Source organism: Spermophilus citellus (genome assembly GCF_964194105.1).
Source record: "Spermophilus citellus genome assembly, chromosome: 3".
Taxonomy (NCBI): Eukaryota; Metazoa; Chordata; class Mammalia; order Rodentia; family Sciuridae; genus Spermophilus; species Spermophilus citellus.
The window spans coordinates 151,309,818-151,453,996 of NC_138184.1; the positions used below are offsets into that span (position 1 = coordinate 151,309,818).

Genomic DNA, 144,179 nt, shown 5'->3' on the forward strand with positions numbered 1-144,179 from the left:
TTTCTTTTAAAACTATCTTTGGTCCTGAGTCAGGAGCCTGGCAAATAGTAGATATAAGATTAAAGTAGATGTAAATATAAAGTAAAGAATAATTCTTTCTGAAATGAGTGACATACTGAGTGAGCCTTTCTTTTTTGGCAGGAAATTTTGTTTTTGTTTTTGTTACTAGGGATTGAGCCCAGGGATGTTTTACTACTGAGCTACATCTCCAGCCCTTTTATTTTTTGTTTTGAGACAGGGTCTCACTAAGTTACTTAGGGCCTTGCTAATGGCTGGTCTCCATCTTGAGATCCTCCTGTCTTAGCCTGTAATGGATTCTGATGGACAGATTAAATATTTTTTTTTAAAGAGACAGTGAGAGAGGAGAGAGAGAGAGAGAGAGAGAGAGAGAGAGAGAGAATTTTTAATATTTATTTTTTAGTTCTCGGCGGACACAACATCTTTGTATGTGGTGCTGAGGATCAAACCCGGGCCTCACGCATGCCAGGCGAGCGCGCTACCGCTTGAGCCACATCCCCAGCCCCAGATTAAATATTTGTTTCATGAAGAAAACTTGATTTCATTTACAGTGTGAAGGTTTAGGTGGGCATCTGCATTGTTTCTTTATAATGAATATGAGATCTTTTGTTGTTTATTGGTTGGTCTGTACCCCAATTGTCCTGTCCATTGCAAATGAAAGGCCAATTTTTGTGAGTATTCCATGTGTAAAAACAATAAAACAATATAGAATCTCTCTTTGAAACAAGTCTACTGAGCAAATATTTTAGAAAGAATTCTTTTTTATTTTTTGGTTCTGGGGATCAAACCCAAGGCTTTGTGCATGCACTGTACCACTGAGCTACATCCCTAGCCCTTCCAAAAATATTTTATTGAAGAGGTACTATGTGCATGGCAGTATTTGGGGTAAGAAGTGTGGAGTCATTTATATCTTCTTGGAATCTACTTTCTAGCTGGGAGTTAGGCAAACCAATAAGCAAAAAAACAGATAATGTTACATCAGGTTACATGCTAAAAAGAATTGTAAAGAAGAATTACAGAAGGTGTTCAGTGAAGGCTTTTCTGAAGAGATAGTAAAGAATAAGTCTGAATTCAATGAGAGTAAATTATGTGACAATGTGGGCAGATATTATCACATAAAATCCATGCAGTGTGAACAACCAGAACAATGACAAACGGGTATGAGTAAGCTTGGAATATAAGGCTGGAAGTGATTAATCAAGAGGGAGATGAGAGTAGTCAGAGACAGAAATGTGAGATCAGGGAGCGCTTGGAAACGAATTTGGATTTTACTTTGAATGAGATGGAAGCTGATATGTATGTGGTGTGGTGTAATTACAGGAACAACGTGGTAGAAAATAAGCTGGAAGGTTATTTCCGTCCTCTAGATGAAATATAATGAGGTCTTGGGTTAGAGAGAGGACATTGAAGGTCATCAGAAGTTTCCAAATTCAAGAGACATCTAGAAGGTAGGGATAAGCCGACTCACTCTGCCTGGTTATGTGTATGAAGGACCTAGAAAACTGAAATATGACTCAGAGATTTTGGACCAGAACAGATTAGGAAATGGACTTACCATTTAATAAACTAGAGAAAATTGGGGGGAAAGCCTGTTGCTGATGAAAAATCTGGTTATGAAAACTTTTCTTTTTCAATGACTGATATAAAGATTTTTCACTTTGTCTTTGTATGGCAAGTTTAATAATGATGGATATGGATGTAGATCTGTTTTCATTTACCCTGCTCAGATTGTCCTGTCCATTGCAAATGAAAACTTATTTTTCTTCAATTCTGAAAGTTTTTTGTCATTATGTCTTATTTCTTAAAGATAGTCCTCCTCTCTATTTTCTCTTTTAAAATTCCAGTTGAATATTTCGGGCTTCCTATTCTATTCTCCATGGCTCTAGACAGTTTACATCTTTGACCTGCTTTCTGTGATTTCAACTACTTCATTTTTTGCTCTACATTTTTTTTCCAGTTAGACCTAATTAGCTGTTTTTTAGAAGTTCAATTATTTTAAAAAATCTCCTTGTTTTTCCTCCCACTTTATACCTTTTTTTTCATTATGCTTTCAACTTTCCCCCTTATACTCTAATTTATTTCAGCTAGTAATTAAATTTTTTTTAATATTCTTATATTATCTTCAGTTCTTTTAGTGCTAATCTTCCCATATTCCCACCTGACTTTGATTATAACAACCTTTTTTTCTTCTACCCACTCCTTCTCATCCTCTTCCTTTCCCTTTTAATTTCTCCTTCCTCTCCTTTCTGTGCTCCCTTCTTTCTCTTCCTCTTTGTGATTGTGAACTATCCTCAGTAGGAAAATTTTCCCTATGTTCTATATATCTTGTGCCTTAAGCCATGGAATTATGACCATAAAGCATTTTTTCCTAGGGCAAAAGAAGAGTGGAATTTCTGAAGCCTAGAACTGATGTTTATGCTTTTCTTTCAACTTGAGCTTTATCATTCATATAAGCAATTCTACCAATATATGTGGTACAGGCTTAAAGTCTTGATTTATCTAGAATGATTTTAACCATTCAACTATTGCATTGAGCAGAAAGAAAGATTTTAATTTCCTTTTGGACCCAAAGTCAAAGTTTTTCATAGGAGATACAATTAGGAGGAAATACACTCACATAAGGGGAAAGGTACCCTCATACATTGCTGGTGAGACTGAAAATTGATGAAACCACTCTGGAAAGCAGTATGGAGATTCCTTAGAAAACTTGGAATGAAACCACCATCTGACCCAGTTATCCCATGCCTTGGTATATACCCAAAGGACTAAAAATCAACATATACTGACAGAACCACATCAATGTTTATAGCAGCTCAATTCCCAATAGCTAAGCTGTGGAACCAAATCAGGTGCCCTTAGACAAATGAATGGATAAAGAAAATGTGGTAGATATATACACAGAATGGGATATCATTCAAACATAAAGAAAAACTAAATTATGGGGTTTTGCCAATAAATGAATGGAACTGGAGACTAAGTGAAATGAGCTAAGTGAAATAAGCGAATCCCCCCAAAAACTAAATGCCCAATATTCTTTCTGATATGTGGGTGCTGATGCACAATAGAGAAGTGAGAGAATAGAAGTTCATTGGATTAGACAAAGAGGAATGAAGGGAAGGGAGGTGAGATGGGAATAGGAAAGACAGAATCAATCAGACGTAACTTTCCTATGTCAATAGATGAATACACAACCAGTGAAACTCCACATCATGTACAAACCACAAAAATGGGAAGTTATACTCCATTTATGTATGATATGTCAAAATACATTCTATTGTCTTGTGTATTTAAAATGAAAACTTTGTAAAAAGGATACAATGAGTTTTCTAGTACCACATCTTAGCTGAGTTTTTCATCTCACATTGATAGCATGAAAACCCTAACCACAGTCTCTATAACCTTTACCCCTTTATAACCTCTATAACCTTTGAAGGGACACAGCAGTACCAGGTTCTACCACCTCTTTCACTGCAGTTTCCAATATACCCGAGAACACAAGTGAATCTTTTTTTCTCTTTTTTTCCCAGTTTAGATATTCATGTAATTTTTTTGTTGTTGGGAATTTCTAGTTGCATTTCTATTATATCTTTAGTATAGAAGCAAACAAGGATTCATTCCCTGCCAGCTAAGTGCACTATTCTGCCAGAAATCAGGAATAGTTTTTTGAAGTACACACAGTAGACAGTACACTCAGAATACCTCCTCTTTTTTTTCTTTCTGAAATGCTAGAGATCTCCTTTTTTGTACCTGATATATTTGAAAGTATAAGTTACTTCTAGGGTTCTTAAATCAGTCCTTCGATTGTCTTTGTTGGTTGTCCCATCCTAGGAGTGATCATGCTCCCTTAAGGAGGAAAGAAAACCCAAAATTAAGCTTGGCTTTACACCAAAGGTCTGTAGAAGAAATGAGGCCAGAGAAAAACTCTATTTTGCTGTTATTAGCCCCATTCAACACAGAATCAGAAAAGAAAGAAAGAAAAAGATATTTCTAAAGCCAAGAGTGTTTCTCAAAAATAGAAATCTTTATTTATAATTCAGATAACAGTAGGTTGTTGTTTTATAAACTTCACCTTCTTGTCTTTTGTATAATTGCTGAAATTTTAAAGGGAACTAGGTTCAATTTCCTTAGTTTCATAAATTATGGAAATTAAATAACTTTAAGTAGTTGTACAAATTGGGATTTGATTCCCAGATTTGATTCCAGATCCTACTCAAGAAATACTATTTAAATCATTAAATAATTTTATCTTTATTATTTCTTCTATACAACCTCATGGAATCATTTTAATAGATAAGATTTTCAGTGTTTTTTAAGTTTTGAGAGTTAGGCTTTCCTAGTCCCATGATTTCATAAATATTCTTTCCTTGGACAGAAAAGAAGGAGGCTCACTTTCCCAGCCCCTCACTGTGGTTAGGCACTGTATAAAGAATATTTTGTTTAATCTTCATTACCACTAAAATTTAAAAGTTACTATTACTCAATTTTGGCAAAAGTTAGAAAATGAGATGTACAGAGATAAAGTACCCTTTCCAATGTCTAAAAGTTAGTTAGCAGGTGAGCAGAGTTAGTACTTATGCCTCATGTTAATTCAATGGTCTCATGAAGTATCTAAAACAAGAGAAATCCAAAATTCATTAATGAATTCTGACTACAGATTCCAAGACAACACTGGGAAACATACATAGAGGTGAAATTTAAATATCTTAACCTAAGTGTCATGGTACATTTCCCTTAAATTTTAACTTCCAATGAATCATAGTACCTTTTTAAAATCCTTTTCATTTCCACAAACTCCTTCAGAAAGATAAAATTCACGAAGCCTCTTTTTTAGTATTCTAATTCTAAAACTGAAGCAAAAATTGGGTCTTTTTAAAATACACATTTATTTTGTCTCTATTTCAAAGAAAGAGTTTTAAAGGGCTAAATATATGTGACATCATAGCTACATGAATATTTGAATTGGTGTAATGTTTGTCTCAATATCTTGAGATACAATAGTAACAATAATAAGAATCATCCATAAAATAATTACTATTTACCTTGCAATATCATGACAAGGCATTTTCCAGGCACTGCATGCAGATTGTCTCAACAGATCAGTGATACATTTGACAATCTTCACTTTTCATATAAAGATCTGAAGGGAGAAAATTCTCCAAATTAGTTGGCTGCCCAGTGGAGACTGCAGTGATTTGATTTGAGTACAAAGCTTACATTATTACAATTGCACTACATGTTTTTAAAGACCTTAATTGAAAACACTCCTCTTTTATATGGTTCAGCCTCTGAACTGAAAAGTAGTTATTCTTTTACTAAAGGTTTTGTGAACCTGAATAAAATATAGATGAAATCTCAATTAATATTTAATACAAATGCACAGGGAAGAGAGGTGGTTACTTCCTGTACCTGTGTGCTGCCAGTGTAATATAATTCTACTTGGCCCTTTGTATCTTGCGCCTTTATGGAGGAGAAAACATTCCTTTATTACTGGAAGCCATTACTGGAGAGTGTGTGATGTAATGTGTAAATAATAGCAAAACCATCCCTTGAAGGGACAGGACTTGACAGTGCTCATTCAGTGTTCATTCCTTTGTCTGATGCCTTTATTTCATTGATTCAATGTTTGCCACACACACTTTGAAAATCCTATATTCAAACAACTTGGTAAAGCAAAGAAATTTTGTTTTAAGCTGTTCCAACTTGTTCTATCTAAATTTTATTTTGTACCATTTTCTTTTATCACTGTAAATGTAATAGATTAAAACAATAAGCTTATAATTTAGTGTGCATGCCTTATCTCAAATTGTGTCTTTTGCAATATCCAAAGATAAAATGTTCCTTACAGTTTTGTGTAAGACCCATTATCCACTACGGTTCTCTTTTCTTCTTGGCTTTTTATTCAGAGAGGTAATCTGATTAAGCCCAATTTAGAGGGGTTTTCCTCCCTGAAATCCAATGGAAGTCACATACTCAAATGCCTAACAAAATTACTTAAAGGAGAATAGAGATACCTATTTTCCTGTTGTTAAAAATAATACAACTTAAATAATTAAGCCAGTACAAATACAACAAACTTTTTGTTTTCTGGTCAGCATTAAAGTTTTGAAATTTAAGAGCACAATGTATTTCTCATCTCTACTACTGAGATTTTCTTACCAAAGGACATTATATTTTCCCCTCCTCCCCTTTTGATACCTTTTGTCTTCTACAGTCTGTACTCTATCTAACATTTTTCTTCTCTCTTAATCTTGCTGTTTTGCACGTGATTTTATGGATTTTGATGTCTTTCTATGTGCATAGGTATTTGCAAAAGATCCTAGGTCAACTACTGATAATAGCCCACAGACTTAAAATATTAAAATACTATTGGTCTCTTCGGAAAAAAAGCAGTTGAAATATGATACGATGTCCAAGGACCTCCTGTGTTTTTGTTATGTCCTTTGTGTGAGAGATGTTGTCTTTGTGTATCTGAATATCTTTTACCTAAAGTTATCTTATTAAAAAATACTTGATTGTATTCTGTAGTCAGTATATACTCAACTTAGTAGCTAAAGTCTCAGAAATTCTTCTCTTGGTTTTGAGGAAAGTGAAATCACGTGCTTTGATTTCAATTGCTGTGTGAAGGTAATAATAGAATCTAGCATCCCACCAGGAAACTGGATGTGTTAAAATTCAGACCCTACTGTAATTAACTTCTTTGTCCATTGAGAAGGTACAAGGGTACATCTCCTTTAATACAAATAAATTTATCTACTTTCTATATATATATATATATATATATATATATATATATTATATTATTACATGTGTTGAATATATATGTGTGTGTATGTATGTGTGTGTGTATATATATATATATATATATATATATATATATATATATATAAAGGTATATATACTAAAAGTAAATGTATCAGGGTCAGGAATTGCACTTTATTATTTTTATTCCTTAACATTTATTATTTTAACAATGAACTCATGCAATTGTTTAAAAAAGAGATTCGATTTCATTCTGTCATTGATATTAGGGTCACTGAGGTTTTACAGGATAGCATACATTTTCTTATTGCTAGTAGTTTTTAAAGATATTTTAAGGATTTTTGGATAGACTCCCCTTTGAGAGCTAAATGAGTAAAATCAACACTTGCTTGATGAGGTAAATTAACAATGAACATTAGTCATTAGGCCATCAAAGCAGTAAAACAAAGAGACTTTTGATCATTTTAGTCTCCCAGAAGATCTGCCTCCAGAGACAGTGTGCTTTAGAGACAAGACTTGAATGTTGAAATATCTTCTATTATCAATTAATAATGTGTTATCATTTTAGTAAAGAAGTTCTCTTGTCAATATAGTTAGGGTAAGTCAATCCCTGAGAGACTGATAAACTCAAGGCATAAAGATCAATTTATACATCATTTACTGCAAAGTCAGGAATTAGAAACTGAGTCTTCCACCAAGGATGTAGAGAAAACATGTGTAGGTGAAAAGCCTGTTGCTGTAGATGATGCCTCTCCTTACTTCTCCAACTAGGCAAATATTGGATCCCAAGACTTCCTAATAACTTTATTCCAAATGACTTGTCCAGACCCCATCTGAGGAAAAACCAATGGAAAATGGGAGAATAGCTCACACCTTAATTATCCTGAACTCTATTTTTAAAAGAATAATTCGTACAGTAATTATCCAGAACTCTATTTGTATTCCTTTTGTGTAGTTCTAAACTGTTTTCTCTAGTCTTATTAAGAATTAGTAGTTCATGAGTGTAAACCTTTTGTCTTCCTTATAGTAGCTAATATGTTACACTATACAGAGAACATGGATCCTTAAGAAGAGATCAAGGCTGGAAAACACATCCAAAATTCATGTGTTGGTAGAGATGATAGGGGTGATAAGCTATAACTAATCTTAAGTTCAGATAAGAAATTAAACTTGATAATAAGATTCAAGTAGGGCACTAACTAATAAATTTGCTTACACAATATCAGTCCTTAAGCTAAAGTGCACATTAATGTCATTTGAAGAACTTGTCAAAATAGACATTCCTGGGCCTCACCCCCAGAACTTCAAAAGTTTGGGATTGAGTTCAATAATTTGCATTTTTAACAAGATTGTAAAACCACACTGGAGAACCACTGTGAACAGATAACCCAAACAGATTGATATTAGTGTATCTTCTCCTAAAAGTACTTACTGTATGATTGAAAGCAGGACTTGTGTTGGCATTTCCATAATTAAGCATTTTTAATGGAATCCCAAGTAGAAATTCCTTGAATAAGTTTCTCCAATGGGTGAACAGTATTGGATTTCTTAAATCTCAACTTAAGCTTATTCTTCAGTTATCACATGCATTGCATATTATCAATAACACGAAGAACTTGTTGGAAGGTAAAATTTTTGGCAAAATCAACAGTTGAAACGAATCAAGATTCATTAATATGGGAGGAATGAGAAAATAGACGAACTATAGTAACTTCCTTTGTCTGCTTTATAAGTCTAACCTGAAGGAAAAAGCAACAGTGAACTATAGGGGTGGTTAGAAATGCATGAAAGCAGAGCAAGAGTTCTGAAAAGAGAAAATAGGAAGGAGGGAGACTAAAGAGCAGTGAGAGAAGCAGTTATAGCAAGAAGAAAGCTGGTTAGGAAAGAAGACAGGAAAACGCCACACTTTGCTATAGAATTAGGTTAAATAGATCCATACATCTTGCCAACCCTTGAGAGAAACAGTGAGTGAACATCAAAAACACATAGAAAATGAAATACTGTTGTGTCTTGGGTCCTTTAGCGAAAACATAAACTAATGTTCTAAAATATTTTACTATTATAACACACTAATTGTTGAGTTTGAGATATAAAGAAAAGTAGGTAGTATAGTTTGATCTTAAATGTCCCCCAAAGACTCATATGTTAAAGGATTGGTCCCCAGCATGGTGCTATTGGGAGCGGGTGTAAGCTTTAGGAGGTGAGTCTTAGAAGGACATCCCTAGGTCATTGGGTGTGTGCCTGTAAAGGGGATTAGAAGATATGGTCCCTTCCTCTTCCTTCATTTTTTTGTTATGATTTTTTTATTAAGACATAGTAATTATACATATTAATGAGATTTAGTGTGATATTTTCATGTATGAATATAGCATGTATTGATCATATCCAACCACTTTTCTTCCTACCCCAATCTTGGCCCCTGACCACTGCCCCTAACCCCCCACCAAGCATTGCTAACTATTCTATTTTCAGGTTGACTTCTTTCTTTTTTGAGTTGCAACACTTGTTTTGCTATGTCAGGCTTATCTCTCCTGACATCATGTCCTCCATTTTCTTCCATTTTACTGAAAATGAGAGTACTGTATATGTGTGCCATATTTTCTTAATCCATTTATCTATTTATGAGCACCTAGGCTTTTTCCATATCTTAGCTATTATGCATAGTGCTGCAGTAAACATGGACATGCAATATCCCTTTTGAATGCCAACTTTATTTCCTGTGGACATATCCCAGGAGTAGAATAACTGGATCATATGGTAGTTCTATTTTCAGTTTTTGAGGAACTTCCAGACTGTTCTCCAGAATGGCTATAGTAATTTACATTCCCACAAGTGTGTACAAGATTTCCTTTTATGCACATCCTCCCTAGCGTGCGTTTGTTTGTTTATTTATTTATTTACTTATTTATTTAGTTTTGTTTTGGTAATAGCCATACTACCTGGGTAAGATGGTATCTCATTGTAGTTTTGATTTACATTTTCCTAATTGAGAATTCTTTTGAGCATTTTTTCATGTATGTTTTGGCTACTTGTATTTCTTCTTTTGAGAATTTTCTATGAAGATTATTTGCTCATTTTCAAATTTGAATACTTGTTTGTTTTTTTATTAAAATATTTGAGTTCTTCATAGAGTCTGGAATTTAACCTTCTGTCGGATATACAGTTGGCAAATACACCTCCCATCCTCTCAGTTGTCATTTCACTCTGTTGATGAGGTGTTTCCTTTGCTGTGCAGAAACTTTTTAGTTTGACCCAATCCTACTTGTTAATTTTGGCTTTTGTTTTCCGGGCTTTTAATATGTTATCCATAAAACCATTGCAGTACTATTTGTCTGTTTCTTCTTTTTTTGTTAATGTATTGCCCCCAAATCATTGCCTGTATCAATGTCTTGAAAAATTTCCTCTCTGTTTCTCTCTAGTCATTTCAGAATTTGGGGCTTACATTAAATTCCTTCATTCATTTTTTTCTGAGAACATTTTATTTGTTCTAATTAGTTATACATGACAGTGGAATGCATTTTGACACATTTTATATATATGCTATATATATATATATATATATATATATATTATATAAATAGAGTATAACTTCTTATTTTTTTAAATCTTTATTTATTTTATGTGGTGTTGAGGATCAAACCCAGTGCCTCACATGTACGAGGTGGGCACTCTACCACTGAGCTATAGCCCCAGCCCTAACTTCTCATTCTTCTGGTTGTACATGATGTAGAATTGAACAGGTTGTGTGATCATATATGTATATAAGGCAAAAAAAATTCCGATTCATTCTATTATCTTTCTTGCCCCCAGACCCCCTTCCTTTCCTTCACTCCCCTCTGTGGGAAGCCATCTGGGAAATATGTGAGATCTTCTCTCAGCATGTAGCCAGGGAGAGATAGGCCTGGCATCAGGAACTTTCTGTGGTTCTCCCACAGTAATAGATTGCCCAGAGCATGTGGCCTTTCCCTCTACTCTGCTAGAAAGGTTCCTCACAGTAGCTCTGGAGATGGGCATAACACGTTAGCAACTGAACAGCCCACCTTTAACCTTGTTTAGAGAACATTCTATAGAATCTCTTTGATGTTTCCCCATCAGGCACAGACGCAGACCCCATTTTGTCTAGAAGCTTGATCCTCCTGATCAACTTGACTGTCCTGCCCCCTCTTTTGAAATACTTTCTGTGTTCCAAGATTTTTTCACCATTTTATTTCTCTTAGCTTTTATTTTTCAGCCACCCATTCCACCCAGGGGAACCACATTCCACCACCCACATGGGACGTGGGTAGGACCCCTCTGTCTTTGATTCATTTTTTAAATTGATAGTTGTACAAATTGAGATATATCCGTCACTAATTTTTAATCTTCTGCCCTAAAAGTAGCTATCCAGTAGCTATGCATTCATCTGTTGATAGGGAGATGAATGGATAAAGAAATGAGTTTATTTCTGTTTTCTTTATTCTATTATATTAGTCTTTGTGTATATTTTTATACCAATACCATGCCCACAAACACAGAATAAGATTTTGTAATTTGCCCAATACATGGAGCTAGGACTAAAAACTGTGATAATTAAAAAATAGAAGTTGCCCACTTATTTGAATGTGAGTTGGTAATGACTTTACATAAATTAATCATAATATATTTTCTCAATTAATCATAATAACTGACTTACGAGGTAAATAATATTATTATTTCCAATTTATCAATGAGAAATTTGAGGTGCAAAGAGGTTAAATTGTCTTTTTGCCAGTAAGTGTCAGAATTATTATAAAATTCAACCAGTTTGATGCTCTCAACAATTACTTTTTATCACCTCTAAATAGCTCAGCTGAGAATTTAGACTAATCATGGATCATTCTTATAAAGGATATTAATTTATGTGATCACAGAGATCAGAGCACACAAGTATCACAGACAAGAACTGGTAAATGAATGTCAATTTGTGTGCCACAGAATTGTAACCAAAGCTTTCTGGAATGCTGTGTTGAAAAAGACAATGAGATACAAACTTAGAATAATAAATAGCCCTAGGGTCAGTGAATGGAATCCACCAGAGATTTTTTGAGAAAAAGGGTCACAGGAGTGTCGAAATGGAACTTTCGGAAATCTAGACCATGGTGAGAAATAGATTTGCTGTTGTACTTTTGTTGTTTTTTCCCATAGGTTCATCAGATTTTCTGAATGAAAAGTTTTACTGTGTGCCATAGGCATAGGGAGCACTGGAGGTAAGCTCTGAGTCACTATTTCTTTTCCACAAAAATTATTTATATTTTATGATCTATCTGTCTTCCTCAACCTGTTACCATATTAGGCTGGGATTCCCACTTTGTGTGTTAATTTTTAATTATTTTCTCTTTTCAGTCCATGCAGACAATTTCTCTATTAATAGTACTCTTTTAAAAACTTTTGTCATAGGAAACCACTGAAATTAACTACATGATACCAAAAGCATAACCAACTTTTTGAGATAGGATTCTCTCTGCCGTAGGCTAGAAGTCAGGAATATTGTGTTAAAGCATTTATAAGATTCTTATCAGCCGTCTTGAGAATTGAGAGTCTCTCAGGCACATTAAGTATTTCTGAGACTGCATCCATATATATATTTTCCCCATATTGTTCGTATTGGTGCATAATAGTAGTACATAATACTGGGATTTGTTGTTACATTTTCAATATAACACAATATAATAATATTATTTGGCCGATATTCCTGGTAATTCCACTTTCCCTCCTCTCTTCCTTCCCCTGGTCCTTTCTTCTACTCTATGGATCTACCTTGATTTTCATGAGTTTCAACAAAACACCTTAATTTTCCCTTTTCCTCTCCAGTTTCCACATAAGTTTGGTTTATTTTGCTTAACATGATGTTCTCAGGTTCCATCCATTTTCCTGCAAACAGCATAATTTCATTCTTTATGGCTGGATAAGACATAATTGCATATTCATACCACAGTTTTGTTGTCCGTTTATCCATTGATGGACACCTAGGCTGGTTCCATATTTTGGCTATTCTGAATTGTGCTTCTAAAAACATGGGTATGTGTGTACCAATATAGTATGGTGACTTTAATTCTTTAGGATAAATATTGAGGGTTGGTATAGCTGGGTCATGGGGTAGTTCCGTCCTTTGTCTTTTGAGTAAACTGTGCTGATTTTAACAAGAATTGCACTAATTTATAATTCCATCAACAGTGTAAAAGTGTTCCTTTTTATCCACTTCTTCTCCAGAATTTAAATTGTTTATATTTTAACTGGAGTGACATGAAATATCAGTGTAGTTTTGATTTGTATTTTCCTAATTGCAAATGATGTTGAAGATTTTTTCATATATTTGTTAGCCATTTGTGTTTCTTTTTTTTGAGAAGTGTTTATTTTTTCACATATTAGTTAATTTATTGCTAGTATACATTTTTTGAGTTCTTTATATATTCTAGACACTAATTCTCTGTTAGAAGAGTAACTAGCAAAGATTTTCTTCCCTTCTATAGATTATTTCTTCGCATTCTTAATCATTTCCTTGACTGTGCAAAAGCTTTTATACTGTCCATTTTTTATCTTGGCCTTATTTTCTGAGCTTTAGGTGACCTATTAAGAAAGTCATTGCATGTGCCTATATGTTGGAGTATTGATACTACATTTTCTTCTAATTGTTGCATAGTTGCTGCTGTAAAGGTATTAGAGTTTTTGATCCATTTTTAGTTGACTTTTGTCTGTGTAAGGCAAGAGATAAGTCTAGTTTCACTCTTCTACATATGGATAACTAGATTTACAAACACCATTTATTAAAGACTGTCTTTTGTCAGTGTTTTTGATGCATTTATCAAGGACCAGATGCTTGTATCTCTGTGGGTTTGTTTCTCTGTCTTCTATTTTGTGGCATTGGTGTATATATCTGTTTTTATGCTAGGAACATTCAATTTTTGTTGCTCTAACTCTGTAGTATAATTTGAAGTCAGATGTTGTAATGCCTCCAGCATTGCTTTATTGAGTTAGAATTGTTTTGGCTATTCTGGGTCATTTATCCTTCCAAATGTATTTTAGGACTGTTGTTTTTAGTTCTTTGAAGAACACCATTGGTATTTTGATGAGGATTTCATTGAATCTGTATATTGCTTTTACTAATATGATCATTTATATAATATTAATTCTGCTTATTCATGAACATGGGAAATGTTTCCATCTTGTGTCTTCTTCAATTACTTTCTTCAGTGTTCTATTTTCATTGCAGAGTTATTTTCACTACCTTGGTTAGGTTTATTCCTAGATATTTTATTTTATTTGAGGCCATAGTGAATGGAATTGTTTTCCTGATTTCTTCCTCAGCAGATTCATTATTGATATTTAGGAAAGTTATTGATTTTTTAACCTGCTACTTTTTTGAATTTATTAGCTGGACCAGTCTTCTGGTGGAGGTTTTGGATCTTCATATTTAGGTCTATCTGCAACTGTGATAATTTGACTTATTTCTTTCCTATTTTTATCCATTTTATTTGCTACCTTTGCCTAATTTCTCTAACTAGAATTATTAGTACTATATTGAATAGGGGTGATGAGAGTGGACACCCCTTGTCTTGCTTTTGATTTTAAGAGAAATGCTTTCAGAGATTTCCCATTCATTATGAGGGTGACTTTGAATTTATTGTACACAGTCATTATGATGTTGAGGAGGTAACATATTTCTTTCTGTACTTTTCTCTGTGTTTTTTACCATGAATGGGCGCTAAATTTTATCAAAGGCTTTCTGTGTATCTACTGTAATTTTAGTCCTTAAGTCATTCTACACAGTGGATTGCATTTATTAATTTGTGCATGTTAAATCATACTTGCATCTCTGTGATAAAGCTGACCTGATCACGGTGTACAATCTTCTTACTACGTTGTTGAATATGATTTGATAATAATTTACTAAGTATATTTACATATAAGTTGTTTTAATTAGCTTTTTCACTGCTATGACAGAAAACAATTTTAGAGGAGGAAAAGTTTATTTGGTGCTTCCAGTTTCAGAGGCCTCAGTCCGTAGATGACTGGCTCCATTGCTCTGGGCCCAAGGTGTGGCAGAATATCATGAAGGAAAAATATGGTGGAGGAAAGCAACTAAGGACATGGTCACCATGAAGCAGAGCATGAAATTGCTGCTAACCAAGAAAAAAATATATTCCCTAAAGCACACCACCTCCAATGACCCACCTTCTCTGGCCACAACCTGTTTGCCTATAGTTACCACCTAGTTAATTCCTGTCAGGAAATTAATGCACTGATTATGTTAACGTTCCCATAAGCCAATTATTTCACTTCTATACTTTCTTGCATTTTCTCACACATGAGCTTTTGGGGAACATCTATTATCCAAAACATAACAAGTTCATCAGAAATCTTGGTCTATATTTTTCTTTCCTTGATCTATACTTATTTGGTTTTGGTATGAGGCTGATACAGGCTTCATAGAATGATTTTGGAAATATTCTATCCCTTTCTATTTCATAGAATAATTCTAGGAGTAGTGACTGTAGTCCTTCTTTAAATGTCCAGTAGAATTCAGCTGACAATCCATCTGACCCAGGTCTTTTATTTGTTGGAAGGTTTTCTTTTTTTTTTTTTTTAAAGGTCATCATTTTATTTTTTAAAGAGAGAGTGAGAGAGGAGAGAGAGAGAGAATTTTTAATATTTATTTTTTTTTTAGTTCTCGGCAGACACAACATCTTTGTTGGTATGTTGGAAGGTTTTCTATTACTGCCAGTTATTGGTCCATTTAGGTTTTCTTTGTCCTCTTGATTGAACTTTGGCAAGTTATATATGTCTGGAAATGAATCAATTTTTTCTAGGTTTTCTAGTTTATTGCAGTATAAATTTTCAAAATAATCCCTAAGGATTTTCTGTACTCTTGTTAAGTCTGGGGTGATTTGTCCTTTTTCTTCTCTAAATTTATGAATTTGAGTTTCTCTCTTTTTCCTTCAGATAGTTTAGCTACAATCTTGTTTATCTTTTCAAAAAAACCAACTATTCATTTCATTGCTATTTTGTATTTTTTATAATAAATTTCATTGATTTCAGTTCTAATCTTAATTATTTCCTTCCTTGTTATGGTTTTGGAATTGGTTTTTTTTTTTCATGGTTCTCAAAGGCCTGAATATTCATCATTAGGTTATTTGTTTGGGATCTTTCTGATTTTCTTATGTAGACACATATAGCTATAATGTTTCCTCTTCAAATTACCTTCACTATGTCTCAGAGATTCTGGCATTTTGAATCACTATTCTTATTTAATTATAAGAATTTTAAATTTCTCTCCTTATTTCATCTATCACCCACTCATTAATCAAGAGTGCATTATTTAATCTCCATTTTTATATAGTAGTTTTTTTGGTATTAGTTGCTAAATTTATTCCATTATAATCAGATAAGATTCAAGGAATTTTACCTTTTTCTTATTATAATTGTTAAAGTTGCTTTGTAGCCTAAATTTTGGTGTATTTCAGAAAAAGTTCCATGAGCAGCTGAGAAAAAAAAAGTTTATTCATTTTTTGTTGGATGAAGTATACTATATATGTCTGTTAAGTCTACTTGATTTAAAATAATTTTTGTGTCCAAAGTGTCTTTCTGAGTTTATGTCTGGTTGACTGTATTGGTTAATTTGAATTGTCAACTTGATTGGATTAAGAGATGCTGATGATTAAGAGGCTTCTGGGTTTGTCAGTGAGGGTGTGTCTAGGAATGATTGGCATGTGGAATAGCCAACTAAAACGAAGACCTTCCCTAAGCATGGGCAGCACTACCAAAAGGATAATGACTTGCTGGAATAAAAGCTAGAGGTACAAGGAAGCAGCAGCAGATGCAAGCTCTATTCTTGAATGTTCTTGATTGCTGCTGTGATCCTCTGAGGATATCGGACTCTCACTTCTTCACTCTTCCAAAGTGGACTCAGCCAGTGATTCTCTAGGGAGTTTCCAGAAACCTATAGTCTCCAACTAGGGTAGAACCATTGATTCCTCTTGTTTTGAGGCTTCTGCCTCTTGTACTGTGTAGCTACTGGTTCTTCCAGCTCTCCAGCCTGCAGATAGCCATTGTGGACTAACCAACATCTGGTTGTATAAGCCAACTAATTCCCTTTTTATAATTATACTTTCTTATTATTCTGTTCCTCTCAAAAACCCTGACTAATAAAATCATCTATCTATTATTGAATGAGGTGTGTTGAAATCATCTAGTGTTGTTATGCTGTGGTCTATCTGAGCCTTTAAATGGGGATAGTGTCTGATTTTATGTAATTAAATACATCAACATTTGGAGTATCAATATTTACTATCATTTTATCTTCTTGTTGGATTTTTTCCCTTTACATGTATGAAGTGACCTTCTCTGTCTTTTCTGATTAGTTTTGAGTTAAAGTCTTCTGTGAATGATGTGAGAGTAGCTACCCCTGATTGATTTCAGGCTCCCTATGCATAATATATCAATTTCCATCATATCACTTTGAGCCTGTGACTCTTTGCCTGTAAGGTGTCTCTTGCAAACAACATAAAACTGAGTCCTGTTTTTTAATTCATTCTATCAGCCTATATATTTTAATTGGACAGTTAAGACCATTTATATGTTATTTCAGAGAAATGTAATTTCAGAAAAATGTTTATTAATTCCTGCCAATTAAATTTATTTCTAAAGCTTAATTTGATGTAGTTTCTTGTTTCTTAGCTACTCTTCAAATGAGACTTATCCATTTGTAAGCTCTGAGGTTATTTATTATTATTTTTTTCTGTGTGAAGTATTTCTTTAAATGTTTCATGTAGTGCTAACTTGGTAGCCATGAATTCTTTCTTGAAAGGATTTAATTCCCATCAATTCTGGAGGATAGCTTTGTTGGTTATAGCAATCTTGGCTAAAAATTTCAGGGCATAGAACACATTATTTCAAATTCACCTGGAGTTTTAGAATTTGTGGTGAGAAGTCAGATGTAATTCTGATTGGCTTACCTCTAGTATGATTCCAGAATGATCTACTCTATTACACTTTAAACTGAATGTTTCATTTGATATATTTTCTTTCATTTCTACAATTCCTGTTTTGCTGTTTTTCAGTATCTCTATCTCCTTATCCCATACTGACTCCATTTCCTTATTTTTCTGTATTATCTTGGAATTCATTGATAATTTTTATAATAATTCTTTTGAATGCTTTATCTGATATTTCATCTACTTCAATGGCATTGGAATCAGGTTTTGGTGAATTACAAATTTTAGGTGTCATGATACCTTGTTTTTTCATATTTCTTATATTCTTTTTTTTAATATTTATTTTTCAGTGGACACAACATCTTTTTTATTTTTATTATATGTGGTGTTGAGGATCAAACCCAGTGCCCTGCGCATGCCAGATGAGCTTGAGCCACATCCCCAGCCCCTCTTATATTCTTATGTTGGGCTTTATGTATATTTTGGAATGGATTTCTCTTTTACCCTTGTGTGTGAATATTTTTTTATTGGTTGTTCACAACATTACAAAGCTCTTGACATATCATATTTCATACATTAGAATCAAGTGGGTTATGAACTCCCATTTTTACCCCAAATACAGATTGCAGAATCACATCGGTTACACATCACATTTGTACATACTGCCATATTAGTGACTGTTGTATTCTGCTACCTTTCCTATCCTCTACTATCCCCCCTCCCCTCCCCTCCCATCTTCTCTCTCTACCCCATCTACTGTAATTCATTTCCCTCCATGTTTGTTATCCCATTCCCCTCATAACCTCTTATATGTAATTTTGTATAACAATGAGGGTCTCCCTCCATTTCCATGTGATTTCCCTTTTTTTCTCCCTTTCCCTCCCACCTCATGTCTCTGTTTAATGTTAATCTTTTCTTCCTGCTCTTCCTCCCTGTTCTGTTCTTAGTTGCTCTCATTATATCAAAGAAGACATTTGGTATTTGTTTTTTAGGGATTGGCTAGCTTCACTAAGCATAATCTGCTCTAGTGCCATCCATTTCCCTGCAAATTCCGTGATTTTGTCATTTTTTAGTGCTGCGTAATACTCCGTGGTATATAAATGCCACATTTTTTTTTATCCATTCATCTATTGAAGGGCATCTGGGTTGATTCCACAGTCTAGCAATTGTGAATTGTGCTGCTATGAACATTGATGTGGCAGTATCCCTGTAGTGTGCTCTTTTAAGGTCTTCAGGAAATAGTCCGAGAAGGGCAATAGCTGGGTCAAATGGTGGTTCCATTACCAGCTTTCCCAGGAATCTCCATACTGCTTTCCAAATTGGCCGCACCCGTTTGCAGTCCCACCAGCAGTGTACAAGAGTACCCTTTTCCCCACATCCTCGCGAATCGGATACAAAGGCACATCAAAAAAATTTTGCACCACGATCAAGTAGGATTCATCTCTGGGATGCAAGGATTGTTCAATATACGGAAATCAATAAATGTTATTCACCACATCAATAGACTTAAAGATAAGAACCATATGATCATCTCGATAGACGCAGAAAAAGCATTTGACAAAGTACAGCATCCCTTTATGTTGAAAACATTAGAAAAACTAGGGATAACAGGAACTTACCTCGGCATTGTAAAAGCTATCTATGCTAAGCCTCAGGCTAGCATCATTCTGAATGGAGAAAAATTGAAGGCATTCCCTCTAAAATCTGGAACAAGACAGGGATGCCCCCTATCACCACTTCTATTCAATATAGTTCTCGAAACACTGGCCAGAGCAATTAGACGGACGAAAGAAATTAAAGGCATAAAAATAGGAAAAGAAGAACTTAAATTATCACTATTTGTGGATGACATGATTCTATACCTAGAAGACCCAAAAGGGTCTACAAAAAAACTACTAGAACTAATAAATGAATTCAGCAAAGTGGCAGGATATAAAATCAACACACATAAATCAAAGGCATTTCTGTATATCAGCGACAAAACTTCTGAAACGGAAGTGTGTGAATATTTTTAAGGCACAGCCTTCTCTTGTCAAAGTATCTTAAAGTGTGCTACATTGAGACTCCTTCATAGATGTGGTATCCATAGATGTTGTGTTAATTCTCTGTGTTTTTTTGTTGAAGGAGTAGATGTCCTTGAGTGGGACCTGGGGACTCCCCATCCCATTTATACCTGGGTCCTTGTCATTAGTTTGGGGTTTTTGTCTTTCTATTCCTGTGTAAGAAGTATCAGTAAAGTTTGATTGTGGTCATTTTGTATATAGAGCAAGGTATGATGTCTCTTTGGTCAGTTTAGTTCTGTAGCAGAATCTCTATCCTGTGAACTCGTAGTGTCTCCCTAGATTCCTAGTACCTCATATCAAGGGGGAAAACAAAAAGCAAACAATATACAGCATTACAAATGACTAAAAGCAAACAATATACAGCATTACAATAAATACCTGCTGTCTACTATGAAATCTACAATATTTATTGCCACAAAAACAGGAATAGTGGGATCAGCAATTGCCAACAGCAGAAACAATATATAACTATGATATAGATCTTGCATTAAAGTAAACAGCAGGTGTCAACTATGCCATCTACAATACTAATAACTGCAACAACACAAATGGTCTGGGAATCATATAAACTAAATAGTTCTAAAAGTGGAAAAACTAGAGTTCAGTAAAAGAAAAAAAAGAAAGAAAAGAAAATGTTATAAGGAAGTAAAAGAAAGTTTAGAATGTCCATCATGTAAACCAAGAAAATTCAGAAGAGATGTAGTGAGTAATGGCTATAAATATGGAGGAGGAAAAAAAATAGAAAAACAAAGTCAAGGTATCTCAAGAGTCTCCCAAGAATTCAACTCATGGAGCTAGGGAGCTAATCCTTCTCCCACTCATGAACACATGAACACAGCCTTCCCAGGCTTAGTCTCGGAAAGTAGTCACACTGCCCTGCTCAGATTCCAGATTCTCTTCATTTGGTCACTTGAGCCTCCAGACTCAAAAGGAAAGTGAGATGCACTTGCCTCCATATTTCTGACTCGAATCCCCCCTGGGCACAATCTTCTCTTTGCCATTTTCGGTCATATTCTGCTAAGTACACCCTAGGCCATATGATAGGCACTTTCTGGAACAGTATGGCAATGTTTGCTATGATCTCGTGGGCTCTGCAGCAGCAAGCTGCAGCATAACCTCCTCAAAATAGCTCCTGCCTCAGCTCTCTGCTATAGGGTAGAGAAACAGAGGACTTTTCAAACACCAGTTCACTGTGCAGCCTCTAGATGAGCTAAGTTCAGTCTGCTATTAATAACAGTGAAGAGAATCAGGGCCTCGGCTTGTTTCCCTGATGTTGAAGATTGAACACTCAAGAAATGCTGAAGCAAGAGTAGAAAGCAAGTTTTTGTTTTTAAAGATAGAACAGAAACAGACTTCTCTGAAGAGAAGGGGCCCCAGAGTTCGGGGTCAAAGGAAGTGGGGGTGTCCTGCCCCATTTATAATTTTAGATTTCCTTTGTTCTTATGCTCTCTCCTCCCTCCATTCTGCCTAATAATCAAAAGGTGGAGTGATCTAATAGAGGGAAGGAAGGAAGATACCCAGGGAAAAGGGAAGAAAGGAGCAGCCCAGGGAGCATTCATCATTAACAGCTCCTTGTAGGGAGGAACAATTCCTTGGAGGCAGGTCACCTTGGAAACTGGTGGAGGAGGGAGAAGGGCTTTGGAATTATTAGCATTTTATTTATTTTTTCCTTTCCAGCCAACCCCCATCTTCCTGCTCCAACCCAATCAGTCATTGCCTACACTGAATGTCCCTTTGCCCCCAGCCTCAGTATTCTGATCTACAGGTTTTTCCATGCCAGTTTTCTCCATTGCATTTCTCTCTCTCTCTCTCTCTCTCTCTCTCTCTCTCTCTATATATATATATATATATATATATATATATATATATATATATATATATATATTATCCCTCACCTCTGCAGTGAAACAGCACTGCTGCTGCAACCAGCTTGGCTCAAATGTACAATTTATTGTTCTTTGTTTAATGCACCCAAATTTCTGAGTCTCTAAGAGACTCTGACTCTTCACTATTGGCTTTCAGTGAATTTTCTTTCATCCACCTCACTTAAAAGCAGTACTCTGGCTTCTTGAATCCCGTGACACAGTGCAACTAAAAATGCAGCCTTCCTCTAATCTGCCATCTTGCCTCTCCCTTAGTCACATATTTGAGATGAAATGGGTTCAATGGAAGTGCTCTAGCTTTGAATCTTTGCCCTGAAGTCATTTCTTATTTTAGCAGTATTTTCCTGTCGGAAGCGTTTTATTCATGAGTAAACAAAACTCTGCTCCTTTGTGTTTTCCCTAAACTCTGCTCCAAAGTTAAATAGCTCTTTCTTATTTTTGTTTATTTTTCTTTATTACACTTACCTTGCTCCTCCTCTATCTCATCATAAGCATCCTTTTCAACACATCTGGCTGGAAAAGGTCTTAGCCTAAAATCATGAGTTCATTCAGTACCCTTTCTATATCTCATACTATTACAGCAAGATTTTTGCTAATTGTCTTCCTAGGATAACTTGGGTCTTCTTTTTCTAGTTGGTCCTACTACTTTTTTGGGGTACTTCAAGTTTTCAGTAGGAGTCTGTATTTATGTCTAATTCACAAATCAATGGTAAGTGTTTTAACATTGGGTAGTGTAGCATTCCACTTCTAGTTCCAACATAAATTAAAAAAAAAAAAAAGAGGATGGAAGCAAACCCAAAAGTATTATAGAAAAAGATATATAGAATTCACTACATAAAAATTTAAAGCCTCATTATATCAACCGGTCTTACTGTAAGTAATGACAAAGACAAATAATTAAGAAATATTTGAGCTAAGGTAGAAAGAGAATCAACCTCAAGTAAAAAATGTAAAGTGATCTTAAAAGTTTAACATTATATATCATGGACAAAAATGACTGTATCTTTGACATAATAACTTTACTCTGAATATATACTAAAGCAAAATAGAGGTATACTTAAATGTATTACATTACGCATATTACAAAAAAGGTTAGAAAAAATAAAAAACATATCTATGAATTCAAAAAGAGATTGGTTAAATCAATCATAATATTTCAGTATTAAAAATAAGTCATTAAATCATGTTTTCTGACAATGCTTGTGCACAGAGAGAAAAGCTCAGAAAATATCAAACGAAAAAAACTCAAGCTCATAAATTTGGACATATTAATATGAATGTACCAAAACAAGAGGGATATATATCCCATATATATATATATATATATATATATATATATATATATATATGAATGGAGATATTTTTCTCATTTTTCCACAGCAAATATATAATTTAAATAATTAAAAATCTCAATAAATACTACCTAATATTTCCAGCCTTTGCTGGAAACTCATTTAATGTGTTCCAAATTTTGATTTTAAAGAATCAAAATTTTGTCTCTTAACTCCCTAAAACGGGATTTAGGCTGAGCACTTCAGCATCTTATGCCTATTAATATTTATCTGATATCTACAGGAGGTTAAAGCTGGTTAGGTGCTGGTATCACTGTGTTATAAGAAAGTAGAAAAATAAAGAAAGTGGATACCTGCTTTAAAAATCAATTATAAATAAATGTTTAAAAATGAGAATTTTTGTTTAGCCTAGCTTTTGGAACATGGGATTTGCAAAAGAAACTTTTCACTTATTCAACAATCTAAGCCTTAGAAATATGAAGTTGAAAAGATAACATTAAAATCACAAGGAAAAGATATTTTTTGCTTACTTGCTTGGAACATTGGGATAAATGTAATTAATGACAAAAGTACTTTAAAAATGAAGCTGCATTATATAATATCAGCCCTGGTGCTAACCTTTAGTAGAGTTCACAACAAATCAATTAATTCTTGATCATCCTGGCAGCACTGCCAAGTGTCATTAGTGCTGGAAGCCATAGGCAGCCACTGAGGACGTGCCCATGTTTACTTCCTAGAAGGCTGAGTTTTTTTAGAATGTGGAATGAAGCTGGCCCCAACTGCACATTATAGCACAAGTAATTATTCATCAAAACTTGTCTTGCTGCAAGCAATTCATTCCTCTCTCCACAGATGTCCCCAACTCTGACCCAGAGCAGCGTGAATGTGGGCTAAAAATAGCAGCTACACAGTGTGGGCAAGCAGCCCTGGTGAGACTCTGCATCTAAGTGGTTTGCATACCCTTGGTTGCAGAGCTCTCTGCTCACCACATTAACCCTTGCAGAAGGGCTGGAAGGTGCACACTATGTCTTTATTCTTTGAGATATAAAGCATGATTCTTGTTGCAAAGAAACTGTTCTTTGTCTTATATAAACCTTTTTTTTTTTCTGTTTAATGCATTTACCATTCTTTGTTTGTTTCTTTCTTTTTAAAAAAATCTTTCCTTCCACAGCTAGAGTGGGAGAGTGAGACTGTCAGTTCTTCCACTATCACTATATTTTCCAATTATACTACATGCTCAAAAGAACTTATTTATTAATATCCATTACGTGCAAGTGGAGGATAAACACGTGACATTGTGTCTTTAACTTATTAGCCTGAGGAAACACAAGACTTAAGTAATAACCAGAGCAGCTTTTGACTCCAGACTTCAGTGATGCTTCTATTCTAGGGTCCCTGGTTTCTTATTCCTAGGCTTGTTTCTTCTCTCCTCTTTCATAGAGGTTTGGTGAGAAGAATTCCAGCTTAAGAACTCGAAATACATCACCCAAGTAAAATCTTTCTAAAAGCAGTCTTCAAACATCTTTTTGCTGTTACATCTTTGTCTTGTTGACACAGGACACTGACCATCTTGGCTGGGGATCCACTTCACAGTTACTCCAAAGGGCCTGGATTCCCTCATACTAATAGAATCATTGGACATGCCAAAGTTCCTAAGATGCTAAGGTTGATTAAGCTCATCTCTAACTCAAAAAAGAGGATGGTGGACAGATTTTGTTTCTGCTCTCAAGGAATTTATGATTTAACAATGGCTGTTGTTATAAATATAGCATTCCATGTAATTGTATTGCTGGATCTTTGCAGGATTGGTGAGCAGGAGACAGACTTTAATGTCTGGTCTATCCAGATGATAATGGAACATGACCCCTTCCTTGTGATTCTTTCCTAGGCAACTTGTCTTAATATTAAGAGTTAGCTATTTAACACTCTCTATGTAGTAGGCATTGTTTAAGTATTTTATCTGTGTTTATTCATTTTGTCCCCATAACAACCAAATTTTTAATATCCTTTTAAGAGACAAACTCAGCACTCAGAGTCACACCAGGAAAAAATAAAAATAAAAAATGAAGGAACAGAACCAGAATTCAAATCCAGATGTTCTAATTTAAAAGCACATATTTTAACTGTAATAATAATTGAGCTTGGTTGGCATTGCATTTCTAGAACCACAATGTATATTCTTTGGATTATTAGTTCGCTAAATGCAATTCAAAATAGGAGGTACTGGGGATATATAAGTTTAGAAAACATCGCATATGCCTTGTGTGTGAATAATTACACATTTAAATATATTAAAGTCTCATATATAAATACTGCTCAGAGAAAAATACTTTAATTTTGTTTAACACAAATTTTCCAAACATCCTTGCCTATGAAACACTTTTTCACCATATAATTCCTTAACATGTTGCTAAAGACTTTAGAAAAATCTGCTTTTAGAAATAAGGTCTTAGTAGAAAGGAAAATAAGAAAGAATGATGTTGAAAAAGACTCCTAGTGATAAAATAATACTCTCTGGATTATTCACTTAGCATAAAGGTGCCTACAAGATTGAGATCATGGGAAAAGTTTTTGTGTTATATTTTAGTAAAAGATGACTTAAATATTAGCTGCCTGTGCTTTTTCTTTGTCTTTACCTCTGTTTCCATCTGTTATTGACATTTCCAAAAGTCTACTTAGTATGCTTCCTGTTAGTCATATCTAACATATCACAGAAAAGGCAAAACTTAATTTATATTCATTTTAATGTCAAATGTTTAAAGAAGAAGAAGAACATACATACATTTAGACAAGTATATCCCATGTGCTGGCTAAATTACTTTCAGAAAGTGAATACATGTGAAATCAGTATCCAAATCCAGAAATAGCATTACTGCAAACCCAGAAGGTGCTCCCTCTCACCTGACTACCCAGGCACTGGTCATGATAACCTTCACCCCTATGTCCATAGGTTTGTTTTTAATCCCATGTTTTATAGCTGTACTAAAGTATAATAGGCACATATTAATCTTTATATATATTAAGGATGTACTTTTTATGATTTTTTATATATATCACACAAAATTAAGATAAAGAACATACCCACTATCCCTACACTTTTCTGACTTTTGTGATTTCCCCATCCTCTAGCAAAAACTAACCTGTTATATGTTACTACTGATTTTGTATTTTCTCAAATTTTAGATAAATAGAATCACAATATGCATCTTGTAATGTTTTTAATGGAGCCTGGATTATTCACTTAGCATAATTATTTTAAGATTCTTTCATAATAATTGTGCATTTTACTTTTTTCTTTTTATTGCTGAGTACTGTTCCATTTTATGGATATATCATAATTGGTTTATCTTTTTACCAGTTGATGAGCATTTGACATGTTTACATTTTTGACCATTATAAATATAAATGTTCTAGAAACATATCTGCACATAAATCCATGCTTTCATTTTTCTCTTGTAAATACCTAGGAGTGGTGTGATTGTGTCACGTGCTTAACATATGTTTAACATTTTATGGAATCACCCAACTTTTCTAATGTGGATAGATTTGTATTTACATCCCCACCCAGTAGCATGCAGTATTCCAGTTGCTCCATATCCTCATATCCTCACCAGCAATTGGTTTGGCCAGGTTTTTTCATTTTAGCCATTCTGGTGTGTGTGTATAGAGATATAGCTTTGAGACTTAATTTGTAATTCTTTAATCTTTTTGCATGTTTTTTTTTGCTATATACCTCTTCATTGGTAAAATATTGTTTCAAATATGCAGCTCTCTTTTTAAAAAAATGAGACTTGAAAGTTCTTTCTCTGTTTTAGATGCAGACTCTTAGTTTTATGTCATTTTTGTGAATATTTTTTTGCTATTTGTAGCTTGCCATTCCTTTCTGAGAGTATAATTTGAAGACCAAATGTTCATTTTGATGATGTTTCATTTATGGTATGTCCCTCTGTCTGTCTGTCTCTCTGACTCTCTTTCTCCCTCTAATATGGCATACCTTTTATGTTGTATTTAAGAAACTGTTGGCTGGGATTGTGGCTAGCTGTAGAGCTATTGCTTAGCATGTGCAAGGCCCTGGGTTTGATTATCAGCACCACATAAAAATAAATAAATAAAATAAAGATATTGTGTCCAACTACAACTAAAAAATAAATATTCAAAGAAAAAAAAAGGAAACTGTTGGCAAACTCAAGGACACTGAGATTTTCTCCTTTGTCTTCTAAAAGCTTTGCAGTTCTAGCTCTTAGATTTAGGACTCTGATAGTTTCAAGAAATAGACATATGCTTTGACTTTGAACCTAATTTTGCTATTAGTTCAAACCATGCTATTAATACCAGGAGTAATAGAGTAAAATTAATCCACTGATTGATGGAAAATTTTACCAATTGGTGCTGTAAGATCTTAGTAAAACTGTGACATTTTTATATGTTCTGTAGTAGGACAGTCCTACTACAAGAATTTAACAATACTGGGCCAGTAAATACTTTCTCAAATATCCTTTTCTACATGACCCCTGACTCACATACATACACATGTACACACACATGTACTGAGAAAATTCCATGTGAGTGCACAGCAGGAAAGATGCACTCTGTAAACAAGGAAGAGATCCCTTTCCAGACTTGGATCTTAGAGGCACTGTAATCTCAGACTTATAGCCTCCACAACTATACAGAAATAAATTTGTGTTCTTCAAGCTACTCACCAGTCTGTGGCATTTTGTTATGGCAGCCCCAGAAGACTAATGAACAAGCCCATCTAATCACACTTTCTTATAGCTTTCTTTGTTATAATAGTTGCTAATTCACTGCATGCAGTGGATTTGCTGATTAATGTAGAAGATTTAGGAATCATTTACAAGTGATCTGTTCTGAGTATTGTGGTGTTGTCTCATCAGTTTACTTCTGGGCTGTTGTTATTACAACCACAGAATCATTGAGTTGCAACCTATTAAAGTCTATTAAATAGCATCTCTTTCCATAATGTGAACATATACAACTTCTTTACTTTTCATAGAAAATATACAACATCTTAAGATGAAACTTCATTTTTCTAAGAAATTATCTAGGCTAGCTAATGTCGTCTTTTGACATGAGGATAATTGAATAAAAGAAGAATGATTTATCAATAAGTGATTTTTAACTTATTTTTTGAGTAGGTATCTGAATTAATAGTAGGCCTTTTTTAGGTGTTATTTTTTTTAAAGTTTCCTAATACATTTATCTTTAAGAGGAAGATAAAAAGACTGGTCTCATAGAAATTCTTTGTTTTCTTAAACATTTAGTTTCTTAATATTTCCAATATAAAATTACTGGTGTTTTATCTATGTACTATTTTGAGTCTGAGGTACCTCCACTAATTAGTGAGAAAAACTCCATTACCCTATTTACCTAGTATAAAATATCAGTGGTGCAGTCTTCGTATTAGTAGGCCCTACTTGTTCATATTCTCAGGAACTTGCAAGCTCTTCATAGGAACCACATTAATCAGGAACTTAAGATGGAATATGGCTTTGACAATATAAAATTTTTTTGAATAATAAATCTACAAATACAGTCAGCTGAAAAACTAAAGTGTTTTTCATTTTTCTAAATACTATTAATCTAGTATAGAAGATTGACTAAAAGAAAATCATCTCAAATCCTAAAGAATCTAATAAAAATTCTGGCATTTAGTTTATTTTTTCACAGTATTTTTGTATACATATTCTGCCTACATCATTGTAACAGGATTAACAATAAATTAATGCAAGTTTAGGAATAAAAGATCCAACTATAACTCTTCTCTGCACTGTTTATCCCTATTAAAAAACAAACAAGGGGAGATCCAACATGGCCGCCGGCGAGGAAGCAGCGATTCCAATGTCTCCACATTAACGGGATCAGAAAGACCCATTGGAACAGCTGCAGTCTACCTACTGAGGAACTTCTAGCAAAATTCCGTTAAGAGGGGACCTGCCGGGAATTGGTAGGTTTATTAGAAGTGTCAGTTTGTCCCAGACAAGTGGATCTTGGCCAGCCACGTGGGCGCAGAGGTCCAGTCCTGCAGCTACCAGCCGCTTCTGCAAGCGGCCGGCGACCCAGAGCGACGCGGCCCGCCCGAACCCGCAGACGGCACCCGCCATCCCGCCGTCCCGGGGAGGCTCTGCTCTCGCTCTGCGAACTGCCACCCCGCCCGCCTGGATCTTAGCCACGTGGCCGCAGCTGCCCGGCTCTACAGGCAGCCCCCGGTGGCCCGGCGCAGCAAGAAGTGTCCCCGCCTGGCCCAGCAGACAGCCCGCGCCCTCCCGGCTCTACTAACAGCCCCGCCCACCCGGCGAACGGCTCCCCCCCCCCCCCCGAGGCAGCGTGAAGGGAATCTAACCAACCCTTTACGAAATAGCAAACTGGGAACTAAAACCAGAGATTGTGTCAGACCAGAGACAAGCCAGTTCCACCCCTCCCTTCGGACACTCCGGCAAGGAGCCAGGGGCCCGCCATAGCAGAGAGTGGAAGTCACCAAAGTTCGGCCAAAGAGATTCCTTCCCAGCGGAATCTACTTTAGCAGGTGTGTGACTCCCACCCACACCAGATACAAACAACCGGGAAACTTCAAAATCTCTCCGTGGGCGTGACCGTAAGGGCCAAAGGACTCTCAACCCCCAACTCCCCCTACTGCCAGTGACGTGGGCGTGACTGCAGGGGCAGAGGGAAGCAGAGAAGACTCCCCACCCCCAACTCCCCCAACCGGGAACTGAGAGGGTGTGACGGTAGGGGCGGAGGGAAACAGAGGACACTCCAGACCCCCAACTCCTCCTACCGCCAGCAGTGTGGTTGTGACTGTAGGGGCTGAGGGAAGTAGAGGGGATCCTCGACCCCCAACTCCTATTACCACCAGCAGCGACACCAATGGTCTTAGCTGCCAGATTCCGAAGGTGTGTCCACCAAAGGGGTCCGGAAAAATTAAACAATTGACTCCCAGACCACAGCTCCACAGCACTGGGGCTTAGATGAATGACAGAGAGAGTGCTCAGTAGTTAGGGAAATAGAGCACTCGGTGGGGCTGAAAGTGTAACCAAATCCTTGGGGAACTGCCTCCGGTGAGCAGGACCTGGCTGGCTGGCAGGAGGAAGGAGAGGAGGGGCCGTAGAAGTGAAACGGCTCTGGACCAACAGGATTGAGAGACTCCCAGGAACCGCCTTACAGGGATTGCTGTTGACACATTGAGGGCAAAACTCAGCCCGGAGGGCACAGCTTTGCCTATGGGAAGAGAAGAAAATGGATCTCTAAGACCTAATTTTATTTCCTATTTCATTTTATTTTTTTCTCTCCCTTTTCCCTCTCTCTCTCCCATTCCAAGTTTTACTGCTCTTTCCATTCTCCTCTATGCTATCTATCTCCCTCTCCTTCTTTCTTTTCAAGAGTACCTACCTTCCCCTTCCCCCCAACTTCCATCCCAAGCATTACGTCCTCCATTTCATGTAACTATCTAAATGCAAATAGGTGTGTGCCCTCCCCGCGCCTGCAAGGTAGGTGGACCTGCAACCCACCAGCAGGTCAGACCCAGCAACCTGGGAGTGGCAGAGCCGCCCCACGAGCCTGCAAGGTAGACGGACCTGTGACCCACCAGCAGACCAGGCCCAGCGGCCTACGGAGGGGCAGAGCTGCCCCCTCCCCCCGCGCCAGCAAGGTAGGCGGAACTGTGACCACCAACAGAACAGGCTCAGTGGCCTGCGGAGGGGCAGAGCTGCCAACCACACCTGTAAAGTAGGCGGACCTGCGACCCAACAGCAGAATAGGCCCAGCAGATCAGGCCCAGTGGCCTGCTGAGGGGCAGAGCCGCGCCCTCCACCTGCGCCTGCAAGGTAGGCGGACCTGCGACCCACCGGAAGGTCAGGCCCAGCAACCTGCAGAGTGGCAGAGCCACCCCATGCGCCTGCAAGGTAGGCAGACCTGCGACCCACCAGCAGACCAGGCTCAGTGGCCTGCTGAGGGGCAGAGCTACCCCCTCCCCCCGCGCCAGCAAGGTAGGCGGAACTGTGACCACCAACAGAACAGGCTCAGTGGCCTGCGGAGGGGCAGAGCTGCCAACAACGCCTGCAAAGTAGGCGGACCTGCGACCCACCAGCAGAGTAGGCCCAGCAACCCGCGGAGGGACAGAGCCACCCCATGCGCCTTCAATGTAGGCGGACCTGCGACCCACCAGCAGATCAGGCCCAGCGGCCTGCTGAGGGGCAGAGCTGCCCCCTCCCCCCGTGGCAGCAAGGTAAGCGGAACTGTGACCATCAACAGAACAGGCTCAGTGGCCCACGGAGGTGCAGAGCTGCCAACCACGCCTGCAAGGTAGGCGGACCTGCGACCCACCGGCAGAATAGGCCCAGGAACCCGCAGAGGGGCAGAGCCACCCCACTTGCCTGCAAGGTAGGTGGACCTGCGACCCACCAACAGAACAGTCCCAGTGGCCTGCAGAAGGGCAGAGCCGCCCCCCGCGCTTGCAAGGTAGGCGGACCTGTGACCCACCAGCAGAATAGGCCCAGCAGCGTGCGGAGGGGCAGAGCTGCCCCCCCACCCGCGCCTGCAAAGTAGGCGGAACTGTGACCACTGACAGAACAGGCCCAGCGACGCGCAGAGGGGCAGAGCCGCCGCCTGCGCCTGCAAGGTAGGTGGACCTGCGACCCACCGGCAGAACAGGCCCAGTGGCCTTCAGAGGGGCAGAGCCGCTGCCCGCGACTGCAAAGGAGGCGGAACTGCGACCACCGACAGGACAGGCCTAGCGGCCCGCAGAGGGGCAGAACCACTGCCCGCACCTGCAAGGTAGGCGCACCTGCTACCAACCAGCAGAACAGGCCCAGCGGCCTGCCGATGTGGTAGGCACATTGCCCCAATTGGAGGAGGAGCAGAGCCCCTGCCCGCGCCTGCGCGGGAGACTTTGCAACTATACAAGAGTAATACAAATATATAGGGGGAAAATTCAATAACACAACAGTCTCAGTAAGCAGAAAGAAACACGAACAGTATGAAGAGACAAGGAAAGAAAGGACCACAAGCAATGCAGGTAAACTCAACGTTAGAGGAGGTAATATCTGCAGCAGATGGAATGTCAGATAAAGAATTCAGGAGATACATGCTTCAGATGATCTGGAGTCTCAAGGAAGACATTAGACAGCAAAATCAGACAATGAAAGATCTCTTCAACAATGAATTGCATAAACAAATCCAGGAAGCAAAAGATCAACTATACAGGGAGATGGAGGTTATAAAAAACAAACAAACAGAAATCCTAGAAATGCAGGAAGCAATAAACCAACTTAAAACCTCAATTGACAATACTACTAGCAGAGTAGAACACTTAGAAGATAGAACATCAGACAATGAAGACAAAGTATTTCAACTTGAAAAGAACATAGACAGCTCAGCAAGACTGTTAAGAAACCATGAGCAGAACATCCAAGAAATATGGGATAACATTAAAAGACCAAACTTAAGAGTCATTGGGATACAGGAAGGCACAGAGCTCCAAACTAAAGGAATGAGCAATCTATTCAATGAAATAATTCGAGAAAACTTCCCAGACTTGAAGAACAAGACAGAATCCCAAATCCTAGAAGCCTACAGGACGCCGAATGTGCAAAATCATGAGATCCACACCTAGACACATTATAATGAAGATGCCCAACATACAGAATAAGGAGAGAATTTTAAAAGCTACAAGAGATTTGCATTTCTCTGATTGCTAGAGATGGTGAGCATTTTTTCATGAACTTGTTGATTGATTGTATGTCCTCCTCTGAGAAGTGTCTGTTGAGGTCCTTGGCCCATTTGTTAATTGGGTTATTTGTTATCTTATTATTTGTTAATTGGGTTATTTGTTATCTTATTGTTATCTTATTATTTAATTTTTAATAAGATAACAAATAACCCAATTAACAAATGGGCCAAGGACCTCAACAGACACTTCTCAGAGGAGGACATACAATCAATCAACAAGTTCATGAAAAAATGCTCACCATCTCTAGCAATCAGAGAAATGCAAATCAAAACCACCCTAAGATACCATCTCACTCCAGTAAGATTGGCAGCCATTATGAAGTCAAACAACAACAAGTGTTGGCGGGGATGTGGGGAAAAAGGTACACTTGTACACTGCTGGTGGGGCTGCAAAATGGTGAGGCCAATTTGGAAAGCAGTATGGAGATTCCTGGGAAAGCTGGGAATGGAACCACCATTTGACCCAGCTATTGCACTTCTCGGACTATTCCCTGAGGATCTTAAAAGAGCGCACTATAGGGATACGGCTGCATCAATGATTATAGCGGCACAATTCACAATAGCTAGACTGTGGAACCAACCTAGATGCCCTTCAATAGATGAATGGATAAAGAAAATGTGGCATCTATACACAATGGAATATTATGCAGCACTAAGAAATGACAAAATCATAGAATTTGCAGGGAAATGGATGGCATTAGAGCAGATTATGCTAAGTGAAGCTAGCCAAGCCCTAAAAAACAAATGCCAAATGTCTGCTTTGATATAAAGAGAACAACTAAGAACAGAACAGGAAGGAAGAGCATGTGGAAAAGACTACAGATAACAAAGACGAATGGGGGGAGAGAAACGGAGAGAGAAGGGAAAGCATATGGAAATGGTAGGAGACCTTCAAGGATACATAAAATTACAAGAGGCTATGAGGGGCAAGGGGGAGGGAAAAAAAAGGGAGAGAATTGAACAACAGCAGGGGAGATAGAGAGGGAAGATGGGAGGGGAGGGGAGGGGAGGGGTGATAGTAGGGGTTAGGAAAGGTAGCAGAATACAACAGACACTAATATGGCATTATGTAAAAATGTGAATATGTAACAGATGTGATTCTGCAATCTATATTTGGGGTGAAAATGGGAGTTCAAAACACAATTTGAGTCTAATGTATGAAAGATGATATATCATGAGCTATGTAATGCTTTAAATAATCAATAAAAAATTAAAAAAAAAGTTATCAAATCACATACTCGCAATTAATAAATTTTACTATAAATAAAACACTCAAAGAATGGAAAAAAAAATAAATAAATATTAAAAAATAAAAAAATAAAAAAAAAAAAAGCTACAAGAGAAAGAAAGCAGATTACATTTAGGGGCAAACCAATCAGGATAACAGCTGATCTCTCAACACAGTCTATGAAAGCTAGAAGATCCTGGAATAACATATTTCAAACACTGAAAGAAAATGGGTTCCAACCAAGAATTGTGTATCCAGCAAAATTAAGCTTCAAGATGGAAGATGAAATTAAAACCTTCCACGATAAACAAAAGTTAAAAGAATTTGCAGCTAGAAAACCATCTCTACAAAAAATCCTTGGCAAAACATTACAGGAAGAGGAAATGGAAAATAACAATGAAAACCAATAGAGGGAGGTAGGACAGTGAAGGGGGGAAAATAATCAAAGAGGAAAACAAACCATATTCAGTAACATAAATAAACAAATATGGCTGGAAGGATAACCCATATCTCAATAATAACCCTAAATGTTAATGGCTTAAACTCACCAATTAAGAGACACAGGCTAGTAGAATGGATCACAAAACATGACCCAACAATATGCTGCCTACAGGAGACGCATTTGATAGGAAAAGACATACATAGACTGAAGGTGAAAGGTTGGGAAAAATCATATCACTCATATGGACTTCGGAAACAAGCAGGAGTGTCCATACTCATATCAAATAAAGTAGATTTCAAGCCAAAGTTAATCAAAAGGGATAAAGAGGGACACTACATACTGCTCAAGGGAACCATACACCAACAAGACATAACAATCATAAATATGTATGCCCCAAACAATGGTGCAGCTATGTTCATCAAACAAACTCTTCTCAAGTTCAAGAGTCTAATAGACCACCATACAATAATCATGGGAGACTTCAACACACCTCTCTCACCACTGGACAGATCTTCCAAACAAAAGTTGAATAAGGAAACTATAGAACTCAATAACACATTTAACAACCTAGACTTAATTGACATATATAGAATATACCACCCAACATCAAGCAGTTACACTTTTTTCTCAGCAGCACATGGATCCTTCTCAAAAATAGATCATATATTATGTCACAGGGCAACTCTTAGACAATATAAAGGAGTAGAGATAATACCATGCATCTTATCTGACCATAATGGAATGAAACTGAAAATCAATGATAAAAGAAGGAAGGAAAAATCATGCATCACTTGGAGAATGAACAATAGGTTACTGAATGATCAATGGGTTATAGAAGACATTAAGGAGGAAATTAAAAAATTCTTAGAGATAAATGAAAACACAGACACAACATATCGGAATCTATGGGACATCTTGAAAGCAGTTCTAAGAGGAAAATTCATTGCATGGAGTTCATTCCTTAAAAAAAGAAAAAAAACAACAAATAAATGATCTCATACTTCATCTCAAAATCCTAGAAAAAGAAGAGCAAAACAACAGCAAAAAAGTAGAGGGCAAGAAATAATTAAAATCAGAGCTGAAATTAATGAAATAGAAACAAAAGAAACAATTGAAAAAATTGATAAAACTAAAAGTTGGTTCTTTGAAAAAATAAATAAGATCGACAGACCCTTAGCCATGCTAACGAAGAGAAGGAGAGAGAGAACTCAAATTACTAGCATACAGGATGAAAAAGGCAATATCACAACAGACACTTCAAAAATACAGAAGATAATCAGAAATTATTTTGAATCCTTATACTTCAATAAAATAGAAGATAGTGAAGGCATCGATAAATTTCTTAAGTCATATGATCTGCCCAGATTGAGACAGGAGGATATAGACAACCTAAACAGACCAATATCAATTGAGGAAATAGAAGAAACCATCAAAAGATTACCAACTAAGAAAAGCCCAGGACTGGATGGGTATACAGCAGAGTTTTACAAAACCTTTAAAGAGGAACTAATACCAATACTTTTCAAGCTATTTCAGGAAATAGAAAAAGAGGGAGAACTTCCAAATTCATTCTACGAGGCCAACATCACCCTGATTCCTAAACCAGACAAAGACACTTCAAAGAAAGAAAACTACAGACCTATATCTCTAAGGAACCTAGACGCAAAAATCCTCAATAAAATTCTGGCGAATCGGATACAAAATCATATCAAAAAAATTGTACACCATGATCAAGTAGGATTCATCCCTGGGATGCAAGGCTGGTTCAATATACTGAAATCAATAAATGTTATTCACCACATCAATAGACTTAAAACTAAGAACCATATGATCATCTCAATAGATGCGGAAAAAGCATTCGACAAAGTACAGCATCCCTTTATGTTCAAAACTCTCGAAAAAATAGGGATAACAGGAACATACCTCAACATTCTAAAAGCAATCAATGCTAAGCCTCAGGCTAGCATCATTCTGAATGGAGAAAAATTGAAGGCATTCCCTCTAAAATCTGGAACAAGACAGGGATGCCCTCTCTCACCACTTCTGTTCAACATAGTTCTCGAAACACTGGCCAGAGCAATTAGACAGACGAAAGAAATTAAAGGCATAAAAATAGGAAAAGAAGAACTTAAATTATCACTATTTGCAGATGACATGATTCTATACCTAGCAGACCCAAAAGGGTCTACAAAGAAACTATTAGAGCTAATAAATGAATTCAGCAAAGTGGCAGGATATAAAATCAACATGCATAAATCAAAGGAATTCCTGAATATCAGCGACAAATCCTCTGAAATGGAAATAAGGACAACCACTCCATTCACAATATCCTCAAAAATAATAAAGTACTTGGGAATCAACCTAACAAAAGAGGTAAAAGACTTATTTATACAATGAAAACTACAGAACCCTAAAGAGAGAAATAGAAGAAGATCTTAGAATATGGAAAAATATACCCTGTTCATGGAGAGGCAGAACTAACATCATCAAAATGGCAATATTACCAAAAGTTCTCTATAGGTGTAATGCAATGCCAATCAAAATTCCAATGGCATTTCTTGTAGTAATAGAGAAAGCAATCATGAAATTCATATGGAAAAATAAAAGACCCAGAATAGCAAAAACAATGCTAAGCAGGAAGTGTGAATCAGGTGGTATAGTGATACCAGACTTCAAACTATACTACAGAGCAATAGTAACAAAAACAGCATGGTATTGGTACCAAACAGGTGGGGGGACCAATGGTACAGAATAGAGGACACAGAAACCAACCCACAAAACTACAACTTTCTTATATTTGATAAAGGGGCTAAAAGCATGTAATGGAGGAAGGATAGCATCTTCAACAAATGGTGCTGGGAAAACTGGAAATCCATATGCAACAAAATGAAACTGAATCCCTTTCTCTCGCCATGCACAAAAGTTAACTCAAAATGGATCAAGGAGCTTGATATGAAATCAGAGACAAGGCATCTGATAGAAGAAAAAGTTGGCTACGACCTACATACTGTGGGGTCGGGCTCCAAATTCCTCAATAGTACACCCATAGCACAAGAGTTAATATCTAGAATCAACAAATGGGACTTGCTCAAACTAAAAAGTTTTTTTCTCAGCAAAAGAAACAATAAGAGAGGTAAATAGGGAGCCTACATCATGGGAACAAATTTTTACTCCTCACACTTCAGATAGAGCCCTAATATCCAGAGTATACAAAGAACTCAAAAAATTAGACAATAAGATAACAAATAACCCAATCAACAAATGGGCCAAGGACCTAAACAGACACTTCTCAGAGGAGGACATACAATCAATCAGCAAGTACATGAAAAAATGCTCGCCATCTCTAGCAGTCAGAGAAATGCAAATCAAAACCACCCTAAGATATCATCTCACTCCAGTAAGATTGGCAGCCATTAGGAAGTCCAACAACAACAAGTGCTGGCGAGGATGTGGGGAAAAGGGTACACTTGTACATTGTTGGTGGGACTGCAAATTGGTGCAGCCAATTTGGAAAGCAGTATGGAGATTTCTTGGAAAGCTGGGAATGGAACCACCCTTTGGCCCAGCTATTCCCCTTCTGGGTCTATTCCCTAAAGACCTAAAAACAGCATGTTACAGGGACACTGCTACATCGATGTTCATAGCAGCACAATTCACAATAGCAAGACTGTGGAAGCAACCTAGATGCCCTTCAATAGACGAATGGATAAAAAAATGTGGCATTTATACACAATGGAGTATTACTCTGCATTAAAAAATGACAAAATTATAGAATTTGGAGGGAAATGGATGGCATTAGAGCAGATTATGCTAAGTGAAGCTAGGCAATCCCTAAAAAACAAATGCCAAATGTCTTCTTTGATATAAGGAGAGTAACTAAGAACAGAGTAGGGAAGAAGATCATGAGAAGATGACTAACATTAAACAGGGATGAGAGGTGGGAGGGAAAGGGAGAGAGAAGGGAAATTGCTTGGAAATGGAAGGAGACCCTCAGGGTTATACAAAATTACATACAAGAGGAAGTGAGGGGAAAGGGAAAAATAATACAAGGGGGAGAAATGAATTACAGTAGAGGGGGTAGAGAGAGAAGAGGGGAGGGGAGGGGAGGGGGGATAGTAGAGGATAGGAAAGGCAGCAGAATACAACAGACATGAGTATGTCAATATGTAAATCAGTGGAAGTGTAACTGATGTGATTCTGCAATCTGTATACGGGGTAAAAATGGGAGTTCATAACCCACTTGAATCAAAGTGTGAAATATGATACATCAATAACTATGTAATGTTTTGAACAACCAATAAAAAAAATTAAAAATAAATAAATAAATAAATAAGTGAAATAAAGGTATTAAAAAAAAACCAAACAAACAAGGGACTAGGGTTGTGACTCAGCGGAATAACGCTTGCCTAGGGAGGAGGGGCTGGGTTCTATCCTCAGCACCACATAAAAATAAATAAATAAAATAAAGGTATTATGTCCAACTACAAGTAAAAGAAATATTTACAAAACAAACAAACAAGTAAAACCAAAAGCTTCATAACTTGAAATTGTCCTATATGAGTTACAAACTTACAAAATGTCTCTGATCAGACCAAAACTCTTTAGACAAAATTTAAACAACAGTATCTTAACATAGTTCTCTGGGGAAAACAAACAACTTTTGGCTAGAATCCAACACTCCCCCTACCCTGCCCCTTAATGACAGTGTCCCAAATTAGAACATAGATACAGGAAAGTAAACATCCAGACAAGAAATCAAATATTTAGGTAATTATGAAGTTCTCCCCAAACCTCCAGATGTTTGATATTTTGTAAAGAAAATATCACATAACTGTATTTTCCTCTTTACATCTGGATGCTTTGCTAGTAGACATATTCTCTTGGCTGTTTATATGAAACATTCATTTCTTGTCATAATTCTTTAGAATGTAGAAGATTATAAACAGCAGTGATGAAATAAATTATATCTCTCTCACATATTAGTCAAGCTAAAACTCTAGAGATGTTTGAAAATCAGTAGATTTATTATAAACATAAAATGAGTATTCTTTTGTCTTTTTACAGTTATGCAAGACTTGAATAACATTAACTTATGCTTATATTTACAATTGAAAGTCATGCAATTATTAAAGTTTCTTTTTTTCCCCATTGGTAGCTCCTTATGGAATTTTTTTTTTGTAACAGCTTTGACATTAAACAGGATGCAACACCACAAAATCTTGCTCAGATGTCACAAAATCAAATACACTGAGGGCCAAAATGGGAAATATTAATTAAATAAGTGGGAAGATAACAGGAACTCCTTGGGACAGTCAGGGAGTGGACAGAATTGCTTACCAAAGGGATGCAAACCTTAAAGTGGGGAGTGGGGAAGGGGGATGTTGGTCAATGACACAAAATTTCAGTTAAGAGAGGTGATTTCAAGATATCTATTTTGCAACATAGGGACTATAGGTAATGATATATCATATTCTTGAAAAATGCTAAGAAATTGGATGTAAAGTGTTTTCACCAAAAAATACATTACTACATGAATTAATTTGTGTCTTAATTAGTTAGATTTCTTCATTTCACAATGTGTACCTACTAAGTATGGTATACTTACTAAATATATACCTGTTAATTAAAAAACAATAAGAAAAGTGGCTGGGCATGGTGGCACATGTGTGTAATCCCAGTGGCAGGAGGATCATGAGTTCTAAGCCAGCCTCAGCAATTTAGCGAGGCGCTAAGCAACTCAGTGAGACCTTGTTTCCAATAAAATACAAAACAGGGCTAGGGATATAGCTCAGTGGACAAGTGTCCCTGAGTTAAATCTCTAATACCCCCCTCCAAAACAATAAGAAGAGTACAGTAAAAATCTAAAAAAAAAATGCCTGTTAATTGAATTTTGCTTAAGAACTATCCAGTTTTAAACTTTTGATTTTAGTCTAATTTCTTTTATGGAAAAAAATGCAATGCAGTTTATAAAACTAGAATGCAGCCTACATAAAACTACAATCCAATATTCTGATCCTTAATCTAATATTCTGTGCAGTCCCATTCCTTTTCTTCATGCTGTTTATAGTACATTAATATATTTTCCAGCATATTCTTTTATAGAATGATTAGGTTACCAGAACCTTTAAGTAACATAGACATGAATTCAAAAGGCTAGCTTTAAAGAAAAATTATCATATTACTTTTGTGTATTGCAGTTATTGCATACATTGGCTTTGGAGTTTCAATCAGCTCAAGGGCTATTTAAAAGCTGTGTGACAATGGGACAATGAGTCATTTCACCTCAATGACCTTCAGAGAGCTCATTCTTAATATAGGAAGCCAAGAGGGTGCATTCAGAGGGTTGCAGTGAGAAATAAATGAGATGCTGTCCGTGAAGCACTTAGCTCAATGCAAGCAAAATACTAAATGTGCAATAAATATTGTTTATTTTGGTTGTGTTATGCAAGTTGTCATTTATGAATAGTAATTTTGGGGATTAGCTATTATCTGTCTATTTTTGCTTACTACATCTAATCTTCTGTGCTTATTTAAGATTTGAGAAATAGATTTATTTATTCATCCATTCATTCATTTAACAAATGTTTACTCAACATTTAATCTGTGTGAGACATTTTTCTAGGCACAGGGTTTAAAATGAAAGAAAAAACACAAAGTTTATGCCATCATGAGGTGTGCAGTCCAGTGGAAGAAATAAAACAACTACTTGGAGAGAGAGACAGAGAGACAGAGAGAGAACATAAGAGAGAGGAAGGAATCATGTGGTGATGCCTGTTTTGATGAAAAGAAATGATTTGAAAATTTCATTCCAGGTCAAGGGTGACAGAATCATATGGTTTCTTAGATGGGAACATTTTAGAATATTCAAAGATTTTTAGAAAGCCCAATGATACCACAGCCAAGGAAGAGAGGGGTTGAACTTTTAGAGTTGTGGCAAAAGAGGGAATCAGGAGCCAGATTATGTAGAGCTGTGGGACTTGATGACACATTTCTACAGTTTTCAAAACATGATAAGTTGTTAGAGGATTCTGAATAGAAAATTGTCTTGAAATGTGTTAGGCACCTATGGGGAGTCAGCGAGTGGGCAGAGGTCTGGGGAACGAGGAGGCTGGAGACTTCTTTGAGAGGCATTGGCTGGTAGGACTGGATGAGGTCATGTAGAGTGTGTTGGAGAGAAAGTAAAACAGGGCAGAAAACTGAGCCCTGACAAATTTCAAAATTGTGAGGCTCAGAAGTAAAGAAAGGTAAGGAATGGATTCTGTTTTTTTTTTTTTTTTCACTCAAGCAAAATGTGACATTGTTGCTTATTTTTTTGACCCTCCTTATTTTACCAGTGGTTTTATACCAATTAGAACTTAGAATTGTGTGCTTGAGTTTTTTGTTTGTCATTAGTTTCCTCTAGTCTTGTAAATTGTGAAATAGAAATTTGGTGAAATCTGTTTCAAGTCACATATTCTACAGTGAGTGTGGAATCTACAGATAAAAGAAAGTAGGAAGACCAATATTCCTTCTCTGACCACTCTATTTTATTTGCAGATGCTGCTGAGTGGAAATGAAGGTAATCACTGAACAATTATTATGGGTAGAAGTACAAAATCAAATCCAATTAGTGGGAAATTTAAATCATGGACTTAAGATGACATCTTACAGTGAAATGACGACTTCCCATGAGAAGGCAAATGTCTCAGTATCAGAGTGAAAATAAATATTAATATTAATAGCTGGCAACAGTGGGAACATTCTCTCTTACAGGAAAATAGCCAGATACATTACCTTGAGTGGAATATGAGACCATGAGAAGTGGATTAGAGGAAGTCCAGGAAACAGAAGGAGAGCAAAGCCCCTCTTCATTGGAAATGCAGAAACAGAAAGGAGAAAGTTATAAGAAAAAGCAAGGCTAAATCTGATGATTACTGTTAACTTGTTATTGCTGCAGCGATTTAAACTGTTTAAACTCTGAGACTTCACAGTGTGCTGCTCACACAATGCCTTCTATAAGTGCTTTTGCATGTCTGTGTCTGAATGTATTTATAGACTTTTAAAAAAATAAAAATAAAAACCAAAACGAAGTGTTGAGATTAACACCAGAACAGGCAATAACTAATTCAAAACTTTGCTTGAGATAACAAATTCAATAACAAATTCAAAACTTGGGGTTAGAAATGGGGGTGAGAATGAGCAGAAGACAAACCTGACCTCCTCCACCCCCTTGTAATTGGTTGCTGCATGCACATTGGTAAGGATTTAACTAGCTAGGAATTGTGAACTGGAAATTTGAACCAATCTTTAGTTAAACCTTAAAGAGCAAACTATAACATGTATACATATGTTACACTCTCGGTCTAGGTTTGAGGCTTGGCCTGAGGTTAGGCAGCCCCCCCATCTTCAGCAGCTTATCATGTATGTCTATACCTGTAAGCACTTATCTTCTGAACTCTCAATTTCAGGCCAATATACACCTTCCATATTCAGCCCAAGGCTTGGTACCAAACTACTAGAGATAGCCCCTATGTCCTAGGTCAGCTGGATTAGAATCTCCAGGGAATGTGAAATAGGAAAGTGTTTTAAGTTTTTAGGTGATTCCAGGGTACACACTGATATAGGAAATAAAAAAAATATTAATATGAGAGATATACAAAAGCTACTGTCTCATCCTCATGGACTTTAATTCTATATTGAAATCCTAAATCTACTGGGTACTACTGTGTTACAGTTACTTACCTTCTTTGAGATTTCAGTGTCCTTGTTTGTAAAATGAGAATAATAGCTTGCTGACTTAGTGCAATGATTCAATAAGAACTTTTCTAAAGCTATCCAGAAAATTGCCCATGCTTGAAAAATAGTAGCTATTATTATCACTCTTTGAATGTAAAGAGTGGAAACCATATATTAGAAAAATATGTTTAACAAGGATCAGAGGAAGCAGATATTTAGAAAATTAAAAAGTAGAAGAGTTAAATCCTTCAATACTGAAAGGTCTGTGTGGCTCAAATTTATCAAACTGATATTGTCCTATAAAAATATTAGATATTATGGTATTTAATCCAAAACTTTTGTTCTGTGTTGTAAATATTCATTCATTTAGTTTGTAGGTGTTCATCCAGGATCCATTTTTTAATTTTAGTTGATTGGTTTGTGGGCAGTCTGGATGGTTTTCTGCTTGATGACATATTTTTAGTCACTGTGTAGGAGTTGTTGGTGTTTACCAAGAAGATTTTGATACATGCACAACAAATGTATTCTCTTGCTCTCACAATTTTTTTTTTCTTGGAAGTCTTCGTAATTTCATCATTAAAAAAAAAAAAAAAAAGCATATCACTCCCAGTGATGGGAGAGGCTGAGGCAAGAGGATCCCAAGTGTTTCTGTCAGGTTTTTTGTAATCAAAAGACCTAACAAGAACAATCGGAGGAAGAAAGTTATGAGGTTCATGGTTTCAGAGGTCTTAGTCCATACATGGCCAGCTCCATTCCTTGGGGTTCAAGGTGAGGCAGAACATCATGGCAAAAGGGTGTGGAGGAGGAAAGCAATTTAGGACATCACATCAAGAAAGAGAGAGAGAGAGAGAAACTCCACTTGCCAGTTACAAAATGTATACCCCAAAGGAGTGTCCCCAGTGACCTACCTCCTCCATCCACACCCTACCTACCTTCAGTCACCACTTGGTGAATCCCTACCAAGAGATTAATGCACCAGTTAGGTTAAGGATCTCATAACCTTATCATTTCACCTCTAAACCTTCTTGCTATATTTACACATGTGATTTTGGGGGACAACTAATATTCAACTATAATACTAAGTTTGAGGCAACTCTTATCAATTTAGCAAGATCCTGTGTGAAAACAAAAGTAAAGGAGCTGAGAGTGTAGCCCAGTGGTACAGAGTCCCTGGGTTCAATCAATCCCACCCACACACGAAGCACATAGCATAATAAAGGAATGCCATGTTTCAATGAAGAAGCAATTACTAAGCAAGTTTTAGATAAAATGTCTCAAATTGGAAGCCATTAGAGCAATTGGTAATGAAAATGTTTCTAAATATGTGATGATCTAGTATCCAGCATGATGCTGTTTTCTGTACTCTCTGTTTTACTACAAATGGCCCAAAGCAGGATAACGTTTTCAACTAGATTTAATGCTGGTACTCAACTTGTTTCAATGCCAAATGCAATTTCCTCTTAGAATTAACAACATACTGAACTGTTAAATTCCACTTGAAGTCACCCACATTGCTCTAAAATCACAATTAATGACACTATTCCTATTGCAAAAAATAAAAGGAAAGATGTGATTATGAAGTGTTGATTGAGACAACTATCCTTACTCTGTTTACTACTCTATGGTTGGATGATATTGAATAAGTAGCCTCCATGAGCCCATTTATTCATTTACAGAATTAGAAATGATAATATCTGCAACATACATATATGTCTTTATGATTGTGTACATTAAATAAATTGATACATGTAGAAAATTTAAACTTTCAAGCATATTCAATACATATTCATTACTATTTATTTTAAATACATGCTGTTAGTGTAATGCTCAGAATGTTTGACTATGCTACCCTTCCTTACGTTTTCACTACTTCCAATCAGAATCAAACTAATCTGGGTGTTCTCTAACTTATTTGTTGTCTCTAGATTCACACCACCAGGAACCTTATAGGTCACTGCCATTCATTCACTCCACAGGGACAGAAATTACCAAAGGGAAATTGGCATTTGTGCTCTTCAATTCAGCTCTCTTTGGGAAGTGGAATGAAGACCTGGGCTCTCAGCTGCCAGAGGTACTGTGAAGTTGGAAAGAGCTGTGTTTTTTTCTGATTGCACTTGGGTTTCTCCCAGACCCAGTGAGGGTGGTTCAACCTTGAATCAGGAGATCTACATTCTAATTTTAGCCCACCACAGACAAAGCAATTTTATTCTTGTTATTTAAATTCTCTCTGTTCTCAGTTTCAGCAGATTTCAAATAAATATGCTCATTGTACTCCTGGCCTGCTGCACGAAGGCTCTGTGAGGAAATTTTCTGTGGATTAGACTGCTGAGAATTATTACAGACAGATTTATCTTCCTCTTGAGCAGTTTAAGGCTCAGGACTGTGAACCTCAGAACAGAATGTCAGTGTATAGAAAGCAATTATCTGTTTCCTTCACAATGACAATTTCCCATGATCCTTTCATTTTGTCAGTAAAAAATAGAAATGAAGTACCTAGCAATTGTAAAGGTATCATTCCCCCCCCCCCCTTTTTTTTTTCGTGCAAGGGAAAGGTTCTATTTTCGAAGTCTCAGCTTCTCAAGAAGCTTATCAGTTCACAAAAACTCTTTCTGAGGACAGGCGTCTCTACTCAAACTTAAGTGACAAGCTGATACAACTGCATTTCTTTTCAGACATGTCATTTCATGCCTTTGCTTTTATTGCCAAGAAAAGAAAACTTGGAGGAAGAAAATAAAAGAGTATCATTACATCACTTTCAGTTAAAATAGCACATGCATCTCTACTCAATGAGCATACCTTAAATAGAAACTCACTATCCATTCAAATATGGAGCCCATTTGTGGAAACCTTGGGGACTATCGATCAGAAAAATTAAAACATGTCTCATGTCCTCTATAAGACAACAAAGCAAAACAAGTTCAGTCAATTATTATTTCCCTAGAATCTGATGTCCTTGAAAAGGAAGTAGATTTTAATATACTAATTAAGCTCCTGTCTTTAATGATATTATGAACACCAGGGGGAGAAGAGACAGAAAATAGTTCATTCTTGTGAATCTCAAACATACCATCTCTGTCTATAAAGACTATAACAAATTAAGGAGACTTCAGTTTACAAAGAAGGCCCATAAATGAAATTCCTTTTTTTTTATGATATTGGTGATTGAACCCAGGGGCGCTTAACTGCTTAATCACTGAGTCATATCCCCAAGCTCTTTTTATTTTGGGGACAGGATCTCACTAAGTTGCTTAGGGCCTCTCTAAATTGCTGAGATTGACTTTGAACTTACGATCTTCCTTCCTTAACCTTCTGAGGCTCATAGCACCCAACTCCATAAATGAAATTTTCGTTAACAATTTTGTTAGGGGTGGTACAGGTTCTTGCTTTTTAGGCATTAATTCCTTTTAAGTGTATAATTAATAACATGTAGTCACAGTGGATACATGTAATTCTGAAAAAGTTTCCTTTAAAAGCAATGCTGCAGTAAGGTCAACAGATAACAGGATTAAATATACCAAAAGGAAAGTGCATTTCTCAAGATGATAAGGCTTTTTTTTTTTCCCTAGAAAAAAGTACCATTTTTTAAATGTTTTTGTTGCAAAAGATTTCTGAAGTGGACATGATTGCAACAAGGCATTTAATTGAACAGATAGCACAGATAGCAGCAAATGAGTGCTTTGATTTGAGCATGCATTTGACTCCAATCACTAATTTTGGATTCATCTCTATTCTTCTGAAATGATAGTAAAGAAATACAGTGTTATAAACTTGCAAGGACAAAGAGGAAAGGAGATAGATGATGAGAATATCTGATGAAATAGAAACTCAAGATGCAGAAAACTGAAGCTTGCTGATGGAAAAGCCCAGTAGAAGCAAGAAGGTTCATTCTGTGTAAAGATAGAAACTCTTGAATCAGAGGCATCAACTGTTTCAGAAGTTGGGACTGAAACAGGATTTCAAAGTACAAATACAGGTTGAAAGAACACGTGATTTATGGAGGATATTAGGATACTTTTGAGAGTAGAAGGGTCCATGTTTAGCTGTGAAAAACTGAGTGGCATAAATCAGACTGTCCTGGTTATAAACATTTTGCTCTCTATTGAAAATACCTAATCATGTCCTTGATTTTTTAATGGGATTGCATACCTTTTTGTAAGGTGCTTTGCAGGTGTTCTTTAAAATTTGTTTTTGTTTTGTTTGTTTATTTTGGGCACTGTTTCTGGACACTTTACCACTGTGCTACATCCCCATCCCTTTTTATTTTTTATTTTGAGACAGGGTAACTCTAAGTTGGTTAGGACTTGCTAAGTTGCTGAGGCTGTCTTTGAACTTGCAATCCTCTTGCCTCAGCCTCCAGAGCCACTGAGATTACAGGCATGCACCACCTTGCAGGCATTCTTTATACACATTGTTTTTGATGTTAATCCTTATCGAAAATGTATTACACATCTTCTAATTTGTGACTTATCTTTTAACTGTTAGAATGTTTTTTTTAAATATAGTTCTTAATTTCTGTATCACCAAATATACTCATTTTTTCCTTTCATATTAGTACTTGTTATGCCCTATCTTGGATATAAAGATATTTGTGTGTATTTTTTTCTAACTATGAGAAGTTTAGGTTTCATATTTATATTTTAGTACTCTTGGAATTTATTTTGTACATAGCATGAAATAAGTAGCAAGCTATATATATATAATATATAACATATTTTTTATGTATACATAAGATTTTTAAATACCCATATCCCAACAAATTTTGCTTTTATAAGTCAATTGCACACATGTAAGTCATGGCTCTTTCTGACCTTTGAAAATTAAATTTTATTTTACTGTACTTAATTTTTCTACATGGAACAGTAACATGCTAGATTTATTTAAATAGTTTTAAAGAATTATCTACTAAAGGATGTTTTCTCACCTGATTCTTCTTTAAGAGACGTTTTCTCACCTGATTCTTCTTTAAGAGTGTTATGAATACAGTTGTTCTTTGCATTTTTAATATTTTTTTTATAATTAGTTTTTCAAATTCCAAAAATATCACTCTTGGAATTTAAATAGGAATTAAATCTATAGGTCAATCTAAAGAGCACTACCACTTTATAATAATGAAATTTTCAATCCATGCATTTGTGAATTTCCCATGTATTCAGATTTTATTTAATATTTATGAATTGAAGTTTTATATTTTTTCCATATGTTATTATTTTTCATGGTCTTTTAATTCACTGCTTCCTCTGCCTAACAACTCTGCACAACACTGAGCAGTAGATAGTGGACCTTCTTTTCCTGAGCCCTCTTTTTTATGGAAGCCCTCCAGTGCTTCCATAAGTGTGAAGTTTGCTCTACAATAAATTGTAAATATCCCTATTAAGTAAAGAGAATTCCTGTTTGTCCCTGTAGTTTTATAAGAGCTGTTAACACAAATAATGGTTAATTTTGTCAAAAGTTTTCTCTATATCTACCAAGACCATCTCATGATTTTTTTTCTGCTTTAACCTATTTTTGTGACAAAATATATTGAATTGTGTCCTGGGCTAAACCAAACATTTTCATGACATATAATCATTTCTATTTATTACAGAATCCATGGTTTCTGAGTTTTGCAACTGTATTAAAAAATAAAGTTGACCTCTAATTCTGCTCCTCCCTTTTACTATCTTTTAAAAATAACTCCATAAAATGAATTGGAATGTGTTATTTATTTATTTTTCTTTGGAATTATTTGTGTAAGATCGGAATTATTTCTTCTGTGAGTGTTTATTGGAACTTGTCAGTGAAGCCATATGTTCCTGGAGTTTTCTTTGTGGGAAGATATTTAACTTATCTTGTTTAAAAAATGGTAATAGGAATGTTCATATTTAGTATTTCTTCTTATTTTTACCTAGTAATTTGAAGAGTTTATCTAATAACTTTTTTGATCTATCTAATGTTCACTCATTCCTTATATGGGTTATTGTGACTTTTTTCTTGATTTATTCACCCTGTAGATTTGCCAATTTTTATGCTGTTTTATAACCAACTTTTGGCTTTGTTGCTCATCTATTATATCAGTATTATTTTTCACTTATTAATTTCTGTTCTTACTGATTTTATTTCTTCCTTGTAATTTCTTTGGGCTTTTTCCGTCCTCATTTTAGTAGCATCTTACAATGGATGCTTTGTCTTTCAATTTTGATCTCATTTTTCAAGATATGCACCTACAGCTATGATTGTTCCTCTTAGTTTTGCTTAATCTCTTTTGACAATTTTCTTATACTGCATGCTATTTGAATCATTATTCAATTTGTAATACTTTAGTTTCCATTTTCCATTATAATTTTTTCTTTGCTCAATTAGTTATTTAAACACATGGCTTAAAATTTTTAATTTAATTTTAATTTTTAAACATATATTTAGTTTAGATAAATAAAAGAATGTGTTCATATTATTATAATACATATAAAAATTCAAGATGCTACTATACATTATTTTTGTTTCATACAATCAATGTTTGTTTTTGTACACATTTTAAGCCACTTTTTCTTAGTTGCTTCTTGCAGCCAAAAACATTAATTTGGAAGCACTTCCTTTTTATATATAATATAAATAGAAGTTTTGTTAGTAAGTGCTGCTGGTGACTACTCAATGTTTTTCATCTAAAAATGTAATAATATTAGCACATTTTTAAAGATAGGTAATTCTAGGTTGAGAGTATACTTAAACATTTTAAAATCAAAACTGAGTTGACTTTTGAATTTTATTGTGCTTTTATAAGTTTGGATAATAGGTGGTTTTGCAAACACTGCAGCTGTGTTTCTGGTTGTTTTTAATAATTTCTTTTCCTTGGTATTTTTCAGTTTCATTGCAATACTTCCACTGTGGTCATCTTCTTGTTTTATCCACTCTTAATTCTTTTGATTCTTGCTGTATCTTTCTCTTTTTTTGTATCTGCAGTTCACAAATCTCTTTTCTTTTGTGTTCAGAGTATTGCCAAGTATCTTCATTACTGTCTTTATTTTGGTGATTGCATATTTATTTCTAGAATATCTGCACGTAGTTCTTCAAGTCTGCATTTTCACTTATAATTTTTCCCTGCAGATATTTTCATGTCAACTCTATCCGTCACATTTAATGATAAAAATGCCACCCTTTATATCATTAAATATGGTGAACATAGTTTTAAAATATGATTGTAATTCTAATATGAAGTCACATGGATCTGATTTTTCGCTCACTAGCTTTTGTTGGTGCACATATGTCAGAGAACAAGTAATGGAATTTCTAAGGTTTACACCTATGTTCTACCTAACTAGGTAAACATGGAGAATGAAATAATGTTGTAGCAAATGTCCTTGAAACCTCAATTAACACAATAAATAGGTTTTTTTGTTTAGTTTTTTTATGCAGTCTTCTGTCAATTTAAGTGACTCTTGGGGCAGTTACCTTCCAGCTAATCTGGGAACCTAAGATATGCTACGTTATGTATCTTGAGTTGGGAAGAATATTCTGGATTATTTGGTGGCCCAAAGTAATCACATAGCTTCTCTGTAAATCAAAGAGGATGGTGAGGAAATCAGTCTGAAGACTAGGGGATGCTGCACTGTGACGATGCACGATGGGGAGCTGTCAGTCAGGGAATCTAGGCATTCTCTAATAGCTGCAATGGAGTATCTACATGCATTACAGTTGACATCTTTGAGTGTAGCTTTGAAACGCCATTTTGAATTTCTTAACTTAAAACTGAAATAATAAAATTTGCATTGTTTATGCCATTGTATTTATGGGAAGTTGTTACAGAAACAACAGGAAACAAACTCAGTATTATTGTGAGTCACCACTTGAACACTTCCCATCTTGTGTCAATTTGTTGATTTTAGTCCAGAAGATCCATTTCAGACTTCTGGCTCCAGATCTGTAAGATGATAGCTTAGTTTTAAGCTAATAGAATTGGGTTATACACATTAATAGCATTGGGAAACTAAGCAAGATGTCAAATTATCTAATTTCAGTTATTTAGGAGTTTGATCTTTGGGCTCTGCCATCTTTCATAATCAATGCAACAGAGAAATAAAGGTATGAAATGAGGTTGTCACTGTCTGAGCGACAGTTCATAGTGTTGGAGGCCTCTGTCTCTTCCATTATGGTGACTTTGTTAATGTGCCTGCACAGCGTTTTAATTTGGGGATGGCCAGTGACACAAGCTAGTCAATAGAAATTGGACAATTCATTTTTCACTTGACTCTTGAATGTAGTGTTAAAAGACAAAATCACAACAAATTAAGCTATAGATTAACTGGTTTTTATTCATGAGTTATGAATTGGAACAGCATCTATTCTACAAAACAGGATGAGAGTTCCTTCCTTCTGGGCAATCCCTGAGTTTTTATAAGGTATGAAAATGGAGGAACAATGGACTAAAAAGTTCATAGATTAACATCAATTACTTACAGTTTATTTTTTATTTCCTTTTTAATAAGAATAAATGCACTCTTAGATAGGGCAGATGGGTGGGAGGGAAAGGGAGGGGTCAGGGGTTTAGCAAGGATGGTGGAATGTGATAGACATCATTATCCAAAGTACATGTTTGAAGACACAAATTGATGTCAACATACTTTATATACAACCAGAGATATGAAAAACTATGCTGTATATGTGTAATAAGAATTTAATGCATTCCGCTGTCACTTAGTTTTAAAAAATCAATTTAAAAAATTTAAAAAAAAAGAATTGAAGACAACAGGGATCCCATATTACTTTGACTCAGGTATACTGCAAGTTCCTGTTCATAAGAAAAAGCTGGTTTGTTTGGGGTTGGATCTGCTTCCTTTTAAAATTTCAGCTTAGTTATATGGCATTTAGCATAAGTTGTTTCATTTTGCTTTGTTCTGACTTGTGGGGGCTAATGTAGGAGCTAAAAACAATGGCTTTCCATTTTTGTTTAGCAGTGCACTGTCTTCTGGAAGGCGTTAGTGCATGATGAAGCATGCCAGCTCCCATCTGCTTACCCCTAAATTCTACTCTGTCTCTGTCTCTAACCTTTCTGACATTTTCTTTGTAGGATCCTGATCAACTAGCCATGTCATTTCCTGTTGCCTGTGAGTCTACAAATGGTCTCATCTCAGTCCATTTTCTCCTACAAAGTACATGATCATCTTTGCCATTTGTCACTTCCTTGCTAGATCACCCTTGAGTATGGCTGCAATACAGCTGCTGTTATTTTGGCTTGCCACCAAACTTGGAGCAGACCCATTTTTAATCAATGCTTGGCAAGTGTCACCACATACTAACACCCAACAGAACATACTAATGAAACAACTTGTGCTAAATGCTGTGTAACCACACTGAAACTTTAATGAAGCAAATAAAGACTTTCTATGAACAGGAGAATATAATCTCTGTCTCAGTACTTTAGACATGATCTGAGAGAGGGCCACTGGTGAAACTGTAGTGGACAACTTAGAGATCAACTTAATTTTTTAACACACTTGCAAAACTCATAAACCAAGGATTCAGTAATACACAGAAATGACTATATGTCATGAAAATGTTTGGTTTATCTCAGGATACAATTTGGTTTACTTTAAAAAATTAGCTTTATATTAAAATGTAATTCTATAATTTTGTCACAAAAACAGATTAAAGGAGAAAAAAATTACAGGATCTTATTGGCAGATGTAGAAAAAACGTTTTTCATGGTTAAAAAATTAACCATTGCTCATGTTAACAATTCTTAGAGGGGAGAACAAAGGAAATTGCCTATATTTACTGAGGGTTATTTACAATAAAACGTATAGCTGAAACTTCCACAACCTGCACTGCGCTTAATTCAGGAAACCACACTTTGGTCAATGAGGGATTAGAAAAGACAAACAGACACACAAAGAGAGAAAAAGCTGGGGACGAGGGGGCCTTACACTCTGGTGGAATATAACTACAAGCCAGCTCAGCACATTTATTATATAGGTTTTATCATTAAAAAGATTTACTGTGAGAAAGTTTCTTCAAAGCATTCAGAATAAAGGATGATCTTTTGTGCAGCCCAATTATAATTATCAGCTTGGGACCAAACTTCTCTACCCCCAGGGCAGGTGGCATTTGAACTTAAAGTCAAGAACTGATAATTCCATGGCAAGTATGGAAACTCTCTTTGAACAGGATGTCACCATAGCAACTGGGCAATCAATCTGCACCCTCATGCCAAAAGTTCCAAGAAGGGGCATGGCTTCTGTCACCAGAGAGCTCTAGTACCATAATTTAGTGACCACTCCAGACATCAAATCTCATATCTGTTGAAGCACTGGTAGCCTGCTGTTTAAGACAGATGTCAATGTTGGAGGAGGTAGGCAGAGGAAGCAGTAACTTAAAAGACCAATGAAAAACAAGAACATATGGAAAAATTATAAAACTTCAATTCCTAACAATTTAATAAAATGATAATTTTTGAACAAAAAAAATCTGTATTTTCATTTTGCCCTGGGCATCATAAATTGTGTACCTGCTGTGACAAGTGTCAGATCATTTGGATCCTCCATGAAACAGATGCTGAGATAAATGTACAAGGGATTTAAAAGGTAAAGACCAAAGGAGGAAGAAATAGAATTCGGCTGGAAGAAGTAGAATTGGGCTCCAATTTGAGATGCCAAAATATTACACATGTGATAAGACAGAAAATAGAAAGAAAGCAAGATTGGGAAAAGAGACTTCAAATTATAATGCAGATCTGAGAATTCTCAGACATACCAAAATGGGGTTTCAGAACAATGATTGGCCATGAGAGGGTTTCTATAGGCAGAATACAGGCCATAGAATGCCAATTGTCAGTCATTAACTGGGGCCTATCTGAAAATAGCCAGGCTGAAAACAATTGGTTAACTTCCTGCATTACAACAAAATTGCAAATTTTTTCTTGAAGGATCTGAAAGGGGCACCTCTGAGGCTGCCATGTGTATTTTATAATTATTCTGTGTGCTCTGGAATGGAATATATACCTCTGTAGTTTTGTGTGTAAAGTTCATATATTTCAGTTGGGTAAAATAAATTAATTCTGTTGTTTCAATTTTATATTGTCCTACTGATTTTTTTTTGTGGTGTGTGTACTATACCAGTTGCTGAGTTGTGATTTTCAACTAAAATTGTGATTTATATTTTTCTACCTCAAATTTCATCTACTTTTTGCCTCATATTGTTTAATACAATTTAATTTGTACATATATTTAAAAATTTTTAAAGCTTCCTTTTTCTCTTTCATAATTTTTCTTACCTTGAAATTATTCTGATAAGTATAAAGCCACGATATCTTTTTAGTTAGTATTTTTACTTATTTATTTATTTGTTTATTTTGCAGGGGGGGGAGGTGCTGAGAATAGAAACTAAGACCCTGTGCATGCTAGATGAGCACTTTACCACTGAGCTATATCTCTAGTCCCTCTTTTTAGTTACTATTTATATTGAACATTTTTCATTGTTCATTTTAATTTCTTGGTCCTTATTATTAAAGTGTGTATCTTGTAAAAATTGTATTTCAATTGTATTGCTTTGTCTGTAATAGTGTCTAAATATTTTTGTTTATAAATTGGATTATTAAGTCAATTTATATTTAATATTATTATAGTTATATTTAAATAAACCCCTATGCTGTTTGCTTTCTAATAATCTCATCTGTTCTTTGTCCCTTAATTTCTCCTTGCTTGTGTTCTTTTGGTTAATCAAGCATGATTTATCATTTAATTTTATCTCCTTCATTAGCTTTTTAATTATATACATTGTATTAATCTGTTAGTGGCCACACTGGGTATTAAGACTTATGACTTCCTACATGCAACCTTAAACTAGTGGTTTTGCTAATTCTTGCACATTCAGAACCCTAATATGTTAAACTCCAAGTACCCCCACTTTCCTTTGCAATTTTAATCTACATATTTTTTCAACAAATTTTATAAACCCAAATAACTTCTATTATTAATACTGGCATTTTAAACAGTTATATTTATTTATATTTGCCTATATTTTATCTTTTATAGTACTTGGCTCACTTGTAAATATTATCTATAAAGTTACAGTAATACTAAAAACTGAATATTAAGTTTTTTGGTTTTGTTTTTGTTTTTTTAACAAAGGTACAGATTTAGTGAATACTGCCAGGGAAAGTGAATAAGTGAATCAGGTAAATGTTTTCTGAAGTAGACAGGAGAATAATATCACTAAGTCCTCTTGCTTCGTTCTAGGCAGCCAATAAATAACATTTAAAACTGGAAAATTAAAACACAATATTTAGATATGAATCCAAAAGTCATAAAGTACTAGAACAAACAGCAAACACAGTGAATACTAATGTCTTTGCAAAGGGGATTTGGGTAGAATTTGGAAGAAGAAATGCTGTTTTTCAGTATAAACCCACTAGACTTAGTAGAGGGTACATGGAAAAACCCTCTGTACTACCTTCTCAAGATTTCTATAAATCTAAGTCTTCCAAAAAATAAGATCTGTTTTAGGAAACACATATATGATATTCAAAGAAATTTCGATCAAAAGAATGATTAAACCATAACATATTAAAATACTCAATGGAGTGCCTGGCTTATAGAACAAACTCAGTAATGGCATTTTGTTTATTTTTCATCCTAAAGATCTCAGAAATTGATCTGCTATGTGAATATTAATCTCAGTGCTTTATCAGCCTTCCTTCTTAGTCTTATCTATGTTCTACCATTTGATTCCCATTAGTTCATCTCAGCACACATCTTTCTTTGGGTCCCTCACTTTGGACAATCTTTAAACAACAGTTTCTGTAGCAGGGCAGCTGTGTTGTGCTTCAGGCTTCACTTTCTCATGTGTTAGGAGTTTTTAATAAAGCACCCCGAAAACCTCATTCTCATTAAAATCCTTGAAAGTTGCCATCATGTTTTGATGATGTATAAAAAAACAATCAATAATTTAAAACGTTTGGAATAACAGTCACAGTTCAGACCCTTGCTGATTTACTGAATGCTTGCTATAAGGCTAAAATTTAACAAGCAAATCATCTATTCAAAACAGAAAATATTTTTCAATGTTAAAAATGATGATAATAATTCAGAGTTCCTCAGAATAATTTCCATAATATTAAAGCTAGTTCAGTTATGCAGGAACTACTCTTGGTCCAGAACTTGACAAGAGGGCCCTCGTTTGGAAAGCTGGGCTCGTTATTTGTCTTAGTATCTTTTGCTTATTAGACGCCTCATTGTAGTTCACCCCAGCTTCAGTAACTTCCTCAGAGTTTAGACAAAGTCTCCACAATACCCTCTCCAGCCCGTGTACAATAAATCCCTCCTTACATAGAATTACCAAATTGCCTTTTTTTAAGCCATTGCATTTGACTCCTACATATATAATTCTGCTTGAAGCCTTATAATCTGCACCCCCCCCCCCCCCCCCCCCAGTGAGCATGCTGAGGAGTTGGAGTTTGCTTGCAAAATTCTGCTCTGAGGGAAATGACTGGAACCTCCCACCAACTGCGCCTGTTTCTGGTTCCCAAGCAAATCTAAGCTCTTCAGGATTTTTCTTTGTTAATACAAAAAAAAGGGGGGGTTCTTCTTTACTTGCATATAATGAGAGATAAATTCAACAACTGAGAGCGATATTTGCTTCTTCACAATTTGGGGGCTTAAAAAAGAATGTGTTGTGCACATTCTCATTTTCTACCCAACTGCAGTTACCGCTCATGATTATTTTCTTTCCCCCAAGCTTTCTTATGAATTTAACTGCCTAAGCTTATTTTAAAGTAAAAATGTTATTTAAATCTTAGATGAATGGATGTCTATATTTTTGAGTTCTAAAGAATAAAATGCATCATACTTTTCTAATTTTTTTACATTAGGAATAAAGAGAAAAATGTTTTAAAAACTTGAAACTTAGCATACATCTAATGACCATCAGAAAAAACAAATGTAATACAAGTCAATGAAAGCTGCTGCTTATTTAAAAAAAAATATTTGGTTTTAAAATAATATGTTTGATCATAGCTCTTAGCTTGCCTTGAGCATAGGGGAAAGACTATAAAAGGAAAGTCCATGAAAGATGCCATATGTTGTTTCCATGACTTTCCTAAGTCTTTCCCAATACAGTGCTCAAGACTCTCCCTTGAAATTTTAAACTGGTATATAATGTGGATCAATGTGTTCACTTAAAATTTTCAATGGCTCTTATATCTGTGCAAATAAGTTAAATCATATTAAATGACTTGTTATATTGTAAGGCACTTTAAAAGTATATTGAATTCTAAATACTGCATAAATGTTTAGATAATATATGTGTAATGTAAATGTTTATATGATTGATATATATGAGGTATATCACTTTAAAACAATATGAGTTAACATATAAACACATGTAAATTAATATCATAATTCTTTAAGTGTTCAGTTTATGAAACATGATATAATTTACCCTAATTAATGGCCTTAATATTTCCAAGATATGAAAACTACAATTAAGGATATCAAGTGAAATTCCAGTGGAGTCCTAAGAAAAAATGGAGAGTCAGTTTAAACACAGCACTTCAGAGGTCGGTAATACTTGAGAGTGTTGTAGTTCCCTTTCCACAGTTCACCCTCACTTTTCCTTTATCCTCAAGAACTGGGAAATGCCAGAATTTTAAATGCTTTGAAAAAGGTACATATCTTTACTTGTTATTCTAGGAGAGAGAGAGAGAGAGAGAGAGAGAGAGAGAGAGAGAGAGAGAGAGAGAGAGAGAGAGAGAGAGAGAGAAAGATTATACCTTGATTTTTGCCACTTTGAACTAACTAGAAATAAAACAGGACAATGTGAGATATGCAGAAAATGCACAATTCACAAAAGAAGACAAAAGAAGAAAAGGAAAGCAATGGGTTTTGTAGAGTTTGGGTGAATCAGTGACCACTAGTTTTCTACAATTTTGCTTCAGAATCTGAACCCATGTGTTGAGTTTTCCCTAACAGCTTTTTACCATCTGTTTCAGAATGCACATTATACAATGTTCTCTTAGGAGTTAGTCTAAAGCAATCTAGACTTTTTCTTTCCTTCTGTGTTTGAAACCATATTTTTTAATTTCAAATATTGAGATTATAGCATATATATTTAGAAATCTCTCTGCAAAGGAAGCTCTCAACTGGGAACCTCAACCTTATTCTTCCTTGTGCATTTTTTTTCAGTTTTCACAATAAATTTTATGTATATTGACATTTTAATTTGCTACTATAATTAATATTCACTGTTTAAATTTCAGAATAGCAAATTCAGAAAGAATTACAACACCTAGGATAACAGATTCTTAAATTTCCTGAAGCACATCAATGTAAATTATGGAGAGATATATTGATCCATCTTCACACTTCATGTAATCAAAAACCTACTCAGTTTTCTCCTTTGCACAGCACCTAACACTTGCGTGTCCTGTGCTTACTACAGCTATTGTCTACTTTTCTTCACTCTCTGCCTCTCTGTTATATGCTGATTTTATTTGCATTTTGAATTAAACTTTCCCAAGAGAGACAATTAGACTAGCTCAGCCAGGCATCATCATTCAGTAGAGGATGTTCAGTTGGGTAAGCATTTATACCATTTTGGGGTGGCTCAACATTCTAAGGTTGCAAAAGGGTGTCACTAACTAAGTTTTTTTCTGAAGCTAGACACGTACTATATATGTGTGTATATATGAAATATATATATAATAATGTTACATTTCTCCAAAATGGGTGGTGGCCCTTAGTGGCACCCCCACACCCAGTAGTTCAAGAAACAAGATAAGCTTAGTGGTTTTATCCAATGCAGTTGGATAAGAAGAAATGAAATGTAAAATTTTAAAAGAAGAGGAAAGTTAATCAATTTTCATTATGGTGGTAATAATTCATCAAAAATTTAGTGGTTTGGAAAAACATAGCTTTATTAACTCATAGTTTTCAAGATCAGAAGTCTGGCACAGATCACATTAGGTTAGCATTTCTGAGTTGGTTTGGCATGCTCTTTTGGGAGGCTCTAGAGGATAGGACATTTCCTTGCCTTTTCCAGCTTCTAGAGGCTACCTGCATTCCTTGGCTTGTGACCCTTCCTTTCATCTTCAGAGTGGATCACCTCAACCTCTATTTCTGTTGTCACTCTTCCTCTCTGACTCTGGTTCTCTTATCTTTCTTTTATGAGAACTCTGGTAATTACATTGAACCTACTGATGTAGTAGAGTATAATCTCATTTCAAGAACCCTAATTTAATCACACCTGCAAAATCGTTTTTGCCATGAAAGGTAACATATTTATTCATTTTTGGGATTTGAAATTCTTGGGACCATGATTCTTTCTACTACAGAAATAAAATCAAACAAATCCACATGAAACTTCACACAAATAATACAAGAAAAGAATCTATTAAGGTAGCACAATATTAAATCAGCATACAATAATAGAAGACTTTACATATAGAGAAAATAATGTCTTAGACATTATGATGTTTGAAAAATCCATTTATAATAACATTAAAAGTAAATTAGGGAGAAACTTAAGGAATTTGGAAAATCTGATAAAACAGGAGTAGATTTTCACTAATGGAAACACATTATTCCTTGTTGTTGACTGGAAAGCCTCAATACCACAGCCATGTCCATCAAAACATCAATCACTTTTTTTTCAGATTTTAAAGTACATTTGAAAAAGTAAACATGGAAAAAATAGTTAGGAAAATCATGGAGATATCTAATAGTAAAACCATGTGAAAGGACATCAATGAGGGCTTATAAAACCTAGCCTTAAGAGATATTAAAAATATTCTAAGGCTTCTATCATTAAAATATTGGTTGACCAATATCAGTTCTAACAGAAAAATAGAAAAGTAAATTGTGAAATAGATTCAACCATATACTGAAATTGTGTATGATAACATTCTCATCTGAAAACTCTGAGGAAAATACAGCCTTTAATATCAAGGGATATTAGGACAATAAGAGAAAAAGATAATTGAATCTACATCTCATAATAAACCATAATAGAGTCCAAGTTGATTAGAATACTAAATATAAAAGACAAAGAAAAAATGCAAGCAATACAAATAAAAATGATGAATTATTTTACAACATGATTATGAAGAAATACTTTCTATCTTTGGAATGAAACTCAAATGTGATAGAGGAATAGACTGATATCTATGTTGCATTAAAAATAAACCAAAAAAATGGGGCTGGGATGTAATTTGGTGATACAGGGTTTGCTAGCATATAGGGGGGCCCATATTTGATCCCCAGCACTGCAAAAATAAAATTAAAATTTGGAAGGAAAAAAGTCTATACACAAAGTAAAAAAAAAAAATTATGACAAATTGAGTGTCCATACCCTGTCAATCTCAGACCCCACTTGATTCTGGTCTTGTCCTTGTGACTAATTTTGGCAAATTAGATAAAAAAGAGTTGATATAATGAAAGAAGGTTATTGAAATGTGATTGTGCACTGAGGCTTGGGGACGTTTTCTTCAGGGGACCACTGATTCACTATATGAACAACTTTACTGGCTTTCTGAAAATGACAAGACCATGTGGAGAGAAACCCCAGCCACCCTACATGTCCCAGGGGAGGTCTGTGTATTGTGAATGCAGCTGATCTCAGTTAAACCTTATCTGACAGAATTCCATTGACTCACATAATTGTAGGGGAAATAGTGTGCTGTTTCAAATCACTAATTTTCCAGATAGGTTGTTAAACATCATAGGCATCTTTTATAAGTTTATGATCTAGAGGTATGAACAATGACTGTTTTTCTAACATGGCTACATTTTTTTTTTCATTATCATGGGTATAATTCATAGGGAGAATTTTGTTTTAGAAAATAGCTACTATGTTCCTCTCTGTGATACACACTCACACATATAACATTAGCATGCATGTACACACACACACACAAAAAAAAAAAACATGTCACATATATATCATTTAGAATGTTACAAAATCATATGGATAATTCTTTCCAGTTGTCTACTGAATAATGATGATGGTAATTCTTTTAAGCATTTCTCAATCTTTCATATACATTGTCTTATAATTGTAATTATCCTCCATGATATATAGAAAGGTAATGCATCCTGCTCATGGTGGCCCAGTTACATGGGAGGATAGTTTGTGTGCTTATGAGTTTCCCTTTCCACTCCCCAAATTTTGTTTTTTCAATATAGAAGACCCAAGTTAATAATGTTGCCATTATAACTCAGTGTTTGTTCCTTAAAAACTTTGTCTCATAAGATCTCAACAAGATCCTGAGTTTACTATTACTTTAGGGGGAAAAAAAAAGCCCTGAATAAACTTCTTATTATGAGAATCCAATGAGAAAACAACTTTCTTTGAAATGACTTGTAAATTCTAAAAGACTGCACATAGTAAACCAGACCTTCCCAGCTTATAGTGTTGTATATTATAATGGCTTCTTAAGAAATAAAAGTTTATTGAAATCAATAAAATAGCAAATTATTTCTCATGATCCTCCTATTTCTTCAAACTTTTGGAGAGAACTGTATGGAAATGTCACCATAAGAATAATAGCCTAGGCATCATGCTATTTTAATCTACCAGACTGGCACAATAGTAAAACCAAGAAAAAAAAACACTAGAGACAAACTAAGCAGTACCATTAAAAACAGTCAATGACTTCAGTTATCTCCTGCCCACTAAGGAGCTCTTTTGAATATGAATCATAATCTCTCCACAAAGGAGGAAAAGAAGAAGCCTAGTGTTTTTGAGTGTTCTCTATATGTCAGATGTCCTGAAAATGCATTGGACATATTGCCTCTTTATGTCTTTCATTACCCTTGAAATGACATTTCATTTCCTTTTAACAGGAAGACATTGAAACCCAAAGATGTTCAATAGAATTCCTGAAGTTACAATACACAAAGTCAATGAGTAGGGAATTTAACTCTGATTTGTGTCCTAATGACTCCAAATGCAAAACAACTCCTCTCCCCCCCTTCCCTCTCCCCCCCAAAACACTAGGTTTTCTGTTTTTCTTTAATGTATTGTGGTTTGATTGCAAAATAGTTTCATTGTTAGTAGCCATATCTATGTTGCCCTTTGTCAAACAAACACCCTTGCTACATTTTAAGGGCAAGGATTAGCTTCTGAGCCATATGAGGTATGGAAAATTAATACAGTTGATGAGACAGCATCATGTTGATTTGAAGTATCACCTTTATTATTGGAAACAATTCAATGAAACAATGCACACTTTGGCACAGCAGGAGAGAAAAAGTCATTCTAGCCTAAGTTTTCTCTCTGTACAGTGGAATAGTCAGAACTCTTACTTCTGTGTTCTCTTGGCAAAAGGGGGCCATGACTTATATTGTCTTGATTTTAAAATGCCTATAGACTTCTTAGGCCGAAAAAGGTATTTGGGCAAACATTTTCCTCTGGAAAAGCAAAATCTCTCCTGAAGGGAAATACCCAGTAGAAGTGACATTTGAGACATCTGCAGCTCAGTAGGTTGATCTCTGTTGACTGCATTTTCTGTATGAGAAAGTTTGATGTAATGTGGGCGATGAATTTGTTTAGCTGTTTTCTCCAAAAGTGCTTGTCTTTTGAGTTTGGTTTCTGAAGAAATAATTGAATAGGCAAGTGAATGCACCAGACTTCAGAGGCGTCAGAATTATTTGTAAAGGAAATAAACTGACGTCTTTAACTATAGAGACAGCACAGCTCAAGAAGATGATAACAGGAGCACATTCTTTATCTCTTCTTCTCTTCCTCCCTTCTTGCCTTCAATCCCTCCATCCTCCATTTCTGTTCCTTCTTCAACATGCGTTCAAGAGCTGATTGGAAACAGCAAATGATATAATGTTACCCCCCTGGTGGGTTACTGCTAAAAGTAGCAATGAATAATATTGGGTTTTCAGGAAATAAATATTCATTCAGTGGGAGGAAGAATTGTTTTTGTTTTGTTTTGCTCATTGAGTGGGTAGTGTTTTTTCTAATATCTGCAAAGGCACTTCCATTCTCAAATTAGTACAGAAAAATAAGAATAAAAGACCTACAAACATTCTGCATCAACACTGACAGTATTTGTTAAAAGATGAGATTTCTACTCAAGAATCTATTTTTAAATTTTCAATTCTTCAAAGGAAGATTCATCTCTGGGGATTGGGGATGTGATACAGATGATCCTACTCTTGGTGCCTCTCTCATCATATAGTGCAACCAAATGGGAATTGAAAAGTAACTTTCCAAAGGATCATTATAAGGACATTTATGTCTGACCAGATGGATCAAAGTGTCAGATTCTCATGCCCTTTGCATTAATGCAAACAAATGTAGAGCCTTCTGTGACTCTACTTTTTGAAACTTTTAGCTTCTTTTCTTCTAAAACATTGACTAGTGGATTGGAGAGTGATTCAGATTAAGTTATGCCTTATTTAAATGGCCAACAAATGAAGAAAGCAAAATGGAAAGTCTTATTTTGAAGTGTGTTGTGGTTTATTAATTAAAAACCACATATTATAATAAGAAACTAGTCAAGGATGCAATTACGCAAACATAGTCAAATACATAACCAAATAGAACTTAATCAATGAATATCAACACAGAAGACAATCTGAGTTGGTGATTTCAACTGGATAAGAAAGCAGAGAAAGGGCCACTGTAAACAGGGCTAGGTGACTGTCCAAGATAGTGTTGATTTGTGCTAATCTGATTAAATTGGGACAATATGAAGAATTCTCTGGACTTTGAAGATTATTTTTGTTTTATGAGCAAATGATTTGGTGAATGTGGAATAAGAAGGGGTGTTCTCAAAGTTTATATATACAAAAACATTATCTGAGCAAAAACTGGCAAGTAAATCTGGGCAAGGACTGAAAATATTGTTTTAAACAATGTATTAAATATATTTGTCTATTTCCCTCCAATAATCTATGTTAGTTATAGCAGATAAAAGTCAACTGTGCACCCAGAGACTCTGGAGGCTGAGGCAGGAGGTTCACAAGTTCAAGGCCAGGCTCAGCAACTGAGCGAGACCCTAAGCAACTGAGCGAGACCCTAAGCAACTCAGTGAGACCTTATCTCTAATAAATAATAAAAAATGCTGGGGATGTGACTCAGTGGTTAAGCACCCCTAGGTTCAACCCCTGGGACCAAAGAACAAACAAAAGTCAATGATGCACATCCAATTCTTGTATGTACCCATGTTCATGGAAGATGATGATAATAATTTATCATATACTTTCCTTACAATCTTTCTCAACATTGTTTCCTAAATAGCCAATAGCTATCTATCAGAATGGGTAATTGATATTAAAAGCTTCTGTTATCCCTTTTCTATATGCTTAATTAATAGTAAGAAATTGTGCTGTGCTGTGGCTTTCTTCAGAATAGAATAGTAATGATCACTAATATTTATTAAGCATCTATTCTTTAATGTGAAATTTGTGTTATCTCCAATATTTCATTTGCCTGTCAATCCTAAGTGATGAAGAAAATATTACTATCATCTTCTTAGAAGAGATTACTAAACTTTCCTAATATGAATGTAACAGAGAATGATAGAACTGAGATTTAAATCCAGATTTGTATGATTTGAGAACTTAACCCTCTCTCTCCCACCAACCCTAAAAATACCTTTGCCTTTCCCCACTTAGGAAGAATGGAGTACAGAATGGTTCTGGGTTTACTTTTCCTTTCTAGAACTCTGTCCAAATTAAATTCCCAGAGATTTTCCCCTCCTACCATCATATTCCAGAGAAATGAGTAAGTATCTAATGTTAAGTTCTGTTTACACAGTTGAGGGTTTAAGAGATGATACTTCTTGTTTCCATCAAAATTCCTGTGAATAAATCATATCAGTTTGTTAAACTGCTACATTTGTTTATACTGCACATGTGAACACCCACTGTGTGACACATTTGATAGAATATCGAAAGAGAGAAAAATAAGACGTGTGAGTTTGTATCATGTGTTCACATTATTCAGGCAGTTCAGGAATTTCAGGCTCTACACTTGCTTTAAAGTGAATCTACCTGGAGTTGACCCAAGACACTTAGCAAAAGCAATTTTAACTCATTTTTGGAAGTACACACATTTAACCTACATGTTTTATATACCTAAAATGTTTTATATAAAACATTCTTATATAAAAGCAAAAAGTACAAAAATAATGTGCCAATAGATGCACACCTATTAAAAACATTTTCTCCATAAAGGATAAAGAGCAAATAGTCAAAAAATAACACATGAAGATATACATCACTATCAATAAGAAGAGACCCACAAAGATTCTAATTAATTGCAAGATTCAGATTTGGATACAAGATATTAATTACAGGAAAAACATGCATGCTTGATTAAGTAACAGACAATGTTGAAAATATCTGCAAATAACATAATCTAAAAAAAATACTATATCAAATTTGTAAATCCATAGATTTTTTTACCAGATAGAATTTTAGAAATGAAATTACAGTAACTAAAATAAACAATTCAATGAATGATTTAAATAGCAAAATGGTCATATCTGAGGAGATTATTAGAAAAATCATAAACAGGTCAAAATCAACAAAAATAAATAAATGTATAGCACCAAGAGACAAAATATTGGAAATTACACAGGAAAATATGAGAAATACGATGTAAACTGAGAAAGTATAGTTAATAGTTTCAGAAAAGAGAATCTTTCATTTTGAGTGGGGCTTTGAAAAATGTCTAAAAATTCTTGAGTGCTAATAGTTAATAATACCAATTCATATAATCAAGAATCCCAATAAGTGACAAGCAAATATAACCTACAATTAGAGACATCATAGTAAAATTTTACATACCAAATAAGACAGAAACAATTTTAAAGTAGCCAAAGTAAAAAAGAATAGCTATTAAATTTATAGCTAGCGTCTCTGCAGCAAAAACAAAACCAACCAAACAAACAAACAAAAAACCAGAAGCAAAATTCAATGAAATATCTGATATGCCTTGAAAGATTGTAACTTAGAATTATTTATCCAGCAAAAATGAATTGTCAGAATAAGGGGTAAAAAACATTTTTATATAAAAGGAAAAAATAGAAAAATAAAAATAATTCAGAGAATTCATCATAAACAGAGTCTCCTTAAAGAGAATTTTAAGAATATACTTTAAGCAGAATTAAACTGATTCCAGTAGAAAAATATAGAGAAAGAATGAATAAAGAGCAAACACTGCAATGCTTATTGATGAATTGTAAATAAATATCAATTATAATAGTATTATTAATGTCTTCTGGTCTTTATAATCAAAATAAAGCAAAAATGTAGAAACTGCTGAATTAAATGGAATAAAATAACCTAATTTCTACGTATTATCTGGATGAAGAATAAATTCATTGAACTTAAACCTTGACAAGTAAGTAATTATCTTTTAATTTCTACGGTACCCATTAATACAAAAGATAGTACCTCCAGATCACTCAGGTAGAAAATACTGAAAATTAATAAAAATATTCAATCAGTCCAGTAGGAGACAAACAAGGATATGTATTAATCAACTTTTGCATTACTGTTACCAAGAAACCCAACAAGAACAATTAAAGGAGGAAAAGTTTATTTTGGCTCATGGTTTCAGAGGATTAGTCTAAGGGCCAGCGGACTCCACAGCTCTGGACCCAGGTGAGACAGGACCTCATGGTGGAAGGGCATGGTTGAGGAAAAGAGCTTAGGATAAGTCAACCAGGAAGCAGAGGGCTCTGCCCACTAGGGACAAATGTAAACGCCAAAGGCACACTTTTAGTGATCCATCTCCTCTCATCACACCTGCCCACAGTTACCACACAGCTAATCCATATTTACTTATTAGGCTACACCTCTTATAATATAATTAATTACATTTGAAAATTCTTGCATTGTCTCATACATGAGCTTTTGGGGTATACCTCATATCCAAACCATAACAGGAGATAAAAAGTAATCAAACATAAATGAGCTGGGATAAATAGGTAAAACCACAAATCATGTATCAATAAACATATACAATATGGATAGATTATTTGCTCCAACTTAAACACCATCAGAATAGATCTTAAAATCCAACTATATACTCTTACAAGAAAAACGTATATAACCTATATAACATATGTAATGTATATAAACATGTAAAGTTGAAAGTAAAAGCGGGAAAAATGTGTACAATGCAAAAACTCAACTGAAAATATCTGACACAGATGATGAAGGCTACCTCACAATGACAAATTTCACCTCAACAGGAACATTTAAAGTTTTCACATGTTCAGAAACCAAATAACACATCCTTAACATTTATAAAGTTAATAAATATGCATGCACACCAACATACAGGGTCTTAAAATTCTTATTCAAAGAGAAATAGATAAATCCACAATCACAGTGGGAGATTAAAAAGACTGCCTCGGGAATAATGAGACAAGTTATCATGAATATAATTTAGTGTGAATAAAAAACTTTAATTCAAGCATGAAGTTAGCATGAATAAAAAAACTTTTAGATAAACAATAAATAAATTTAACCTAGTGGCATATGTAGACACCAGATCCAACAAATGCAGAACAAGCAATCTTTTCTAACAGAGAACATTTGAGCCACAATACAAATCTTGGTAGACTTCAGAAATCTTACAAAATATAGTTTCTGGTCAAATTTTATGTATGTATAAAATGATGGTCATTGATTGGAAAGATAGTGTGATCAATTTAATCTATAAATGGAGTGAACAAAAAGTATCTTACTAAATTTGGTTTCTGAAAAAAATAAATAAACCGAATAGTTTTATAAGTATTAAAAACGAGGGAGAGAGAAGATGGGCTGATTAGAGGAAGTAGTCACTTCCCAGCATTTTCTCAGCACTAGACTTAAAAAGCAGGAAGACTCCTCGTTGAGGTAGGTGAGAAGGGAACTCACTGAAACTTAATACTAGACTGTGAAAGAAACCATACAACACAGAAAGTCAGAAACTGGAGCATAACATAAGAAAAAAATATATATTAGAGATGTGCCAGCTTGGCCACTAGGATGACAGCAGCGAGAGTAGCAGCAACAGCTGAGGGGAAGGGGAGTGCAGGTAGATAGCATGGCCAGAAGATAAAGAAATCAACATATAAAGAAAAATCAGCTGGGAGAAACCTGTGGATTAGATAAGGCTGATTTTAATGGATATGAAGTTGGTAGGGGAATCAGTTTAGTAAAGGCAAACCCCAAAATACCTGGCCCCAGAGGTGAGAAGCTTCCCTGGGCATGGAATCTGGTCACTACATGGTGCTGGAAACACCTTTTTAGGGCCGAGCAATTGGACAAAAGAAGGAAATTAGAGGAATACAAATAGGAAAACAGGAGCTCAAATTATCTCTCTTTGCTAATGACAAGATCCTATATCTAGAAGATCCAAAAAACTCTACCAGAAGACTTCTAGATTTGATAAATGAATTCAGCAAAGTAGAGGATATAAGATGAACCCTCATAAATCAATAGATTTCCAACAGCAATTCAACTGAAAACCATCCTTTTTCACAATAACCTCAAATAAATAAAATACTTGGGGATTAATTTAACCATGGAGGTGCAAGATCTCTACAATAAAAACTACATACCACTGAAGAAAGAAATTGAAGCAGATCTTAGAACATGAAAAGACCTCCCATAATCTTGGATAGGCAGAATTAAAATTGTCAAAATGGCCATACTACCGAAAGGAAAGTATATATTCAAAACAATCCCCATCCCAAAATATCAATGACATACTTCACAGAACTAGAAAAAAAATAGTCCTCAAGTTCATTTAGAAGAATAGGAGACCCAGAATAGCTGAAGTAATCTTGAGTAAAAAAAAAAAAAAAAAGTGATGCAGGAGACATCAAATACCCAATCTCAAATTATACTACAGAACTATAATAAGAAAAGCAGCATGATAGTGGCATTAAAATAGACACAAAGACTAGTGGAATGGAATATAACACACAGAAAAACCCACACTTACAGACAGACATCTGATACTTGACAAAGGTGACTAAAACATATGTTAGAAAAAAACGATAACATTTTCAACAAATGATGCTGGGAAATCTGGACTTTTATATGTAGAAGAATTAAACTAGATTGCTATCTCTCATCCTGCAGAAAAGTCAGATCAGAATGTAGTGGACTTAGGAATTAGACCAGAAACTTTGCAACAGCTAGAAGAGTACATAGGGTCAATACTCCATCCTATAGTTGCAGGCACCGACTTCCTCAATAAGACCCCCTAAGTCTAAAGAAATAAAACCAAGAATCAATAAGGAGTGTACCATAGAATTGAAAAGCTTCTGCATAGCAAAGGAAAAGATTAAGAGAATGAAGACAGAGCCTATACAATGGGAGGAAATCATTGTCATATGCTCCTCTGACAGGGGGTTAATATCCAGAATACATGAAGAACTCCTCAGAATTTATCAAAAAACTTAATACATAAATAAACTAATAACCCAGTCAATAAATTGGCAAAAGAATTAAACAGACTTTTCTCAAAAGAAGAAACATATGGCCAACAAATATATGAAAAAAATGTTCAACATCTCTAACAATCCAGGAAATATAAATAAAAACTACACTAAGATTTCATCTCACTCATCAGAATAGCAATTATCAAGAACACAAATCATAAATGTTGGCAAGGATGTGAGGGAAATAGTACACTGATACATTGTTGGTGGGGCTGCAAATTAGTACAACCTCTCTGAAAAGCAGTATGGAGATTCCTCAAAATCTAGTAATGGAATCAACACATAACCAATCTATCCCACTCCTCAGAATGTATCCAAAAGAATTTACATCAGCATATGATAGTGATACAGCCACTTCAATGTTTATAGCAGTATAATTCATAATAGCCAAATTATGAAATCAGCCCTGATTCACATTAGTAGATCAAGAAAATGTGGCATATATCAATGGAGATTTACTCAGCCATGAAGAAGAATGAAATTATGACATTTGTCAGTAAATGAATAGAAATGGAGAACATCATTCTAAGTGAAATGATCCAGTTTTGGAAAATCAAGGATCAAATGTTCTCTCTCATATGTGGAAGCTAGAAAAAAGTAAGGAAAAGAGGCAGGAATTAATATGATAAATACATAGGGAAGATCAAATGGAGTAGAAGTAGGGAATAAGAGAAAGAGAGGAAGGATGGGAAATGGAAGCAAATCCGGAATGAATTTAACAAAATCATGTTATATGGATATAAAAATGTACCACAGGGCATTTCATCTCTACGTACATGTAGAAAGTACCAATTTAAAATAAATAAAGGAGCAAAAGGAAGATCAAAAAATTAGAGGGAGGTGAAAGGGGGAGAGAGGACAGAAGAGAACATGGGTTGGGGGAACAGGAATTGAAATCAAATGTGATTTTGTCTATAATACTCTAATAAAAAAAATGAAGTTGGCAGGTCAAAATGTTCCTTAAAGAAAATTCCAAAGCCAAACGAGTTTCCTGATGAGCTATTAAAATATTTGATAAATAAATAATGCCAATAAGAAAAAGAAACAAAATATTTATTTCCAAAATCTACTTAACATTCATTATATAACATATCCATCATTACATACAATTGTAAAGATATACATTCAATCAACAAATATATGAAAAAAATGTTCAACATCTCTAGTAATTAGAGAAATTCAAATCAAAATGACGCTAAGATTTCATCTCACACCAGTCAGAATGGCAATTATCAAGAATACAAGGAACAATAGGTGTTGGTTAGGATATGGGGAAAGGTACAGTCTTACATTGCTGGTGAAACAGCCAACTGGTGCAACTACCCTGGAAAGCACTATGGAGATTCCTTAGAAAACCTGAAATGGAACCATTTTAATTATGTGTGTGTGTGTGTGTGTGTGTGTGTGTCTTTGTGAAGAACACTTAAGCTCTACTTCCTCAGCAAATTTTGTGTATACAATATTGTTATTTATGGTTACCATGCTATACAGTAGGGTCCAGAATAAATCCATCTGAGTTGAAACTTCATACCCTTTGACTATTTCCTCATTGCTTTCCCGACTTCCTGTTTCTGGCACCAGCTATTCTATTTTCTGGGTCTATGAGTTTGATTATTTTATTTTTAAAGTTGTCAAGGTAGAAGGATATTCTAAATATGAGAGGCTTGGGTAACTCATTTAAATTCTAGTTCTCTTAATTAGAGTGTATAATTTCTTAATATGTATTTCTCTAGTGACATTTTGCTAACATGATTTGTAAAAAGATAAAAAAGCTAAAATTCCTAGTTATGTTGTAGCAATTTAATGTTAATTGTGACACTTTCCCAAGTTAATTGTTTTGTAAAAATTCATTTTTGGAAATGTAAGTTCAAATGACAATTTATGTAACTCTTTACACAATTAAGGTTTGCAATATTTTCTACCTCCAGTGGAGTTTTTAAATTCACAAATTGTATGGTAGGCAACCACTACTATTTTAAATGTATAATTCTACTTATAAATCTTAAGTTTAAAAATAGGATGCGAGAGTTAGAAATTTCCAATGAGCCATGTAACTTATGTTTTATTTCATAGTCCTATTTTCTTCTTTAAAATTACTACAAAAGATCTCTGCAATGTTTTCAGCCACCAGATTTATGGTCACCATTTTAATGGATACGGAAAAATAAGAAATTGTATAGTATTCTTTTAAACATTAAAATATTCTTTATATATCAAACATTCTTTTAGCATTTACTGTGTGTAGCTTTGTAGGCTTCTTTAAACAACAACAAAACAGATAAATAGTAACAAAAATCAAAAGCAATTTGGTACAGTAAATATTTAAGAAATCTTAGAGGCAAGTGGACCAGTATTCTAATTTCAGCTCAACATCTTGTCTTCTCACGTGACATGTAGCAACTGATCTACTCCCTGGAAGACACAGGATAGCAGTTCCCACTTCAATAGTGTGGTTGTAAGGTCTGGATGATTGGCATAATGCCTGGCATGAAGTAAGGTCACCATGAATGCTGCTCAATTGATCCATCCAAATATATTTAAATTGCCTGGGCTCCACATTTTGTTATTGCTTCCAACACTATGAAGCAAATGATTATCTTTTTAAGAGCATTAAGAACATTTAAGAACATTCAGACCTAGAATGTTCACCTGCCATAGGCTAGAGGCCTTTGAAATACCATTCAACATGCCCAACTCAGCATCACACATCAGATATTTAAGAAAAAAACATCTTCTTTGGCTTTTCCTATATTTTTTAAGTCATCCTTTTTGTTTGATACCAACTTGACAAAAATTGGATTTCCAGTTTTTCTTAAAACTGACAGAGGTTTTTTTTCTTGACTTCCAGGAGAACCACCAGCATCCTCCTTCTATCTTACAGCAATTTTGGTTCACTGCTTGCCACCATTTGTGACAGCATCCCCTTGTATGAAATTGACACTGTTTGCTCATCATGCCATCTTCCTTTTATTTTGTACTTTACCATTTAGAACTTTCCCTATTTTTCTTAATGTTTCTACCTTAACATTTCCACTCACTGTCATTTTTGTCCTGTGGTTACAATAACCATGTGATAATCAACTATTTCATATTTTCTTGACAAAACAAATCTCTTTGCACTTTTTGTTTGTTTATTTACTCCTGAACATTATTAGAAAAGTTTTATAATCCATATTGTCAGCAGTCATTTTCTCTTGTTCTTGGACATGCAGGTAAATAACATTTTCCTTGCAGTTATGTGTGCTAAGTGGTTGAGTTTTATCAAATGTAGCATGAATGGAAATGCCATGTGCCCTGTATCGACCTGGACTATAAGAATCTCTTGTATATTATTTTGTAAGCCTTTACCCATATTCCTACTTAATATTAATGGAAAAACTAATATTAGAAGTTAAAGGGTAGAACTATAAAGTGAAAGGCACCTGATATTTTGAATCACTACTGAGGAAAAAGGCATATATTTACCAAGGATGTGGATTTTTGCAAGTGAGCCAAAAATGTCTATTATGCTTGAGCTGTTGTATATTTGGGCAGTTATTGAATTTTGTAGCTGGCATTACCTTAACTAATGCATATACCTATCATTTACATGATGAATATATATTATTCAAAATTAATAAAGATGCATTATTATTTGGGAGCATTTTATTTGCTTTTAATTGATTTCTACTTTATTAGCTTTTGGAGCTTAGTTTGGAAATGAAAATGAATTGTTCATGAGGACAAGTTAGATAGAGAAATTTAGGAGAAAAGAACAGTATGTCCCATGAAAAGAAAATTAAATCTATGTGTGTTTAGAAATATAATGGGGGAATTGACATGAGAGAAGGCTAGTGTGTGGTTGTAAATAGTCTTTCATGCTGGGAAAACAATAATAATGTAGCAACCAAAACCAAGGAATATGGCTTGATTATGTCCCATATACTTTCTGACTGGCTCTGTGAATACATTATTCACCCTATATTATAATTTTATATCTACTTAATTGTACTTTTTGAGACTTAGCTTTCATTAGTCAGTAGTTCTAAACTGGCCATAGCCAAATTGTCTTCCTTTGAATTGCACCTGCCTCAAACTGGGCTTCTCTACCAACTTGGCACTATGGGCTAGACAATTATTATTGTAGGGGATTATCATGTTCATTGCAGGACACTGATCAGCCTCCCTGACCTCTACCCAACAGATGACAGTAGCCCTCTCCCCTATTCCTCCACTTATGATGACAAAACTGCAGACATTATCATATGTCCCCTGGGAGATACCATCACCCTCAGTTGAGGAAAAATTCTTCTGGGAGTTCCTACCACCATATTTCTGGAAATTCGTATCATTTCTTTCATCTAAAGAATCTTTATATGGATCTTTTGCTACTGAGTCCCCTGCTTCACTCTTCTGTGGTTAACCTCTTTATTTCAGTTAATTATATCTTCCTGCAGTTTCCTGAGATAGAATGCATAGATGGTAAAATTACTGAAAATTTGCATGTATTAATTTGAACTATTCTACTTGATTTAACAGTTTGGCCGGATATGCAATTCTTAGCTGGAAATCAGATTTCCGGACATTTTTGAAGGTGCTGTTTAAATGTTTTCTACCTTCCATTGCTTCTATTGGGATGTCTGTCATTCTGATTCCTGAAAATACAGACTCTTTTTTCACTTCTCTTGGGAAGTTTCTAAATCACTTTGTAACCAGTGTCCTGGAATTTCACAAGGCTATACATTTGTGTGGGTCTTATGATTTTTCTCAAAGGGAAAATTTATATCTTTCAACTTGGAAAAATTTTAAACATTTTCCTGATAATTTTTTTCTCTGCTTATCTTTCTGGAATTCTAAATGTTCAGTTGCAAGTTTCTGGAATAATATAATAAAATGTTTGATCTTCTCCCACTTTATGAGTATAATAACTCATATTCTGAAGATGTAAAAAAAATCTTTTAAAAAAGGAAAGTCTAATACAAATAAATTTAGAGACTTTCTTATATGCCTGATTATATATAAGAATTTCCATGAAGATTTAAGAAAGAAATAATGAAGATCTGATTTCAAGGTATGTGTGACTATGTGTGCCTTATTTACTGGTAGAATTTACTATGGTGCTTAATTTGATTTTATGGGAAGATCTGTGATCTCAATGTCTGCTGTTCTCCTATTATCCCAGTAATTTCCACATAAAACACTCATCAGTTCTGCTGCATGAGATGAAATCAGCCTATCTAAGTCTTTTTAGTGCCAAGTTGGAAAAGTGACGGGTTTCAATGTTTTGTTAATAAATGCCATTACTTTCCACTTGGTGTACTTGCCCTTAGCAATGCACACAGTCCTTGAGTCTATTACATAAGGGGAGGGCAGTGGACCTTCTTTAGAATCTAGTCAATTCTGAATTCCACCCCACTCACTACTGCCTATTATAGAGGTACCTGGTTCCTATCTCCCATTCCTGAGCCTTGCTAAAATTTTTTGACAAAATATCCTGATCAAAGCTAGACAACCAGCTTTGAAGATGCTTTGAAGATGGTAGCTCTGAACACAAAGGGCCACCTAGAACCTAGGAAAGGGAAGGAGAGGTTTCATGCCACAGAATGTCCCCAACCACTGTGGACCTGCCAGCACCTTTGTTTAATACAGTGAAAACATTTTGCGTTCTGACATCAAGAACTGGAAAAATATCAATAGGTATTGTTTCAAGTCCCCCAATGTGTGATATTGTGTTAAGCAGCCTTAGTAAGGAAAATATCAACTGTCCACTTGCTTCTGTTCTAATCACTGCCTTCTCACATTATCTTTATCCTTGTACACTATGTCTTTTGTGACTTACATCATCTTCCTTGTCTTTTTTGTGGGTCTTAGGGCAAAAACAATACCAAATAATGCTTTGCACATACAATTCCTTGAAAATAATTATTAGATTAAAAATGTAAGTTTTGTTTGCATTTTGTGACTTTTTAAATTTTTTATTAATTTATTTTAATTAGGTATACATGACTGCAGAATGCATTTGATTCATTGTACACAATTTCAGCACGACTGTTCATTTCTCTGGTGGATATTTGAGTTTGTGATGAATTTTTACTATTTATCCAACAATGTGTTACCAATCAGCATTTGCAGTTTGAAATTAGGGAGTCATAAACATGATTAAATAGAAAACCTATCTGAAAGAAGACAGAAGTACTACTGTTTTCAATAACATTCAAAATTGTTTAGAAGCAACTAGTAAATTTATTTAGGGATGAAACATGAATAACCTATATAAATATGGGGAAAAATTAAATTATCTCTACTTGTTAATGATATAAACACATATCTAGAATACTCAAGACTCTACTCTTACAAATAGCACTTTTAAAAAAATACTACAATTAAAATCACAAGTATCTCCATGAATTCTGAAGCACAGAGACTGCAAAACATATACAGAACATAAAATAAGTATGTCTAATGTGTTTAGTAGAATAAAAGTAATTGGAAAAATTTTAAAAAATTAAAATTAATGAGTTGATCTAAAACAATCAAGTTATTATCCAAAGTATAGGTATGAAGACATGAATTGGTGTTAATATACTGTGTATACAACCAGATATATGAAAAATTGTGCTCTATATGTGTAAAAAGAATTATAATGCATTGTGTTGTCATACATAAATTAAAAAAAAACAAAAAAAAGTAAAGAAAAAAAAGAAGTGTGACAGCATGGGAGGCTTGGGAGTTGGCACTGCCCACTCGATCCTAAGAACTGGTTGTGTTGAGATTTTCATTCCTTTTAGTACTGTGTCATCTTCAGTCATTGGATCCTTGACAAGGTGCCAAAAACATACATTGGAGAAAAGACGCCTTTTGAACAAATGGTGTTGGAAAACTGGTTATCCATATGTAGAAGAATGAAAGTAGATCCTTATCTCTCATCCTGCATAAAAGCCAACTTGAGATGGCTCAAAGACTTCAGAATTAGACTCCTAGAAGAAAATGTAGGTCCAACACTCCACAGTCAATGACTTTCTCAATAGGACCCCTAAAAGCTCAGGAAATTATACCAAGGGTTAATAAATGGAGCCAGGCACAGTGGTGCATGACTGTAATCCCAGGCACTCAAGAGGCTGAGACAGAAGGATTGCAAGTTCAAATGCACTAAGCAAATTAGTGAGACCCTGTCTCTAAATAAAATACAAAAGAGGGCTGAGGATGTGGCTCAGGTCAAGTGCCTGAGTTCAATCCCTGGTACCCACACCTCCAAAAAAGAATTAATAAATGGGATGGAATCAAATTAAATGGCTTTTGCTCAGCAAAGGAAAAAAAATTAGCAATGTCAAGAGAAAGTCTTTGCTAGATACTATTCTGAGTATTAATGTCTAGAATACTGAAATAACTCAACAAACTTTACACTAAAAAGCCAATACCCCAATTAATAAATGGGCAAAAGAACAGACAGTTTTCAAAAGAAGAAATGCAAGTGACCAGCAAATATATGAAGAAAAATGTTCAACTTCATTAGCAATTAGGAAAATGCAAATCAAAGTCACACTGAGATTTCATCTCACACCAGTCAGAATGGAAGCCATCAAGGATACAAACAATAATAAATGATGGAGAGGATGTGGAGAAAAGGAACACTAGTACACTGTTGGTGAAATGGTAAATTAGTATAAGCACTATGGAAATCAGTTTGGAGGCCCCTCAAAAGACTAGGTATGTAATACCATATGACCCAGTTTTACTATTCCTTGGTACTTATCCTAAAAAATAAAAGTTACCATATTATAGTGATACATGAATACCCTTGTTTTCAGCAGTTCACAACAGCCAAACTATGGAACCAGTCTAGGTGTTCATCAATGGAAGAATAGATAAAGATAAAGATAAAGATAAAGAAGATAAAGAAGGAGGGAGAAGGGGAGTTGCATGGAAGATGGAAGGAGAACCTCATTGTTATACTGAATACATATATGATGTTGTAATGAGAAAAAGAAAAAAAAAGTGTGTCACATTAGATTGGATAGAGAGAAAGGATGGGAGGGGAGGGGAGGAGTAGGGAGAATAGGAAGGGCAGCAGAATAGAATAGACAATATGATTGATGTATGTACATTACATGTATGTATTATATATCAAAATGCATTCTTCTGTCATGTATGATTAAAAAATAAATAAAAATTAAATGATATTATGCCTCAAAAAATACAATGCAAAATGAAATTTAAGATCATATCACAAAATAGTATATCCAATATTACTTATTATCATTAAAATTGTGTTTAAAAGTAGTTTTAAAAATATACTTCTGTCACTAATTTTGATTCTTACATAATAGGGCAGCTAACATAGGCATTCATTTAATAAGCTGAAGACAACCTTGAAACATTGGCCAAGAAAATATAAAATCTTGAATTACTATGTGTGTTAATTATCATCCTATGATTGTTTGAAATGTAAAGAAAAGTGCATGGCACTCCTGTGACATGTTTCATGGAATGTCGTTTGTGAAAATTTACTTTGGAGGAGTACTTGGAACTGGTTATATGTGTGTTTAAGTGGCATCTCATAACAATGATAGGTACTGTGTGAGAATGTATAGGGTAGGTTCTTGGTAAGTGGAATTTGAAATAGATTTTGGAGTAAAGCTAATTTTAGTGAGGGACATGAAAGTGTCTGACACATTTGGTGTTTGGGTGTTTCTTTGCTTTGATATGGGTCTGTCTCAATTTGAAGAGAACCTCCTCATGAGAAAACTTGAGTTAAATAAAGGCCTAAGGAATTTGAGATCTATCAATACTTATTTCACATGATGTTATTTGAAAGACACTCCATCAGACTGATTTTTTTTGTCTGCATGTAAATATAAAAAGGCTTTGATCATTTCTAGATTAAATAGATAGATCCTCCAAGAAAGTTCCAATGGGGGAGAAATGAAAGAATTGAGCTGATGTTTACAACTGAGAGAAATTTGCCCACAAAACTTAGGATAGTTTGCTTAAAAATGAGTATATGCTAGATGAGTTGTTAAAAAAAGGAAATGTGGTGTATATATACACAATGGAGTTTTATTCAGCTATAAAGAAAAATGGAATTGTCATTTGCAGGAAAATTGATAGAACTAGAGACCATCCTATTAAGCTAACTAAGTCAAACACATAAAATCAAAGATCATGTCTTCTCCCATAGGCAGAAGCAAGAGAGGAAAAAGATAAAGTTGAAAGGATCTCATGAAAATCAAAGAGATCAGGAAAGGAAAGGGATCAGAGGATGAGAGGCACTGTGGAAGGTGGGGAAGGAGAGGGGAAATGCTAAGAGTGGTATTGGTCAATTATATTGCTATATTGTGAACATATATGAATATGTAACAACAAATCCCATTGTTATGTACATATACAATGTACCAATAAAAATGTGGGAAAAAATAAAACAAATCAAGTAAATCTATTAGAAAAGTCTAGAGGGTGGAAACATAGTAGAAAGCATTTTCTTGCTTAGGTACAACTGAAGAAACAATTAGTATATTAAGATCAGAAGAGACCACTTAGAAACATCACAGACAACAAAAGGCAAATATATAAGACAGGTTAAGGGGTTGGGGATTTAACTCCATGGCATAATACTTTCCTAGCACGCTCAGGCTCTCAGTTTGGTTCTACCCTGAAAATAAACAAATGAACAAATAAACAACTGAGGAACAGAGAGTTTAAGTAACTTAGAAGACTGAATGAATACCATCCCAAGCAAAAAAGAATAGGAAGAACAAAATAAAAGCAGTATTAGAAGAGATGCGAGAGAGAAGTCGACAGTTTGTAACCTGCTGATGGCCCTCATCAGAAACAATCAAGCTGGCCCCTCTGACCTTGGACCTCCAGCCTACAGATTTCAAGAAATAAATTTTTGTTGTTCATAAGCTACCCAGTTTATAGTAGTTTGTCAGAACAGCCTGAAAGGAATGATATTCCCCTTATTCCTCTCTTACAGACCCAGTTCATTATTGTGGGGTCTGTATTAATCAGGGTTGTCTAGAGGAACAGAAGCAATAGAATACATACATATAAGGAGAGACTTATCCAAATCATATTTTTATATGGTGTGCATGTATAAATATGTAACAATAAATCCCATCATTATGTACAACTATTATACACCAATAAAAATATGGGAGAAAAAGAGGGGATTTATTAGATTGGCTTACATAATAGAAAGCTGGATAGTCCCACAAATATCCATCTTGGAGCTGCTCACTCCAAGATGCAGGAACCTCAGAACAAGAGGGATCAATGATGCTACCCCAATCTGAAGCTGAAGGCCTGGAAGCTCCCTGGAGAGTTACTGTGTGAATCCATATGGAAAGGTTGAAGAAGATGGGAATCTGATGTCCATGGGCAATGGCAGTGCAAATGGATGCACCCTCTCAGGAACAATCTAGTCTGCATACATGCTAATGGGCTTCCTTCTCCTTCTACTTTGGTCTCTAAATTCAGGGAGGTTGCTAGTCCCCATCTCAGTATGCGGTCCCACACGCCAGTGGTCTCTGGAAACATCCTCACAGACATACCCTGAAGTGCACTTTACTCATTTCCTAACTGTCTCTCAATCCAACCACGTTGACAATGAAGATTCACCATCACAAGTCCCCCCCCTTGTTGACTTGATGTCCAATCACATCTCATTAAACCATAATCTCCAAATAAACATAATGACAAGGTTTTAACTCTGCCTAACAATGTAACTATTCTGCCTACAACTAAAAGTGCTCTAATTCCAGCTCCAGAATAGGAGGCAAAGTTGTGGGTTTTTTTTTAAATTATTTTATTGTTGGTTGTTCAAAACATTACATAGTTCTTAATATACCATATTTCACAGATTGATTCAAGTGGGTTATGAACTCCCATTTTTACCCCGTATACAGATTGCTGTGTCACATCAGTTACATTTCCATTGATTTACAAATTGCCTTTCTAGTGACTGATGTATTCTGCTGTCTATCCCATTCTCCACTGTCCCCCCTCCCCTCCCCTCCCTTCCCCTCCCCTTCTCTCTCTCCATCCCCTCTACTATAAATCGTTTCTTCCACTTATATAATTTTTCTCCTACTCCTCCTTTCCTCTTATATGTAATTGTGTATAACCCTGAGGCTCACCTTCCAGTTCCATGCAATTTCCCTTAACTCTCACTTTCCCTCCCGCCTATCATCCCTGTTTAATGTTAATCTTCTTCTCCAGCTCTTCCTCTCTACCCTGTCCTTGGTTACTCCCCTTATATCAAAGAAGACATTTGACATATGTTTTTTAAGGATTGGCTAGCTTCACTTAGCATAATCTGCTCTAATGCCATCCATTTCCCTCCAAATTCTATGATTTTGTCATTTCTTATTGCAGAGTAATACTCCATTGTGTATAAATGCCACATTTTTTAATCCATTCATCTATTGAAGGGCTTCTAGGTTGGTTCCACAATCTTGCTATCATGAATTGTGCTGCTATGAACATCGATATAGCAGTGTCCCTGTAGCATGCTCTTGTTAGGTCTTTAGGGAATAGACCGAGAAGGGGAATAGCTGGGTCAAATGGTGGTTCCATTCCCAGCTTTCCAAGAAATCTCCATACTGCTTTCCAAATTGGCTGCACCATTTTGTAGTCCCACCAACAATAAACAAGTGTACCCATTTCCCCGCATTCTCGCCAGCACTTGTTGTTGTTGGACTTCTTAATGGCTGCCAATCTTACTGGAGTGAGATGATATCTTAGGGTGGTTTTGATTTGCATTTCTCTGACTGCTAGCGATGTTGAGCATTTTTTCATGTACTTGTTGATTGATTGTATGTCCTCCTCTGAGAAGTGTCTGTTCAGGTCCTTGGCCCATTTGTTGATTGGGTTATTTGTTATCTTATTATCTAATTTTTTGAGTTCTTTGTATACTCTGGATGTTAGGGCTCTATCTGAAGTGTGTGGGGTAAAGATTTGTTCCCAGGATGTAGGCTCCCTGTTTATCTCTCTTATTGTTTCTTTTGTTGAGAGAAAACTTTTTAGTTTGAGTAAGTCCCATTTGTTGATTCTGGTTGTTAACTCTTGCACTAAGGGTGTCCTATTGAGGAATTTGGAGCCTGACCCCACAGTATGTAGATCATAGCCGACTTTTTCTTCTATCAGACGCCGTGTCTCTGATTTAATATGGAGCTCCTTGATCCATTTTGAGTTAACTTTTGTGCATGGCGAGAGAAAGGGATTCAGTTTCATTTTGATGCAAATGGATTTCCAGTTTTCCCAGCACAATTTGTTGAAGATGCTATCCTTCCTCCATTGCATGCTTTTAGCCCCTTTATCAAATATAAGATAGTTGTAGTTTTGCGGATTGGTTACTGTGTCTTCTATTCTGTACCATTGGTCCACTCGCCTGTTTTCGTACCAGTACCATGCTGTTTTTGTTACTATTGCTCTGTAGTATAGTTTGAAGTCTGGTATCGCTATACCGCCTGATTCACACTTCCTGCTTAGCATTGTTTTTGCTATTCTGGGTCTTTTATTATTCGATATGAATTTCCTGATTGTTTTATCTATTTCTACAAGAAATGCTGTTGGGATTTTGATTGGGATAGCATTGAACTTATAGAGAACTTTTGGTAATATCGCCATTTTGAAGATGTTAGTTCTGCCTATCCATGAACAGGGTATATTTTTCCATCTTCTGAGGTCTTCTTCTATGTCTCTTTTTAGGGTTCTGTAGTTTTCATTGTATAGGTCTTTCACCTCTTTTGTTAGGTTGATTCCCAGGTATTTTATTTTTTGGGGGGATATTGTGAATGGAGTAGTTGTCCTCATTTCCGTTTCAGAGGATTTGTCGCTGATATACAGGAATGCATTTGATTTATGCGTGTTGATTTTATATCCCGCCACTTTGCTGAATTCATTTATTAACTCTAATAGTTTCTTTGTAGACCCTTTTGGGTCTGTTAGGTATAGAATCATATCGTCTGCAAATAGTGATAATTTAAGTTCTTCTTTTCCTATTTTTATGCCTTTAATTTCTTTCGTCTGTCTAATTGCTCTGGCCAGTGTTTCGAGGACTATGTTGAACAGAAGTGGTGAGAGAGGGCAACCCTGTCTTGTACCAGATCTTAGAGGGAATGCCTTCAATTTTTCTCCATTCAGAATGATGCTGGCCTGTGGCTTATCATAGATTGCTTTTACAATGTTGAGGTATGATCCTGTTATCCCTAATTTTTCTAGAGTTTTTGAACATAAAGGGATGCTGTACTTTGTCGAATGCTTTTTCTGCATCTATCGAGATGATCATATGGTTTTTATTTTTATGTCTATTGATGTGGTGAATAACATTTATTGATTTCCATATATTGAACCAGCCTTGCATCCCAGGGATGAATCCTACTTGATCATGGTGTATAATTTTTTTGATATGATTTTGAATCCGATTCGCCAGAATTTTATTGAGGATTTTTGCATCTAGGTTCATTAGAGATATTGGTCTGCAGTTTTCTTTCTTTGAAGTGTCTCTGTCTGGTTTAGGTATCAGGGTGATGTTGGCCTCGTATAATGTCTTTGGAAGTTCTCCCTCTTTTTCTATTTCCTGAAATAGCTTGAAAAGTATTGGTGTTAGTTTCTCTTTAAAGGTTTTGTAAAACTCTGCTGTATACCCGTCCGGTCCTGGGCTTTTCTTAGTTGGTAGTCTTTTGATGGTTTCTTCTACTTCCTCTATTGTTATTGGTCTGTTTAGGCTGTCTATATCTTCCTGATTCAATCTGGGCAGATCATATGACTTAAGAAATTTATCGATGCCTTCACTATCTTCTATTTTATTGGAGTATAAGGATTCAAAGTAATTTCTGATTATCTTCTGTATTTCTGAAGTGTCTGTTGTGATATTGCCTTTTTCATCCCGTATGCTAGTAATTTGGGTTCTCTCTCTTCTTCTCTTCATTAGCATGGCTAAGGGTCTGTCAATTTTATTTATTTTTTCAAAGAACCAACTTTTGGTTTTGTCAATTTTTTCAATTGTTTCTTTTGTTTCGATTTCATTAATTTCAGCTCTGATTTTAATTATTTCTTGCCTTCTACTTCTTTTGCTGTTATTTTGCTCTTCTTTTTCTAGGATTTTGAGATGATATATGAGATCGTTTATTTGTTGGTTTTTTCTTTTTTTAAGGAATGTGCTCCAAGCAATGAATTTTCCTCTTAAAACTGCTTTCAATGTGTCCCATAGATTCCGATATGTTGTGTCAGTGTTTTCATTTATCTCTAAGAATTTTTTAATTTCCTCCTTGATGTCTTCTATGACCCTTTGATCATTCAGTAACCTATTGTTCATTCTCCACGTGATGCATGATTTTTCCTTCCTTCTTTTATCATTGATTTTCAGTTTCATTCCATTATGATCAGATAAGATGCATGGTATTATTTCTACTCCTTTATATTGTCTAAGAGTTGTCCTGCGACATAATATATGATCTATTTTTGTGAAGGATCCATGTGCTGCTGAGAAAAAAGTGTAACTACTTGATGTTGGGTGGTATATTCTATATATGTCAATTAAGTCTAGGTTGTTAATTGTGTTGTTGAGTTCTATAGTTTCCTTATTTAACTTTTGTTTGGAAGATCTGTCCAGTGGTGAGAGAGGTGTGTTGAAGTCTCCCATGATTATTGTATGGTGGTCTATTAGACTCTTGTACTTGAGAAGAGTTTGCTTGATGAACGTAGCTGCACCATTGTTTGGGGCATATATATTTATGATTGTTATGTCTTGTTGGTGTATGGTTCCCTTGAGCAGTATGCAGTGTCCCTCTTTATCCTTTTTGATTAACTTTGGCTTGAAATCTATTTTGTTTGATATGAGTATAGACACTCCTGCTTGTTTCCGCAGTCCATATGAGTGGAATGATTTTTCCCAGCCTTTCACCTTCAGTCTATGTATATCTTTTCCTATCAAATGTGTCTCCTGTAGGCAACATATTGTTGGATCTTGTTTTGTGATCCATTCGACTAGCCTGTGTCTCTTAATTGGTGAGTTTAAGCCATTAATATTTAGGGTTATTATTGAGATTTGGTTTGTTCCTCCAGTCATATTTGTTTATTTATGTTACTAAACTTGATTAGTTTTCCTCTTTGATTACTTTCCCCCTTTTACTGTCCTACCTCCCACTGATGGTTTTCAATGTTATTTTCAGTTTCCTCTTCCTGTAATGTTTTGCCAAGGATTTTTTGAAGAGATGGTTTTCTAGCTGCGAATTCTTTTAACTTTTGTTTATCGTGAAAGGGTTTAATTTCATCTTCCATCCTGAAGCTTAATTTCGCCGGATACACGATTCTTGGTTGGAGCCCATTTTCTTTCAGTGTTTGAAAAATGTTATTCCAGGATCTTCTAGCTTTCAGAGTCTGTGTTGAGAGATCAGCTGTTATCCTGATTGGTTTGCCCCTAAATGTAATCTGCTTTCTTTCTCTTGTAGCTTTTAAAATTCTCTCCTTATTCTGTATGTTGGGCATCTTCATTATAATGTGTCTAGGTGTGGATCTCTTATGATTTTGCACTTTTGGCATCCTTTAGGCTTCTAGGATATGGGATTCTGTTTCATTCTTCAAGTCTGGGAAGTTTTCTCGTATTATTTCATTGAATAGATTGTTCATTCCTCTGGTTTGGAGCTCTGTGCCCTCCTGTATCCCAATGACTCTTAAGTTTGGTCTTTTAATGTTATCCCATATTTCTTGAATGTTCTGCTCATGGTTTCTTAGCAGTCTTGCTGAACTGTCTATGTTCTTCTCAAGTTGAAATACTTTGTCTTCATTGTCTGATGTTCTATCTTCTAAGTGATCTATTCTGCTGGTAGTATTGTCAATTGAGGTTTTAAGTTGGTTTATTGCTTCCTGCATTTCTAGGATTTCTATTTGTTTGTTTTTTATTACTTCTAACTCCCTGTGAAATTGATCTTTTACTTCCTGGATTTGTTTCTGTAGTTCCATGTCAATGTGATCTTTCATTGTCTGATTTTGCTGTCTCATGTCTTCCTTGAGAGTCCAGATCATCTGAAGCATGTATATCCTGAACTCTTTATCTGACATTCCATCTGTTGCAGCTATTACCTCTTCTAGAGTTGAGTTGACCTGCATTGCTTGTGGTCCTTTCTTTCCTTGTCTTTTCATGTTGCTTGTGTTTCTTTCTGCTTGGTGAAACTGTTGTGTTTTTGAAATTTTTCCCCCTGTTTATTTATGTTGCTCTTGTATATTTGGGATATCTCTCTTGTAGGGCGGGTAGTGGCTGTGATCCTCCTCTAATCAGGGTGATCTATCCACTACGCTGGTTGGTCGTAGGTCTGCCCGCCCTGCGGGCACGGGTGGCTGCTCTACTCTGCCCTCACTCCAATTGCGGTGACGTTCCTACCACGTCCTCGGATCATTGGTCCTGATCCGGATGTGGGCAGCAGCTCTTCTCCACCCCTACTCCAATTGATGTGACGTGTCTACCACGCTGGTCGGCCTCCAAGCCTGTTCCGCAGGTGGGTCTCAGATCTGCCCACCCTGCGGGCCTGGGCGGCAGTTCTGCTCAACCCCCACTCCCATTGGGGGTACCTATCTGCCTCTCCAACGGGTCTCTGGGCTCTTTCCGGACGCTGGCGGCGGCTCTGTACAACCCCCACTCCAACCAGTGTGACGTGACTGCCTCGATGCTACTCGTCCACCACACTGGCAGGCTGCAGAGCCTGTCCTGCCAGTGGGACGCAGGACTGCCTACCTTGCAGGGTCAGACGGCAGCTCTTCACGGCCTCCACTCCAAGTGGGTTGACTTGGCTACCCTGCCGTCGGGTCGCTGGTCCTGTTCCAGGCGTGGGCGGCTACTCTCCTCGGCCCCAGCTGCAGTTGGGGTGTCGCGATACCACACCGGCGGGACCCTTAGCCTGCTCTGGGTGCAGGAGGCAGCTCCACTCTGCCCCCCAGGCCCCCGCAGCACCCAGCAGGACCCGGACCAAGAAGCAGTCCCTGTAGGATCCCCAACCCTGAGCCAGAGCCGCTTCGGGAGCCAGGAGCCGGTCTCTCTGATCCCTGCCACGTTCTGCTAGGAGCAGGCTCCTCAGGGCAACCGCCGCGGGTTCCCCAATCCCAGGCCAAAGCAGCCCCGGGAGCCCAAGCCTGGCCGCACCAGACTCTCCCTGCTCGGTGCCCAAGCCTGGCCGCACCAGATTCTCCCTGCTCGGTGCACGCTCCGCTGGGAGCAGAGTCTAAGACACACTTCCCGCGGCTCCCCAGCTCCGTGCCAAAACTGTTCCAGGAGACAGAGTTCCGCTGCCCCTCGTCGCAAGTTTCACTTGTGGCTGGCCTCAGCTCGCGCTCCCCGCAGGCTCCGCAGCCCTGGGCTCAAGCAGCCACGAGAGCCAGAACCCAGCCTCTCCGATCCCTGCCACACTCTGCTAGGAGCAGGCTCCACAGAGGTACCCCAGCCTCAGGCCCAGGCAGCCCCGGGAGCCCGAGCCTGGCAGCTCCAACCTCTCCCAGCTCAGTGTACGCTCAGACAGGGGCAGGGTCAAAGACGCAGTCGCTGCGGGTTCCCTAGCCCCGGGCCAAAACTGTTCTGGGAGTTAGAGCCGCGCCGCCCCTCAGCGCACAATCCACTTGTAACTGGCCTCCGCCCGGAGTCCCCGAAGGATCTCCCACCCTGGGCCAAAGCAACCCGGGGAACTATAATCTGGCCGCTCAAAGCCCGGCGCCCGCCTTGCCAGGGGTGAGGCCTGAAGAGTATTCTCCTCAGATTTTCCAGTCCCGAGCCTGAGCGATCTGTCTGCGCGACGCAGGCAAATACCAGCCTGGAATCACCTGTTCTGTAGTTGAATGAGCTGAGATCAGTAGAAAACAGGGATGATTGCATCAGCTCTCCATGATGGCGGCTGCTGTCCTCCTCTGTGTTCCCACCGGTGTCGGGAATCGAACTGGACCGGTTCTCTCCTCTGTTTCAAAGCTGTAACTCAGCACTCAGCGTGGCCAGTGTGCCACTGGCAGGAGCCTGCAGAATCCGCTTCGCTGTAATCCCGCTCTGGTACCTCGCGGCTAATTAACTCGGGCGCGTCCCAGACTCCATCCACGGGGCGGTCCGCCGACCAGGTACTGCTTCCCTCCGTGCGGAGAAATCGCCCGGGACCAAGCCCCTGCAGCCGAATCCCGCGCGCTGGAATTCTGTCCTCTAGATTCTGGAGCACCTCAATTTCACTGGGGATTCCCACCAAGGTAGCCTTCAGCCATTTCACCTCGTGTTTCTCCCGCATAGTGGCGCAGCGTACTGGTGTGCTGCACTCCCTTCGCCGCCATCTTCAGTTGTGGGGGTTTTTTCTTGGTTCTTTTTAGTTATACATGACAGCAGAGTGTATTTTGGCAATTATACATACATGGAGTATAACCGATTCTATTTAGGATCCCACTTTTGTGGTTGTACATGAAGTGGAGTTACCTGGTTGTGTATTCAAATACAAGGCCAGGAAAGCTATGACTGATTAATTCTACTGTCTTTCCTATTCCCCTCCCTGTCCCTTCCCTTGTTTCCACTTTGTCTGATCCAGTGGATTTCTGTTCTTACTCTTCCCACCCTCCTTTGTTTTGGGTGAACAGTGCTTACTCTTCTGATATCCCATGACTACTATGATGCAGATTTAATAACACTTAAGTACTTAAATTAAGTCAATAAATGTTATATTCTATTATAAAGAAAAAAAACAAACAAAACAAACAAAAAAAGAGAAATTCCTTACATTTTATAAAAGACAAAAAGTCGTCCTCTCTAGAAAATACAGTGAAATCTGCACCCCCACCCTCGCCACACTAAATGAATAGATAGTTCAGATTGAATCATGGGAAATATAAATCTAAATTAAAGTGAAATCATAAATCATGTCACATCCATTAAATTGTTTAAAAACTTTAAGAAGCTTGAACATAACAAGTGTTGATAAAATGGGAACAATGAGAACATGAATAAACTGCTTTAAATGACAAGTTGATATGACTATTCTGGAAAGCAATTGGATAGTATCAAAACAATTAGAGGTATGGGTACACTTTGGCCTGGAAATCCTACTTTTGGAATTTAGCCTATGTAAGTAAAAGTACCATATAAGGCATTCATGTTTAGATGTGTTTGCTGCAAAATTGCTTATAGAAGCAAAAATCAAAGAAGAGGATAAAGGACTAAAAGGTATTCCTGGTTAAAATTTCTTATATAATTTATGAAAATTTATCTTATTTATGAAAATGTATGCATATGAGTGCTTAAGGAGATTCACAAAAAGACAATCACAAAATATTAAGAGTGTTCATCTGAAGGGATGAGATTTTCATTAATGTTTTACTTCATTTTTTTCTGTAATGTTGGAATATTGTCAATAAATATGTACTGTAAAAGTATATGAAAAAAAATAAAGCTATGTTTTTCCTGTAGAAAAATGAAAGCAAAACAAAAAAAGGCTAAGTATTTCATCAGGGCTAATATTTTATTTGCTATGTTAGTGTGGGGCATCACATGGGGATTTATTAAACTCCTGTTATTAAAAGTGAAATATTTAAAAATTCTCTCTCTCTCTTTAAAAAGAAAGTGGATCTTATAAAATTTAAGTGCAACCTTCAACATGGTTAGTAAAGATACAACAATGAATTACCTTTTAACATCACAAAGAACAGAGAATTTTCAAAAATTAAACACCCTCAGAGATGGCTTTACTTATCTGACAAAGAGAAAGTCACTTCAGAGTAAAGGTTAGAACCATATTCTTTGGCATTCACAAAGCAATTAATGTCTGTATTAATCAACTCAAATTTAAACACTATTATAATATAAGTGCCATAGGGCAAGGACACATTTACCTTGCTCCCAGTCAAGTACCCTGTATTTTGCACAGAGGCTGTTACATAAAGAAATTCAATATTCATGAAGAACTGAATGAATTCATACATTCATCCAAGACATAGTTTTCTTTATTTTGTTATTCTGTTATTTAACATTTATTGTAAATTTTCCCCACAAGTAGTTTTAAAGCAATTACTATGTTCAAAGGAATTAAAAATAAAAGTTAGCATTAAGAACCATTACTAATTTACTATTCCCGTGTGTCAGGTATTGCTCTAAGTAAGGACTTTATGTATATTAGTGCATTTATTTTATTTTACCAATGATAATTACCTGTGAAAAATAAATGCACTGATAATTAAAATACAAATCAGTGCATTTATTTTTTTGTGGCTAGAATTGTTCTCATTTGCCCTGCATGGTGGTGCACACCTGTAATCCCAGTGACTCTGGAGGCTGAGGTAGGAGGATCACAAGTTCAAAGCCAGTCTCAGCAAAAGTGAGGTGCTAAGCAACTAACTCAGTGAGACCCTGTCTCTAAATAAAATACAAAATAGGGCTGGTGATGTGGCACAGTGGTCAAGTGCCCCTGAGTTCAATCGCCAGCACCACACACACACACACAAAAGTTACTATAAAAGTAACCGAGATGTTTCATGTGCTTGAGATTAGCTACTGAGTTGCACATCCAGAATTTGAGTCCAGGTGGTCTAGTTTTGGAACTGGGGTTTGTCTCCAGTCATGTGCTGTATTTCTGAGAATAGAGGGACCTCAAAAAGTTCTACATCCGACAGTTACAACTGATACATCTTGGTTTTACTTTCTTTGCTAAGATTGATCTCATTGTACTCAGGCATGCAGTCCCCTGAGATAATTGGTTCAGGCAGGAGCTAGAATAGACGTGAACAATTTTCCATGTAAATTAGATGAATTAAGATAATCAACTACAGAAAAACCCAGTGATGCCAGATGTCTAGGGAGACCAGGGACAATAGCTAGAGCAGGAAGTGTCCAAAGGCTGGTGTGAGGAAAGATTTGAGAGGATGGAGCGTGACTAACTTGAGGAAGAGCAAGCAGATGTGTATGTCCTATGTGTATAAATATAAACCAAAGTGTTGTTTTTCAAACATGACAGAAAAAGAATTCAGCCCAGGAAAAGTGCCAGGACTGACATTCCAGTTCTGGATTATAGTAAGAATTAAAGTAGTTTGAGATGGATAATAGACTAAATGAAGATTTCAGAAGCAGCAAAGGGTCTGATGCTGAACCAAAGTTTTTCTGAGGTATAATGTTTCATGTCCATTTCCTTCTACGAAAGAATAGGCTTTGGAGGGCAAGCAGAGAGAAGGTGGTATTATCCACAACATGTAGATGGAGTTCAGGCTTAGGGAAACAAGGAACCAAGCATGCTTTTTGAAGGTTTAATTTTTGTTCACTTTTATATTTTAAAAAATTACCAAGTAGTATGTATTTACTTATAAGCAAAAGCGGAAGAGAAACATCCACAATTCCAACATGCAAAATATTTCTATAAAAGGGTTTATAGTTTTGTGCTTAAAAATATCACTGTGAAAATTTTCAAACATGAACAAAAGTAGGTTAGTAAAATGTGATGTTTGTATACATCACTCAGCTTCAACATTCTACCATTTCTCCTTTTCCTGTTACTGGACCAGAGTTATCGCATACACACACACACACACACACACACACACACACACACACCACACACACACACACACACACACACACACACACACACAACCAAACACATTTAAGAAGCAGAAAAACAGTCATACTTCTCAGAAACACTGTAAATGTTCTCTTAATACCGGTATCATTGAAACCTTGGCGAGTTAATAAAAATCAATTTTTTCTGCCTTCATACCAGTCTATTCTTTTGATTTACTATCAGGCAGAGTTTACAATGTGTTATTTATGCTTATCCCATTTTATGTATTTTGAAATAACACCTCCATGATACACATATACATGTATATATAAAATGTGTAAACATATACACATATTACCTTTTTTTGCTATGCATCTGTTGATCTCTTTTTTCATACTGAGTCAATTATGTGACCAGAATAAGCTGCTATATATAGAATATGTGGGTTAATATTTAAAATATTTTTGTATTATCAAATGCCTTCAAATTTCCCACTACATTGCACTCTCGACAGTGTTCAAGTATACATATTTCCTCATCATCTTGGCAATACTGAGTACCTGATGTCCTTTATAATCAGGTAGTTTTAAGTGTTCTTATTAAAATATTCAATTGTTTGATTATTACTAATATTAGATATTTTTATATTTATGAGTCAAGAGACTATTGCTAGGACAAATAAGCAATGTGACTAAAATGAAAAAGACTAAATCCAAAACAACACATTTCATTTTGCTTCTTTATATTGTTAATCCTTATTTGTGTGTTTTTCTAAAGGCGTTTAACAAAAGAAAACTGAATTCCAAAAATTGGTGTGTAATATTTATTTAATTTTCTCAGAAAGGATGGGTTGCTTTAAAGGAGATTGTCTACTAAATTAGATTAACTATATTTAGCATTCTGTACCACATCCATTGAGGTTTCCATGCATTAAATATGAATGTTACCTGAATTCATTTTCTTGTTTTATATTGTTACTTTATGATTGGCTCTCTTCCATTTTTAAAAGATTTATTATTTGAGTAGGTTACATAATGGTGTGATAGCTTATAAAACCTTAAAATACAGCCATTGGAGCACTATGTAAGTTGTTTCCATATATAACTTCATTTAAAAAGTAGAACTATGTGATCATAAAAAGAAGTATGAAATTATTTGGTGTAATGTCATGAGTGTGTGTATTTTATATATATATACACACACACACACACACACACACACACACATATTTCTCCTAAAAGTAATTTAATGTGGCTATCTATGTATTATACCTTGAAAAGTTTTTCTATCAAAGTCTGCTGATAAAGAAGGATTTAGTATACAAAACCATTTCCCCTGATATAAAAATGCCAAAAGTAGAACCTAGCAATGCAAATCATCATATTAGGAATAGTGGAAAGAAGAAGCCAGGCAAATTGTTTCATATTTTGCATTGTTAAAAGGCCAGATGGTTGAAGTGGAGTTTTATTTTCAGAACCACCCACTTCAGGATTCTCAGCTAAGTCCCAAGTCAAATTTAATATTGCCAACTTGAGTTTAACAGTGTCTAGACCAAAGTCCATCACCTAATGCAGCCATTGCTAGTTTTCTTACCTTTACAGTGCTGCCAGGCCTGTCTGTCATTCAGAGTTTTGCTGGAAATTTTCCCTTTTCATACTGTTTAGATTCATCCATTCATCTTTATTTATCATTCTCTACCTCTTTTAGGTAGACAGGAAATAAAGGATTAGATATAGTACGTGCTTGTGAAATGTTCAAAATTCTACCATTGAATTTTCTCATCTAAGATTTAGAACAATTTGAATCTGGCAGTAATAGTTAATGTCTTATCTAATTATCACTTTTAACCCTATTTTGAAATATGTAATAATCATCTTGCCCATCAAAGAGCACCATGAAAATTGGTTCAACTTATTAAATACAGATTAGTAGACATTTTAATCTTTAATTGTAGATTATATTTTACCTAATGATTTTAATAATTAGTGATATATGGATTAAGCCATGAAAATTGTGTAAAACAGATATTTCTTTGTAAAACCTTTACATTCTTGACTATGTCTTTCTAAATTCTTTACTAAATATTCTAAAAGAATCTTATTGTTCCTTTCCTAATTTTAAACATTTATAATATGTAATTTTTCACTTTCTGAATTCCCTTCATCCTTACATTTAGCAGATTTAAAGTTAGTCAAATAATTGAAAGTGAATTAGCCCAATACTTCAGAAAGTCTGTACTTTTGTTATTTTCTTACCAGCAGGAAATATGTTGGAGCAGGATTTTGGATAAAAAAGACAAATCACTGTTGACAATGCTTTAGTCCACTTTCATAGGCTCAAAGTCTGGAGAGAAATTCTGAGCCTCATGTTAACACTCAAACTTTATATTATATGTCAGAATGAAAAGAAATCTACTAGGACTTCATATGTTAAACCAAGAGAGGTGGTTGATAAAATACAAGCATATTTTTATTTCAATTGGCTTAAATTCTACATTTTTATAAGATTGAGTCACTTTCTTAGGAATTTTGTAAGACACCAGTTTTATGTTAGAAAGTCATGAAAGAATCATCTTTGACATCTGCACTCTTTTGGCTTTCTATCTCTCCTCATATCTCCTTTGAGGAATTTGGCTTGGATTTTCCTTACTAGCTTTCTCTGCTTTTTTTAAAAGGTCACTGGCTGCTTGGGTCTCTGACCCAACTCTAACCACAACCTACATACTTGGGAACATTCAACAGTACTGCTCAGGCCTGACCTCCCATTTGGGTACCTTCTGCTGTAGCTAAATCCCTCAGGACCACAACAACTATAACAGTATTGAAAATGTCAGACTTGGAAAAAACTTTGCTGACTCAGTTATGAAATGAGTTGAAAGAAATAGGGTTTCTGTTCCAATGTACATTATGTTTATTCTCTTACACTGGAGAATAGATACAATACTCAAATACAGTGGCTTAGACTAACCATCTGTCTAATTTTACAAAGAAGAGAGTACCTTAAGTTTGAGATACTGCTGTACCTAAATAATATAAGAGTTAGCTTTTTGCTTTTAAATATAAGCCCTAATAAAACATTCATGGTCACTTTTTATTTGCAGTAAATGTGACTTGTTCATCTTCAGATACTTCATATCTGAATTACTTTTAAATATTTTTTATATTTGCATATTTAGAAAAAAAATCTCAACTTTGCATTTAGTTGTTAAAATGGGAAATAATAAAATATAAATTGAGGTGATCCTAGATTAAGAACTTACAGGTAGAAATGGCAAGATGGCCCAATATAGGTGCCCACTGCTCACTGCCTCCTCCACAAAGAAGAAACAGAAAACAAATAACAGTATTGTGATATTCCAGGTTTCTGAAGTATAAGAAAAAAAATTGAGGCTCTTCCACTTTTTTCTGCTGCTGGTGGGCTGGATTGCCAACCTAATCAATCTGAATGTCTTAGTTGGTTGGTCCTAGTTTTCGCTGTTCCCAGGCACAGTTCCATACTTCACACTATCACTACTCTGATTCAGTATGGCCTCTAGTCACCTGAGCTAGTGCTGAATATGTAGATATGAAAATATGCTGTACCTGCAAAAGAACTACTTACTATAGTCCACAACTCTAACATCACCATTTCCATCACTGGAGTGACCACATAGTTGGTGTCCCACCTCTACTGTTGTATATAGAACTGCTCAGGCCACTAGAGTACCAGATATCCTACTCTAGACCTGGGGCTTTTCAACCCATGGCACCATTCATACCACACCCAAACCCAGTGATTACAGCTGAGGAAGCTATATGGAGATTATAATATAGTAAGTGGAAATAAGGATAACACAGCTTACCAAAATGACACACCAAGACACATTCTTAGAAGAGAATCATTTATTATCAAAGCCACTTTATAAAACTAGTAGAAGCAACTAATCCACAATATCTAAAAATCTCAATATATGGTCACAAGAAATTGGAAAAAGCAAGATAATATGATAATAATAGGTGTCATGGCAATAGGCCCCAAAGAAAAGAATATTAATGGAATGCCTCATAAATAGCTGAAAATAATAGTTATAAGAAAACTGAGTGAAATTCAAACACAGAATCCAATAAAATTAGGAAAACAACTCATGATATGAATGAGAAATAAATATAAAGATACAGAGACCTTAAGGAAGAATCAAGTAGAATTCTTGGAAATGAAGGTTGTTAAATAAAAATATAGTTGAAAACCTCCACAACAGACTAAATCATGGAGGCTAAAGGATATCCAAATCTGAAGACAGGTCTTTTGAAATATCCCAGTTCAAAAAATATAAAATAAAATTAAAAAAAAATGAAGATAGACTTAGAAGCCTCTGTGATACCACTAAAAGAACAGATATTCACATTTTTACAGTATCTGAAGAGGAGAAAAAGGAGAGAGGCTTAGAAAACCTATTAAAATGGCTTAAAATGGGAGATCCAGACCACTCACACCAAATCTCAGTAGGCCCAGTTCACCCCTCCCCCAGCAGGGCAGACACCCACCAGAGCCTAGCTTCTGGCATAGGACTGCTCCTTCTGACCAGCAGACTACCTCTGGAGGTCAAGCCCAGTGGCCCAGATCCACCAACACCAACTTGCGCAGGACCCAGATCCAGGATGAAGTAGCATTCATTGAGAGACACCAGCAGGGTCTGGGAGCTCAACATTAAGGTGAGGTACAGACAATCTGCACAGGTACTACAAGAATATAGGGAAGAAGTGGTAATACCTCAGATCCACCCTGCAAGAAAGGAAGACTCATAGACAACATGAAAAAACAACAGAGGAAAGTGCCCCAAACAAACCAGGACACTATAATAACAGAACCCATGGACAGTGAAGTTGATGAAGTGTCAGAGAAGGAGTTCAGAAGGTTTATAATCAAAATGATCTGTGAATTAAAGGATGATCTAAATGAGCAAATACAGGCAAAAAAATTGTTCACTCCAACAATGAGATAAGAGAGCAAATACAGATAGCAAAAGATTACTTCAAGAGAGAGAGAGAGAGAGAGAGAGAGAAAGAGAGAGAGAGACTCTGAAAAAAAAAATTTCAGAAATCCTTGAAATGAAGGATACAATAAGTAAAATAAAAAAACTCAATAGAAAGAATAACAAAAGGCCTAGATCACTAGGAAGAAAGAACATCAGATAATGAAGACAAAGTATACAACCTGGAAAATAAAGTGGATCACACAATGAAGAAAGTTAGAAACCATGAACAGAACATCCAAGAATTATGGGACAGCATCAAAAGACCAAATCTAAGAGTTTTTGGGATAGAGGAAGGCACAGAGTTTCAAACCAAAGGAATACACACTCTCCTCAATGAGATAATATCAGAAAATTTCCCAAGCATGAAGAACAAATTGGAAAACCAAATACAAGAGGCTTACAGGACACCGAATGTACAAAATTACAATAGATCTACACCAAGGCACATTATAATGAAAATGTTTAGGGGCTGGGGATGTGGCTCAAGCGGTAGCGTGCTGGCCTGGCATGCGTGCGGCCCGGGTTCGATCCTCAGCACCACATACCAACAAAGATGTTGTGTCCACCGAGAACTAAAAAATAAATATTAAAAATTCTCTCTCTCTCTCTCTCTCTCTCTCTCTCTCTCTCTCTCTCTCTCTCCTCTCTCACTCTCTCTTAAAAAAAAAGAAAATGTTTAGCATACAGAATAAGGATAGAATCTTAAAAGCTGCAAGAGAGAGGAATCAGATCACATATAGGGGGAGACCAATTCATATCTCAGCAGATTTTTCAACCCAGACTCTCAAAGATAGGAGATTGTGGAACAACATATACCAAGCTCTGAAAGAAAATGGATGCTAACAAAGAATCTTATATCCAGCAAAAGTAAGCTTTAGATTTAATGATGAAACAAAACCTTGATAAACAAAAGTTAAAAGAATTCACAGCTAGAAAGCCTGCACAACAGAACATCCTCAGCAAAATATTCCAAGAAGAGGAAACGAAAAACAATGATGAAAATCAGCAGAGGGAAGGATTACACTAAAGGAAAATCTAATCAGAGGAGAAACCAAGTCACATTAAATACCAAAAATCAATGAAAATGGCTGGGAATACAAATCATCTCTCAAGAGTAGCCCTGAATGTTAATGGCCTAAACTCACCAATCCAAAGATGTAGACTAGCAGATTGGATCCAAAAAAAGACTAATCTCATAGAAAAAAGACATCCACAGACTGAAAGTGAAGGGTTGGGAAAAATCATACCACTCACATGGACTGTGGAAGCAAACAGGGGTTTCCATCCTCATTTCAAATAAAGCAGACTTCAAACTAAAGTCAATCAAAAAAGTAAAAAGGATACTACATACTGCTTAAGGGAACCATATACCAACAGGACTTAACAATTATAAATATATATACCCCAAACAATGGAGCAACTATGTTCATCAAACAAACTGTTCTCAAGTTCAAGAGTCAAATAGACCACATAATTTTGGATGACTTTAACACACTTCTTTAATCACTAGATAGATCTTTCAAACAAAAGCTGAACAAAGAAAATATAGAACTCAATAATACAATCAATAACTTAGACTTAACTGACATATATAGAATATTCCATCCTTCAATGAGAGATTATACTTTATTCTCAGCAGCACATGGATCCTTCTCTAAAATAGACCATATACTATGCCACAAAGCAACTCTTAGCAAATATAAAAAATAGAGATACTACCCTGCATTCTATCAGATCATAATGGAATGAAATTAGAAATCAATGATAAAAATAAGAAATAAAATCCACTCCAACACCTGGAGACTAAATAATATGCTACTGAATGAACAATGGGTTTCAGAAGACATCAAGGAGGAGATTAAAACATTTTTAGAGGCGAATGAGAACACAGATACAACATATCAAAATCTCTGGGACAATATGAAAGCAGTTCTAAGAGGAAAGTTCATTGCATGGAGTTCATTCCTTAAAAGAAGAAGAAGTCAACAAATAATTGACTTAACACTGCATCTCAAAGCCCTAGAAAGTACAAACCAATACCAAAAGCAGCAGAAGACAGGAAATAATTAAAATCAAAGCTAAAATCAATGAAATTGAAACCAAATAAACAATTGAAAAAATTGACAGAACAAAAAGTTGGTTCTTTGAAAAAATAAATAAAATTGACAGACCCTTAGCCATTCTAATGAAGAGAAGGAGAGAGAAAACTCAAATCACTAACATCTGTGATGAAAAAGGAAATATCACAACAGACACTACAGAAATACAGAAGATAATTAGAAATTATTTTGAAAACTTGTGTTACAATAAAATAGAAAATATCAAAGGCATAAACAAATTCCTAGAGTCATATAATTTGCCCAAATTGTATCAGAATGATATACACAATTTAAACAGATCAATTTCAAGTGACGAGATAGCAGACACCATCAAAAGCCTACCAACCAAGAAAGCCCAGGACCAGACAGATACACAGCCAAGTTCTATAAGACTTTTAAAGAAGAACTAATACCAATACTCTCCAATTTATTTCAGTAAATAGTAGAAGAGGCAGCACTTCCAAACTCATTCTATGAGGCCAATATCACTCTGATTCCAAAACTAGGCAAAGGCACATTAATTATCTTATATAAGACAACGGTGCCAAAAACATGCAGTGGAGAAAAGATAGCATCTTCAACAAATGGTGCGGGGAAAACAGGAAATCCATATGCAACAAAATGAAATTAAACCCATATCTCTCACCAGGCACAAAACTTAACTGAAAATGGATCAAGGACCTAGAAATTAAACCAGAGACTCTGCGTCTAATAGAAGAAAAAGTAGGCCCTAATCTTCATCATGTGGGATTAAGCCCCAACTTCCTTAATAAGACTCCTATAGCACAAGAATTAAAATCAAGAATCAATAAGTGAGATGGAATCCAACTAAAAAGTTTCTTCTCCGCAAAAGAAACAATCTGTGAGATGAACAGAGAGCCTACATCCTGGGAGCAAAGTTTTACCCCTCACACATCAGATAGAGCACTAATATCTAGGGTATATGAAAAACTCAAAAAGCTAAGCATGGAAAAAACAAATAACCCAATCAACAAACAGGCCAAGGACCTGAACAGACATTTCTCAGATGAGAATATACAATCAATCAACAAATATATGAAAAAATGCTCATCATCTTTAGCATTCAGAGAAATGCAAATAAAAACTACTCCAAAATATTATCTCATTCTAGTCAGAATGGCAGCTATTATGAAGACAAACAACAACTAGTGTTGGCGAGGATGTGGGGAAAAAGGTACACTCATACATTTCTGGTGGGACTGCAAATTGGTTCAGCCAATATGGAAAGCAGTATGGAGATTCTTTAGAAATCTGGGAATGAAACCTCCATTTGACCCATCTATCCCTCTCCTCATACTATACCTAAAGGACTTAAAAACAACGTATGACAGGGACATAGCCATATCAATGTTTATAGCAGCACAAATTCACAATAGCTAAACAGTGGTGCCAACCTAGATGCCCTTATGTGGATAAATGGATAAAAAATGTGGCATATATACACAATGGAATTTTACTCTGCAATAAAAAAGAATAAAATCATGGCATTTGCAGGTAAATGGGTGGCATTGGAGAAGATAATGCTAAGTGAAGTTAGCCAATCCCCCCAAAAACAAATGCTGAATGTTTTCTTTGATATAAGGAGGCTGATTCATAGTGAGGTAGGAAGAGGAAGCATGGGAGGAATAGTTGAACTCTAGATAGGGCAGAGGGGTTGGAGGAGAAGGGAGGGGATATGGGGTTATTAATGATGGTGGAATGCAATGATCATTATTATCCAAAGTACAGGTATGAAGACACAAATTGATGTGAATATACTTTGTATACAACCAGAGATATGAAAAGTTGTGCTCTTTTTGTAGTAGAAATTGTAATGCATTCTGCTGTTATATATAAATAAAAAAATAAATTTAAAAAATGTTTAAAATGTCCTTAATTTAGGAAAGATATGTATACATATATTATAAATAAGAGGCCTATTTGAATCACAAATAGTCATAAAAATATGAGATCTTCTGTATGTTATATTAATGTCAAACTGCCAAAAGTACAGAGAGAATTCTTAAACACAACAGGGGTAAAGTGCCAAGTCATATTTAAGACTAAAAGAAGATCTCTCAGCAGAAAACTTACAGGTTAGCAAGAAATGGAAGACACATCTTAAGTTCCTGAAGGAAAATAATGTATACCTAAAAATAGTATACCCCAGCAAAGCTATCTTTCAGAAAAGGAAGAGAAATAAGAATATTCCAAGACCAGCCAAAACTGAAGATTGATGTTAGAAAAGATGTTTAACAGAGTCCTACATCCAAAAGGTGTAGAAAAATAACTTCCTTCATGAGAAAATGAGAAAGTATAACAGTCACTAGTAAAGCAGATATAAAAGTAAGACACAGAAACAAACAAAATCTTATCTGTATAATAAATATCAAACCATAAAGATGAACAACAATAGAAGAAAAGAATAAGGGCTACTCAGAGCACACTGAAGAAAATTAATGAGATGACAGGAGTCTTTATTCATCAATAATAACTTTGAAACTATATGAACTAAATTCTTTTTTAAATTAATTTATTTTAATTAGATGTACATGACAGCAGAATGCATTTTGATTCATTGTACAAAATTGTAACACAATTTTACATTTTTATGGTTATACATGATGTAGCATCACACATATGTGCAGACATACATGTACCTAGGGTAATGATGTCCATCTCATTCCACCATCTTTCCTTCCCCCATGCACCCTCTCTCCCTTTCCTCCCCTTTGCTCAATCAAAGTTCCTCTATTTTTCGCAGCCTCCCCCCTGCACATTATGTATCAACCTCCCACTTATCAGAGAGAACATTTGGCCTTTATTTTTTTGGAATTTGCTTACTTCGCTTAGCATGATATGCTCCAACTCCACCAATTTACCTGCAAATGCCATGATTTTATTCTCTTTTAATGCTGAGTAATATTACATTTTATACACACACACACACACACACACACACACACACACACACACACCATGGTTTCTTTATCCATTCATCTATTGAAGAGCATCTAGGTTGGTTCCACAGTTTATCTATTGTGAATTGGTATGTTATGAACATTGATATGGCTGTCTTGCTATAGTATGCTGATTTAAGTCCTTTGGATATACCAAGGAGTAGAGCCAAATGGCAGGTCAAATGGTGGTCCCATTCCAAGTTTTCTAAGAAATCTCCATACTGCTTTCCTGAGTAGTTTTACCAATTTGCAGTTTCACCAGTGTATGAGGGTGCCTTTTCCCCCATATCCTTGCCAACATATATTGTTGTCTGTTTTCTTGATAACTGCCATTGTGACTGTGACTGGTGTGAGATGAAATATTAGAGTAGTTCTGATTTGCATATCTATAATTACTAGAGATGTTGAATATTTTGTTGATTAAATGTATATCTTCTTGTAAGAAGTATCTGTTCAGCTCCTTAGCCAATTTATTGATTGGATTTTTTAATGTTAAGTTTTTGAGTTCTTTATATACCCTGTAGATTAGTGCTCTATCTGATGTGTGTGTGGCAAAATTTGCTCCCAAAATGTAAGCTCTCTGTTCACCACTTTGATTCTTTTTTTATTAGTTACACATGACAGTACAATGATATTGACAATTTATACATTTGATTCAAATAGGGTATAATTTCTCATTTTTCTGATTGTACCGGTTGCAGCATCTCATCGGTCATATAATCACCTATATACATACAGCAATAATAATGTCTATTTTATTTTGCTCCCCCCTCCACCTCCCCTCCCCTCCCATCACATCTCTCTACCTAATCTAATGTGACACAGTTTTTTTTCTCCTCACATCATCATACATGTAATCTGTATAATGATGAGGGTCTCCTTCCATCTTCTGTGCAATTCCCCTTCTCCCTCCTTTTCCCTCCCACTTCTCTTCCGTATTTAGTGGTAATCTTCTTCTAATGCTCTTCCTCTCTATCCCATTTTGAGTCACCCCCCTTATATCAGAGAAGACATTCGGCATTTGTTTTTTAGGGATTGGCTAACTTCACTTAGCATAATCTGCTCTAGATTCTTTTGCTGAGAAGAAGATTTTTAGTTTGAGTCCATCCCATTTATTAAATCTTGATTTTATTTCTTGTGCTTTAGGAGTCTTGTTAAGGATGTTGGGGCCTCATTCAACAAGATGAAGATTTGAGCCTACATTTTCCTCTATTAGCGCAGGGTCTCTGGACTAATTCCTAGGTCCTTGATTCACTTTGAGTTGAGTTTTGTGTGTGGTGAGAGGTAGGGGTTTATTTTCATTTTGCTGCATATGGATTTCTAGTTCTCCCAGTACCATTTGTTGAAGAGGCTATCTTTTCTCAAATTACTAAAATTTGTGATGAAAAAGGAAATGTCACAACGGACACTATTGAAATACAGAAGACAATTAGAAATTATTTTGAAGATTTATATGCCAGTAAAATAGAAAACCTCGAAAACACCAACAAATTTCTAGAGACGTATGATCAACCCAAACTGAGTTAAGAGGACATACACCATTTAAACAGATCAATTCCAAGCAAGAACATAGAAGATGCCATCAAAAGCCTACCAACCAAGAAAAGCCCAGGATCAGATGGATTCACAGTTGAGTTCTACAAAACCTACAAAGAAGAATTAATGCCAATACTCCTCAAGTTATTTCATGAAATAGAAAAGGAAGGAAGCCTTCTAAACTCGTTCTACAAAGCTCGTATCATCCTGATACCAAAACCAGGCAGAGACATCAAGGAAAGAAAATTTCAGACCAATATCCCTGATGAACTTTGATGCAAAATTTCTCAATAAAATTCTGGCAAATCACATACAAAAACATATTAAAAAATAGTGCACCATTATCAAGTGGGGTTCAGAACAGGGATGCAAGTTTGGTTCAACATATGGAAATCAGTAAATATAATTCATCACATTAATAGACTTAAAGATAAAAATCATATGATTATATCAATTAATGCAGAGAAAGTAATTGACAAAATAGACCACCCTTTCATGCTCAAAACACTGGAAAAACTAGATATATTATAAACTTACCTCAACATTGTAAAAGCTATCTATGCTAAACCCAAGGCCAACATCATTCTAAATGGAGAAAAATTGGAAGCATTCCCTCTAAAAACTGAAACAAGACAGGGAAGATAGGGATGCCCTTTTTCACCACACACACACACACACACACACACACACACACACACACAATGTGAAAAATGTTCAAAAGCACTAGCCATCAGAGAAATTCATATGAAAACTACAAGGAGGTATAATATCACCCCAGTTAGAATTGCTGTTTTAAAGAATAGCAAATGCTGGCAAGGATGTGGAGACAAAAGAATAAAATCCCGTTATTTGCAGCTAAATGAAATTGAAGGATATGAGTGAAATAAGCCAGGCATAGAAAGACAAATAGCACATGTTCTGTCTCCTATGTGGAAGCTTAATAATATTGATCAGAATATAGCATAGTGATTATTAGAAGTTAGGAAGGAGGAAAGTGGGATAAAAGGAGGTTGGATTTGTGCAGTGCATGCTGTATTCATGTTTTGAAATACCACACTGAATCTCATTAATATTTAAAATTAATAGATATTAAAATGTTGCTTTTTATTTTAATAACTTGAAGTAAGGAATTTAGAATCTGGAAATAATAGCATCTAAGTTAACATGCCATTTTTACTACTTTTAACTGTGTGACCTGGAGCAAGTTTCTTACATTCTCTTAATTAGAATTATTACATGACTTAGTGAATCTACTTCTTAGTATATACCCCAAAGAATTGAAAGCTGGGACTTGAACAGATCCTTGTGTACTTGTGTTATTGTAGCATTATCTACAATAGTCAAATGTGAAAATAGCCCAAGTGTCCATTGATAGACAAAGAGATAAACAAAATGTGACACACGTGCACTCATGCACACACATACACACATTCACACACACACACACACACACATATGAATTATTCAGCTAGGGAATTCAGTAGGGAATTCTGACAACTGATATGATGGTGATAAATAATGGAGAGAATGGTACAGAAAGATAGTCATATGAATTTATGTTTTATTTGGAGAAAAACAAAGAATGGCTTCAAAAGCAAAATGAGATAAAGTGAAGATTTTTTTTTCAATATAAAGGAAGGATGGCTTGAGGATGAAGGTGGAGTTGGCAATTAGCTCAATTTCTCCTCCAAGTTCTAGCATCATTTATTTTCCATTTGATTCTGTTTATTTTGTGTTATGATCTGGTCATCACGTGGCTCTGGTTTGATGCTTCTATTCATCTCATTTTGAAGCCTAGTGTTTACAACAGTGGATCTCCTTGACACCCAGGCTGATAATGCAGGCCATCTCTTACTGAATCTTTCACTATTTATTTTTAGTGAAAACTTAGACTAAAAGCTGTCTCCTGATCCTGTGATTATATTAAAATCTCTCAAAAAGGGATTTGAGAGAGATCAGTATCCTCACATGTTCTTAACTTGGATTCCACAGATATTATACATGATGAAAGGAAACCTCGTCCAAGTTGTTCTTTTTTAGTAGAGCACTTAAGCAATCACAGAGAAATTGTTCATTATGCCCCTGCTCTGCTTTCAGAAATTTGAACTGTCTTTCAAATTGACTAGAGCTGACAGGAATCACTTTTGCCTTTTGGGAAGTCTTTGGAAAACTCCAGGTTAAGGAGATGAAAGCCCTAGTGCTGTCTCTCCTTTTACCTGATTAATACTCAAGAAAAGGCATGACTTTTCTAAGCCACTTTTGCACAAATCAAATTACTTCTTTAAAAGGCTTCCTTTTGAAGTTTCTTAAAAAATTAGACTCCTTTCAAAATGTTTCTAAAATAAAAGAATATATTGTATTTGTGAGGATGTAAGAAATGTACTTTGATCTATTTAGAAATGAATGGGAGATTATATTCATTTTCATTTTAAATAACAATAGTTATTAGTTACACTAATGATTATGATCAAGTAATTATTAGTGGTGTGCCTGACACTGAGCTAACTACTTTGTAGGCATTACTTCATCTTGTCAGCATCCTCTAGTACGGACTGTTATTATGACTGTTTTATAGAAGAAACTGAAGCTTAAAGACATAAAAGAGCTCATTCAAGGTCACAGAATTCTTAAGTAGCTGAATCAGTCACTTCAAAAGAGAATAAAATATAATAAAAATAATTTCATTCTATTTTATTAAAATATAACTAAAAGACACTTTTTTAAAAAATAAACATAAATGAAATATATACCCAAATCCAGGTCCTGTAATTCAAACCATACCCATTGTTCTGGTTAGGAAAAACTAATTTAGTTGTTGTTTTGGATGTTTTTTTCTGAGTAGTTGGTAAGCACCACTGAAATAAACAAAATAAAAACCAAGGAAACAATAAATAATTTTTTATTTGTGTTTTATTTACTCTTTCATTTATTTAATTTTATTAATAGTTGGGTTCATTCCAACAAACTCATACATGAGTGGAATTGGATTTCAGCTCGATACCCCTTTTCCCTCACTTGCTTCCTCCCCACCCTCATTCTCCTTCCTCTACTCTTCAAGACTTCCTTTTGCTAATGTATTAATTTATATTTGGTTTATTCTTTTTACTTACACATAAAGGTAAAATATCCTGTGGCATATTTTTATATTCACATAACATGATTTTTAAAATAATTTATTCTGCATGGCCTTCCCTTTCCCATTCCTCCTTTCTGTTTCTCAATATTCTTCTATACTACTGAACTTCCCTACATCTTTGTGATGTCTTATCCTTCCCTCCTCCTTTCCTTTAGTTTATCTAGCTTCCTTATATGAGAGAAAACATTTGACCTTTGAGATTCTGAGTTTGGCTTATTTCACTTAGTATGACAGTCTTCATTTCCATCCGTTTACCAGCAAGTGCCATAATTTTATTCTTTTTTTTATGGCTGAGTATCTCTCTCTCTCTCTCTCTCTCTATATATATATATATATATATATATATATATATATAATAATTTCTTAATCCATTCACCTATTGATGGGCACCTGGTTTGATTCCATGATTTAGCTATTGTGAATGGGGCTGCTATAAATGAGATAGCTGTATAACTATAGTATGCTGATTTTAGATATTTTGGGAAAATACCAGGGAGTGGGATAGATGCATCGTGTGGTGGTTTCATTCCTAGTTTTCTGAAGAATGTCCATACTGTTTTCCAGAGTGGTTGGACTAAACTGCAATTCCACCAACAATAAAGTGCACCTATTCCCCAACAGCTTTGCCAACATTTATTATTATTTGTGTTCTTAATCATTGCCATTCTGATTGGGGTAAGATGAAATATTAGTGGAGTTTCAATTTGCATTTCTCTGATTACTAGAGATGAACTCTTTTTCATGTATTTATTGGCCTTTTGTGTTTCTTCTTTTGATAATTTTCTTTTCTTATTTATTGATTGATTTGGGTTACTTGGTTTTTTGTTGTTAATTTTTTTTACTTCTTTGTGTATTCTGGATATTGATCCACATAGTAGACACCTGCTGTTGAATGCCTAATCTAGTTCAGTATTTTAATGTTACTACTGCTATTTAATGTTGCCACTATTCCTATGCAGGTGACAATAAGTGTTATTAGGTATCAAAGTAGGTCTCAAACATTTATCTTAAGGCTCTTCATCTACTGCTGATATTAGCACTATGCCTGGCTCCCCTTCATGATAGAGGGGTTGGAAAGAGATTGGGACATTTCAAGTTTACATAGCAGCTCTCCTTCTCCTAAGAAATACTCACATCTTAAGCAAGGAACAGGGAATCTCACCCCACTCAAAATCTAGCCCCATCTACCTTTAATATTACTCTAACTCAAAGAATTGAGGAGAAAAAACCCAAACCAACAACAAGGATGCAAGGAAGAACAATCAGATAGGGACGTCAGGTCCTATCCTTGACATTACTTACATCTCAAAAAAGAAAGAGAAGTCCCAGAACAAAAAAGATAATTACAAACAAAAGCATGTGTGTACAAAAGAGAAAGAAGAATCCATCTCAGTTGATGTACAAGTTCAAAACCTCTGAAAACAAGAAAAAACAGGCAAACAAATCTTCCCCCCCCAAATTACAATTCTCCATATATATATGTATATATATACTTATATTTACTTATTTATAAATATATGTATAAAGTATTATATATATATATATTCAAATCTATCCACACAGTGAGAACATACACAACCACAAACACAGAAAAATTATGTATAATGAAACAAAAGTATAGAATAATACAATGATGAAATAATATTGAAGAAAACATTACAATTTAAAAAGAGTTAAAAAAATGAGAATATGGAGGAAAGAAAGAACAAGACAAAAGACAAAAAAAGAAAAAGAAAACACATCTTAATGAAGATAGAGGGGTTTTTCCTGCTGTAGTGGTCAAATCTGTTGGGAGGGAGGGATTTTAAGTCTTTATATTTATTTTTGGCTTTGTACTTCTGGCCCCTGTCCTTGTGTTCCTCACCTAGCTGACAGCTGGCTGTAGTGGTACTCAGCTTCCAATCTCCCAGTATTGGGGGGGGGGGATAGACTGGGGAGTGCTGATGAATTGTGTAATCCTGTAAGGTAGGTGACACAGAGTTCTAGATTGCTATTTCCAGTTGGACTTAACTGGGATTTGGAATTCTTTGGGTGTGTATTTGGGATCTGGTCCACTTCCCTTAGTGGTGTGGAGCTTCTTATCTCTGATGGGCTTTTGGATCTCTTCTCTGGGGCTTCTGGAAAAATCCACTTTAAGGCATAGGGAATAAGCCTCCACAGGTTTCATTTTCAACGCTATGGATGTGAATTGCCAGCATCCACCCTAGAGCACTGTGTGGCCTCAGTGAGCATCTTCACAATAACTTTTATGGGGTGCCATCAATCATGCAATTTTTCTCCCTTGGTATCCAGAGGCTGAATAGTCCAGATAAAATGTTCTTTGTGCATAATTCAGTCTCTCTGGTTCAGGCACCCTCTGGGAATATTTTTATCAGCTGCCGGTAACTTTCTTTATGAGTTTCTAGTCTCCTGTCTCTGTTCACAGCTATGCAAGCTGTGTGAGGACAGCCTTCAGCACATGGGATCATTTTCCTTATCTACTATTGCGTTTCACATTCTCAGAAGACTTTCCACGCTGCACCACCATGGGGGAGGGCTTTCCTTGATGCACTAGCCGAAGGCTGCCCAGGAAGGATTTGCCTGTACTACAGAACTGCTGGCCCCCCAGCAGGATGCTTTGGATTAGTTTTCACTGAGATGCTTTCCCTACCCAGTCTGTGCCAGTTAAAATCAGCTTTCCTGTGTAAACCACAGGTTTCCCTAAGTCGGTTTTTCTTTATTTTTTAAGTTTCTTTATCTGCTGGCCATGCATCTCTTTGGCCTGCACTCCCTGCTATGTTCTGTTGGTGGCCTGAGCTGGCGACTCTAAGGTATTATTTCTTAAGGTCAAGTTACGCAGTCTGTAGCTCTATGAATTTATTGATTTATTTGTTTGTTTTTTAGTTTATTGTGTTTCAGTGAGGCTCTTTGTTACCTTGCTGAGGAGCAGTCTTATTATATAAGTCTGATGCTGAGGGACCTTGTGTAGGTTTTCCATTACTATAATTACCTGAGATGAATGGACTCACAAAGAAAACAAGGTTTATTTTTGTCTCACAGTTTTAGGGGTTCAGATAGAGTCAGTTGGCTGCTCAATTGCACTTGGTCCTGTGCTAAAGCACATTATAACATACAGTGTGTGGTGAAATAAAAATGGAGGGGAAGTGAAAAGAAAGAAAGAGACCTGGGTCTCACATCTTCTCTGAGATCATACCCTCAATGACCTAAAACTTTCCTCTAGGCCCCACCTCTTTAGATGCCATCACCTCCCAATAGCACCAAGGTCGGGGTTAAGCCTTAAACACATGGCCCCCTGGTACACATTTAAGATCCAAATCACTGTAAGTCCTGGCTATCATTTTTAGATTTTGTATCCTGTGTTATTGATTCTGTTTCTGACATTGAGTTTGATTCCAACAAGATTTCATGTCTGTCTCCTTACTGTATGTGGGCTTCAACTTTTCTTCATCATTCTTTATCTTACTTAGTACATTCTGTTTCTTTCACTTTCCTTTAAAAAGGATTCAAGGAAAGATAGAAGAAGTAAACCCTTAGATTTTTGTTTTCAACAGTATTTCTTATTTTACACATTCTCTGAGTTCTCGAACACAGAGAAAATGTCCATTTTCCTCCTTCTGATGCCTTCCATTTCCTTATCTTGTGAGCTTGATACCAGTAAGATATTTCCAGAAGGAAAGAAAAACCAACTACATATGCAGTATCTCACAGTCTTCTGGAAGATGAAGGGCAGTAGTGTTTCACCAGGGCCTGGGGGAAAATCTCATTTCCAAGGAAAGAGTTAGTGACAGTAAAGCAGAGGGTCAGGCAGGTACTAAAATATAAGGCTAAGACATAAGAAATGAAGTAGACATCTAGTGAACTGGGCTAAATCTGGAAGTTAGCTTGGAAAAAAATGCAACACTGAAAAATAAAGTCAGAGTCAAGAGAAGCAGCAAAACTGGTTTGATACTTACTCTGGTGAGTAGGGACTGTGTTCTTAAAATTCTTTGTCCTGAGGAAGATTAGCTTTACAGACTTAACTGTAGATTTGTCTGTACTGGATGGTATGTGAGATCACCTGCAGGGAGAAGTTGAAACCAAGCTTTGTCTGACTTAGAACTAAAGAATTTCCTTTTTTATAGTTTCAGGCAGTTAAGAATTTCCACAGTATATATGTTTATAATGATTTTGCAAGAATTGTCCTAATTAGGTCATACTAATTGCAGAAGATTATGAATCAAGAAAAATCATCCTTAGTAAATCCTTTGCTCTGTCACTATTTACCTTTTGTGATTTTATTCCATTTAAAAAAGAAACTAATGCTTAAGGATGCTTTTGCTTGGATTCCAATTTGCCTTATTTTCAGAAAACAGAAAATGTAATATAAAAAAATCCTAGTAATTTTGAACTTTGTATTGATTTTCCTTTTAGCTGTAAAAATCAACACTATCTGTGATCTCTTTTAAAAGTTAACTTATAATCTACTTTTTTTGTATTAAAGAAAAACTGTACAATAGGTATAAAAATTATCATTTTGATTTCCAAATTCTAGGTAACACAAGCAATTAGGATAGAAACTATTTTACCTTTATTCATTAAAAATGTTTTTTTATGTTTGCTACTTAAAATAACCATTTATCTTATGTAGAACTAAAATAATAACATCATATACTGGCAAAGATAAATTTCGATTCTGAGATGATTAGAATTAAAGAAATCAAGGAGAATTTACAGTTACATGACATGTTCCACATAGTAGAAAAAAATTATTATAAAAAAAATATTTCTCTTAAAAAGCATAAAGATGGCCAGGCTCTGTGGTACACTCAGACCTGTAATCCCAGAAGTTAGGGAGGTAGAGGCAAGGAGGATTGCCCCTGTTCAAAGATAGCCTCAGCAATTTACCGAGGCGCTAAGTAACTCAGTGAGACTCTGTCTCTAATAAAATGCTAAATAGGGCTAGGAATGTGGCTCAGTGGTGGAGTGCCCCTGAGTTCAATTCTTGGAATGCCCCCCACCAAAGCATAAAGAACTTTTTTTTTTCTGTTTAGAGGTTTACTTGTTTTCTTTCAGATATCCCTTTTGATTTATGATTACCTGATACACTTTCATTTCTTATAAGGATTTCTTTTTTTTTCCCACAACTTTGTTGATATTACTGAAACTTTAAACTCCATATATTTATAGTGTATGATATGATGTTTTAGTGTACATAAAGACAATGTTACATTTGAAATAAGAATATGTAAGATCTATTTTCTTAGCAAATTCCAAATATACAGACTAGTTTTATTGACTGTAGTCATGGGCTATACATTAAATCTTTAGCAGTTATTCATCATGAGTAACTAAAATTTTGTGCCCTTTTATCAACATTGCCCCATTTCTTCTAGCCCTTACCCCCTAACTCCTGCCAACTACCATTCTATTCTATGCTTGTAGGAATTCAACTTTTAGATTCCACATATAAGTGAGATCATATAATAGTTGTTTTTCTGTGCCTGGCTTACTTCACTTAGCATAATGTCCTTCAGATTTATCCATGGAGTCACAAATGACAGGATTTCTTTCTTTTAAAGGCTGAATAATATTCCAGTGTGTGTGTGTGTGTGTGTGTGTAGCATACTTTCTTTTTCCATTCATGAATGCTTATGTTGATTCCATATCTTGGTTATTGTGAACAATGCTGCAATGAACATGGGAGTGCAGATACCTCTTTGGCATCTTAATTTTAATTCTCTGAATGTATAACCATGAGTGATATTGCTGAGTCATAGAGTATTTTTATTTAAAAATTTCTGAGGAATATTTTTCACAATATTATAATATATTTTTATATTATAATATATTTATATTTTTATATAATATTTTTCATAATGGCTATATCAGTTCACATTACCACAAAAACTGCATTAGAGTCCCTTTCATCCACATCATTGCCAACACTTGTATTTTGCTTTTTAATAAGTCATTCTTACAAATGTAAGGTGAAATCTCATGGTGGTTTCAGGTGAAATCTCATGATGTGATGTGGAACATTTTTTCATATACCTGTGGTTATTTGCATTTCTTCTTTTGAGAAATGTCTACTCAGGTCTTTTGCCCAATTTGCCACCCCCAACGGAATATTCTTTTTCTTGTGCAGAAGCTTTTTAGTTTGATGCAATCCCATTTATCATTTTTACTTTTGTTGATATATTTGGTGTCAGGTTAAGAAATTATTGCCTATACCAATGTCAGGAAACTATTCCCTGTGAGTTTTTTTTTTCCTACTGGTTTTACTGATTCAGATCTTACATTTCAGTTTCTAGTACATTGGAGTTTATCTCTGAAAATGGTATGTCATTGGGATTCAATTTTATTCTTTTGTATGTAGATATCCAGTTTTTCCAACACTATCCATTGAAGACATTGTCCTTTCCCTTTTGTGGGTTTTTGATCATGTTTTCAGTAAAAGTGGATTTCATTCTGGGCTCTTTACTTTGTTAAAAAGGTTTATCTGTTATCATCCAAGAACTATGCTATTTTGATTACTTTCTCTTTGTAGTAGATTTTGAAATCAGGTAGCATGATACATTCAGCTTCATTCTTCTTGATCAAGATAACTTAGGCATTTTAGAGACTTTCATGATTATACCTGAATTATAGAACATTTACTCTGTTAAAAATGCTATTGGAATTTTGACAGGTTATATTGAATTTGTACTTAAATTTGAGTAATGTAGATATGTTAATAATATTAATTATTTTAATCCATGAATACAGGGTAACTTTCTACTGATTTTCATCTCTTCAATTTTTTATATCAATATTATTAGAGTTCTTGGAGTACAGATCTTTAATCTTCTTGGCATTTTAATTTTACTTTTATGTGATAATACAGTAAATGAGATTATTATTTTAAACTTCTTTTTCAGTCCATTGTTAACATGTAGAAATGCAACAGATTTTGTATCTTTTTTTTCTTCCACAGTTTTACTAAATTTTTAAGAAATAACAATTTTTCCTTATGGACACTAAGGAGTGTTTTCCATATTTTGGGTGTAGTATAATTATACATGATGAGATTCATCATTACATATTCATATGTGCACATAATATAACAATATATTTGGACAATCTTAATTACCAGTGTTTCCTTTTTCCCTCGTCTCCTCCCTCCCCCTGGCCCCTTTTCTCCATTCTGGTATCTTTTAGATTTTCATGAGATCTCCCCCTGAATCACCACCTCCCCGCCCCCCACCTTGGAGACTAAGGGTTTTCTATACATAAAATCATTTCATCCACAAATAGAGACAATTTAGCTGTTTTTCTGGTTTGAATACCTTTTATTTGTTACATTTTTCTTGACTAATTGCTCTGGTTAGGATTTTTTATGATATATTATTAAATAGAAGTGTTGTGAGTGGCAATTCTTGTCTTGTTTATGATCTAAAAGAAAGTTTCTAACTTTTCCCATTAAGTAAAATGTTAGCTGTGAATTTCTCATGTGAGACTTTTTTATGTTGAGGTACATTACTTTTATATCTAATTTGCTGAGAGTTTTTAATCACAAAGCAATGTTGAATTCTGTCTAATGCTTTTTTCTAAATTCTTTGATTATATATGCCTTCAAAAGTTTGATAGCTTCATTTTTTTGAGAATTTATCCATCAAAAGCCTCTCTAGAAAGAGGAAAATAGAGGTTTAACTCTTCCATGTCTCTGAAGCTATATATTTATGATTTTCTTCCTTCCTCTCTCTCTCCCTACCCCTCCTCTCATCTTTATTTTTGCAATAGAAAAACTAAATAGGGCATATTCATTTCAGCACCAAGGAAGAAAATGTTTAGGGTGTACAAGCACCTAAGTACTTCTTGAATCTTGATCCCTAGCTTCTAGAAATCATATGCTATGATCCAGAACATTTCTTCAAGTGAGTTATCTAGGGACATGGCAATTTAAAACAAAAACAAAACAAAACAAAAAACCAACTTACTTTGTAAACAATTTTTTACTACCTTAGGTTTCTTTAATTGTACTCTTAGAAAGTAAAGAAATTTCAAGAAAAAAATGGTTACTTCAGTAGCAGGCAGAAGAGTGTTTTATGAATTAAAGAATATATAAATTCATTAAAATTATGAATATTCACATTAGCTCTCCTTTTCTAAGTATATAGACAAATGGATGAATAATTATTACCTGTGTTATTTGCCTATGGGCTTCTCTATTCCCTTCTTTTTAATGCTTCTACATATATAAGACCCATATTTTCAGAAACAAAGTAACATATAATAGAAGTAATCTGAAAAATTTTCAATAGATTTCTCCTGAATAGCTCATTCAAACCAAATCAAGGTTTGTTATTACCATCAATAGGTTTTGATTTTTATTGCTACCCTTTGTTGCAAAATTGAAAATTAAGTATGAAAGAAACACAATTTTTATTCCTAAAATAACAAATGGTCATAAATAAGAGAAAAATATATTTTGCATTTGATTGCCATGGAACCATGATATTTAACTGATTTAATGACTTTTCTTAAGAGACATATAAATAAGTAATGATAGGAAATCTTACTGAAATAAAAGCATTTGCTTTATGAGCAAATAAATTGTATCACTTATTATATTTTTACTGTTTAGTTGCATTTTACCTAAATGTTATAAATAAATGTATAAAATGTCCAACTCTTTTTAGAAAAAAAATATTTTTATGTGTTAAAAAACCTTCATACATATTGCCTTATGGTTATTTTAAGTATTTGGTTGTGTATCCTAGTTTGGTAATATCATAATTAAAATCAGGTATGCAGTTGCCACTATAAATGGAAATAACAGAAAAGTCAAAGGCACTCTAGGGCTTAAAATTCCCATTAAAGTTCCCTAACAAAAGCACGTTTTTAGTAAATAATATTTTTATACCTATTACAAGAGGTAAAACAAAAAATTTTATGTAATAGTTAGCAATGAACTTTGATAAAAGTTTTATTCAAGGTGGCATCTATTTCCTCCACTATTTTGTGAATTAGGAAAAAAATTCACCTACAAATGCACTGAGCAGCACTAACTCCTCCAATTGCTTTATTTTTCTCTTTCATAATGTAGTTAATGATAATGTTGATGCCTGATAGTTTTGCTTATTTTGTTAAAATGCTCTGTTTTAATAGATGAATGTAGAATATGTTATTTAGTTTTGGTTATTTTCTAATTTTACTTTTTAATGCTTCTACATATATAAGACCCATATTTTCAGAAACAAAGTAACATAATAGAAATAATCTAATAAGTTTTCAATAGATTTCTACTATATTATGATACTACATTAAGGATCCTTGAATGAATAACAGCACTTTATGACAGCCCAAAGGTTCAAACAACCAAAATGATGATCAATTGATGAGTAGATAAACAAAATGTGATATTCTATACAACAAAATATCCAGAATGAAAAAGAAATAAAGGATGGACTCAGTTATACACATCTTCAATTCCAGCAACTCCAAAGACTGAGGCAAGAGCATCACAAGTTCCAGGTCAGCCTCAGCAACTTAGCCATACCCTATCTCAAAACAAACAAACAAACAAAAACAGACCAAAAAAGAGGACTGGAAATATAGCTCATTGGCAAAGTGCCCCTGGGTTCAGTCTCCAGTACTGCACAAGATAAATAATTAAGAACTGATGTGTCATCACCCTTATAAACAATGTATTAATTAAAAGAAGGCAGTCACAAAAGACTACAAATTGTGTGACTCCATTTGTCTGAAGTGTCCAGAGTAGGTAAATTCATAGAGAATGGAAAGTAAATTAAAGTTTGCCTACAACCAGGAGGCTAGAGAAACAGACAGCAATTGCTAAAGCATATGGCATTTCTTTTGGGGGTGACAAAAAAGCTCCAAACTTAGATGGCTACACATCTATTAATATACTAAAATATTGAATTGTACACTTTAAATGGGTGAATTTTATGACATGTAAATTATATCTCAATATAGATGTTTTAAAAACTCTTCTACATATCGCCTTATGGCTAAGTAAGTTTTTGCAGAGATGACAGAGAAAGAGGTAGAAATTCTATACATTAAACTAGGGCTTTTCACTTTGGTGCCATTGACATTTTGTGTCAGATAGTTCTTTGTTGTGAGATGCCATCTTGTGTGTTTTATGATTGGCAGCATTCTTGGCTTCTACCCTTAGATGCCAGTAGCACCTTCACAGTTGTGAAAATTAAAAATATCTGTAGCAGTTTCCCAAAGTGTCCTGGGGGATAAAACTGCCTATGATTGAGAATCACATATTTAATCCTTCATACTTTCAATTTTGTTGGATATTGTGAATTATACTTCAACATTGGTATTTATATTTCACCAGAATATAAATTTCATTTCATTCTAACTGATACTAGATTTCATTAAGACTTTTTGCTAATTTGATCAGTACAAATAGTATCTTGCTTTAATTTGCATTTTATAGTTACCGGCAAGTTTGAGCACTTCTTCAAATTTATGACTATTTGCATTTTTTCCTCCCTAATTATTCATAATCCTTTCTCTTTATCAGATCATCTATTTTCATTTAATTAGTAGAACATTCTTACCTTTTGAGTATTTATCTTTTCTTACATAAATGTAGCATTTTAATTCAGGGCTGTGTTATTTTTTTAAACATATAACTGAAAAAATATTGTTCATATGATTCAAAGTTGATATCATCGATTGATTAATGTTGCTTTTTATGATGTATGCTTTTAGGATGTCTATTCTTTTGACCAAAGCATTGCATTTAGCCCATGTAGAAGCCCAGTTAGCATCAGCAATATTTGGAAGCAAGTGCTTTATGATTAAACGTGGGTATTGGATTTTTTTTATTAGTTGTTCATGACAATACAATGATCTTGATATATCATACATTTGAATCAAATGGAGTATGAACTCTCATTTTTCCAAGTGTACAGGTTGCAGAAGGGGACAGAATTTTCATTTATAAAAGTGAATAGGAAGTATCTTAGTCTCACAGATACTCTGATTCAAGCTCAGTTGTAGAACAAGGTACTCCTTGGAAATGGGATATTGGGTCAGAGCAGAGGCATCATTCAAATTCACTTTGTATTTTTACCCACAACAATGGATAAATGTATCATTGTGTTTCCCAGAATGATTTTTCTGCTTTTTACTTTTCTTCTGTCAGAAAACATAAATAGAATCAGATTAAAATATTTCTTTATTGGTTCATAGAAATATACATGATATTTTATCATGTAAGATTCCCCTATCCTTTGAAATATCTTATATTTTACAAATAATTAGAATTTTCAATTCTATAATTACATTTGAATGGAAAATTTGCTCAATCCTAAAATTTAAAAAATCATTATTTTTTAGATTTGTCATTATTTCATTTTTTAAATTTTTATTTATTTTAATGTTTTTATTACCACATTCTAGTTATAGATGTTTTCTCTCATCATTTCATTTTTTTCTCTTTTAATTTTTTTATTAGTTGCTCAAAACATTACAATGATCTTGACATATCATACATTTGATTTAAATGAGGTATGAATTCTTATTTTTCCACGTGTACAGATTGCAGGATCACATTGGTTATACAGCCATGTTTATACATACAGCCATACTAGTGTCTGTTGTATTCTGCTACCCTTCCTATCCTCCCCGCTCCCCTCCCCTCCCCTCCCATCACCTCTCTTTACCCAATCTACTGTGACACACTTCTCTCTTTTTTTTCTTCCCCCCACACCACCTTATATGTAATTTTGCATAACAATGAAGGTCTCTTTCCATCTTCTGTGCAATTCCCCTTCTCTCTCCCATTCCCTCCCAACTCTCATCCCTATTTAATGGTAATCTTCTTCTCATGCTCTTCCTCCCAGATGTTTTGAGTCACCCCTCTTATATCAAAGAAGACATTTGGCATTTGTTTTTTAGGGATTGGCTAGCTTCACTTAGCATAATCTGCTCTAATACCATCCATTTCCCTGTAAATGCCATGATTTTGTTATTTTTTAGTGCTGAGTAATATTCTATTGTGTATAAATTCCATCATTTCATTTTTATAGGTATCTAAAAATATATAGTAATAGGAAAGCCCAGACTAAAAATGTGGTTCTAATTTTAAATGGCTCCTGAACCAAACATCACCATTGATGATTTTATTTTATTTTTTAATCTCTCCATATCTTGATTTTGTCATTGTTAGACATACATAATATATTACTTTTCAATTTTTAAGTTTTCAGGTTTTCTTAGAATCTTATTTATCATAGCCATGGTAGCCATTACATCATTTTCATTTCAGTCTTATTATTTTCATTTTTATTTCTTGTTCTTTTGCAAAGTGGTAGTAGCTGTGATCACTTTGTGTAGGTCATATTGAATCCTACCTAACATTTGCTTTAGGTGTTGAGATTGGTGATGTCACTCACCCCAGAAGTGTATGAAATAGTTTGTTTCTTATCTATGAAGGCTTTCTGAGAAATGCAGGAAAGTCTCAAAACCCAGTATACAAAAATAGCTTGGCAGACATGAAAAATAGATTGGCTTGTATTTTATTGGGGAGATTGGGATTGGAGTGAAGGCTTCCATTCATGAACCAAAGTTTCAAGGTGTTCACTACTCACAAGTGTCAACAGAAGAAGTACTTGGTTTTATTATCAGCTTGCCTGATGTGGGGCTGAAAGGAAAGGGAGAGGAAGGGCACTTAAAAGCTGCGAGCAGTCAAACATTAAAAACAGAGTCAGAGTGCACATATGAAAAAGTTACAGCTAACATACTCAAAGAAGAAAGACTGAAAATATTTCCTCTTAAAGTTGAGAAGACAAGAATTCCTGCCTTTACCACTGTGACTCAACATTTTATTGGAAGTTCTAGCAAGAAAAATTTAAGCAAGGGCTGGGGATGTGGCTCAAGTGGTAGCGCGCTCGCCTGGCATGCGTGCGGCCCGGGTTCGATCCTCAGCACCACATACCAACAAAGATGTTGTGTCCGCCGAGAACTAAAAAAAAAAATAATAATAATAAATATTAAAAATTCTCTCTCTCACTCTCCTCTCTCACTCTCTCTTTAAAAAAAAAAAAAAAAAAAAAAAAGAAAAATTTAAGCAAGAAAAATTAATAAAAGGCATCCATGTGGGAAACAAAGAAGCAAAACTTTTTGAAAATCACATGATCCTTTATAAAAGAAATCTCAATAAAGCCACCTACCCACATGGGGGGTGGGGATTGGGGCAAGCAATTAGAGTAATGAAACAAAATCTGCAAAACTGCAAGATACAAAAATCACTTGTAAAGTAGACATGGTGGTGCTTGCCTATAATCCCAGTGACTCAGGAGTCTAAAACAGAAGGATTGCAAGTATGAGGCCAGCCTCAAAAAAGTATTGTGTTTTTGTATACTGGTGATGAAAATAAAAGAGTAAATTATGAAAACAATCTATTTACAACAATAGCATCCAAAAGAGTTATATACTTAGGCATAAATTTAACCTCAGTACTAAAAGTTGTACAATAAAATCCACAAAACATTTCAGTAAGGAAAATTTTAAAAAATCCAAATAAAAGGAAATATTACATGTTCTTAGATTAGAACATACACTCTTATCAAGATGTCAGTACTACCAAAGGTAATTAATCTACACATCACAGCAATCCCTGTCAAAATTCCAATAACTTTTGTTGCAGAAATGAAAAAACTGATCCTTAAATTAAGGAATTACAAAGGGCCGGGAATAGTCAAAATCTTGATAAAGAACCAATTTGAATGATTCACACTAACTTTAAAAACTTCAAGAAAGCTGTAGTAAACAAGAGTGTGATATTGGAATAAAGATAAACCTATAAACCAATGGAATAGAATTCAGGGGTCCAAAAAAACCTATCCATCTATGGTCAAATATTTATAAAAATAGCACCAAAACCATTCATTGGGGAAAAAAAGCTCTCTTTACCAAGAGGTGTTGGGGAAACTGTTTATCTACAAGCAAAATCCTGAAGTTGGACCCTTACCTCATTTTACATAAAAATTAACTCAAAATAAATTAAAAAGCTGAATATAAGAGCTAAAAGTATAACACTTTTATGAGAAAATATTGAGGTACTACAAATGGCCTTAGGTTTAACAATGAATTCTTAGATATGACACTAAAGTTACCAGAAAAAAACTAGACAATTACAATTAAAAACTTTTGTGTATCATAAGCACCACTAAGAAAATAAAAATACCTCTTACAGAGGATAAAAATATATGCAAATCATGAATCTGATTAGAGCCAAGTAGTCAATATACAGAGAGACCTTCTACTACTCAGTAACACAAACCAAATAACACAATTCAAAACTGGGAAAATGACTTAAATATTTCTGCAAATAAAAAGTTCAATTAGTTAAAAAGCATATGAAAAGAGGCTTAATATTATCACTCAAAAGTATAACTATAGTAAAAAATGGAAAATAATATGTTAGTAGGTATAGGGAGAATTCCGAACACTTGAACATTGGTGATAGAATTGCTCAGGTATGAAAAGCAATTTGATCTTTCTCAGAAAGGTAAACATGGAATAACTGTAGCATCTAACAATTTTATGTACTAAAATATACCTTTCAAAATTGAAAACAGGCACACAAACAAAAATTTTAACATGTATGTTTATGGCTGTGTTAATTCACAATTGTAAAAATGTGAGAAAAACCTAAGTTTTCAACAAAGGATGAATAGAAAAGTATTATGGGATATACATCCAAATGGATAATATTCGGCCATAAGAAATAAAATAATATGCATTCTACAATGTAGATAACTCCGGAAAACATTGTTCAATTAAAGGATTGAAACACAAAAGGTCACATACAGCATGATCCCTCTTAAATGAAATATATCAAACAGACATATGCATATAAGCAATAAGAATATTGGTGGTTACCAAAGTCTGGGTAGGATGTGGCAAATAAGGGATGAGTACAGGGTTTTATTTTGGAGTAACAGAAATATTTAGAAACTAGACAGAAGAAATAGGTGCACAACACTGTGAATGTATTACTAAATTCCATTGAATTTTTCAACAAAATGCTTAATTTTGTTAATTAACTCAATGTAACAATTACAAATATATGCAGTTTAAATTTTTTTAAAGTTGTAGATGGACACAATACCTTTATTTATTTATATGTGGTGCTGAGGATCGAACCCAGTGCCTCACATGTGCAGGACAAGCACTCTACCACTGAGCCACAGCCCAGCTCCATATATTCATATTTTTTAAAAACATTGTGTGCATGATAGCTACAATTTTGTCAATTAAAAACAAATATAAATTGGCTTAAATTTTAAGTATTTTTAAAGTGATTAATGTTACATGACTGTAATATCATTACAAATGCTTATATTTAAAATATGGAGTCATATTTTCACACTGGGACTTTCATTACAATATTGAATGGGAATTGCAATTGGGGATATTTTTACCTTATCCCTGGTCTTTAATGGGTAACAGTCCAGTCTGTCAGAGTTAAATGCAATGGTTGTTATGGGATTATAGTAGTTATCTATTCTTTATCATCTTAGGAAGTTCTCTTCTATTTCTTGTTTCCTGAGGGTTTATATCATGAATGGGTGTTGGTTTTATCAAATGCTTTCCTCTTTTTCCACTGATATGACCATAATTTTTCTTCTTTTTCCTGTTGATATGGTAGTTTATCTTCTGATGCTAAATGAGTTTTGTCTATCTAGAATAAACTCTAATTATGGTGTGTAACTCTTTGTACATTGTTGGATTCAAGTCACTATTATGATGTTGAGGATGTTTGCATCTATATTTATGAGAGATACAGATGCTTTGCTTTCTTGTAATTTTTATCTGCTTTTGATATTGGGATATTTATGATCTAATAAAATGAGTCAAGAAGTATCCCTCTGCTATTGTTTTCCAGAAGAGACTGTATATAATTAGTATATTTCTTTCTTAAATATTTGGGAGATTTTACTAACCAAATGATTTGGGACTTTGTTTAAACAATTTCTAAGCTTTTTAAATATATGGATTTCTGTTATCTGCTTCTCCTTGTTTCTGTTTTGGTAACTTTTGGCTTTCAAATGAATACTCCATTTCTTTTAACTTAACAAGTTTTGCATCATAAGTTTCTTTCTTTCTTTTTTTTTTTTTTGAAGGATTGAAGTTTTTTTTTTTACTGTTCTTTTAAATGAATGACAGCAAAATGCATTATAATTCTTATTACATGTAGGAAGCACAATTTTACATATCTCTGGTTGTATATAAAGTATGTTGACAGCAATTTGTGTCTTCACACATGTACTTTGGATAATGATGTCTATCACATTCCACCATCCTTACTAATCCCCTGCCCCCTCCCTTTTCTCCTCTGCCCTATTTAGACTTCATCTATTCCACCCATGCTTCTGCTCCCTACCCCTCTTTGAGTCAGCCTCCTTGTATCAGAGAAAACATTCGGAATTTGTTATTTTTGGGTTTGGCTAACTTCACTTAGAATTATCTTCTCTAACTTCATCCATTTACCTGCAAATGCCGTGATTTTATTCTCTTTTATTGCCGAGTAAATTCCATTGTGTATATATGCCACATTTTTTTTATCCATTCATCCACTGAAGGCACCTAGGTTGGTTCCACAGTTTAGCTATTGTGAATTGTGCTGCTATAAATATTGATGTGGCTGTGTCCCTCAAAAACAGTATGCTGTTTTTAAGTTTTTTGGGGGTATAAACTAAGGAAAGGGATTGCTGGGTCAAATGGTGGTTCTATTGCCAGATTTCCAAGGAATTTCCATACTGCTTTCCATATTGGCTGAACCAATTTGCAGTCCCACCAGCAATGTTGCATTGTAAGTTTCTTGATAGTATTTTATTATTATTTTAATTTCCATTGGATTAGTAGTAACAGCTGTCCTTTTATTTCTAATATTGTTCAATTGAATCTTCTGTCTCTTTCCTGATTATTTTATCTGGACATTTTAAAAATCTTCATTGATAAATAAATGACTTTAAAAAATTGATTCTATTTTCACTGTGTTCAATACCAGGCACTTCGGCTGTCATTTTTATTTTCTACTGCTTACTTACACTAGCTTGTTCTTCATCTATAGTTTCCTAAAACAGAAGCTTATATATGTATATATGTATATATACATATATATATATATATACAGACACACATATATATACACATATACATACAAAATTTTATATATTATATATATATATATGTATATATTTAGTGCATGATAGCTACAATTTTTCCAATTAAAAACAAATAAATTGGTTAAAATTATATAACATAAAATATATATAAAATTTTTAGCATGTTAGTCTTTTATGCTCATTTAATTTTATAAATTTTATTTTAATTGTGAATACTTTATAACTGTTGTATTTAAGCTCCAAATGATTTGTAGGTATTGCAATATTTGACAGAATCATGGTTACTCCAGGTGGATTGGGCTGCCAATGAAAAAAACCCCACAAATATAGAAAATACTTTTTTGGGGTTCAGGACATCTCTGCAGCCTCAAGAAATAAGCTCCCACACTGGAGGGCAAGGAGAACAAGGAAAGCAAGAGGCAAGAAGCAGGCAAGAGAGAGTACTCCCCGAATCCTAGTATTTATTGGGGAAAAAACCTTTCATAGAAAGTTCCACCCCAATAAGACAGGGATTGGATTTCGGAGTGTGGAGTCTTGCTTGGTGATGTCTTGTGGTCAGCAGTTTGACTGACATCTTGGAAAGCCACACCCATCGCAGGAGTTTTGTGGGATCATAGGCAGAGTGACAGAGACAGCACACATATGTCACACAGCCCAATCAGGTGGCAGTGTCAGTCCAGTTCCCTCATACACTCAAATGTGCATAGCTTACACACAGCCCATGAGGGCTTGTGACATGTGGGGATGGGATTTCAGTTACCTTTCTACTGTTAATTTATATTTCATTATTACATAAAATCTGGTCTTTATGATTTTTATCCATTTAAATTGGTTATATGATTCATGGCCCAGTATGTGGTCTATTTTAGTGAATAGTTCTTGTTCACCTGAGATGAATATATATATTCTGCTGTTTGATGACATATTCTGTAAATGTCAACTATGTGAAGTTGATTTATAGCACCGCTTAGGTCACTGATCTTCTTACTGATTTTCTGCCTGCTTGACCTATCAATTTCTAACAGAAAAAGTCTATAATCTTAATCATAGATTTATCTATTTCTATTTTCCACTCTATCAGTTATTGCCTTGTGTATTTTGGCAGTCAATTGTTCGGTGAATACACTATTAGGATCGTTATGTCTCCTTGGAAAATTGACACCTTTATCATCACATAATGCCCATCTTTATTGCTGACATTCTTCAGTTCTGACATGTGCTTTTTTTTTTTCTGAAACGACTACACCTTTTCCAGCTGCCTTTGATCCATGTTGCATTGTATTTTTTCTTCATCTCTTTACTTTTTAGCCTGTCTGAATATTTACATTTAAAGTGGGATTCTTGTAGAAAAATGAATGATCAGGTCCTGGTTATATTTCCCACTCCAATGATCTGTCTTTCAGTTAGTCTGAAGTAATTATTGAAACAACTGAATGATTGTCATTGTTTTCTTTTAGTTTCCCTTATTACTCATTTCTCCTTCCATCATTTTTAGGCTTTGTATTGTATTAAGTGAAATATTAAATATTCCATATTATCTCTTTTCCTAGCCTTTCTGTTATATTTCAAGACTTTTAGTAGTCCTACAGTTTCTACTATAACTTTTTTCTTTTTCTTTTTCTTCTATTTATTTATTTATTTATTTATTTGGTACCAAAGATTAAAACCGAGGGTTGTTTAACCATTGCCTCATCCCCAGCCCTTTTTATTTATTTATTTATTTTTGAGGCATGGTCTTGCTAAATTGGTTAGGACTTCACTAAATTGCCGAAGCTGGCCTCAACCATCTAATCCTGCTGCTTCAGCTTCCTGAGTTGCTGGGATTACAGGCATGTGATATAATATATATTCTATATTATACATTTTTCAACTAATTTTAGCCTAATTTCAACAAACACCATACCATTTCAATGTAATCTAATGACTTTATACCAGAATATTTCTAATTACTTTTTCCCTCTATTGTGACAATCCTGTCATTATTTGATTATCTATATCCCATAATACTTGCTACTTGTTATTATTGCCTTAAACCACAAGTTATTTTTAGATCAATTACACACCATAAAATGTAACACTTTTCCTTTTTATTCTTCTGATAAGCTGACTTTCTTTTATGAATTCAATTTTCTGACCTATGTCCCTTTTCTTCTGCCTGAATAATTTCTGTCAACGTTTCTTATAGAAGTATTCCATTTGTAGTAAATTGCCTCATTTTTAGTTACATTTTTAAGAGGTAATTTCATTGTATCTATAATTCCAGATAGATGGTTTTCTTTTTCTTTTTCTTAACACTTTAAATATTTCACTCTACTCTCTTCTTGCTTGCATTATTTCTTATGATAAATATTCTATTATTCTTATCCATTTTTATCAATAAAGTGGCTTTGCAGTTTGGAGATTCCTGGGAAAGATGGGAATGGAACCACCATTTGACCCTGCTATTGCCCTTCTCGGACTCTTCCCTGAAGACCTTAAAAGAGCATGCTACAGGGATACTGCCACATCGATGTTCATAGCAGCACAATTCACAATAGCTAGACTGTGGAACCAACCCAGATGCCCTTCAATAGATGAATGGATAAAAAAAAATGTGGCATCTATACACAATGGAGTACTATGCAGCAATAAAAAATGACAAAATCATAGAATTTGCAGGGAAATGGATGGCACTAGAGCAGATTATGCTTAGTGAAGCTAGCCAATCCCTAAAAAACAAATACCAAATGTCTTCTTTGATATAATGAGAGCAACTATGAACAGAGCAGGGAGGAAGAGCAGGAAGAAAAGATTAACATTAAACAGAGACATGAGATGGGAGGGAAAGGGAGAGAAAAGGGAAATTGCATGGAAATGAAGGGAGACCCTCATTTCTATACAAAATTACATATAAGAGGTTGTGAGGGGAATGGGAAAATAAACAAGGAGACAAATGAATTACAGTAGATGGGGTAGAGAGAGAAGATGGGAGGGGAGGGGAGGGGGGATAGTAGGGGATAGGAAAGGTAGCAGAATACAACAATTACTAATAGGGCATTATGTAAAATTGTGGATGTGTAACCAACGTGATTCTGCAATCTGCATTTGGGGTAAAATTGGGGTTTCATAACCCACTTCAATCTAATGTATGAAATATGATATGTCAAGAGCTTTGTAATGTTGTGAACAACCAATAAAAAATAAAAATAAAAATAAAAATAAATATTTTTAAGGTTCAAAAAAAATAAAGTGGCTTTGTTTGCATTTATGTTTGTGTTTGTTTTCTTGTAGTATTAATCTGATATACCCAGGTGCAGTTATTTGGTATCTATCCTGCTTGGTGTTCTTTGAAGGCCTAGATATGAGGTTTTATAGTAGTCATTAATTTTGGAAAGTGCTTTAAATAATTCTGCTTTATTCACACTTTTTCTCTTTCAAATATTATATATTCTAGTTATAAGTGTGTTGAACCTTCTTTTATCCCACAGTTCTTGGACCACCATTATGTGTATTTCTATTTTTTCCTTTCTTTCATTTTGTGTTTATATTTTGGCTTAGGAAGCTTCTATTGACTTACCTTCTATTTCACTGATTCTTTCCTTAACCATGTAGATAGAATCTGCTGAGGAGCCTGTTGAAGGCATTCTTAATTTCTGTTGCAGTGCTTTTAATTTCTGAGATTTTATTTTGATCAGTTCTTACTGTTTGCATTTCTCTGCTGATGTTACCCATCTGCAGAATTCTCTTGGTGGCCCTAGACCAGCCCAGTCCCCTCCTTTATCACATGTAATTATCCTGGATAACTACATAATGTGATGGGAATGCAATATTCTAAGAGAGAGAGAGAGTGACTGAAACAACCCTGATTCTATGAGTCTTCTCCTGAAAATGAGATCCACTTTAGTGCTTTAGCCCAGTGATCCATGTGAACCAAGGGAAGGCTGCATTCCAAGATCTTGCAGATATGATGCAAGTGGGACAGGTGCATTTGAGACTCCATATACTACAGGCAGCTTTCCTGAACCTTAGAGGACTGGCTTATGATGAATTCTATGTGTTTGTTTTGTCCCTTGCTGCCTATTTGTAGTAATAAATCCATTCTGTGTAATTTGTTTCATGTGTATGTTCTTACAGGAATTGGGAAGTTGGTACTCAATGCACAGTGAAACTGTTTTACGATCTGTTCTTGCTTATTGCCCATTTTTTAACATAAATGCACTTAAGCTATTAACCACAGTTACTTTAGACTCTTTGCCTTCTAATTCAATATCTGTGTTGTATGTGAGTCTTTTTTCTGATGACTGTTTCAATTCATCAAATTGTATCTCAATATATCTTTTCTTTAGTTGAAATCCAGACATGTTATAAGGACCTATGTTAATCTGTCTAGTAGTTGGACTGTTAAATGCTAGGGACTTCAAAGTCTTCTTTTGTCCTTGGTTTCTTTTCTCTTGAGGTTGGACATCACAAAATATGCTTCCTTGCACAGAGTCTGTGCCTTGGAACTCTTTCAACTATAATCCACTGTAATAATTCTGAACCATTATTATTCAGTGGTAATATATGGGGAAAGATGAGCATTCCATTTTATGTTTATAAAGTCTTTTAGTTGTCTTGTCACTCAGGTATGTAACATTCACAAGTGTTTCTCTAGTGGTATAACTTTTCCCTCATGTAGAAATATTTCTTTGGTACTCTCTATGACAATCTAGTGGGAGTCTAGAGATGAAACCCACCTGGAGTATTGATCTCCGCTGAGCCCCTGCAAGTTTTTTTGTTCATGTGCTAGTTCACACCCAGCCCCCCATAATTTACCAAAATAAGCATTCAAGAGTTCCTACTAGTTTATAACACTAGTAGTATCTCTCCTTGGTATGTGCATCTATAGATATACCTCTCTTTCCAGATTTTGCAAGTGACTTTTACATTGAAACATCTATAAAATCCAAGAAAATTTGTTTTTTGTGCCAAGCTTTTACTCATTTTAAGTGTGAGAGGACAGCTTTGAAGATCTTTACATGCCCATGGTCTAACCAGAAGACCCTAAAACCTGTCAAGTAATTGCTACATTCTGATATTTTGAAGAACTAAGCATTGCACCTCAAAGGATGATTAGATCAGTTTTCTTCTTATTGCCATATAACATAAATAACCAAAGACTGGTCTTTGATTTTTACAGCTAGTGAGCTACAGCAACTTAATGCTCAGTAAGATTGAATTTGCAATTGCTTCTTGACAATTTATTGTGATATTTATTATAAATAGTGATAAAATATTTTATAGGTGCAAAAGTTGAAAATAATATAACTCAATACTGATATCAATTGCATTCTCCTTGGAAATAGTAGAAACCTAACCATCTTTGAAATGCATAAAAATATAGATAGCTTTGATAGTCTCCACAAAACAGTAGCATGTTATAAATTCTCTTTTATCTTGTCTATATTCTATATAGATATGTGTAAGTGCATGTTGTTAGTGACTATGAGGTGAGAAATTTTTCTGGATCAAAAGGGAGTCATGCTGCATAGCTACAAACAGATTATAATCTCGTCATTGATTTTACCTGTTATTTTTGAGGATATATGGACTGGTATAGACTGATGAGTAGTCTTGAGAAATGGAGAAATCATTAGCTGCAGTAACAAAGTCAAAATCTTAGGAAAAGTACTTGGGGTTGTACAACATTCAATAATTATGGGAAATATTGGGAAATTTTTAAAAGCTGCTCTTCAAAATTATATTTAATGAGAGATACTTCATATGAAAGCATTCTAGAGGTCAAAACAAAGGAAACTATTGGTTGCAACATAATAATACTTAAATCTTAAAATATTTGTATTTTTATTTTTAATGTTGTATAACTTGATTTAGTGGATTAGGTAAAAAGTGAAAAGAAAGGCTTTGAGAGTATGATATGTAACACAGGTGAATTCAGTGGAAGATATGTCACCATGTATCTGGAATATAGGAAAGCGGGGTCTAAGTTGTTACCATTCATGCCCTTTTGTTCTCATCTTTATTTACCCAGTAACATGCAACACAAACGACTCCTTTATTAATTTTAAGAATCTTTCTGCTTTTGCCTTATATAATACCACATTCTTCCAGTTTCCTTTAATATCATAAGCTATTTTTCTTCTTTTTTTTCCAGGACCCATTTCTCTTCTGGTGCCACACAGTCATCTTAGATGACCTATCATTTCCCATGGTTTTAAGTACTATCTTTGTACCACAATATTAAAATATTTATCTATAGCCCTGAATTTTCTCAAATATTCAAGACTTGTATTTTCTATGTGAGTTATGATTTGTAATAAAGTTTACATGGAACACTTGATTTCCCAGTCCTAAATTTAGTTTTTCCCTCAGTATTTCTCACTTCAGTTTATGAAAGCACTGTACTATGGAAACCTAAAACCCAAGAGTCGAGTCATGTTTGATTCTACTCCTTCCTTCATCTAATTCTTTCATGTACTCTCTTCTGTTTTGTTTATATTATGTACTTACAATATTGTACAAATTACCTTCCCATCTATTTGGATAGTGCTTCTATTCTAATTGATCCCCCTTTTTCTCTTCTATCTCTCCTGTAATATGTTACCTACAGAGCAGTTATAAGGTTAGTTTTAAAAAATAAATTGAATCATGTCACTCTCTTCCTTGAAACTGTCCAGTGTCTTATCTTTGTAGCTACTTATCACACTTCTTCTGTTTACAAAGACCTACACAATATGGTCTCTTTTATTCATTTCTTCCCCCTATTCTATAGTCACATAGTCATAGTCCTCTCTGTTTCTTGTGCCGAAAGGTTGTTTACAAGAGTGAATGAACTTTATGTGAGTATTCTACCTGATGACCAAATGACAGCTTCCATTTTATCTTTAAAAATCTCATTTTAAATATACTCTTTTCAAAGAGGATTTCATCACCAACCAAACTAATATGGTCACTCAATCTCATTCTACCACATCATCTTAGTTTAATTTTATAAGTAACTTTTTCATTGTGGAACATTTATACCTGATGAGATCAGGTAATGTCTGTCTTCTTCACTGCTATATAGTTAACATGCAGAATATTCCTTGCTCCATAGGAGTTTCTCAGTTAATTCTTCCAAAAAAAAAATGAATGGGAAGCTAGGAGCAATCTAAATTAATTGATAAATTTATTACGGATGTCAGTATAAAGGGAGGGAATATGAGAAAAATGGAGATATTAAGATAGAAAGTCCAAAGTTTTCCATATTTCTTAGTTTTGCCTAAACCTTACCCCATGTACTACCAGCATTTCTTTGTTGTAAACAACTTTATGTTCTTTGTCTATATTTTTTCTATGCATACCTTCAATTCCCAGTTCTGTCCAGATGATTCACAGTTTTGTATTTCCAGCTCAGATCTCCCATCTGACCTCCAAACCTCTATATGCAACTGCCTACTTGGTGTTTCCTCTTAGATATATCATTCAATTCAGATTCAATGTTCCAAACATACTCAAGATCTTTATCTGTCAGATACTCTTATCTTCCTATTTCCTTCACCTCAGTGACTGACACCAGTTGTTATTCCATCATTAAAGACAAAACTCAAAATATTTCTTAAAAACTTCTCCTAAATCTAAGATCCAATTATCAGATAACCATTGATCTCCTTCTTAAATATGTCATAATTCTCATTTTATCCCCATTCTATCTCCTTAAAATTAATAGTTAAATAAAGCAACTACTATGCAGAAGCACTATTTAAAAGCTTTTTTTGTATTCATGAACTCACTTAATTCAACTACATGGTGAGGTAGGTTTTTTTTTTTTCAATCTCAGTAATTTAAATGCAAGTGGAAGGGAGGAGAGAAGAAATTCATTAAGTTAATATTCACCATGTAGAAACCATATTAACCATCCATTATCTTGGTTAGTCCAGCTGAAAAAAATATCAAATAAAAGCAACTCAGTTCTTAATTATGAAAACAGTCCATTGCTATTGAACAACAGAAGATATATAACATCTTTTCCTGTAGCTAACATTATCAGCTTTTCTCTCAGAAGCTGCTCACTGATTAAAATTTGTGTCCCCAAGGGCCCTTGGCCTGAGAAACTCCTTGTTCTTTGATTTCTTCTTCCTCTCTTTTTTTTCCCATCAATTCTATCCTTAATACATATGAAGCTTGCTTATAGCAAGAGGTTTCTTTGGAGGTTTTGGTAGTTGGAAAAGAAAGATATTTTGTGAATTGATTTTTGTTCCTGCAGTATTTGTGTGTGTGTGTGTGTGTGTGTGTGTGTGTGTGTGTCTTTATACATGTATTTAGGATAATGATGTCCATCTCATTCCACCATCTTACCTACCCCCATGCCCCCTCCCTTCCCCACTCTCCCCTTTGCCCTATCCAAAGTTCTTCCATTCCTCTCATGCTCCCCCACCCTCATTATTTTATTTTTACCACCACTTTTATTACTATTATTAAATAACCAAAGATGATTACTTTAAAAATAAAAAAGGTTTATTTGGTTCACAGTATGGAGACATAAAATCTAGGGGCCACATCTGGTGATGGCCTTCTCACTGGTAGAGTCTCAAGGTGACACAGGATACCACTTGGAAAGAAACAGGGACTGTGTGTGTGTGTGTGTGTGTGTGTGTGTGTGTGTGTGTGTGTATGTGTATGTGTGTGTGAGAGTGGTTTCTTTCACATACATACACACATGTGGTTTCTTTCCTTCTTCTTATGTAGCCGTCTGGATTCAATCATGGGAATCCTAGTCACCTTCCACATGCTCCACTTCTAAACAACATCAATTAAGTTTTCACAATCTTACTACCTCACAATAGGGATGAAATTTCAACACATAAAGCCTTATTGGGACACTTACCATATCTAAAACATAGCAGCATTTTACAGATGAAGAGCCTTTACTCAGGAGGTTATGTAGTTTGCTATAAAGGAGCACAGTAAAGTACAAATCTGAGCAATCTGGCACAAGTCTTGTGTTTAAACATTATATTCTCTTAGTTTAAGAACCAAATCACCTCCAATGTGGGCAACTACATTAGTCTTTTGAGAGTCATATTCTCATTGGCTTGGGCTCTTATCATGTTGAATCTTCAATCAGCAGATTGATGTTTTCAAGATCCATTTTTATTTATTGTAACCCACTTATTATAATAACATTTTAAAATGGGAGTTCATAACCCACTTGAATCAATCTGTGAAATATGGTATATTAAGAACTATGTAATGTTTTGAACAACCAACAATAAAATTAAAAAAAAAAAAATAACATTTTAACAACTGAGGAGGCTGAGGAGGAGGATGGCACATTCAAGGCCAGCTTCAGCATCTTAACAAGGCCCTAAGCAACTTACCTCAAAATAAAAAATAAAAAGGTTTGGGGATGGAGCTCAGAGGTATAGTGATCCTGGTTTCAGTGCCCAGTACAAACATTTTTTAAAATTACATCCATTGTTTTTAGTTTTAAAATGAACATTTATATTGCTTTCATTGGTTGTTCTTTGGAGAATCCTTTCCTGACTTTCATGGTGAGATCAACTTCCCTGTAGCATGTAATGTTAAATTATAACCCTTTCCTGAGGCTGAGCTAGACCATTGCTGTTCACACTTATTTCATCCCATCTCAAGTGCCTACATTATTCTGCTTCTCTGCCTAATTGATTCCTTGCATTCCACTGGCATTTGCTTGGGACCATTAGTACTGCTTAGCCATGTGCTGGCCAACATGAAGTTGTTTAGAATTCAGTGCTTCAGAAACAAACCTCAACCAGTAAGGAAAAAGAGTTAGTGGATAAATACCCCAGCTTCCCCATGTATTGGTAGAACATTCTGACATGTGTTCCAGAGAATCCTTTACCCTTTGAAAGATCTCTGACAGGAATGAATTCCAGTTGTCCAAGGAGATAGTTCACTCGTTAAAAGATTCTTTATTAATTTTTTTTTCTTTCCCAGATCAGTTTTCCTACTTACCTTACTTCACTGGAATGAATTCCCCCCAAAATTGCCTACGTCCAATTTCTTATCTTAGGATAACCTTTTAGAGATATCCAAAGTATGATCTTCTCATGGTTTATTGTCTCTTAGAACCAGGTACTCCTATTTCCTATCATATTAAGAGTTTGCATTCACACAGATGCATAGAAAGAGGCTTGGGACGGTGTTCACCAAAGGATTACCTTTTTGGAAGATAGAGTTTTCAATACTGTCTTTTAAAAAAGGCATTATAATATTTTTTTTAAATGATGGAATAACTTTTAGAGCTATAGAAGTTAATAAAATGATGAATTTTACTTTTAATTAAAAGAACTTCCTACAACCAAGCCATGGTAAATGGTCAAAGATATGTGCTTACCCTGACTTGGTATTTATATACTAAAGCATAGTACCTCACAAATATAAATAATTATTATGTGTTAATTAAAAATACACTGTAGAATATAATTTTCTAAGTTACATAATGTATTATTTAAACAAATTATGAAGATTTTATATGATGTATTTTGTCATATTATTATATTAACTGAAAAAAGTGGCTTTTGCGGTGGGGGGGATTGGTGAGAATACTTAATTAGCACAAGCCTAAAGAAAATCTCTTTGTTATCTTTTGCATATGGTTTTTCTGGAATAAAAAATAAATAAAAATTTAGGTAGCTGAGGAGTTAGTATTTTGTCAAATTTGAATTTTTCTTAGACTATATTAAAACATCCTTTGGTCTCCATTATGAAGCCTAAATTAGAAAGGAAATAATTGTCTTGGTGCCTATCTTTCATAGTACATTCATTAGCACTTTATAGGCACATTTTAGCTGCTGCAAACAAACATTTTAAAAGGAAAGGGATGTAGTTATATTTAGATAAAGTGATATTAAAATGTGGCCTTAAATCTAATAGGAGTTAACAGCTTTCCTCTCTTTTTTGACTGAAGGCAAAGTAAAATTAGCAATAGAAACAATTTAATCCTGTATGACCCAAATAGGACTTAGAATGTCATTATGGCTAAATGATCTCTGTAGAACCACATTTTCCCTACCACTGATAAGATCATCAACCAGAAATCCCTGTTTTATAAAACAAAATGTTCAAGAGAACAGGGTCCACATGAGCTTTAGAGAATAGGCTTTAAGAGATAATACATATTAAAAATGGCTTTTTAATCATTAAAATGGAAGCTTTCTTTGATTAAAAGAGATTTCACTGAAGTTATAAAACAACTTTCTTATTTGTTTTTACTCTAAAAGAGTATAATAAATCCATAAGGGCTGGGGATATAGCTCAGTTGGTAGAGTGCTTGCCTTGCATGCATGAGGCCCTGGATTCAATTCTTAGCACCACAAAAAAAAAAACAAAACAAACAAACAAAAAGCATAAATCAGAGTAGCCTATTAAAGAAATGCAAGGTACCTGGAGAATTTCTGGAGTCATAACGTGGTGTTGGTAATAAATCAAATGAATTTTTCGTTTCAATTTACTGAAGTGGCGCAAATAACATTCCATGCATATATGTTTATGTCAAAATGAACCCTAATATTATGTATAACTATATGCACTAATAAAAAACATTAAAATATTATTATTTTATGTTAAAATAAACTGGTACAATGAGGGCATTCACACACTGCTAGAGGCCTTGTATATAGTGTGCTTCCTTTTCCATGTAGAATCATTCATCCTATGGAGGGGAAATGTACAAGTGCCAAAGACCTAGACAAAAGAGTTTCTCCAATTTTTTAAAAAGAAAATAGCCTCACTGTTCAACAATAGGACAAGTGTTAAATAAATACTGATGAAAATTTTTAGCCTTAAAAATAATGATAATAATTGACAGAAATATGTTCGTGATCTATTATTAACAGAAAAAAAGTATATTACTATACTGTGGTTTCTGACCTGACACACAAGGAGCTTGAAAGTCAGTAGTGCATCCTAAAATGAATAAAAATCAATTCATTAATCTTTTTAGATTATCAGAGAAGTGTGGTAATAGGGCAATCCATGGCTCTCAAATTGGAAAGACTGGCAGACACAGGGTACCACAAGCTACCAGAGCAAAACCCCAAGAGCATAAAGCTCCATGGAAACCAGTACAAATATGAAAGCTTGAATTGAAACTGATGAATTGCTGGAGACTCAGTGTGGACATGTCTGAGACTTAAAAATTCCAAGAAAGCTTAGTCACAGAAGGAGCACTATATTTTTATGAATGTTACTCTCAGGAGCCTTATCAGGTTCCCACAGGGAATATCTGAGAAAATTCCCCTAGGGCTTCTAACAGCAGGAGGGGAAAAGTAATCATTTTCCTGCAGTCTAAAAAGGACTGTAATAAAGAAAAACCATTTTGCCAGAGCCTAACCTTCTGTTTTTTTCAGAACCCAGGTTACCAAGGGAAGGTGAGCACTCAAATACAACATCCTTTTGCCTAACAGCACACTACTATGAATTGGTAAAATACACAGTCTGTGGACACTATCTCACCAAAAATACTGAAACCTAATGATTGACTATTTTATATAATCCTTTTTCCTCCATGAAAATAAAAACAAAAGTAGTGAAATAAGACAAAACAATACCAAGAGGGAAGTTCATGATGATTGACATCTGTATTTACAAAGAAAAAATGCCTTAAATAAAGAACCTAACTTTTATAACTCAAGGAACATTCTAAAATATATTTTATGGGACCAGCATTATATTGATACCATCCAGACAAAAGCGCTGTAAGATTTAAAAAACTGAAATCCAAGATGCTGATAAATGCAGATAAAAATGCCTTAACCACAATACTAGCAAATTGATACCAAAAGCACATTATGAGGATTATACACCATGACTAAGTGGGATTTATCCCCAAGATGCAAGGATAATTCAGCATATGAAAATCAATCAATAAATGTAATATACCACAGTAACAGACAATAAAATTAACATGATCATCTCTGTAGACATAGGGAAAAAAATTGACAAAATTCAGTATCTTTTCATGAAAATCTTCTCAACAAATTGGTAATAGAAAGAAATAAAGGCCATATATGAAAATTCCACAGATAATATCACACTTGAGTGAAAACTAAATACTTTTTCCCCCAAATCAGGGGAAAAGACAAGGCTGTCCACTCTTATCATTTCAATTAAATAAATTACTGAGAATCCTAGTGAGAGCAAGTAGAAATGAAAAAGAAGTTTAATTCATTCAAATAAGAAAGAGAAGGGAAAATTGTCACTGGTGCAGATGTCATGATCTCATATGGGGAGCGGGGGGAACAACCCTAAGATAACACCAAAAATAGTTGAAAATAATAAATGAATTTATCCCAGATGCAAGATACAAAATCAGCATGTAAAAATTAGTTGTTTTTCTGACAATGAACCATCTGAAATGAAAACAGTGTCATTTTACATTGCACCAAAGAGAATAAAATAACCAGGACTAATCTTAGGAAGGGGGAAGACTTATATACTAAAACCTACAGAAAGAGCCTGGGGTTGTGATTCAGAGGTAGAACGCTCACCTAGCATGCCTGAGGCACTGGGTTCAATCCTCAGCACCACATAGAATAAAGAGATTGTGTCCACATATAACTAAAAAACAAATATTTTTTTAAAACCCTACAAAACATCAATGAAAGAGTTAAACAAGAAACAAATGGAAAATACCTCCTTATCATGGATTGGAAAACATAATATTGTTAAAATGTGCACATTGGGCTGGGGGTGCAGCTCAGTTGGTAGAGTGCTTGCCTTGCATGTACAAGGCCCTGGGTTCAATCCCTGGCAACACACACACACACACACACACACACACACACAAATGTCCACACTATCTAAAGCAATCCCTACCGAACCACAATGGCATCTTTTAATAAATATAGAAACAATTCTGAAATTCACATGCAACCAAAAAATCAACCTTGAGGAAAAAGAATAAAACTATATATCATTACTGCTTTCAAAATATTACAAAGCTGTATAATCTAAATAATATGATATTGGCATAAAGATGAACATGTAGACAAATGGAACAGAATACAGAGCCTAGAAACAAAGCTACACATTTACATTTTCCAAAAGAAAAATTTCCAAATATACACAACAGGGAAAGCAACATCTCATCAGTCAATGGGGTTGAGAAAATGAATCCACATGCAAAAGAAGGATATAGAACTCATATATTATACTTAATACATAAAAATCAATACAAAATGAATACAAGACTTAAATATAGTATCCAAAACTGTAAAACTCATAGTAGAAAACAGGGTGAACCTTTATGACATTGGTCTTTGCAATGATTTTATGGGACTATGACACCGAAAGTACCTTCAATAGAACACAAAAAGAAGCACATGGAATCATATAAATCTAAAAGGCTTTTGAAGAGCAAAGGAAGCAATTAGCAGAGTATAATGAATGCCTCTAGAATAAGAAAAGATGGTATTTGTAACCATATGCCTAATAAGAAGTTTATATCCAAAATATGTAAGGAATTTCTACAACTGAGTTAAAAAATACTCCAATTAAAAATGGGCAAAGAATTTCTCTTTCACCACTTCTATTCAAAATAGTCCTGGACACTTTAGCCAGAGCAATTAGAAGAAAGAAATTAAAAGAATACAAATAGGAAAAGAAGAACTCAAACTTTATCTCTATTTGCTAACAACTTCATGGAAGAGAAAAAAAACTCCACCAGAAAACTTCTAGAACTCATAAATGAATTCAGCAAAGTAGCAGGATATAAAATTAACAATCATAAGTCAATTCCATTCCTATACATCAGTGATGAATCAACCAAAAGAGAAATTATGAAAAGCAGTCCCTTCACAATAGCTTCAAAGAAAATAAAAATTGGGGATTGGGGAAATCAATCTAACAAAAGAGGTGAAAGAACTGTATAATGAAAACTAAATAATAATAAAGAAAGAAATAGAAGAAGACCTTAGAAGATGGAGATATCCCCCATATTCTTGTATAGGCAGTATTAATATTGCCAAAATGGCCATACTACCAAAAGAACTATATTGATTTAATGCTATTCCTATTAAGGTTCTGATGATGTTCTTCATAGAAATATAAAAAGCAATCATGAAACTCACTTGGAAAAATAAGAGGCCCAGAATAGCCAAAGCAATCCTCAATAAGAAAAGTGAAGCAGGAGGCATCATAATACCAGATCTTAAATTACACTATAGAGCTATAGAAACAAAAGCAGTGTAGTATTGGCACCAAAACAGACATGAGATGAATGGTACAAAATAGAAGACACAGAGACAAACCCACATAAATACAGTTATCACATACTAGACAAATGCACTCTAAACATACATTGAAGAAAAGATAGCCTCTTCAACAAATGATGCTGGGAAAACTGCAAACCGACATGTAACAAAATGAAATGAAACCCTAATTTCTCACCCTGCACAAAATTCAACTCATAGTGGATCAAGTACCTAGGCATTAGACCAGAGAAACTGTACCTACTAGAAGAAAAGGTAAGCCCAAATCTCTATTATGTTGGCTTAGGAACCAAAATTCCTTAAAAAGACTCCTAAACCATAGGAAGTAAAATGGGATTATATCAAACTAAAAGGCTTCTTCACAGCAAAGGAAACAATCAAGAACATGAAGAGAGCTGACAGAATGGGAGAAAATATTTACCACCTGTACCTCCAATAGAGCATTAATCTCTAAAATATATAAAGAACTCAAACAACTTGACACCAAAAGAATAATAATCCAATGAATAAATGGGCAAAGAAACTGAACAGTCACTTCACAGAAGAAGAAATACAATCAGTCAACAGATATATGAAGAAAAATGTTCAACATTACCAGCAATTAGAGTAATGCAAATTAAAACTACGCTATTTCATCACATTCCAGTTAGAAAGGCAATTATCAAGAATAGAAGCAATAATAAATGTTGGTGAGGATATAGGGAAAAAAGTACACTTATACATTACTGGTGACACTGCAGATTGGTGCAACCACTATGGAAAGCAGTATGGAGATTCCTCAGAAAACTTGGAATGGAACCACTCTTTGATCCAGTTATCACACTCTTCAATGTTCATAGGAGCTCAATTCACAATACCTAAGCTATGGAACCAACCTAGGTGCTCTTCAACAGATGAATGGATAAAGAAAATGTGGTATATGTACACAATGTAATATTACTCAGCCATGAAGAAGAATGAAATTTTAGCATTTGTTGGTAAATGGATGGAACTGGAGACTATCATGCTAAGTGAAATAAGCCAATCCCCCCCCCCCCCCGGCAAACAAAGGCCTAATTTTCTCTCTGATATGTGGATACTGATACACAATAAGGGTGAGAGGGGTGAGAATAGATGTTCATTGTATTAGACAAAGGGGAATGAATGGAAGGAAGGGGGATGAGCATAAGAAAGCTGTAGAATGAATTGGACATATCTTTACTATGTTCATATATGAATATACAACACCCCCATCATGTGCATCCACAAGAATGGGAATTATACTTCATATATGTATGATATGTCAAAAGACATTCTACTGTCATGTATAACTAAAAAGAACAAATAAACAATGGGCTAAGAATTTAAATAGACATTTCTAAAAACAAATCATAAATGTTCAATAGATATATAAAAAGTGTTCAGTATTTCTAATTTTGGGGTAAATGTACACCAAAAAGCACAGTGAGATGCAATCTGAAACATGTTAGGATTGCTATTTTTGAAAACATACACCAAATGGTAATGAAAGAAATTAGACTCTTGCACACTTTTAATAGGAATATAAAGTGATACAGCTGATATGGAAAAATATATGGAGTTCCACAAAATTTTCAAAATATTTATCTGTATGATCAAATCCCATTTCAGTATTTGACCCTAAATTGAAGCCAATCTTGAGAATTAATTAGCATTCCAATGTTCATTGTTGCAGTATGCATGATAGCTTAGATATTAAAAACAAACTAAATCTTCAACAGATGAATGGATAAAGGAAATGTGGTATATGAATGCAATGGAGTCATCTTCAGTCTTAAAAGATAAGTAAGTTCTGTAATATTCAGCAACATGGATGCACCATGGGAAAATTATGTGGAACAAAATAAAATAGCGAAAGTTAATTACTGCATTATTTCATTCATATATGTTATCTAAAATAGTCAAATTCATAAAATCAAAGAGTGGAATGGTAATTAACAGAGGCTAGAAGGGGAGAGTAGAGAATTACAGGTAAGATGCATAAACTTGAGATATCCACCCTATAACATTGTAAATATACTCAATAATAATGTTTTATACAGTTACATATGGTGATAAGGGTAAAGTTCATGTTGAGTCTTTTTAGTTCAATGAAAAAGTGAAGAGGAAAAAAAGACTTTTTTTAGACAAAAATGTTGACAGAATCTGTTGCTTGGAAGATATATTAAAAGAAAATTTTCAGAGATAAGGAAAATGATATAAGTCAGAAACGTGAATCTACGAAGAATAAGAGAAAAAGAGTAAGTGAAAGTAAATAAAAATCTTTCTTTTTATTCTTAATTGTTCTAACAGCATTTGCTCATACTAGTAAGGACACTGCATTCCATTTGTGTTTATACACACACACACACACACACACACACATACTTAAGTGTAAATGAAATAAATGATAAACATGATACAAAGGACAGTAAGAAATTGGACTATTTTGTTAAAGTATTTATACTACCCATGAAATGATATGTCATTTGAAAGCGGTTTTGTATTAATTATAAGTGTATATTAAAAACTCTGTGGAAGCTACCAAAAAAGTACAAAAAAATAAAAATAAAGAAGTTTAATTGATTTTATTAAATAGGAGAGGAAAAAATAGGATAATACAAAATGTCCAATTAAAACCAAAAATAAAAAGGAAAAAGTTGGAAGACAAAATAGGAACAAAGAACAAGGGCAACACAGAGAAAAGAGAATAAAATTGGTAGCTATTAACCCAACTCTCGCTCTACACACACATACACACAAATAAATAATCAATTTGAATGTCAGTGGTCTAACTACACTGATTAAAAGTAAGAGATGGTTATAATGGATCAAAAAATAACACCCAATCATTTTGTCTACAAGAAATCTACTTTAAATATAAAGACACACATAAATAAAAAGTAATTAGATTAAGAAAATATCCATGTTAATATTAATCAAAAGAACTGTATTAATTTCAGAGCAGAATTCAAAGAAAGTAGAGTTATTAGGATTATAAGTTGCATGACCAATTTTTCCTTAATTTTATGTCCCTAAAAACAGAACATTACAATGTGAGACAAAAACTGATAGACCTGCAAGGATAAATACATTAATCTACTATTATAGTGTAATCTCCTTGTATTAGGAATGGACAAATTGAGCAGGCAGAAAATTATCAAAGACATATTTCAATTCACCATCAATAACTTGATGTTTATACAATTTCATTCAACAACAGCAAAATACTCATTCTTCTCAATCTCACATGGAATGTTCACCAGGATAGAGCAAGTTCTTAACTATAAAACACACACCAATGATCTCAAAATAATAGAATTCATATAATTGCTACTCTTATATGCAGTGGAATTGAACTAGATATCAATAACAGAAAGATAACTGGAAATTACAAAAAAGTGGGTAAATAAAAACTTTTAAAATAACACATAGGTCAAAGATGAAATATTAAGAATTTTTTAAAGAAATTAAGTGTAAAATTATTGTAGCATTTTAAATATTGAAAAAATATTTTAAATAAAAAAGAAAACTCAGCTTATGAAAATTTGTATGATAACACCTGACTTCAAGATTTCTTATAGAGTTGCAGTCATCATCAAGACCATATGGTACTTTGTGAAAGAATGGACAGAGCAGTGGAACAAAATAAAGAACCAAGAAATAGACCCATATAGTCAGTTGCTCTTCAACAAAGGCAACATAATGGATCAAAAATAGTCTTTTCCATAAATGGAGCTGGAACAATTGATATTCACGTGCAAGAATCTAGACATAATCACCACACCCTTTTCAAAAATTTATTCAAAATGGATCATATATGTAAATGTAAAATGCAAAACTGTAAAACTATAAGAAAATAACATAGGAGAAAACCTAGATGACCCTGATATGGCAATGAACAATGAAAAGAAACTGAACAGCCCAAATATATTCATATATGTCTCATCAAATACATATACACACAGAAGGAAAATAAGCCTATGAACAGATATTCCATATCATATATCATACAGCAAATGCAAATTTAAAAAGCAATGAGATAACATTACATACTTATTAGTATGCCCCAAATCTGGAACACTGATAACACTTAATGCTAATGAGGATGTGGAGCAACAATAACTCTTATTTGTCAGTGGTGGGGATGCAAAATAATATAGCCACCTTGAAGTCAATTTGATGGTTTCTTTAAAAACTCTGCATAATCTTTGAGTATGATCCAGCAATCATGCTTCTTGGTAATTGTGTAAAGAAGTTGAAATTTTATGCCCATGATAACTCCTGCACATAGATATTTATAGCAGCTTTCTTCATTCTTGCCCAAATTTGGAAGAAACAAAAGTGTCCTTCAGAAGGTGAGTGGATAAATAAACTGTGGTACATCCAGACAATAGAATATTCTTCACTGCTAAAAATAAAAAAGTGAGCTATCAAGCCATGAAAAGATATAAAGGAAGCTTAAATTCATATTATTTGGTGAAAAAAAAGCCAGTCTGAAAAGTTTATATACTAGAGGATTCCAAACAGGAGATATTCTCAAAAAAAATTAAATTATGGAGATATTTATTTGTCAAATTCCCAAGTTGAACACGAAAATAAATATAATATGGGTATTAAGTAATAATGATGTGTCCATGGAGGTTTACCAGTTGTAACAAATGTACCCCTCACATTTGTGATTTGGGATGGACCATTGGCAGTGAAGAGAGGCTATATGTAGATAGATGGTCAAGGAGTGTTGGGGTACTCTCTGCTTTCTTCTCACTGTTGCTGTGACCCTAAAACTGCTACAAAAGATAAAGTTTATTTCAAAGAGAAAAAAGTAACCTTTTCAAATAATAAGTAAAATATAATGTCATGTTTAACAAAGACAAACACATTTGAATATGTACTCCAATACAAAATTTGAATGTATATACAAAGTGTGATTAAGAATTATAGAATTGCAAGGTTTTAATTTCCTCTGTTTTTTACTACCTGTATATTCTAACTTTTTTATATGGCCAATACATTATTTCTATAATAAGGGAATAACAAAAGTTACAAAAATAAGACACAAGTCAATTCTTTATATTTTTGTGGCCTTGGGCAAGTCTCTTAATCTTTCCCTCTTTATATTGTGAATATTACTGAGAAAGCACATGTGAAAGCCTAGAAACTGATTAACCAACTAATAAATGCTTAATAAGTTCAACTTGCAAGAAGCCCAACTCCTATGATGCCTCTGTCACAATTTAGGTGTGTGATCTGGAGCAAATTGTTTAATTTCCCTGGATATTATTCAATGCCTATGTAACTCTAAGGCATTGCACTGATTTTAAGGCTTGTCTTTCTTCCAATCATTATGCTTTATGGAAAATCAGAACAGTCAGGATGTAGTGGTATTATTTTCAATGTGTTTGAAGCATATTTGTTTTAACATAAATATATATATATATATATATATATATATATATATATATATATATATATATACACACACACATATACACATACATACATCACAAAGAGGGGATGAAGAAGACAGAGACTGGGTTTTTATCAATCTCAGGAATATTCCATGCTTAAATCACAAACACCTGCTTAATGTTCAATGTGAGTGTTATTCAGAGGGTAAATAAGGAAAGCTGAGAGGAAGCAGGGAGATAAAATAAGAAGTTAGCCTGACCATCCTAGAAAAAAGCTATACCAGGGAAACTAAATTATTGCAGCCAATTAAAAGTTGCTTCCACTATACTAATCCAAGGGATCCACCAAAATAACACTAAGGTAAACATTGCAAAATTTAGCCTTAATGATATTCAGAAAGTATAAGTAAGTTCTAACAGTGGTAAACCCAGAAGCATGACCTCAAGGCATTCACCCCAATTATTCTCCAAAAGCAGAAATGAGGCCCATTTATCATAACAAAACCTCCAGCCCAGAGTTGCATGGATGTGCTTACTGTTCCTAGATCCTGAACTGGTTTTGAAAAGAAAAAATGGAAGCTAAATGGGTCATCCAACACCTTCAGGTCTTTGGTATGATTACTACTACATATTTAATTGGAAATGGGTAACAGGTGAAAGAGAACAACTATAATAAGAGCAT

General features: G+C 34.9%; 1 long non-coding RNA gene across 1 annotated transcript; it reads left to right on the top strand.

Annotated features, from left to right (window-relative positions):
• The first annotated feature begins 18,878 nt into the window (after positions 1-18,878).
• On the top strand, positions 18,879-96,603 carry LOC308645321. The gene is made up of 2 exons (XR_014021180.1): positions 18,879-18,953; positions 96,451-96,603. It is a non-coding gene; the product is annotated as an uncharacterized lncRNA (long non-coding RNA).
• The last annotated feature ends 47,576 nt before the right edge of the window (positions 96,604-144,179 follow it).